Below are 144,179 nucleotides of genomic sequence, written 5' to 3' on the forward strand. Positions count from 1 at the left end.
GAACTCCTTGACATTTGGTTGGATGAACGAGTTCCTAATGTGCTCAGTACAACAGTAATTTACTCCACGTGCTAGAAATAAGCCACGTTTACTTGTCTTATTAAAATAAATAAAATTTTTTTTAAAAACTGAAGTCGAGATGTGTGCAGTTTACTTCCTGTTCACACTATATGTCTTTTTGTTTAACCTAAATTCTACTCACCAATTTTCTCAGTGAGCACCTGTAGGTTGGACACGCGCTCGTCTTTGAACAGCTCGATGCCGTAGACACAGTCGAAGCCATCGTACTTGACCATGAAGAGCGATGGGTTGACGCTGAGCCGATCAAGCACAGTGCCTTTCCACTTAGTTAGTGCTCCCTTCTCTCTCCAGCTGTGCTGGATCCTCTTACCCAGAAGGCTGTTGGGGTCAGGGGAGAGCGAGTCGCTTAGTTCTCCGCTGCTGCGTTTCCTGGGAATGGAGAGAACGTGCAGATGTGAAGTTAAACAAAGTGCATTGTTTTATTCAGTGTTCAGCTTTCGTGGTCTCACTGTAACACAGGTTTTTACATCAGACATATCTGATTTTGTTTTGCGGAATTTTCGCTGTATCGTGGAATTTTGCGAAATACAGGTAGTATTGTTAAGAGTTATTTTAATTATTATTTAGTCTGCTAACATCTTATTTCCATAAATGTCACATTTGTACTTATCTGTCTACAGAACATTCTTCCAATCAGTCACTGTCCAATTCTTTTTGCCTTTAAACTAGTTTGTTGAATATATAAACAGAAGAAACATACAAAAAAATTTAAACAGAGGCTGGTGCAGGATTGACTGTATATATTTTATAATACCAGTAAAAAGAGGAACTAACTAGTCTAACCAACGTCAGTGAAAAGTTTTCCTTACTGATGAACTTCGCTGATTTAAGTCGTATCCAGTTTTTTAGTGTTTGCTGCTCAGCTACGCTCACAAACACAGCGACTCGCACCCATTCATTTTTTTTTCTCAGCAAGATAGTTGTGAAAAATGTAACTTTAAACGGGAGGGAAGACAGAAGGGAGGACATGATCCGTCTCCTGATTTCCCGTCTGATGTGGAGTGCTAGTTCTGCAATCCGCAGACAAACGTTACCATAGCAACCAGTATAAAGCCTACAAGTGGCATCACAGCGATCAGTGACTTAGGAGTGATCAAATTACCGTGTCTGTGAACGTGGCATTACTGGAAAATAATCTTCAGGCTCGAGTTACGTCAGGCTGTAATGGAGGTGCATCTCAATCAATTAGAATATCAGTAAAAAAGTTTATTTATTTTGGTAATTCAATACAAAAGGTGAAACTCGTATATTATATAGATTCATCACACACAGACTGATATATTTCGAATGTGTATATTTCTTTTAATTTTTATTACGGCTTACAGCTAACGAAAAACCAAAATCAAGCCAATCAAGCACATGAATACCATGGTCTTTAAACCAGGTATTAGTACTTTCGGCAGTGTGGGCAGGTGCCAAGTCCTGCTGGAAAATGAAATCAGCATCTCCATAAAGCTGGTCAGCAGAGGGAAGCATGAAGTGCTCTAGAACTTCCTGGTAGATGTCTGTGCTGACCGTGGACACAGTGGACCAACACCAGCAGAAGACATGACTCCCCAAACCACCACTGACTGTGCAAACTTTACACTGGACCTCAAGCTAATTTGATTCTCCTCTCTTCTTCCAGACTCTGGGACCTTAAGTTTCAAATAAAATGCTAAATTTTATTTCCTTTCATCTGAAAAGATGACATTGGTCCACTGAGCGACAGTCCAGTGCTTTTTGTCCTTTGCCCAGGTAAGACACCTCTGATGTTGTCTCTAATTCAGAAGTGTCTTGAAACAAGGAATGCGTCAGTTGTAGCCCATGGATACGTCTGTGTGTGGTCGCTCCTGAACCACTGACTCCAGCTGCAGTCCACTCTTTGTGAATCTTCCACAAATTCTTGAATGGGCTTCATTTCACCTTTTTCTACCACATTTTTTTCCTTCCATTCAACTTTCCATTAATGTGCTTGGATACAGCACTCTGAACAGCAGCTTCTTTAGCGGTGAACTTTTGTGTCTTACCCTCGATGTGCAGGGTGTCAATGATCGTCTTCTGGACAACTGTCAAGTCAGCAGTCTTCCCCATGATTGTGCAGCCTGAACTAGACTGAGGCTCAGGAAAGGCTCAGGAAACTTTTGCAGGTGTTTGGATTTAATTAGCTGATTAGAGTTTGACACCACGAGTCTCCAATATTGAACTTTTTCACAATATTAAAATTTTGGGTTTTTATTAGCTGTAAGCCATAATTCTAAAAATTACAAGGGGAAAAAAAAATTAAAATATCAGTCTTTTTGTATTGAATTACTATAGTTGTCCATAAATGAATTGTTTAATAATGTGAAATCACACAGTAAAAAAATATTGAACACATGAAGAAAGCTAAGACACCAGCTGAAATCTTTCAATCCTGCCCCTCGTGCAAATTAATATCAGCTGGTTTAGTACCAACTAATGGCCTATATAAAGGTTTCACACAAGAAACATTTTATGATCTCTCAAGACCTTCGCTGCCTTATTGCTGCTAAACATACTGATGGCATTTGGTTATAAAAGGATTTCTTCTTCTTCTTTCGGCTTCTCCCATTAGGGGTCGCCACAGCAGATCATCCTTCTCCATACCCGTCAACCTGTCAATCACCACTGCAAACAGTAAAGGGCTCAGATCCCAACCTTGATGCAATCCAAACTCTACCTTCAACCAGTCTGTCGTTCCTACTGCACACTTCACTACTGTAACACTGTCCTCATACATGTCCTGCACCACCCTTACATACTTCTCTGACACACCTGACTTCCTCATACAATACCAATAAAAGGATTTCTAAACTTCTGAATGTTCCAGGGAGCACTTTTGGGCCATAATCCAGAAGTGGCAAGTCTCCATTTCTGAAGAAAAAGCATGTTAAAGCTTGTTTAAAGTTTGCTGCACAACATTTGGACAAGCCTGTAAAATACTGGGAGAATACAGTCTGGCCAGAAGAGACCAACATTGATCTCTTCGGATGCCATAATACAGTGTTTGGAGGACAAATGGCACTGCACATCACTCCAAAGACACGATACCAACAGTGAAATCTGAGGTGGTTTTTCAGCACCCAATACTGACAACCTTCATATAATTGAAGGAAGTATTAAGGGAAAATTGTCCAGAGATGTTCCTAATTAAAACCTGCTGCCATCTACCAGAATGATGAAGCTCAAGTAAGGGTGGATTTTCCAACAGGACAGTGATCCCAAACACACAGTCAAGGAAACTCTCAACTGGTTTCAGAGAAAGAAAGAAAAAGCTGCTAGAATGGTCCAGACAATCACTTGACTTGAATCCATTTGAAAATCTATGGAAAGAACTAAAGATCAGAGTTCATAGAAGAGGCCACAGAACCTTCAAGATTTAACCACAGTTTGTGTAGAAGAATGGGCCTAAATCACACCTGAGCAATGTGTGCATCTAGTTTCTCCATACGGGAGGCTTCTAGAAGCCGCCATTACCAACAAAGGCTTTTGTAGAAAGTATTAAATACATCGTGTCCAATACTTTTTCCCCACATTATTACACAACTTCATTTATGGACATCTATGGTTTGATTTCTTTGCATGTGTGGACTGCATGGGTAGTTACCAACATCTGGTGACATCTGTTATGTCAATAGCACCTTCAGAAATATATTTGCTGAGAAAAAAGGTGGCGTGTTCAATACTTCTTTTACCCGCTGTATGTGTGTTTGTGTGTGTATATATATATATCACACACACACACACACATATAAACACTAGATCACTAATAACGTGGATGTAAGGCTAAAATATGCCCTACAAGTGTTTCTGCAGGTTTCACTATGTCAAATGTAAGACTTTTAAAATTAAAAAATGTAAGCCCTATCTTACAACATTAAAAACACAAACAAGTTGTTAGTAACTGGCCTTCACCATGCCACGTATCGCTAAACTTGCCCTTTCCCATAGCAGAAAGCTGATTGCATGGACATCAGAAAATTGGGACGTTTGCAATTATTTATATCCTGAAACAGCAAATTGAAGACTTTTTAAGGCCTGGGATGTTTATTGTTGAATGTTAGACTTTTTAGGACTGTGGAAACCCCTGACTACAAGAGTCCAAAGTTCAGTGCTGTGTGGAAAATGAGTGAATATGCTTGTGACTTACCTGCCCCTTTTCTTTGACATGTTTTTCAGTTCAGCTGCTGCTGGCAAAAGTGCACAAAATTAGAGACAAACAAAAGTCTCACACACACAAACAAAATGTTACATCTGGGCATGATTGTGACATAGTGGGCAGGACGTTGTGTTGGAATGTTTCTAGTGGTAGCTCTGGTTAAGGCTCTGGGATTCTAATCAGGAGGCCAGACGTTTAAGCTTTAGTATGGCCAATTCTCTGTGCTCCAGCTGTATCATGGCTCACCCTGTGCTCTGACCTCAACTTCCTAACATTACTGGAAAATAGGGGGGTAAAGCCTATTTTCCAGAACAAGATCGGTTTGTCTCTCTGGGCTCAAGCCTGAAGATGCAGAAACACTTAGCTCGGGTTCAGCAGACGGAAACTCTGCATTTGTTTCTTACAAATACATGAGAAAGAATTCAAAATAAACGACGCGACCGTCTGTTGACGCGCTTGTAAATGTCCGTATTGTGCAGGAGTGAACGGACGCACTGTGTTGCACAGCGAATGGCACGTGCTAACACTGCGGCATAACGACGCACGAGCGGGTCCGGGGGAGGCGGGGTGCTAACTCCTTAGCATAGCATAGCATTAGCTTAGTTTCCCATTGCAGCTACAAGCTGCTTAATTTGTGATTTACAACATAAACAGTTTCGTGTAATCTTCCCAAATAGACCCATATATACATAAATACCTTAGATATATATATATATATATATATATATATATATATATATATATATATATATATAGATACGTATGTGTCTATATATATTGGAAATAGAGCTAGCTAGTTAGCTAAACAACCAGGTTTAACGTCACCACCTAAAGCTCCGTATTTAGCTGTGTAGTGTAGCACAACAGGCAAAAATAAAACGCCTCATACAAAACCCATTGGTTTTATTAACGACCTTTCTAACTGTATATCGCCACAGCAGAGCAAATAAACCAACATTTACCTGGTCTCTATTTTCATGTCTTCCTTCTTCAGAAAATTGTCTACCTCATAGACGTCGCGACGTCGAAACCGTGCCAGTCATCCGGGGTTTAAACTACAAACCCCAACGTGCAACCAAGAGCAACTCGGAGTTCGATGAAAGGCCCGTTTCCGCGCATTGCGTTATGGGAAATGTAGTCATTGTCCAAGTTTCCCTGTATCTCCTCAGCGAACTTTGAACAGCTCCACTACGCATTCCTTTAGTCACTGTCTAGAAGTGAAAGCGTTGACAAGTGACAAACCGAAACTGCTGCTTCCTTGAAGATAATATTTTTTTCTTGTTGCATTTTAAAAAATAAAACTAAATACCTTTTTACTAATATAAGTAATGCATTATATAGTTACACACTGTTATATTTAGAATTTAAACAAAGGCAGCAGCACAATAACCTTTAGAAAGTCAATATACACGCATTGCTCCAGGATCACCGCTAGATGTCGCTACCTGAGTATAATCAAACAATTCCAGGAGGGTTGTGAAAATCATGTGCAGTTCACACACACACACACACACACACACACACACACACACACACACACACACATAGGAGGAAAGAATTCCTCTGGGAAAATATCAATCCCCATTCTTAGCAATAGTCTAAGCCTGGGAGTGGCTCTATTGTTTAAAATCCTTATCATATTCACCTGTAATAATAATAATAGTAATAATTAATAATTAATAATTAATAATTAATAATCATAATTAAACACACGCACTCCATACACACACCCATTACTGTAAATGAAGCAACAATCTCATAAAATATCCATAATGTGCATTATGGATAATGAAAAAGGGAGCTGGAATAAATAGTGACACCAACATGGTCAAGGTGGCAGTCAGGGTTTGCCTGTTTTCCCTGTGGCCCACATGGGGTTCCTTGTGGTTCTCTTATTTGGACGTAGGCAAAATATTACGACATTTTAACATCATGACCGGTGACTGAATAACACTGATTATCTCTTAATTATTGCACCTGTTAGATGGTGAGATATATTAGACAACATAATATTAGGAAAATGATCATAATGTTATGCCTGGTTGGTGTATGTGGCTGCATTGCCACAGACCTGTCATGCTGGCCGCTGACCATGCTGACCCCTGTCCACAACCAACAGCTCCTACAATGGTCACATGAGCATCAGAACTGGACAATGAAACAAGGTGACCTAGTCTGATGAATCATGTTTACTTTTACAGCATGTACTGTAGATGGCCAGGTGTGTAGGTTGCTTAACTGGGAAAGAAATAGCACCAGGATTTACATAAATAATACCTTAGTGTCAGATACCAAACACAGATTCAGAGGTCTTGTGAAGTACATGCCTATTTGAGACAGTTTTTGAGGCGGACCTACAAAACATTAGGCAGGTGGTTTTGATTAATTTTCTAATTTGTGTATATTGGTGAAAAAAGGTAGCTTCATACTCATCACATGTAATTTACAGCAATGAGAAAGTATGCATTCACATATCCCAGCAATGTTAAGAGCTGGGGTCGGAGCGCATGGTCAGAAATAATGCAGCACTCCTGGAGCACTGAGGATTAAGGGCCTTGTTCAGGAGCCCCAAGAGTGGCAGCTTGGTAATGTCAGGGCTTGAACCCCTGACCTTCTGATCAGTAACTCAGAGTCCTAACTACTGAGCTGCCACTTGTACTTAAACATTTACATGGTCATAAATTGTGATAAATCTGGTGATGGATGTCAGCAGCTTGTCTTTGTAAAAGCAATAGTAATTTTTCACTGTCCTATTCCAAAACACCAGCAGGCTGTCTCTGTATTTCCCCTATTAAACATACAAGAGCTTACAAATAACATCGACTAGCTTATGTCATAGTGATGGATAGGTGGGAGTATTTTCAATCCTTCCTACCCGGACAGCATGGGCAGTTTTGCTCTCTTGGGAATATTTGTGACACTATATTACTATTAATATTACCCTATACCTCCTAATGTTGGTGTTGGTTTGGATTCTAGTAAGGTCCAAAATATCCCACCCTAAAACAAGTCATGGAGGATCATGCCAAGCCAATTATACCAGCTTACCCATTTATCAGCACCTTACCATCTGCAGTAGCTGACAGTACGTCTTCAACTCATACTGCTCAATCTGTGTTCAGTTAGATCCTCTTGCCCCTCTACAACTGGCATTATACCAACAGCACTCAAAAGAAATCACTACATACCTCTTAACAAGATTCTTCAAGAGATTAAGGCAGTTTCAGTAAAGCTGTGGTGACGATATTAAATGCTACTTGTTCATAAGACCTTCAACTCAACATTGTTATGACACAGCTTTGTCTTTTTGGTCGTGCAGTCTAAATCTAGGCTCTTGAAATGAAATAACAACAAGGTCCTCCAGCGACCTTGGGTAATAATCACTAAACTCGTGTCAACAAATTGCAGACCCAACCTATTGAACAGGATGTAATGTAAAAAGTCATTGTGAAAGTCTCCATATGAAAATAACTTGTATAATAACTTTGCCTCATTGCTCCAGGGTCCCCGGTTCGATGAGTTTGAGCTCAGGTAACTGTCTATAAAGTTGTTCTCCAGTGTCTGCATGGATTTACTTCGATTTCTCTAGGTTCCTTTCACCTCCCAAAACTGGTAGCTGAATTAGATTTATTTATTGTTTTGAAGAAAAAAAATAAGCTGCAATTGGACATTGATTTAATAATGTTTTCTCCTATTTCCCTTCTGCTTCCTGTCTTTGCTAATTCACTGGTTTTTTTACTTCTATTTTTAAATATTCTACATTTAATACTTTTCATCACATTAAGTGGGATAGATTGAGATTTTTGTTGCAATAAAGTTCCTTTAGGACACTTTTGTACTTACTAGTACTAGCTTTTAACCCTGTTATCATAAGAATGACTCGAGACATGTTTAGGTGGCATGGCACAGTTTGTAATTATGCCAGTTCTTGGGAAGTCCATGTCTCATGTCTCATCCAGGTGAGACTTTTCATGCTATTAGGGAGCTAAATTGTTGATGTGTGTTCCGATATCTCCAGTGTAAAGACGCAGGGAGAACTATGGCAGCGTATTGTATTGAGATCCCACAACAGAATCACTTCCTGCCCCAGGTGGAGGAAAACCCCAAAAGACACAAGGACACTCATCAGCAACATTCTTTCCACTTTGAATGAACCTTAATAAACACATGAAAGATGCAGGCTTTCTTGTTTAACATTCCTGTTCACCACAAATCGGTCTATGGAAACAATTCTATCAAATGGTTTGACTAAACATGTAAGATTCTAACCTAGATTTAAAGCTTGGCCTGTTCTGAACACTGACAGGAAAGTGAATAGTATGTTGTTGCTTTCTGACTTATTTGTCCTCATATTTGATTTGGTCTGGGTGGTATATTGGATGTTCTTCCTGACACAACCCTACCATTTCAAACCAGGCTTTGGACCAGCATTGAAAATGCACTGGTTTGTGCATTACTCTATTTGCTTGGTTGGTTTTCTGCCCGGGAATAAAACCTGGGCCGTGGCAGTGTGGTGCACTTAGCTGCTGACTTACAGGGAAGCCTGATTCTTGCAGAGTTGTTGTATCAGAATTGAGAATAGACCACTTTGTTTCTTTTGTACAATGCCCCTGAATCTGATATGAACTTGAAGCTATTAACACATTCATCCAGGGGTAAAAAGAACTGTTGCTAGAACTGAGCCTTGTATAACGCCAAAAATATGTCAAAACCATTCGGCAACTTGCGCATAATGATCGTGGGAAAACAATCGACATGATCTCACTTTTGCACCCACCCTACTCACCAGATTTGGCTCCTCGGCTCAACTCAGTAGTCGCCGATTTGACATTTGAATCGCAGAAGGTGCAGAAAGACTTCCAGGACATATTCCAGATGTGGCAGGAATGCTGGGAGCACTGTATTGCTGTGCAAGGGGACTATTTTGTAGGCGATAGTGTGTAAACGTAGATATATATAAAGTAGTTTTTTAAACAGAGCAAACATTTTGATACTACCTTGTAGTTTATTATTGAATACACCTTTTTACAATATATTTAACCATACAGTTATGTGTCCACCATTTAAAGTGGTGGAACTGGTTTGTTATTGTTATTATTTCTTCCACAGTCATTTCCTCAATAAAAAAAAGCCCTGTCATGGAAATATATTTCCATTTGTGGACAATTTACTGACTGGCACTGGATACTCCTTTCCCTGAATATTAAATTGACATGTACTATTCTATTCTATTCTATTAATACATGTTTAGAAGACTATACAAGTGCCTATGTATAAGTTGTTGCTATTAAACCAATAGCTCTTTGTAACTATTCCATTAATATAAATCTATAAATTGACATACAGACAAAATAGATGATCAGAGCCTTGTTGCTATGAAAAACCAATCAAAAGAATCTTCAGAGAAATCAGATTTGTGATTTCCAACAATACTGAAGCATCATATAAGTCACTATTTTACAAACCCTAACAAATATTTCTATAGCTCAAGTATCACCTTTCAGTATAAGAGCCTTACTTAGGTTTGCTGGCTTCAGTTACCTGTGTTGCTAAAGCTGAGACTGTGGACTGCGTGTAATTTCGAGTTCATTTACCATGGAAGGTGATGACGCACGGAGCTGCATAGAAATGCCTCACTGCTCACAGTGCTCTCTGAATACAGTAAAACAACTCAAGGTGAGCTCGAGAATTCCACTGTGCTTTATTACGGCTCGGCAGCCTTCTACTACTAGAAAGACAACCATTATAAGTGCGTTATGATGGATTCTCAGATAATCACACATTTTTATCAGATCCACCCCCCACACCCAATTTATGACTGTGTCTCATTGGAGAAATCTGTTGTGGTGTCTTAAATGTAATCAAATTCCTCCTGAGACGTATTGATCGTAGGGGCTGATGTATTCCAGAGCAGATTAGATGTTGAAGGAGGAGTGGCCTAGTGAGCCAGGCCTAGTTGCTGAAAGCAAGGTCACATTGGTGAGTGCAAATAGTATTGATTAGTTGCATATTGTATGCAGGTAAGTGTTATGAACTTTGCCTCAAACTGTGTCTAAAAGTAGATTGTTTTATTTTTGGAAATCTGGCCAAGTCAATCAGGAATCTTGTTTTATTTTTTACCAGACTGCTTGTTTATTTAAAGAAAATCCAATCAAGATAAAGAAAATTCACGGAATTGAAATCAACATGCAGTCTTTCACATTTCCAATTTCAATCTCTATATCTGCTTCACAGTAAGGTTGCACAGCTAAATTCAGCCTATTCTCACCTGCTTTAATTAGCAAGATCCTGGAGAGCCTTTTTTAGGTCTTGAATTTACACTCTGCTCTCAGCAGCCTAGATGATATGTCCAGCACCTTCTATTTTTTATTTTTTTCTCACCCCACACTTTCTTCTCAGTCTCTCTGCTTATGTTGCCAAATTTTGCCACAACAAACCACTTAAAAATGATTTCAAACCCGACTGACTATCACATGATTATCTAAACTTTCCATGTTAACTGTATTTGAGCTTGCTTACCAATCAGATGTAGCCTAGAATCATTCCAAGCCTGGTAGTAGAAAATATGTTTAATATGCAAAGGCCCACAATTTAATTGAAATGTATTAACCTTAGCTCAAAGAAGAATTATAGATGTTTATTAAAGGTAACAAATGGCATGTGTAAGTGTGCCCATATAAGGGTAAAAAACGACACAGTCCTGGTCTGCCATGTCTGGGCCCTTGATATGGTTTATCCTAATGCTATGTTCACATATGCAGTGACTATTTCTGCAAATCACCAGTTTATGTCATCATGAGGAGTTCCTACTTTTATCATGTGATCTCTACTGTCTTCACTCTCATTGGTAGTTGCCACTTTGTAATTGCACAAAGTGAAACAGAAAAGGTCACGCTATCTTGTCATTAAGAATTGCTTATGTAGCCGAAAATCATTATCTGTCATGACAAAAAAAATGAACGGTCTCTGTTGTTTTGCTGCTGTGAGTTGCTGTATGTGTGAACACCCAACCCTATGCTCTGACCCTATATCTAGCATTATTTGAGAAGAAATACACAGATCAGGCATAGCTTAATGCCTATTATTGTGTTGGTCCCCCTTTTTTTTTCAGGAGCTCATCTGTTGGATCGAACCACACGGTCCAGCCTTTACTCCCCACGTGCAACAGTGAGCCTTAGCTGTCCATGACCCTGTTGCTGGTTCACCGTTGTCCCTTCCTTGGACCACTTTTGACAGATACTGACCACTGCAGACCGGGAAACTCACTCAAACTCACTCAGATCCTTACGCCTGCCCATTTTTCCTGCGTATAACACATCAACTTTGAGGACAAAATGTTCACTTGCTGCCTAGTTTATCCCACCCACTAACAGGTGCCATGATGAAGAGATAATTAGTGTTATTCACTTCAAAATGTTACTATATCATAATGTGATGCCTGATCGGTGTATTATTTGCTATATTATATAATATTGGTTGGAATGAAAATCTGCACCCACACCGGCTATTTGTGAAATTGGACACCCCTGTTCTAAATCCTACACCCTGACAATAACTGAACTCCTGAGACCTCCTGCTTGTTAGCTAGAATTAGATAAAAAAAATATATATTCTCGTAAGCAAAGATAAAATCATGATAATGATTCAAATCTTCTTCTTCTTCTTCTTTCGGCTGCTCCCATTAGGGTTCGCCACAGCAGATCATCCGTCTCCATACCCCTCTGTCCTCTACATCTGCCTCTTTTAAACCAACTACCTGCATGTCTTCCCTCACCACATCCATAAACCTCCTCCTTGGTCTTCCTCTTTACCTCCTTCCTGGTGGCTCCTCAGCATTCTCCTACCAATATACCCCATGTCCCTCATCTGCACATGTCCAAACCATCTCAATCTCACCTCCCTCACCTTGTCTCCAAAACGTCCTACATGTGCTAGCCTTCTAATAAACTTGTTTCTACATGATAATGATTCAAATGTTTGAAGTAAAATTTAACACTTGTCTGAGCTCACAGCATGTCTTAACTACTTATCAACTTTTTGAGGACATCAACATGGAAATATTGACTCTTCTTCTAGTTAAAAGCTCTGTGCGAGTTTACCTTAAGTCTTATACATTTAACGGAATCAAAGGGACACTTATCCCATACTAAATTCACGTATCTATGTTTGCCTGAAGTTATCCTGAACAATTAAAATTGGGCTTGGCCTATAGATAAAAGCTGGAGAAAACCGGTAAAAGAACATTCTCCAGATTAAACCAAGAACTCTGGAGATTGTACAGTATATTAGCAACATTACTCAATGCACTACCAGATGGGAAGAGTCTGTGTTAAATAATGATTCAATAATGGACTCAACATTCGATTTTAGACTCACAATGCATCACAAGAATGCTACTTTTATGAGGACCTTAAAAAAACATTTACAACACTTGTTTTAGAATAAGTTCCTACCGCTGTACACACCTCTTGATGAATAGTCAATAGCCAATGTCATTAAAAACTTATGCGCAACATATTTTAATTCCGAATGCCAGGAAATGGCATGCATTACGAGCCTGCACATTATGGATCACTCCCAGCTCCCAGCACAGAACCGCATTTGCTAATAATTACATCCATTTGGAATAATCAGACTCCTCTTCTCTCTTTATTTAGCATGGGGGAATTACATTTCTTATTTGCTTTTAAAGCCTTGAGCAACTTCTCACCCATAATTGACCCTGTAACAAAAGCCCAGTGGACCAGCTTTCATCCAAGTCCAAAAACTAATTAAGGAAAAAAAAAAAAGAACAATTATATGTGTTTGTCAAAGAGACAAAGTAGGAAAGTGAGAAAGGGGAAAAGTGATAATAGGCATTGTGTTTTTGTGTCTATAGACAATCTATAGACAAAGAGAATTAGATTATATTTAAGAGGTCTCAATCAGAATCTGATTTGATCATATACATGTTTGAATGGAGAATGGACAGTCTAAGATAAAACTAAAACCTTTCAGACAACTCCAATCAAACCGTACAAACAATCTTAATATTTCTGCCATTTGGTCTTTGTCTATATTGAAGCAACATCTCATTATTTAATGCAATGATTGATTTATTTCTTTAATCCTTCATCCACTTCCAAGTCTGAAATTTTTTTTCTAGGGTGAGAGCCATCATCTGAATTTAAATCTTTCTAAATATGGTACAGTATCTACCTGAAAAAAATTGATTTAATCAGTTTGACCTCTTTTCCCCCATTCACACTCTTGATTCTATGTGATGAGCCCAATTAAAAACATTATATCAATCAATTCTGTTTTCACCCTGTCAGACTCTGGTGCATACAAGCTTGAGCAACATACTGCAAAAACTCTGCTTGGTTTATTGGTTTCCCTGACGGTTCTTTTTTTTCCAGAGGAGGAAGAAATCTGCTGCTTGCTGGATAATACTATTCCAAAGTTCCCTCAAGGGGCTTTACCACTGAGGGATTTCTTGCAAAAATCATGTCCTTGCATCCCTGGTTTCAAGGACTTCTTTGCCAAAATATCCTCATACCATATTACACTTTTGACATCCAGCTCAGAGTTTCGGTTTCAAACTATAAAAAACAAAACAAATAAACCCTGGAAACTTCGTTCGTTTCTGGATGTATAGTAAATATTTTTGTCTGTATTACAGTCATATTCTGAGAATCTACAATTTTTTACGTCTATTTCAATGAATCCAAAGTCAGATGTTAGAAGATTAAAACTAATTAAGGTCCTCGATAAATTTTTTCAATAAAAACAGTATCCTCAGATTCCTTCCTTGTTTTTGCTGCCAGAATCCAATGTGGTCTTCTGTTGCAGCCCGTCAATCAGAAGATCCGATGTTTGATGCCTGCTAAGCTTCTTTTCTGCTCCTTGGCTGTAAAGAGTACTTATTTGAATTACTGAAGCCTTTCCTTTAAAACCAGTGTGGCCATTTTCCTGTGACCTCACTGATCAATGAGGCCTTTGTCTCACTGGATGTTTTTGTCTTTTTTTGCACAATGGTGTGTTATACACTGATCAGGCATAACTTTCTGACCACTGACAGGTGACGTAAATAACACTGATTATCTCTTCAGTGAACATTTTAGCCTCGACGTTGGGCAAGTGTAAGGATTTGAGCGAGTTTGACAAGAACCAAATTGTGATGGCTAGATGACTGGGTCAGAGCATCTCCAAAACTGCAGCCCTTGTGGGCTGTTCCCGGTCTGCAGTGATCAGTATCTATCAAAAGTGGTCCAGAAAGGAACAGTGGTAAACCAGCGACAGGGTCATGGGCGGCCAAGGCACATTGATGCACATGGGGAGCAACGGATGAACCATGTGGGCTGATCCAACAGCTTCTCTAGCTGAAAAAATCTAAAGAAGTAAATGCTGTTAATGCTCGACGGGCCACGACAGTTTGGGCAGCAAAAGGGGGACCAACACAATATTAGGCAGGTGGTCAATATGTTACCCCTGATCGGTGTATACACTGTACAATGTTGTGTGGAGAGCCTGATATACGCAAACCAATCTACAACCATGCAGCAAAGTCATTAGGATTTTTTTTTGCCCCATTCTGATGTTCAGTGTGAAGATGAACTGAAGCTCTTGAGATGTCACATGGCTGATTGGTCTGACTCGTTGAAAAAATTCACATAGCGAAGCCAAAGGAACTCAACAAGGTGGTTTCTCCGAAAAACTGTTTGCTTGTAGTAGTTAGCAGATGATTTATTCTCAGGGGTTTGACCACCTATGTGCAGCCGGCTCTGTGTGCATGTGGGTGTTTGTAAAACAGCTGTGGTCTGCAGTAGCTGTACGAATCGTTGTCTTATCCCACTAACCTCCTTTTGTCCCCTGGGGGATCCTACAGGCACCGATACACCTCATCACTCAAATAACTTAGCAGCAGCTGCGGCAAGGACACCAAGGAACAGCAGAGCCACCAAACCTTATTATAAACAAATTCACTGGGAGCAGCATTGTTTTCAATGCTGACTAGGAAGTGCCTCGATTAGCCACATCCTCCAAAATCCATTTTAAACAAGTGAATTATCGAAGCGAATGAACTGAGCTGCCAGGTTTATGGAAATCAGGATTCGTGATTTATAGTATTTATGGCATCCACAGTGCAGGCGTTTATTAGATCAGGACAGAACTAGATACAGATATACTATGTTTACACAGGGTAAGTTGACACGAATGGGGTAAATAAGACAAGGTCATAATGCTAAATATAATACAAATGGCTACCTTCTACTAATGTGGATTTTAGGAAACATCTGTTGCATTAATATGTTCAAGTTTATTTTCCTCCAGATAATACGCTGCATTGTTCAAACCCAAACAGACACAATCACGCTATCTAAAACTTTATTATACGTAACGGTGCAAAATGTTTCATAATGTCTGAATCCTCGTCTATACCCGGATCCGTACTGTCATAATCTGTAATATGTCCTTCAGCATGTTTTATTGATTCTAAACAGCGAAAATCACTTTACAAGGTCAACTGCTGTGTGTTTGTGTGTGTGTCCAATACAGCCACAACATAATGGCTCAAATGGTGTCATGCTGTGAGATGCTTCACGTTTTAATGACAAAGCAAAGCTCAGCAACAGGGGCTTGTCCTAATTGTCCTAAATCATTATCCTGTTTCTCTATACGCACTGCACCCCTATCCTGAAATCCAGAAACTAGATGCTACAATGATGGAACGTCACGAAGAGATCGCTAATGCGCTATTTCCAGTGTAAACTGCAAGACAAATGAGTAACCAGAGACAAGCTGCAGATGAGCATGAGTCAGCAATACCAAAATGTTTTAAGACCAGGTGACAGTATATGTCATGTTTATCATAAAAGATGGGGATGGCAGCGAAGACACAAGATCATTAAATATCTAGCACATGTCCCGTGGGCTTCCAAGGGCCTCCAGATAGATGTGACCTGGCTTATACATACAGTATATAAATATATACACACAGTATAATGGTGATCAGTATGGGGTAGTATACTGTAATTTGTTAATACTTTAAAGCAGTGGTCCCCAATCCCAGGGTTGCACGGACTGGCATCGGTCCGTGGGCAATTTGGTACCAGGCTGCACAAAAAGAATACATAACTTACATTATTTCCGTTTTATTTATTGTCTGATTCTGAACTATGTTTTATTTTGGAAAATTACCGGATTCTCTTCGCCACATCTGTCTATGACTCACTCTTGATGCATGTCAAGATGCTAGCCGTGGTCACATGTCTTACCTCCATCCGCTAACTTCTTAAAGGGGCTGCTCCGGCCGCTAATAGATAATACATTACCGCTAAATTGACACCTCCAAGCTAGCAAAGTAAACAAAAAAACAACACATTGGATTTACTTTATTATATTTAGAAAATGCCAGTTTTTATGCCGGTCGTATCATATTATTTTGTTGTATTTACACCTTGGACTTAATTGGTGGTTTTAAAGTGTTTAGTGACATCTCAGTCTTTTGGGTGTCACCAAGAGGAAACTTGTGTTGGACAGTGAGAAAAACATGAGGGATCTGTGTTCCCAATGCAGCCAGTCCCTGTGATTTCAGGTCAAATTTCAGCAAAGAACACACAAAGAAAAAATAATCTTGTTCTTTTCTTATTAATGCAGCCTTGTTGTACTCTAACAGACTCCTAAAAACATATCGGCAGGTTTCTGGAGGTGTGTAAAAGGAGCAAAAAAGACTTCTAAATTAAAGACTAATGAGGAGAGTGTTATACGTTAGAAGAAATGTTCCTATTCACAAGAGCTGTGTTTAACTGTATAAAAATGCCTCTTCAAATCTTTAATTAAAGATTCCACACCTAAAAAAAAAAAAAACCCTGAGAAAAAAAAATTACATTCAGAGCGATTTACAGGAAGTGATCCAACATGGGACTGCAATCAAACATGCTGAGAACAAGAGCACCTAAACAAATACCTTGAATCGAAGTTCAATCCAGAGAAGCTGAAATACTGATCAGAACATTTCTCAGAGGAAAACGAGTTTATTTATTCTGACAGCAATAACCGTTAAACAAATATTTGTTCCAAACTGATGTGTTTGGACTTCAGGAAAATGAAAAGACATTTAAAAAAAAAAAAAAGGAGAAGAAAAAGTTCTTGTTTGAAACAACATCATCATCACTTCTCTAAAGAAAGGAAACTGGAGAGGTTTGTAACGCAGCCGCTTCTAATCCACAGTTCTTCAGAAACGGCGCAATACAGGAGACATGATATGGCTGAGATCTCAAGAGTGGCGCTTGCTGCCAAGAGTCAGCGCTCTTTCAGCCATTTAAAATGAGTTTCTAGGAACTTTTGGAAGAATTGGAAAACAGCCCAGGAACTGTGCTGAGTGCTCTATCCTTTATAGTGATTATAGTGATTTATAGTGGTGATTTCTGAGGTGAAAAGGGTTTTCAGTCGCTCTGACAACAGACTGATCATCTTGAAACATCAGTAACCTGAAAGTAACTTTTCCAGATATGAATATGAACAGAATGGATGCTGTGCAGGAATGCTAACTATCTCTGAATTAGCTAAAAAGGCAGACACAGGCTCATTGCTATAGTGTAAAAATCCACTGGAAAATGTTTGTAAATTTGCTTCAGGTAAGGCTGCCTCACACCTCCGCATTGTTCTCCTAAAACAAAACTACAGTCAGTTGTCATGGTTACAATGCAGGAAGTTAGCCCAAAAAGTCCCATTATTATTGTCATTTAGGAAAAAAGAGCATTTTTTTAAATGATAATTGGCATTAGATTATGTAATAGCTGAATATTAGTGTATATTATAATTATATGATATCATATTGCATGATTTCCTTTTCACCACTTCACTTTACCAGATCATTTCACTTGACTGTTTTTGTTTGTTGATATAATTATTAGTCTTGATATGTTATCTAGCCCCTGCATGATCCTATTTTCCTGTTTTGGCACCTATATTTATGCTGTCTGTACTTTACATACATACATCAAAATAAGGAGGACTACAGCAGGGGGCAGAGCTTACTCTTACAAAGTGTTCTTTTACACACAGTATAGTGTCCTTAAACAATGAGAATGCTTAACAATCTTTATTGTCTCTCTTTCTGTTACCTCTCTCTCTCTCTCTCTCTCTCTCTCTCTCTCTCTCTCTCTCTCTCTCTCTCTCTCTCTCTCTCTCTCTCTCACACACACACTCTCTGTCTCTCGAGTAAACATGCCCCTGAGGTTCCAGTGACCAGTCCTTTCTTCTTTTAATCCGATCTGCCTGGTTTATCCTGACGTCCTAACTCAAACAATGGCCATTGTAAAATCCGCTCTGGACAAGGGCGTCTGCTAAAGGCCGCAAATGTAAATGTGCTTTTTAAACATCCCATTTCAGATTTAGTTTCCATTTGCTGTTATAATAACCTTTACAATTCTGGCACAATGAGATTTTGGAGTGTGCTTGTGAATATTTGTGCTCATTCAGCTGTAAAGGTGTTAGTAAAGTCAGGAAGTGATGTAGGGTCAGAAGACCTGGGGTGCAGTCAGCTTTCCAATTCATCCCAAAGGTGTTCAATAGGGTTGAGGTCAGAGCTCCATAGCAGGCCACTCAAGATCATATAAGATCCATTACATGCATAATTACTGATTCCACACCAAAAAAACCCCGCCAGAGAATTGAGAGCGATTTACGCATTAAGAGCGATTTACAATATGTGATCCACCATGGGACTGCATTCAAACATGTTGAGAACCAAAGCAACTGAACAAATACCTCAAATGAAAATTTGATCCCGGAGAAGCATCAGAACATTTCTCAAATGAAAACAAGTTTATTTATTCTGATAGCAATAACCCTGATCAAAAATGTATTCCAAACTGATGTGTTAAGATCCATGTAGGAATTATATGTGCTTTTTAAACATCTAATTTCACATTACACAAATTATATTTTCATGGTGGCTTTGTGCACATTATTATGCTGGAACAGGTTTGGGTCTCCTAGTTCATGTGAAGGGGAAATTAAATGCTACCAGATCCAAAGACATTCTATACAATTGTGCACCTCCAACTGTGTGCTAACAGTTTGGGCATGAACCACATATGGCTGTCAGGTTTCCCAATACTTTTGTCCCTGTAGTGTACATTAATAGATTTGATTTAACATGAATGAACACTTCAACAGAAATCTTTCAAGCAAAAAACAACAAGAAATAGGCCAAGACTAGAGATTGGAGAAATGGGCTAAAAGTGGCTTACAGTTTGAGTGTTCAAAACACATGCAAACCTGTCAATCATTCTAGATTTGCATGTCGGTTGGCTCATGAACTGTTTTCATTAAGTAAAAAAGATTTCCGTAGCAGCACACTCCAACTTACCTGTCTGTCTTGATATAATATGCTAAACATTTTCTCAAACTTCCCGGTGAATAATTAAAGTTTCCTCAAACTGCTTAATGAATATTTCATACAGAGTCAAGCTCTAGGTGATAAACTCCAGGGCTGTCAGTGTGTATTGCATGCAAACGCGAACGCATAGTTTATATGGAAAAGAGGTTTAGTTTAAAACGTGACAGGAAGACAGCTCACCCTGCAGACTGCTGACCTAATGTCTTTAAAAAAAACCTTTCTTTCGGCTTCTCCCATTAGGGGTCGCCACAGCGGATCATCCGCATGTTTTATTTGGCACATGTTTTTACGCTGGATGCCCTTCCTAACGCAACCCTCCCCATTTATCTGGGCTTGGGACCGGCACTAAGAGTGGCCCCTTAACGGAAAAAAAACCCGGGCCGCAGCGATGAGATCGCCGCATCCTAACCACTAGACCACCAGTAACCCGGATGACCTAATGTCCTAATGTCTGATAAACACCTCTAAAATAAGTGGCAGTGATTATATTAATAGAGGTACACTACATGAATAAAAGTTTGTAGACATCTGACCATAAGATTTGGATGTGCGTTTTGATCATCCCGTTCCACATTTAGTCCACATTTGTTTTTATAATAATCTCCACTCTTCTGAAAAGATGTTCCACAAGATTTTAGAGTGTGGATGTGCCGATTTGTGCCAAGCTGCCACTCTTGGGCATTAACCCTCAGTGCTCCAGGGGCACCGTATCTTGGCCGACCCTTTGCTCTGACCCCAGCTTCCAGGCAAGCTGGGCTATGTGAAGAAAGAATTCACTGTGCTGTAATGTATATGTGACAAATAAAGGCTATTCTTTGTCTTTATGGAGCTTGCTTTGTGCACAGGGATATTGCCCTGGGGTTCCATGAAATTACGACGTAAGACCGGGAGCTTTGAGGATGGATGTGGTTAATGTCAACAGTCTGCTACACTGACTCAGGACTACAGTTTGCTCCTGATCACTATCACTGTACCCCGCAATACTATTTATCTGTAATAAATTGAAATTCGTGCTGATGATCATTGGTTCCCTCTTGAGTCTGGTTCCTCTCAAGATTTCTTCTAATGCAATCTCGGGGAGATTTTTCTTGCCCCAATCGCCACCGGCTTGCTCACCAGGGACAAACCTACACTTATAAAGAACATCTAATTCATTTTATCACTTTATCACCACGTTATCTGTGTAAAGCTGCTTTGAGACAATGTTCATTGGTAAAAGAACTATACAAATAAAAAGGAATTGAATTAAATTGAATATTGTCATGCTGGAGAATGTATGGGTCTAGGTCAAGTGAAAATGTAAAGCTAGTATTCGTTATATTCATTGATCCTGGTTCAATATAATGCACAGAATGATGCCCATTCATAAGAAAAAGGTATTCCAATAATATGTATTTGACTGTGTGAGGATTGCAGTGTGTGCTTAGAACAAAGCAAACTATTTAAAGCTTAGAAAACAGTCATATAAGGAAAAGGACCATGTCCATATGTACAGGTGCTGGAAATATGAATGTGACAAGTAATTGATCACCCTTTAATAGCTCACACCTGGTAAAGATTCTTTGTCTAAAACAGAAGGACATGTATGGAATTTGGTGAACAAATTCTTTGTTACTCTGTTAATAAAGTCTATCCAGATTCACAACCTCTAAGAATTCTGGGCAAGTTATTCTGAACTGAACAAGGAAAACTCCACAACACTAGCGCATCCAGAGACATCTCATGTGTACCTCTAACAATTTTAGGAAGAACCACATATTGTTAGGAAAGTCAGGTGTCTTAATACTTTTGTCCATACAGTGTATGAGCATTTAAGGAAAGAGAAAAGGGAAAAGAAGGAGAGCAGAGAGTCGAGAAGTCATTCAAGAGAAGGTGAAGGCCACTTATGCTGATCATTTAGGTTTAATGTAACAAGTGAGATGTCGGGGAGAGTTTTATGGGTAATGGAGTTTGAATGCCCCGGAGGCGAGTGGCCGAGTCACTGTTGGCGTCATGAACGACATCATCGGTGCAGGGCTTCATGTGACGCAGTGAAGTTTCACACCTGAAAGCACACTGCTTTTTCACCCTGTCAGTGTGGCATGTTAAGCATCAAATCATCTCACACACAGGCTTGACTTACTGGACTTGTGAGGACCTTATGATGACATAATTATAACTGCTGTTAATTAATTCTATGCTACGCCTAAATCCACCCGATCTTACCTTCAGGAACCAAAAGAAAACATTCCAGACATTTAGTCCCCAGCAAGATGTAAAGACATGTCTATAAACACACATGGTGAAATCTAATCCTCTTTTATTCTTCTGTTTTTTCTTGTGACTCTCTGATCAGACAGAGAGGTCTGTATTTATGAGGAAATATGATTTGTTCGGCTTTCTGGGCTAGTGTCTCTGAAGGAGAGCCAAGACAGAACCGGAGAATCTCTCTCTCTTTCTGTGTTTATGTGTCAGGAGATACTTTACAAATTTACAGGAGTCTCTCTCTCTCTCTCTCTTTCTCTCTCTCTCTCTCTCTCTTTCTTTCTCTCTCTCTCTCTCTCTCTCTCTCTCTCTCTCTCTCTGTAAAGAGATTTACAGGGACTCTGTCATTCTCTCTCTCCCACATTCTTTTTCTGTGTGTGTGTGTGTGTGTGTGTGTGTGTGTGTCAGACAACTTACAGATTTATAGGAGTCTCTCTCTCTCTCTCTCTCTCTCTCTCTCTCTCTCTCTCAAGAGATTTACAGGGACTCTGTCATTCTCTCTCTCTCCCACATTCTCTTTCTCTGTGTGTGTGTGTGTGTGTGTCAGACAACTTACAGATTTATAGGAGTCTCTCTCTCTCTCTCTCTCTCTCTCTCTCTCTCTCTCTCTCTCTCTCTCTCTCTCATCCTCTCCTCCTGTGTGTGTGTGTAAGGAGACTCACAGATTAGGTTCCAGTGCCCCTTCTTGAGTTGCACTGGAGGGAGACTATGAATCCATCTCACATCCTGTCTCAGTAGCCTGATCTATTGGAGAAAAGCCATGATGAAGCATGCTGATTATTTATCCTTTTTTTTTATTAATGGGGCAAGAAAAAAAATCTTGTTTTTTTTTGTCTCATCATCCACAGATTTATTCCCAGCATCAACATCTCCAGTCGTGGCAGATCTCTTTAATCAATTCTTGCATCATTTAAACATATATAAGACTCACTGTCAGCAAATATATGCATATTATGTGACATTGAGATATTCACACGGAGTGCTTCTGAAATTACAAGCTGTGTGTCAGGCTGCAGACGCGGAAGCAGATAAAGTCCAATCATGTTCTTTATTGAGGTGCAAAAAACAAAACACTCATACACCAATGAAAACAAAAGCAAACCCAGACATCCGCTCGTAACGAAGTATCCACTATGAGCGCGAATGTCAAACGCCTAATCCCAATGCAAGTAAAGCTTTCGGCAACGAGTACTTCAATAAGGAAATGGAGTTCGGAGAAATAGCCAGCGGTGAATCCCGGCGTTTAAGCAGCCACGCGATTTACCTGCATGACAATACAACGACCGACAGCCTGTGACCCAAGAACGTGAGTTTATGTAGTCTGATCTTTCATGAGGCACAGCTGTCGGTAATCTTGGGAAGCAGCGTGACTGCTATCGAGGGGGGCGTGGCAGGGTGAATCTCTGACAGCTACAGACGGGGGCGTGGCAGGGTGAATCCCTGACAGCTACAGAGGGGGGCGTGGCAGGGTGAATCCCTGACAGTACCCCCCCCTCCAGGGGCGACACCTGACGCCCCAAAACCCACCTATGCCAGGCGGGCCAGGGCACTCCGAGGAAGGCCTCCTTAGACGCCTGGGAGCAACGGAGGCCTGGTAAGCATCCTCTGCGGAGAGCCGGCATGGAACAACACCTTGCAGGAGGATCCGGAACGGAGCCACGCCCTCGGTGCTGACGGGAGGCTGAGTAAAGCCCCTGGCGGGGATTGAAGCCGGAGCGATCTCCATGGCGGGGAACCGGAACTGGACGCCAACCATGACAATGACCGGGGAGTGGAGGACGTCCCGGGCGGAGACCAGGAACGTCGTACCACCCTCTGAGGGACCTGGAGGACCGACGTCGCCGTCAGAGGGACCTGGAGGACTGACGTCGCCATGCGGGGATCCTGTGGGCGATCCTTCGTCCTGAAGAGGACCTGGGGGCGAGACGTCGCCCTCTGTGGAGCTTGGATGCGATCCTTCGCCCTGCGTGGAGCCTGGATGCGATCCTTCGCCCTGCGTGGAGCCTGGATGCGATCCTTCGCCCTGAAGAGGACCCGGGGGCGAGACGTCGCCTTCTGCGGAGCCCGGGGGCGAGACGTCGCCTTCTGCGTAGCCCGGGGGCGAGACGTCGCCTTCTGCGGAGCCCGGGGGCGAGACGTCGCCTTCTGCGGAGCCCGGGGGCGAGACGTCGCCTTCTGCGGAGCCCGGGGGCCGAGACGTCGCCTTCTGCGGAGCCCGGGGCCGAGACGTCGCCTTCTGCGGAGCCCGGGGCCGAGACGTCGCCTTCTGCGGAGCCCGGGGGCGAGACGTCGCCTTCTGCGGAGCTGTGGGGTGAGCCGTCGCCGTCGGTGGAACCCGGGGGCAGCGGTTCAACTTCCCTTTCGCAGTCCTGGAGCCGGGATGAGTGCACAGGGAAACCCCTGGGCATAGGGGCGCTCCTTGGGACCCTTAGGAGCAGATCGGAGTCTACTGGGCAGCCTGGAAATGAGGTGAAGCCTGCCTGGAGATCCACGAGCAGAGAAGGGCTCGCCTGGAGGTCCACGACATCAGTGGAGCTCTCTTTGGGACACTGAAGCGGAGATGAGCTCGTGGGGTCGCTCGGAGGCGGAGACGAGCTCTCGGGAGGAGCCTGGAGCGGAGTCGTGCCCTCTGGAGGAGCCAGGAGCTGGGCGGAGCCCTCTGGAGGAGCCAGGAGCTGGGCGGAGCCCTCTGGAGGAGCCAGGAGCTGGGCGGAGCCCTCTGGAGGAGCCAGGAGCTGGGCGGAGCTCTCTGGAGGAGCCAGGAGCTGGGCGGAGCTCTCTGGAGGAGCCAGGAGCTGGGCGGAGCTCTCTTGAAGATCCTGAGGCGGAGCCGAGTTTTTCGTGGGCATGTCGCCTTGGAAGGGGCTCTGGGATGTGGCGTCGTCTGGAGAGGGACTCGGAGGAGTCACTTCGCCTTCTGTGACCGGAGGTGGCGGCGCGGCGCTCTCGCGAAGACTCTGTGGCGGCGCGGCGCTCTCGCGAAGACTCTGTGGCGGCGCGGCGCGCTCGCGAAGACTCTGTGGCGGCGCGGCGCTCTCGCGAAGACTCTGTGGCGGCGCGGCGCTCTCGCGAAGACTCTGTGGCGGCGCGGCGCTCTCGCGAAGACTCTGTGGCGTGCTTTTGAGAACCTTGGAATGGAGCACCTTTCTCCTCAAGGGAACTGTAGTGGAGATCCACCACCTCTATCCCCAACTTCCCCAGAAGCAGCCCGCTGAATTCGGCGAGTGAGCCGAATTTGCCCCCTTTGGCGCTCCATAGTGAGCTGGCTTTGGCAAGAACTTCACCAGACAGGAGGGAAATACAGAGGGCGATCTTGGCTCGTTCGGAAGGAAACCGGGAAATGTTAACAGCCACATACTCGCCGATGCCTTGCAGAAATCCGCCTAATTCGTCTTTTTTCCCCGAGTAACGAGCCGGTAATCCCCTCGCGCTCTCTGAGGGGCGTGGCGCAGCCGCGCTCTCATGATCCGGCTTCTGTGGATCTGATCCGCGAGGAGCGGCACTGAGCTTCCGGAGGAAATCCGAAGCCGGGTTCAGCTGCCGATCCGTCGCGGTCGGAATCGCGGAATGGCGAATCCGCGTTCGGTATAGGTCGGTCGTTCTGTCAGGCTGCAGACGCGGAAGCAGATAAAGTCCAATCATGTTCTTTATTAAGTTGCAAAAAACAAAACACTCATACACCAATGAAAACAAAAGCAAACCCAGACATCCGCTCGTAACGAAGTATCCACTATGAGCGCGAATGTCAAACGCCTAATCCCAATGCAAGTAAAGCTTTCGGCAATGAGTACTTCAATAAGGAAATGGAGTTCGGAGAAATAGCCAGCGGTGAATCCCGGCGTTTGAGCAGCCACGCGATTTACCTGCATGACAATACAACGACCGACAGCCTGTGACTCAAGAACGTGAGTTTATGTAGTCTGATCTTTCATGAGCCACAGCTGTCGGTAATCTTGGGAAGCAGCGTGACTGCTATCGAGGGGGGCGTGGCAGGGTGAATCTCTGACAGCTACAGACGGGGGCGTGGCAGGGTGAATCCCTGACAGCTACAGAGGGGGGCGTGGCAGGGTGAATCCCTGACAGTGTGTTTCCGCTGTGACGTTTGTGTCCCTGTCGTTAAGACCGGCGGTCCCCAACATTTTTTACGCAGACATTAATGTCAGACAATATTTTCATGGACCAGCCTTTAAGCTGTGGCGGATAAATACAACAAAATAAAATGATACGACCGGCATATAAACGGGTATTTTCACTGTGTTGTTTTTTGTTCATTTTGTTAGCTTGGGGGTTCGAATTTAGCGGTAATGTATTATGTGTTAGCGGGCGGAGCAGCCTCTTTAGTGGATGTTGGTAAGACATGTGACCGAGGCATCATGACATGCATCAAGAATGCGTCATAGGCATGTGGCCAAGAGAATCCAGTAATTTTACAAAATAAAACATCATTCAGAATCAGATAATAAATAAAACGGAAATAATGTAAGTTATGTATTCTTTCTGTGCGGCCGGGTACCAATTCACCCACGGACCAGTGCCGGTCCGCGGCCCGGGGGTTGGGGCCCACTGCTTTAAACAACAAATTAAAGCTGTAAAGATACTTTCGTTTAAAAGTTAATCACTTGTGGGAAAGTTCTCTCATGATTTAGGAATTTCAATACTTAATGATCATTCAATGAATATGTCCCACCCCAGTGGGTGGTTCTTGTTCTAAAGTACTAGCTTGTAAAGATCCTATAGCAGATGCTATTATTTCTGTATTTGTGTATCATTTCTGTATAATTGTAAATTTATATAATTTCCTAGACAGATATGGCAGAAGTACACACATTGTTCACTTAAATTGAAGTACAGACACGGGGAGTGGTGGCTCAGTTGTAAGGTGCTGGGTTACTGATCGGAAGGTTAGGGGTTCAAGCCCTGGTATCGCCAAGCTGCCGCTCTTGCCCAGCTTACTGAACAAATTTCACTGTGCTGTAATCTATATGTGACAAATAGAGGTTATTCTATCTCCTACATGTTTTAAAAGACTCTGGTGAAAGTTGAAGTACTGACTATAATTTTTGACTCAAATTGAAGTAAAGAGGTTTGGGCTCAGACATGTACTTAAGTAAAAAGTAGCCATTACTACCAATACTACCTGTTTTAGTGTCATGCTGGTAACTGGACCTCACATCATATTATTGTATTAATATGAACGTATAACCACCATATAGAGCACAACCAGAGGAAAGATGATGATGATCATGTGATCAGGAATGTCTCTGTTCTCAATCATGTTTACATTGCTGACTACCTCTGCCCTTCTGCCTTGCTCATTGTTAGCTTTCTATGCTAGCCTTTGTCTGTGTTGCGCGATAGCCAGGAAATTATACACCAGTGAAAGGTTTAAAAAGATAAATAAATCAGCATGAATATATTTAAGTTTGAGTAGTTTGCAGCAGATGCAGTTTGATAGCTCTAACTAGTACATTCTCTCACCATCCAATCAAAGGATGTAAAAATGTTGCTGTGTTCTGATGCCGGAGTGGCCAAAATACAGTCTGATTGGTTACAGCAACAGCTTTAAGCAACAAAGAGGCCCGCCACTAACAAACGCTTTATTGCCAAAAGTATTTTCTCGTCTGCCTTGAGTAACATCCTATTCTTAATCCATAGGGTTTAATATGATGTTGGTTCACCCTTTGCAGCTATAACAGCTTTAACTCTTTTTGAGCATTCTTCCAGAAGCGCATTTGTGAGGTCAGACACTGATGTTGGACGAGAAGGCCTGGATTGCAGTCTCTGCTCTAATATATACCGAAGGTGTTTTACTGGGTTGAGGTCAGGTTTTACTGTGATTTTACATGGCCTGCCACTTCGTGTTGTTCCCAATCGCTTCCACTTTGTTATAATACCACTAACAGTCGACTGTGGAATATAGCAAGTAGCAAGGAAATTTCACGACTGGACTTATTGCACAGGTGGCATCCTATCACGGTACCACGCTTGAATTCACTAAGCTCCTGAGTGCGACTCATTCACAAATGTTTGTAGAAGCGGTCTGCATAATCACGTGCGTGATTTTATAAACCTGTAACCATGGAAGTGACTGGAACACCTGGATTAAATTATTTGGATGGGTGAGTGAATACTTTTGTCAATATAGTGTATGAATCTGCACTTGTCAGTGTGCACGCTGCTATTTGCACTAGCTAGCTATCTAGCTATCTATCAAATCTATAGCTCTAAAGCTATCTTATTTACAGATAAATTGATGGATGCAAAATGAATTCGAAGCAGCTCTACCGACTTTTTTTTTTTGTTGCTGTCTTTCAAGCACGTCTTCCTGTCATTGCATTTTCTTGAAAGCAAGAGACAGCACCTCACTTTAAACACACCATCGGAAGCAACTGTTCTGCTATCAATTACAAAGTGCAAGGGTAGGGGGAACTGTGATTAGGCCTCCATCTGTTAGAATAAACATGACAGAGATCTCAGCGAGTCCTCAGACATGCTGTCATAGAGAGTTAATGAACATTAGAGAAATGCGGTGCCTGATATCACTGCTGAAGTTTCAGCTTAACCCAATGTACATGCTAATTATCAAGCCATGAGACAGACCTATAAAAAGAGTTTTTTTTCAAGGGCTCATTAGCATAGGATTCATACAGTTTTATTTATCTATTTACCTTCCACATAAAACTTTATTTTGTCAGTCAAACCTGAAAAAGTAATGTATGTTGTGTTGAGTTCAATTTTGTTTGCTAAGTAAACACTTAAACACAAAATACTAAAATGTTTGTAAAATCTGCTAGCTATTTTTTGGTTTTGTTGCTAATCTGGCATTGCATTTATCCTAAAACATGGGTTTAATTGAGCAATTTCTCGATTTGTCTGAGAGTGCATTCTTCTTAAATGATTGCTTAGCAAACTAGCTAGTCACAGAATCGGGGATGATGAATTTGTGGTTTAAAAGGAGATCTTTTTTTGTCATTTACATTGACCTCACAAAAAAGTTATTTGGATGGTTCTGGCATTAGAAGTGGATTTCTACTTGGAAAACGTTTTTTTGTTTTGCTTCGTTTTGTTTTTTGGGAAATTATAACCAAGGTCCTCCAGATACTGTAAAAACTTTACAAGTTCACCAAAAAAATCTGTGTGCCAAAGTTTATATGTCGGGGAATATGTCTATTTAACCATAGAAGAAGAACAAAAATTATTTTGGTTGGTTTGTCCCCAAGGCCTTACAAACATATTAAACAGGTTGCAGATCTATGAATGGATGTAATACTTTACTTATTAAAAAGGCTAATACCTACAAAACCATTCAAAACAATGTTCCCAGATTAAAAGATCTGGGAAGAAATAAAATTGTGAAAATATTAACATAGCTTTACTTTTGGCTGAGGCATAACCCCTTATCTTTCCTTATGTATCTTTTAAATATATTGCACTTAAATGAACTGGACCTTAGACACCTTTAATTAGCGTTTAAGCCAATTTATTAAAAACACATTAGATTCTTCTTTACAAGTAAAATCTAAACAGTAGAAAAGTTAAAAAAAATTTCTTAGTTTCTTAAGTACTTTCTATATACAAAAAAAAAATGCTACTTATGTATTTATACACTGTGTCCTTAACTATACAATCAGATAGACTGTACGTTCTACTACAGGGGCTTAGGACTTCCCTTACCATACAGTTTTTGCAATCAGTTCTCAATCACTCAACAGGAAATTGAGCCGCAGCTTAATCAGATGGAACGATAATAAATAGACATTCAATATCACACAAATGAGGATGGGTTCCCTTTTGCATCTGGTTCCTCTCAAGGACCTCTTACCATCTCGGGGAGTTTCTCTTGCCTCTATAACCAGTGTCTGACTGAAATAATTTCTAATAATTGTTCAATAAGTTTAAATGTTGAACTTTGTAATGATTTGTAGCGAAGGCATTAGAGATCCACAATTTCTGTTGCATTTTTATCAATGTTATGTATTTATTGTAGTCAACAAGGCATGAATATAAAAGAAAACAGTAGGCAATATATGCAAAAATTCCTGGATCTATCAGCATTAGTAGCCTAACTACAGGTCATTTGTTTCTCTGTGTCACTCTATCCTCCTGAGAACTCTCGGCTACAGATCTCTACATTACAGCTTGGCCCAGTTCACAACCTTAGCCAGGTGTTCGAGGCACTCTGTGCCATGTTTATCGAGACATAGTGATCTGCCAAAGACACTAATTAAAGTAAATCTTCTACAGAGAGGCCAGAAAGGCACCTACCCGCTACAGTAATGTAGATGAGACGAAGGTCTAATGAATGCAACAGTCACGATTACAGCTTTACTGTAGCTCATTGGCCTATAATTTAAAGAGCCACTCACACACATGGGGAACAATAATAAACCCTGACATTTGGACTGACGTTTACTACACAGTCTACTGAATTAGACTATGAAAATGGGCAGTCAGCACAGATGGTGTTTATTCCCACAGTTCCATTGATTAACAGTGCAAACAAATCTATGCCAATCCATACAGTGCTGTCAAACAAGAAGTCTCTATCTATAGCTAGCATAGTATTTTTTGGCTATCTTTACTCACTTAAGGTAAAAGGGCTTTTTATTATTTAACACTAGAGATTATGTCCTTCAACAACCAGGTACTTCATACTTGAAATATATAAAGGCACTTCATTAATAGTGTTCATATTCTCTTACAGACGTTAACAATAGTCAAGTCTGGTTTCGAATTTAGCCACAATATAATTCAAACAATTGTAATCAAACGGAGCATTTTCACCATATACTGATTGTATGAATAGTATGTGGGAATCAGTGGAATAGGTTGTTACTGGATGCACATCTTATTATTCAATGTAGTGGCAGGTTTATTTCTTCAATCTTCAATCCACCTTCCAAGTCTGACATTTCTTTCTAGATAGAAAGCAATCAAATGAATTTCAATCTTGCTAAAATAACATTGATGTATAGTACATACCCGAAAAATAGCTTTTGGGCCTCCTTCACCATTGGCACCCTTACACTCTCTTGGTCTGGGTCTTGATTCTTCCATCAGATAACCGTGCATGCAAGAAATTTACAGCATACTGCAAATCTCTATATGGTTTATTGGTTCCCTTGCGTCAAATATATATAGATACATCAAATATACATATGAAGCAGCTACTGTCGCAATGTGTTTCACCCCTATTACAACGCAGTGCGATCCGATTTGATTTATTACTATGCGATTCAATGGAATATGATGCAGTGGAAAAAACATGCTGCTATGCAATTCAATATGGTACAGATACTTCGCTTTTGCTTCTTTGGTTCAGAGAGACAGCAAATCATAAATTTACTTAAGTTTCTTCTGACTTCTAAAGCATGGACCGTTCACAAACAGTCCCTTGTAATGCAAAAAAAAAAAAGAGAAGAAAAAAGATTTAATAAAACCAGACATTTTTTTCTTGGTCTGTCTTCAGGAAGATGCAGCTCTGCCTCTGCCATGTTAATATTTATTCTATGTGACTCTCAGGACATGCCTCGGTCTGTGTAGTGTTGTGATACGTCATATTTACGTAGCAGCGGTGGTAAGCTGAGAAAAAGCGCTTGAGAAACGGTTTAGCGAGGAGAAATCAATCTAAATATCAAATATTGGTCATAAATTATTGGTCACCAATGCAAATATGTTAAAAACGATACATCGCGATACAAATGTTAGATAGAAACTTGTATCTGAAGCACAATTTTATAAATTGATGATCCCAAAGTTCTCTCATGTGACTTCACTACTTGGGTGACTTGCAACTGTTACTCTGTTGTAACTCTCTGTTGGGGAAGTGGTAGCTTGTTGGTTAAGGCATTGGACTTTCGCTCCAAAGGTCGTAAGTTTAAATCTCAGCCATGCTAAGTTGCCACTCCTGGGCTGCAAAGCAAGGCTGTTATGTTACAATTTAAATCAATCTGGGTAAGGGTGTCTGCCAAATGCCAGGAATGTGAACACAACAATCATGTCCTTGCATCCCAGGAAAGAGCTTCTGCGCCACAATATCCCTGTAACATATTGCACTCTTACTCAGGTTTGAAGCGCCTGACATGTTCTTCTGAGATCTAACCATGATCATAATGTGTGATGCAGGTCTTTTTTTATTTGTCTGCCACTGTGCGCAAACCAGTTTGTCTACTACTCTTCAAATAATGAATCCTTTAAGACTCTAAATATTTTGAATTGCTATGCCTTTAGCTATTTTCACTTTACTCTGGTGGCATGGAGCCTTAGATTTATCCTTGGGTTTCCTGTGGATGGCTTCTCTAAAACATGGTGGGAAAGTGTCACTCCAAATTGCCCCTAGGTGTGAAGTGGTGTGTGTGTGTGTATGTGTGTGCGCGCGATGAACTGACACCCCATCCATAGTGTCAGCATCTGGTTAGGTGAAAAAGATTCCAGCAATTACTTCAGCACAATTATTCTTTTTTTCTTATTCCAAAACCTCTCACCTGCAAATTCTCAGACTTTTATTGCCTTCCTTACAACTCCAGATTCTGATATGCTTGATCTCACTTTCGTTCTATCTGTCATCCTCTCCGTTCCCTGCAGCACTCTCACTGACTTGCCAACAAAATGCTAATTCTGACATTCACCGCTTGGCTTTAATTCTGCTGCTTGGGCGATGATCCTTTTGCACCTCTCCTGGAGTGCACATTCGCTTTGAAATTTCAAATCGACCCCAAACACGGGGGGGGCGTGAACACTGGGAATGAGTGATTAATGGAAGTAGGCCACAGGACAACAAGAAAACAAGCTGATTCTCAGATATGAGGAGAAAGCAAGAGAGTGGGAGGAAATCGGGGTGGGTAATGTTTTGGATGGGAGAAAAGCAGCTGGAAAGCTTGATGACTAAATTAGGATTGTATCTGCAAAAGACATATTCATTTCCCATGCCGGCCAAGATGTAAATATTGACCTAGTTAGTCACGTGCATACGACTGCATGAGTAATGCTGGGTGAAGCATCACTCAGTTTGCTGAAGAAACAGTAATCAAGCTATTATATACAGCATGTGTGTGTGTGTGTGGGGGGGGGGGTGCTTGTGTGAGAAGGAGTGTGTCCTTGGACTGACTTCCAGTGCTGTACACGCTAATGGCAGACTCCAAGATACAGACACCTCATCACTGATGCAGCACAGACAGTGTCTGCAGAGAACCACTGTGTGTATGAAAAAAGAAGAGAGAGAGAGAGAGAGAGAGAGAGAGAGAGAGAGAGAGAGAGAGAGAGAGAGAGAGAGACTCGAGGCAGGAAAAGAGGTACGCATTGTTTTACTCCTATCAGTAACTGCACCAGTCATCTCTATGCACCATTTTGGCATTATGTGTGATTGCTTATTCCCCAAGAGAGTTTCTTTCAGAATACAAAGGTTGTATTTTATGTCATCAGCTATTTTGGAATAAACATGATCTTCAAACTCCAGGGAAAAGAACTGCACTTATTGAAACCCATGCATGCATGAATCTGAATAAAAATAAATCAGATTCAAAAGTAAGAACTGTTTTCATTACCTTAGTCATACAAAAGAGCTACTACAATGTTGTCCACTTACAGAATGACTTCATCTGTAACTCAATCCAAAAATTGACTGAAAGCAGTAGCAGAATGCATAGCAAACCAAATGTACACAATATCAGTTTTTGAACAGATTATGAACAGACAATAGCTGTTCATGGTGGCAAGCATTGTCCCAATGTATCTTGGCATAAATTCAGATGTACCTGAAGATTTTTTTACCATTGCTGGAGACAGCAGTGGTGAAAAAGAAGGCAGAATTGACATGAGGAAAAACCAGACTCAAAGGAAACCTGTCCTCTTCTGGGTGACACTGGATAGTGGGATTAGTAAAGCCTGCCTGAAGTGATATCAGTGCCAGATTCTGACACATTTTTAATGCTGTGGCTCCTCTTACCTGAATTCATCCTGATGCACTACTCCTGCACTTATGACTCACTTTCCGCTGTCGCCGCCAAAGTTCCATATGGATACTCTTACAATTCATAGAAATAGTGTATGCTTTAGTTTGGTTCCCTGGTGGTCTAGTGGTTAGGATGCGGCGCTCTCACCGCTGCAGCCCGGGTTCGATCCCCGTTCAGGGAACCAACCCCAGCCATTTGGGTTGCACAAGCCTTAGTGCCGTTCCCAAGCCTGGATTAGTGGGGAGGGTTGTGTTAGGAAGGGCATCCAGCGTAAAAACGTGGCAAATCAAACATGCGGATGGTCCGCTGTGGCGACCGCTAATGGGAGAAGCCGAAAGAAAGCAAGTGTATGCTTCAGTTTATAATCAAAACTTGATAGTGTTATTACACATACTAGACTGCTGCTGTAATCATAGACAGTCCTGGACTCTTACTCAAAAACATAGTCATATTAAACATCCAACATTTCAACACAATTTGTATTGTTTGTCTTCACTCTTTTACATCTGTACACTCAAATGATTTATTATATCACTATCTGGTGTCGACCTTAAAGAAGAGTGGCAACTTTGCATATTGGTTTCTTTCAAGGTTTCTTCTTCATGTCGTTCTAGGGGAGTTACCTACAACTGTTGTCACTGGCTGGCTATATATATATATATATACCATGACTTTGTACTGTTGTACATACAATGTACATAGTCCATATTGTAAATTTATGATTATACACAAATATATATTTGAATATATACATGTACACTGATTAGGCATAACATTATGACCACCTACCTAATATTGTGTTGGTTCCCTTTTGCTGCCCAAACAATCCTGACCTGTCATGCATTAACAGCATTAACTTTTTTAGCTGCAGTAACTCGTCTGTTGGATCGGAACACACGGGCAAGCCTTCACTCCCAACATGCATCAATGAGCCTTGGCAGCACATGACCCTGTTGCCGGTTCACCACTGTTTCTTCCTTGGAACACTTTTGATAGATACTGACCACTGTAGACCAGGAACATCCCACAAAATCTGCAGATTTGGAGATGCCCTGACCCAGTCGTCTAGCCATCACAATTTGGCCCTCGTCAAATGGATACTAGTAAAATAGTAGATCATTTATTGGTATATACTGGACACCATTAGGGACATTTAGGACATCATTAAACATCCAGATTCTAATAGATGTCTGCAATGATTTCTTTTGTTTGAGAATATAGATTTAATTCAATTCAATTCGGGTTTTATTTGCATAGCACATTTAGCAAGAGATAAACAGGTTATAAAGTATATCCCTGATGTGCGAGCCAGTGGCGACTGAATCAAGGATAAACTCCCTGAGACAGTGTGAGGAAGAAACCTTGAGGGAACTCATCCTCATCTGAGTGGCAGCGAATGTCCATACATTATAGTTCCATCATTGTTGAGGTGTGATGTTCAGGGCACTTAAATGGAGAAATGTTTAATTGCAAACTGCAGTCCTAAGCCTTTGTAGCAGACTGTTGTTATTAATTACATGACATTTATAATATTATGATAATTAATGAATGATATAATGATATTAATTACAATTTAATGATCAGTGCTAACACACGACATAATGGAAACCATTTGGTAATAGTTTTAATGGTTAAAAGATAATGGTTTGTAACAGGATTGTAGGGGAAACCATCCAGATTTCTGTGATGGTTTAATTTTTTTTTTCAAGTAATGCAGTCAAATAGTTCTTTATTTACAGATTCAATATGTTTGTGCCTGCCTTTAAAACTAATTTCCAATTGGGATAATTATGATGAAACTTTTTTCCATTAAGATCCATTACTGACTGTGATCAGTAATGAGTTCCACAAAGATTTAGGTTTCATTATTTATTTATTTTCAATTGCTATTCTCCATTATTGGGTTTGGTCTGTGGTGGTAATAGTAATTAAAATGTAATCAAAAAAGTATCTCTTCAATACCTCACATTGTATAGTTGACAATAAGTTAACGTCAGTGAAAAGGTTACACAGTGTGGGTCATTATGCAATTCGTGACCTTCTTATTACGAGGTTCTATATGGGTTAATAATGAATGGGAGATAACCATGTCCATGTCTCAGGTCCTGAATTTTATGTGCCTAAATTCTTCGATCTGTAGATGATTATGCAAAAACATCAAGGGATCTCATAAAGATGTTATTGATCTATTGTTAGAACTAATACATGGGCTTTGCTTATCAGATGCTCCATGCATTTGTTTTGTGTAATTGTTGATATGGTGACTTCTTTGAGAGGAGAAATACATTTTTTAGTATCAGTGCTTTATAATAGTAATAGTGTAATAGAGGAGGGGCTTTTTGGGTTGCCAAGGTGCAGACAGGGAGAAAAAGTTGGTAAGAGTATGACTATTTATACAATTGCTGCTATAACATAAGTGAAAACAGGAACTAATTTAATTTACAGACAATCCAAAGTTATATAAAGTATGATGTATTTGCACAAACAGCTTTGCTCTATAAGAGGAGACTACTGTATTATTAATCATCATCAGGATGGTAGCAGTGAATCTGCATCGTGTCAGACCAATTTATTTTCTGCCCCGTTCTGTTCCATAAAATGTTATTTTCATTTGACCTTAAATGACAAGCGAGTCGTGTAGGATCAAATGCCAATGCTCTAAAAATTTTTTATTGCACAACAATTATTCATCTGTAAGGAATGCTTTAACAACATTGGTACTGATGAAGCAGGTTACTGAAAAAAAGACAAGTATAATGCTTAGTACCAGGAGCTTTAGCACAACACTGCCATAGACATCACTCCAGAGTGCATTATCAGATTAATCATCATTGCATTATAAAACAACCTTTAAAAAAAAGTTGCTCATAATTTTCCTTTCTATAAAAATTGAGATGTGTTAGTGCAGTTAGTGGCTGGAGGGGTATCTAACCGAAACATAATAGATAGGAGGATGGCTGTTTAAAGATGGAAGTGGTAAGGGGCATGTTGGGGGGTCATTTTCATCTAGTGCACTTCAATCAACAGCCACAAGCAACGAATGACTAATATTTGACTGGGTAAGTGTGTATTACACACACACATACAGCTAATCATGACTAAGCCTCAATCAGCAGGAGTACAGCAGCAATAAATAGAGACTTCTCTTTCACAGCCACTGGACAAGTACAAATATAAGCCGATGAAAAAAGAAATAAAGCCTCAACCTAGTAAAGTCATTCTTTAAACACTTTACAGACTTTTTTTGAACCTGATTGGGGGCTTTGCTTTACTCAATTCATCATAGACAAAAATCTGAATACATTTTGTCTGCAACCATTGAAGAAACATTTAATTCTGCAATTTTATTAAAAAAAAAATGACATTCAGTCTGGCTGCACAGGCATCAAGGCAGTTTCAGGTTTTCACTTTTGCAGTAGACAGCAAAAGCACCTTTATCCCTCTTCAAAAATGACTGTAAGAACAAGGATTTCTTTGCAGTAGGGAAATCAGCTTGTCCTTATTGAGACACCTATCCACCCAGAATGTCTTGCTATGCTGCTCGAATACTCCCAGATAGTTGCGGCAAAGGGATTTAGCACTCGCTTCATTGCTACTTAAGTATAGTGATGCGGCAGCACTTTAATTATTAATTCTGTCAAGCTCTCTCTCCACCACCATTTTGTTTTCTAAACCCTGCTTAAACCGATTAGCTTTCAAAGAATCACCCTTTGCGCTTTATGCTATTATTTCGCAGACTGACAACTAGCCGAGGCTTTGCTACGACTTGGTGCAACTGGATCATAAACCTACATTGCTTTTCAGCATTTGCGATTTATCCCTTTTTCTGAAACCAAATGTGCTACCAAGATCCCCATGTGACTTTAGCACAGTGAACAACCGCTGTCTTCTCAATGAAATAACAAAATTACACCACCAATCAAAACATTTACACCAGAACAACTTTAAACAACAAAAATAATTGTGCTTCAAGGTGGTTTAGCTACTTCATAAAGTGCAACCTGAACCGTATAGATATTCAGTATTCATGCAAAAACACAGGAAAACGTGTTTAAACATAAGGAGCTCATCATCTGCATTTGTATTTTATCATAGCGAGGAAAAGAGCAGTCGGCTTACCAAGCTTTGCTACCGTACTCCATTGATGGGGGGGGGGGGGTGTTAAAAAAAATAGCAGGTGGCCTGTTAGGCCTCACGAGGAATTCTGCATTTCTCACACATCTTATATTTTAGTGCTTCATAGGTGGGTTTTTTTTCCTCATTAAATTTTATTTTATTTACCCAATCAAAACCTAAACCCTAAGATGTCTCTTCATTATATTTATGATTGATTGGAAAAGTGGCTTAGAAGCCAAAAAAAATAAAAATAAAAAGATGGCTGTATTTCAGCTTCTGTAACTTCCTTCAAAATCGCCAAATGCACCTTATACCAACTTAGTCATAATTTTCTTTTAATTGTTACATATAAATATAGTGATATGTTTAAACAGGCAGACTGTTTATAATACCTGTATAGTGTTTTATAGTATTTCTATATAAAATGATAAAGTTTTTTTAATTATATTTATCAATGTGAAACTGTTCTATACTCATCATTAATTTAGGCATGCATTTCAATATTGGATTACTAATGTATTTAATGTTTTCGACCCTGATGTTTTTCACTTGATCTGTGTCTATGTGTGTGTGTGTGTGTGTGTGTGTGTGTGTGTGTGTGTGTGTGCTCAGCTGGCATCTACAGAGGCGACTTTGATTTTTCAAAAGCCATCTGGTGTGATGTCTACGGATCGCAAAAAGCAAAGCCTGCTCTGGTGGCTCCCAGTGTAAAGCAGCATTCCGGTGGAGCAGATGTTTTGGTATGTTCTCCGTGATGAACTGCATTCAAAAGTCCAGACAAACAAGAATGTGCAAGTTGTGTCTCCCAACGTGGGGAAAGACTATGCTGGATTATTTGTTTTTATGTTGCTAACAACTATTCAGCAGCTATATTGTACATATATTGCAAGGTAAAAAAAAGAAAAAAAAATATTTGCAGATATTCTTTATACAAGGTCAAGTACCACTAAAATAGACAATGTGGAAACTAGGTATTTACTAGGCACTAGGTATGCTGGCCTACGTTAAATAAATTGTGCATCGGTGCACACTTTAGAGACAATAAAACAAAAAACACGTATTTTAACAAAAAACACAAAGTACCCTGATTTACTAAGACATTTGATACCAAGGCATTCTGTACCGTGAATGGTACTGTGAACCAAGAGGTTTGGATGATGGTCCTCTCAAAAATGTGTCAGTTTTTCAGCCATGGTGAGGAAAGCTGACGTCTGGTCTTTCTGCCCCAGAAGAAATTTATTTTTTTTTGTCAGGGAAAAAGTACAGAAGAAGAAAAAAACTCCTCGAAATCTCTACTCAAAGGAAATACTTCAATCAGGATTGCTATTGTTACAGTAAAAAAAATGAAGCCAATCGATTCCGTTGCATTTTCTGTCTTTCACCGTTCACCAGGTTAGATGTCGCTATGAGAAGTTGTATGTATGCACTGACCGTGACCACCTCATACGACAATCCTCTGAAGACATTTCTTTGTAGCGGAGCCTAAAATAGCAGCGTAAATAGGGCCGGCATAAGTGCACGATTACAAAAATAAACAGTTTCAGTCATTTGCAAACCACAGCCATACATATAATATGCATTTCAATTGGTTCAACCCATTCAGAATTAATTTTTTATCAGTAGGCCGGCGACTTACGGTGTACACACAGGATAAACAAGAACAAATAAAACATTCGCTAATCTCAGAAAATGAGAATTGCAGGAGAAAAAAAAAACACCCACAAAAAACCCAGAATTCAGAAAGCATGGCAGTACAAGAATTATCATTTGAGTGTAATTAAAGATAAATAAATCTCCAGAATTTCAGGGGTTGCTCAAGATTCATTCGATCAAATGTCCCATTACTTCTAGAAAATGGCAATGTCAGCTCCGAAGGACTCAAAATAGCCTTTTATTGGGACATATTGCCTCGGATTGCACCATCTTTATCATCTTATTATCAATAATAATGAAGATAAGAAACTGAGCATGAATGTAAGACATGCCCATGCCGCTATTTTACTGCACTGATAAAACTGCATCCGTTTTAGCAAATCATTTCAAACCACCCCAAATCACCTCATTGTGGCTTTTATGAATATTGTGATTTACCATATTCTCTCTTTAGAAGACACACATAGGGGAATTGTATGTATTCTTTTACTTGACCTCCCCCACCCACTTAAATTGTTTTCTGTCTAAAGTCCAGCTTCTAGCAAGTAATGGTGGCAATATAACAAAAGGATTTTTTTTTTTGCAATTAAGTAGTAATTAGCTCATTAGCATAATCGACAGTTGATCACCACAATAAACACTCAGCAAATATGCACTTTTTTCTTTTTCATTTTGCATTAATTGATATGATTCTATTTACATGGCAGTAAACGCCAGTCGGCATACATTCAGGAACGAATAGGCCATCTGAGTTCAGCTTTTTTTTTTTATGTCGGTATTCGATAAGCTCATTTGACTAATCGGACTCGTTTACAACTGATTTACAGGAATATATTTACATTTTAAGTGAGGGTAAAAATGCAGCCATTAACTAGTAACAAGTAGCTTATAACTAGAAACCTAGTTACCTACATAGCTTTAAATCAAGATGATCATTTCTTTACAACCAAAGACCAAACAAAAGATTTGGTCGATTTACATAAGTTAAATCTTATTAAAAATGTTCAACCATCAGCTTTTTTCATTATTAATATCTCAGACATTTTGGTAAAGTGCAGAATATTGCCAATACTAGTTACTTGAACAATAATTTTTTTCAAGTTAATATAACAAAATGCTGCATTTCTTTTCCCTTACAAGATAAAATGATTGGAATTTCTTCAGGTAAGTTATGCTGGTTTCAAATTTTTTTTTCTAAATGTTCAACTGGTAAAAACTATATTTAAGTGAATTACTGCAACACTTTATTACTGCAAATTCAACTACCAGTATCGGCTAAAAAACAGCTTTTTTTAGGGTAATGTCAATTCTGAATCGTAGCATGCAAAGAAAACGAGAATTTCAGGAATTTTATATTTACGATAAAAACTAAATATGATTTACAAGAACATTTTCTCCCTCGTTTTAATTTTATTTCACTTCTTTACCTTCAGCCGTAAAATATCCTTTGAATACATCTGAATAAAGCATTCACAGAGCAGAACTAAACTGCGAGGCAAAAGGCAGGGCATTGCGAAAATTAGTATTATATTGCATTTTGGATCACAGTTCAGAAATGTATTCTTTTGGGTATCAATACCTGGTCACTACTTTTTTGGTATCCCCTAATAGAGAGTCATTGATGTTCATCAGTGCATGCCAGAAGCTCTGGGGTATTGCCTTTACTGTTACAAACACATCTGTCAAAATGCCCAAGAAGAAAAAAAAAAACAGTCATTTCACTACAGTGGCTTTACACTCTCTTGAGAAAACAGGTCGATAAATCAATAATAAGCTTACGTCCCCCCGCCTCACTCCCACATAGATTCACACTTACCACATATATGGCTTCGAAATTTGGAATAAAGGCAGTTAAATAAATGCATTTTCTTTTCAATTCTTTTTCCTATTTGACACAGAAATGACCAAACTCAACCAAGCTCAACTTTGGTTTTTGAGTAGATACAATGAAGATATTTTCTGTATTTTTTCCTTTTCCAAATGTATCCTATTTACATATCAATAGAAGATCGACCAGCGGTCTATATAATACTATTTTCATCAATATCTTACAAGAATATGAAGAACAGCTAGTTATTTCTGCTACAGTTATACAGAACAAAGGACACTCAAAAACACTTTTGCAAAGCTTAAAATGTCATCATTGTTATGTGATACAAGTCCCTGATTTTCTGTAAGTCCCAGCTCAGGCCAGATTGCATCGTATGGAATCTACAGAATACAACAAAAATTCTCTTTCCATGTACTTCTTTAGAACAAAGACAGCAATTCTGGGGAAATCTGGGGAAATTGGTTGCTGAATGAGAAGGGAGTAACTACATGAGTGGGCTCGCTAGGAAATTCCCACCTTTTCAACCTAGTTACACTTTAGACATTGTATCTCTTAGTGATCGACTGAGTTGAATACTCCACCTAGACAATACACAGTCTGCTTCCTTTGGGTACAGAACACACAATAGTGCCAATATGTCAGCATATGCCAGAGTTTGGTCAGAGGTTCGAGGAGAGCCTGGATCTGATAGTGGGGTCCGTTTCAGGGAGGCTAACTATAGAATCTTTCTTGTGCACAATTGGCTCGAGATAGCTTGGCCCTGCTCCACCAACAGGGGGTGGAGTGGAGGGTGGCATTTGGTGAGGCTGCACCATTCTATGAGGTACAACACTTCTGATTCCAGAGGGCCCGGGTACAGCAGGGTGAGGAGCCTGCTGTGGCCCAATTGACGTAGAGGAGACGTGGGTTGAGGCTGTTGGGCTGGTACCCACACCTGTCACTCCATCCTGGGGTAGAGAGGGTTGGGAAGTGGACAATGCACGGGCGTCTTGGCTCAGGCTGTCTGTATGCTGCAGGGAGTGGGCACCTTTGCGCGTCGGACTAGGCACATGCTGCTGGACAAGAGATAGCTGAGATCCTGTACGCCCACCCATCGGGCTACAGCTATACTGGAATGTCCTTGAGCCTGTTGGTGCCATTGGACTTTGCACAGGTGGACTGGATGTGGCAGCGGAAGCACACGCGCCCCCTGGCATTGGGCCCGGTGGCTGTGGCTGCATGGGGGAGACAGATGCAGAGCTAGAAAGGTTCTGGATTACTTGGAAGCGCCGGACCATGCGAGGAGATTGAAGAGTGCCTGCGCCCACTAGGGTATTTGCCATCTGAGGACAGAAGCTCATGGCTACGGCCTGCTGTAACGTGGCAATGGCGGAGGCACCCTGCGACTGACCCGGTGGGGCAAATATTCCACCAGGGACTGAGGCTGTCATAGACATGGCTCGTGGACGCTGAAAGTCCACCAGTTTGACCATCTCTCGATCGTACTTCACAATCTCCTGGATCATTTCATTCTCTTGGTTGTTAAAAACACCCGAATTCAGGTCATGCTGCACTTTGTGCATCAAGATGGAGTTCTTCTTTCCTGGTAGGGAATAAATAGAAGATTGTAATTCATCTAAAAAGAAGTCAGGTTTACACAAATTTTTATAAGAATGGTAAAAAAAAATCATAGTTCTAGAATAGCTTGCATTTTATAATTTTTTAAATAGTCCTTTTATAGATCTGTTTCATTTCATTATAGATCTGTTTTTCATTCTTTCTATGGTACTAGGAAAACAAAAGTTAAATTCTGTTTTCATTGTCAATACATTTTGAATGTTTACCCAAAGCAGCTGACACACCTTCGGCACTTACCTTTCAAATCTTGAGAAAATTGTCTATACTACTGTTTTTCAAAAGTGCACATTAACACTAATAAAGTACAACACTTACCTAGGCGATCGAGTCGGTCAATGGCCACGGTCTCAAAAGCTCTTCTCATCATAGGGTACTCCTCCAGAACCTCGTTAAAGTTGTCCACAGAGAGTGAGTAAAGACGGCAGTATGTCTCTGCCTGAACACTCGCTGTCCGGCGCCCTCGTGTCAGCAAACAGATTTCTGAAAGATCAAACCACAAACACGTAAAGCAACTTGGTTTGCATCTGCTATTTTGCACAGGCAAACATCACACCTGTTCTTTTCCAATGCTTACCCACTGGGAGTACAGATGTTGACAGCCATAAGCCTAAGGCAGAAATACTTTGAGACATAAGTTATATGGACATTTTAGGGAATTTGGGAAAGAGGCACAGAAGTTGATTCAAAATTAGACATTTGAATTAGCATTTGGTTGCAATTCAATGTTCTAAGCTCATTTAGTTGGACCAGTATATAACTATGGAAGTCCTAAGACCATCCATTATAATATTTTTTTCTTTCTTGGTGCCTCGTGATCTCGACATAATGAGTTATTTTCTCCTTATCATTACTTAATTTTTTCGTGATCCTGACATAAACATTGTTTCCTCATGACCAGTAATTCATTTTTCTGAATACAAAGAAAAGTTCATTACTGATCATGAGGAATGTTCTGGATTCCGCATCATGAATAAAACGTGATGGTGTGGGCGCACGGACAAGCCGATTCCGGCAGGTGTGGACCACCTGCTGCCACAAATGGTTATGGTTATTATCCATGATGCTGAATCTAGAACATGCTCTTTTGCATGTATACACAAAAAAATTAAGTACTGATCCCAAGGAAACAATATTTGTTATGTTAAAATCAGAGGAAGATTAATTCAAGATCATGAGAAAACAAAAAAGAAAAAAAATATATATTAAAATGCGTGGCCCTTTAGGACTTTGGTATGTATCTTCGAATGGCAGTAGATTAGTTTAAAATGCTGAATAAAGACTTCCTTTGCTCGCTATTCGCAGTGACAGTCAATTGTAATGTCCACAAACACAGGCTTCAGGTATACATTGGCTGGCAGGTCACAGTCCCCTGTTTTTCAAAAATGAACAGACATCAATTACATTTCTGACCTTCAAATACTGCAAAAAGTGCAAGAGAAAGCATTGACCAGGGTATTATCTGAATGGTATAATTTCCATTCCCAATAATTCCATATCCATTCATAACTAGGGGTCAATAGGGCAAAATGGTCATCATTTGGTGGATAATCTGTTTTGCAGTATTTAAAGACCAGGAAGCAAGAGAAAGCAGTGACTGACTTATTATCCAGAGATTATTATTTCCATTGGCAAAAACTGTCTATCCTTCCATAGGTTAAGGAAGTCAAATGGGCCCTTCTCTCAGAGTTTGAAAAGATGGCATACTGTCTTCCCTGTAAAACACAGTGGAAATGTATGAGTTTACATAGTAAGTAGAAAGCAGATAGCTCTTTCCTTTGGCCTATTACACTATTCTGTGTTGCAGCATGAGCAGCATTTTATAAAGATGTGGAAGCATGTATTTAAATTCACCCTCCCTGTTTAAGAGGCTATTCTATAATAGTGGAAAGTTGATTGAAAGGTGAAAATGGTCAATTGGGGAGGAAATTGGCAAGAAAAACCAAAATAAATAAAATCAATAGTTAGATTAAGGACTAGTGTACATGACTGCTACAAACATTAGTCACAGTTCTCCTCTCTTGCCCTCAGTGACTGATGAAAACATCCTTGCACACCTTGCCGCCATTATAAACACTGCCCACTGTATTAACATAGCCTGCCATCAATCAAAGACAGCCCTGAGCTTGTGTGCTAAATCAGTTCTGGACCAGTAGATGCAAATTCCAATATCCTCCTTCCAGGAGGCTGAAGTTAATTATAGACAGTGGTGTCACTCCATAGACACTCACTCACTGCTGGGTCTCATTTATCAAGTCAAGAGGCAATATTTAAAAAAAAAACACACACAAATGAACTCACAAGCACAAGAACGCATGCACAGACATGCACGGATACCCACGGGCGCAGCTGCACACACAGACTTACACTAACAGCTTGAGTTCTCGCATCAAGATTCTGTCTCGCTCTATTTTGTGTAGCTCCCGGAAGCTGGGACACTGCATTGAAGGGGTACCAAAAACCATGCTGCTGCTGCTACTGATATTTCTCTCATGACTCTGTTCAATATCTGTCCTATTGATCACCCCAGGGAAGAACCATCTGAAAAACCTTTTTAACTCAGGCTACAGAAGGCATCTGTTTTAGACGCAACCTTTCCAAGGTCACTCGGGGGGGTTGGGGGGAGCTCCCGGTCCTCCGTGCTCACTGCGGCTCAAGAGTGCTGAGTCATCAGGATTTAAAAGGCACACGAGGATCATCTTCCACTTCTAAAATTCAGAAAGATACTCCACAAATCTACATCCTTAAGCAAGCTCATGGAGCTATTTCGTTTCGGTGCTCTGTGGTTCACAAAAATCTTTTTTTTTTTTTTTTTTTTTACTTCATTCATTTGTGCTACACATGTCAAAATAAATAATTTAGGGACAAATCAATACTCTTGATTTATCTTCCTCTGAAATCAGCCAATGCCCATTAGTCACCTATATGTGGCATCTACAGGTTTGCCTATAGATTTAACATTAACTAAATAGTAACCAGTAATGCAGTATCTGGATAGTTGATTGCACAATTAGGCAACCACCCTTTTGGCAAGATTAGTGCTAAATGCTCTAGAACCACTATATTATTGTTTTATCCAACTGTCTATTATCTTCTTTCGAGCTTCTGCCCTACAGACAGGCTAATGTGTACAGTTGAATACACAGATCCATACTTGATCTACAAATAAATCTACAATCTTTTGGTTTCTCAAGATCAATAGACAAATCAACTGCTGTCTTTGAGAAAAGTAGCTATTACTACTACTACTACTATTACTACTACTATTCCTTCTCTACTACTACTCCAAATACTACTCCAAATGCTTCTACTGCTTCTCACAATGGCAACTAGTCCTAATTTTTCTGTCTAATCCAGACACCCTTATTGTTAAAATTGCTCCCAATACTAGGACTAACTACTATTCCATCTAAAACTGCTACTACTACTTATACTGCTATACGTGTATTACTTATAACTACTGATGTTCCTACTGTTATTACTACTAATACTACTATTACTGGTACTATTCCTAATATTCGCTACAATTGTACAAATGCTATCACTAATACGATGGCTACCCACTTCTACAATTATTACTAACACTGCAATGATTGTTTCTACTATAATTCTAATGAATAGTGCCTTTCTTTCTTCTCCTATCACTATTCTTGCAATTACTGCAACTAAACCAACTACTGCTAATACACAAGGGATCTATGGAAACCTAACAAGTTTATTGTGCAGTATATGTCAAAATCTCTGCACTACTATTTTATCTTCTACTCCATGTAAATATTCTTGCTACTTATACAAATATTAAATCCCAAGTCGTCTACAAACTAAGGATGTGTGTCTCTTTAAGGTTACTAAAGTTCAATTCAAGAAATTCGATTGGAGAAAGCATTATGAAAAGGCAGAGTTGGAGTCGGAAGCCATTGCAAAAGTAACTCTGAAAACGAAAGGTTCATTGACTCTGCCTATAATTCTAATTTTAAAAGTAAGCGTTCGTTATTTGCATTAGAGCGCATCGCGTGAATTTGGGAATAGCAGCGAAATAACACCGAAGCTCAATTGAATTGGAAGAGTAATTCTTTAGAAAAGTAATTATCTGTGCAGCACACACCGTCGTCAGGTGTAAACAACTGGAAACAAAAGGCAAACACATGCACTTTAACAATGCTAACTGTGAGAGCTACAAAATCTGCTTGCTATTTTCTGTCAACAGCTGACTTTCAGTTAAACCTGCCATGCTCTGGCTTTGTGCCCCTTCGAACGCATTGGATTACAGGACCATGATACTGTTATTTAATCTGAGCCTGAAGGGTTTTTTTCAAACAGGCCAGAGATTTCACCATATGCCATCATATAAACTGAATATACAGTAATTATCATGCTAAATTATCAGAATGAGCATTGTAGCTGGCTAAGTACTAATTGATTTATGCTTGTTACATAAAATTATGCCAAAGAAATAACATTACTGGGGAAATTTATACTGCCATAAATGACAGAGTTTGTGGGGCTTTATCGGGTGGGTGGAAAGATTTTGATGGTCCCCATTAAAAGGCGGTTAAATATTCATCTTTAATTCCATCTTGTGAAACAAGCTAATAACTGAGGTAAATCATGTTCTAAACGTTGTAGGGTTTTAATTAGAGTTTGGGCAGTTTTAATTACACAAAGTGACAGTTTAATTTCAGCTTTATTTAGGCAGGTATGAAAACAGATTCGCATGAATCTGGATGACAGGACACTTTACCTCCAAAATAGGAGCCGTCGGAGAGCTTCATTCCCAGAGTTCCTTTAGTGAGGACGTTGACCACGCCGTGTTGGATGAAGTACATTTTTTTGCCAATGGTGCCTTCGCGGACAATGTAATCCCGGGGTTGGAAGACCTCAAAGCGGAGCTTAGTTAGCATAGCCGTGACAAAGTTGGGCTCAGCATTGGCAAACAGGGGCATCGAGGCCACCAGCTTACGACAGTTGAAGTTCACAATTTCCTAGAGAGGATAGCAGAGGTATTGACACAATAAGAATGATATACTGTGTGTTATACAATAGCTTACAGGTAAAACATACAGAGAGCATCTGAATGCCAGACAGGCTGCTTTGAATGATTTAGAAATAGCTGATCAACACTCTAGAGTTGTGTGGTGCTTTTCAGCTTACCACGGTAGAAAAGAATAGTTACTGTTGCCTAGTGATGGGTCTTCATGAAGAATTCAATCATTTTGAACCAGCCTTTAAAGTGACTCAGAAAAAAGAGTCGTCTCAAAGAGTGATTTGTTTTTTCTATTGGACATGTATGAGCAAAGCATTGCAAAATCTCAGAATGTTATGTACAGGAAACATGAGTTGTTAATCTCTTAACTCTTCTATTCCAAGTTCTTTGATCAAGTGACCCACATATACACTATGCAGTGCATTACTCAGGAAACAGAGTTCTCAAGTTGTTGCATGATTTCTGTACCGTAACAGCATCTGGCGGTCGTATACATGAACACAGCTGTCTCTGGTGTCTATGTACTTGAAAAAGTCAGGCTAAAGATGTGAAAAAAAACATTTTGGATCATGTGACAAAAGAACTAGCGACACAGACAACATACAGTAAGCGTGTTGGGGATCTGCTTATTGAAAGTGTAACATTTTCTTTTATTACTGATCATGTGCTAAATGACTCAAAAGAAAACGAGATCCATGTAATTTGAAAGAACCAACTCACTTAAATGATCCGATCTTCAGATCACTACTGTATCTATTCTGTCAGCTAAAATAGTAACCAGAAACAAAAAATTAGAGTTGCTTCTATTTTTGTTTGCTGCACTATTCTGTATAAACTCCAGAGACTGAAAATCCCAGACAATCAGCCATTTCTGAAATACGCCAGCCAGTCCATCGGCCACCTACAACCACTGTCACTGTCGAAGTAACTGAAATTCCTCCCATTCTGACATTTCATATGCATATTAACTGAATGTCTTTTCTTGGATTGACATGACTTTTTGCTTTGCAATGCTGCCAAATGATTCGCTGCTGAGTACCACATGGAAAGTTGGCTGTAAAATGTGAATTGCCATGCTACATATTTGCAACCACCCACCACAGAGTGTTTTTGTATGTGAGCACCAAATAAATTATTGTTACTGAAGGTAGAATAGGTAGAAAAAAAAAATCTATATAACACATTGTGCCGTTCCTGAGGGATAGATTGCTTTGTGCAGTAGAACACATTTCACTGTCAGCATCTTTATATTGTTTTGGAAAGTGTAAAGAGATCTGAGGTAAGTGCACAGCCTCCTGGGATTGTTTCTCCATGGATGTTTATACACAGACGCCTATACCTACGTACGCAACCACACAACGTGAGGATGCTATGCCTCACCTCTCTGAGCGGTTCGTTCAGCTCCTCCAGGATGCTCTCCTCGTCGAACATCTTGCCCTGGTAGCGGTGCTCGTAGTAGTCGTGGATTTTTTGCCGGAAATCTGCTGGAAGTTTGTGGAAGGACATGTACTGCTCCACTTGCTTGTACTAAGAGAAAACATAAAAGAATTGTAGATAGTGTGTGGTTAAGGAACCATGTCTCCCTTGCATTTTCAATCTTATGTACATATTCATATTTGCACAGATGCTGCTTTGCACTGCTGGCATCCCTGATATGCATCATCATTAGTTAATGAGGCAAATATCCCACAGATTTTTCATTTTGGCACAGAAGGAGTATGTTCATGTTTTGAGGCATTTAACATTCAGAAACAAGGTTATGCCAGCCATAACTTAAACAAATATATATGTCATGAACAACTAAGTTCTGCTTCCAAAGCAGATGTGGAAAATCCACTGCAACTGTGGCATCTTCTGGATCTTCAGCATCTTCAGGCTTTAAAATATAGTACAGTTAAAAGTTTATTGCTTCATATGACCAATAGAATCACGTCATTATTGTCACATAGTCTGTTACAGAATCCGAATAAGATTTTATAGGATCATGTAATATAGTGTGGGTAGTAATAATCTTATAAGACTGCTTGCTATAAGTAGAAGCCTAGAACCAGCTGTAGGTTTCAAATGTCCAAAGACATACAGTATGTCATGTTAGAATCACTCTAATAGTCAGTGGTGGACAGTAACAAAGTAAATGTAATTCGTTACTATACTTAAGCTGCATTTTTTGCGTATCAGTACTTTACTGAAGTATTTCCATTTGGGAAGACTTTTACTTTATCTTCACTACAGCTCAAAGTCCAATATCGTTCTTTTTACTTAACTACATTTTGCGAAAATCATTCCTTCCTTTTCATTTATGAGGGGATAAAAACTGTTCAATCACGCAGCAAGCCACCAATCAGGATCAAGCGTACGCTCTATTTTGAACTTGTTTTGATTGCCACTTGGTGGTATCTACTTATAACCAACATACAGTTCAGCCTCAGTACAACAGCAAGCAGAACATTTTGAGGGGAATAAATGATGGAAGAAACCAACACTTGTGACCGTATGTGTATCAATCAGTGTTTGATTTATTAATATCATTCTATTAATAGATCGGTGTGCTCAGAGTCCTGTGACATAAACTGAGTTGATTATGCAAAGAGTCTTGTGATAAAAATAATAATAGGAACATTATAGCCATAATAAATCAGAGTACATTAGATACTGAAGTACATTTGAAGACAAAAACTTTTGTCCTTTTACTCAAGTGAAAGTTTAAAGGGAGCACTAACTTTTAGTGGAGTAATATTCTACCTCTTTTATTTCTACATTAACACAAGTACATTTGTGTACTCTGTCCACCACTGCTAATAGTAACGTTTTAATAATGGTGGTCTCCACTTTCATTAATGTCACAATATGGCTGACATCAAACAGCCGTATTATGCCGTCATTGTAATCGCATTGCTCATTCACAGCTAGAGGCCATTTTAATCACTAATCCATCTGCATGTTTTTTGGGAAAGTAATGAACAAATGATGAAAAGAAAAACAAGAACCTGAATAAAACCCATTGGGAAAACATGCCAAATTGTGCACAGACGGCAAACCTCAAGCTTAGGCTGAAGCTTGAGGAACTGTGGGGCCACCACCGTGACACCCAGGTGTTCTTAGACAAAGAGTCGGCTTGCAAATATATTCATTAGCCCTTGGTATAAACCTTGTCCCTCATTTGACTTAAGAGACCACACTGGCTTGATTACTAGCACAATTAACTACTTTAGCATGACACTGCTCGACAGGCATTAAGAAAGAACCCCGGACCAATAATGGCTCAATAGCTCATTGGGCTCATTGATGACTTAAAAAAAGTTAATAAGCCTAATGGTTGACTCAGGACAGAAAGAAATACACTAAGAGCCACTGATGGGGACTGATATCTCTTTGTGTGGCATAAAAAAGGCTCAACCTCAGAACAGAATCCAAATGCACTGAGAAAAGTAACTGAATTATTTTTGATTAAAGGCATAAGAGGTACACAATGTGTCATTTTCTGCAAGTTTTCCATTTTCTTGGGGATTAGAGGCTTAGTGCCATCTCACTGCCTGTTCTGATGGGCTGAATGGGGGATTATTATCTGTTCCGTTGTCACTCAGACAGATAGCAGTGAATACTTTCAACAAATATTAGAGCAAATTAGTATTAGAATAACGCATGTGTGTTAGATGGTGCTCGGAGGTGTGGTTCCCATGCAGGGATTTAGTCTAGCGCTGTGATGGCTGTCTGGCTGTTCTATCTGTGTTGTGCTGGGTGATTTATAGCTGCGTATTTATAGCTGTGCCACAAGGGTTCCAGTGAGATGTGCAGTGTCAGTTAAGCTCAGGGACAGTAGGATGGCTCGGTGTGCTGGTTCGTGTCAGGCTCCTTCTCAGTGATTTACAGCAGGTCTGCAAAAGCTCATCTTCATCAGACACCAGTACAAGTGCCAATACGCAATGATTTAGCCCAAACAACACACACACACACACACACACACACACACACACACACACACACACACACACTCAAGTACCAGCTCAGTATAGCCCTAAGCAGAATTCCTTATTATATGCACCACACTTAATATGGAAGGGGATGGAATTCAGAAGTAGTGCTTGGGCCCCTGCACTTATTTCATGCTCTGCTTCATAAGTCACAGTACATGTTGGAATTCATGTTTCCTCTCAATGAACTGCAGCTCACCAGTACAAGCATCACTCATGCAGCCCTAGACCATGATGCCACCACCACCACCATGCTTGACTGTAGGCAAGACATAATTTCCTTGGTACTCCTCACCAGGGCGTCTCCACACATGCTGAACACCATCTGAGCCAAACAGGTTTATCTTAGTCTCATCAGACCACAGGACATGGTTCTATTAATTCATGCTCTTGGACAGGTTCTCTTCAGCAAACTCCAGGCTTTCTTGTAAGCCAGCTTTAGAAGAGGCTTCCTTGTGGGCGACGCCATCAAACCGGCTTGTTGTGTATGGTCTGAGCATCGACAAGCTTCTGCAACCTCTAAAGCAATGCTGGCAGCTCTCATGTGTCTCAAGCCAGCTTTTGCACCTGACCAACAGCACGAGGACTCAACTTCTTTGATCGAACCTTGCGAGGCCTGTTCCGAGTGAAACCCGACTTGGAAAACCTCTGTATGACCCTGGCCATTCATTCATTTATTCATTTTCTCCCGCATATCCGTAATTCGGGTCGCGGGGGCAGCAGTCTAAGCAGGCCCCCGCCTCCGACTGCTGCCCAATCCTCATAGCACCGTCCCTTACGGTCCCTCCTGCAGGTGGTGAGCCCACGGGAAGGCGGCCCCACGTCACTCCGGCGTCACGGACCTTAATATTTCCCTGGCCAATGTATTGTAACTCAGCCTAGGTCATCTTTGTGGAGAGCAACAATTCTAATTCTCAAATCCTCAAAGAGTCTTTGCCATGAGGTGCAATGTTGAACATCCAGTGGTCAGTATGGGAGAATTGTACACAAAGCACCAAATTTTAACTGCTCTAATACAAGATACACAAATTTGTATGGTCCTGACAAGCAGAGACAAATATGAACATGATGAATAGGACATGTAGCTTTGCAGGGTTACATGACATACAGCTGTTATCGCTTAGGGTGTACTCACTTTGGTTGCCAGCTATTTTGACAATAATGGTTGTAAGCTGAGTTATATTTTAGAGGACAGTAAATCTATACTGCTATCCAAGCTGCACATTGACCACTCTAAAACACATCCAAGTTTAATTTCGATGATATTATCCTTCAAAAGAAACACTATAATGGTTTTGTGAAATACTGATTATTGATTTTTTTATTATTTACAAAATGCAAAGATAGCAAATGTAAAAAAAAAAAAAATCTAAATGAAATGAATATTACTTGGTGTGACTACCTTTTGGCTTTTAATTGTTCCAATTGCACAAAGTCAGGGATTCAGGGGCAAAGGGTAGTCATTTTTGTTTTATACAACAGAGAGATTACTATGAAAAGATGATTAGAATGACTAATAATACAGTATTATACCTACATAATATTTAATATTGTGCATTAAATGATAAAAGAATAATTGATCACACACTACATTATCCCACAGACTCTATTACAATATAAAATGGTTTCGCTCCAGTACCTGTGTCTGTTTTACCCTCTGGATGTTCCTGATAATAGTTATATCAGTAACTGATTTATAATAGTGTTTAATCTTAAGGCTACAGAGAAAAAAACAAAAAAGAAAAGAAACTTGGCAACACAAACACTAAGGACACAGAAAATAGCCCCTGGAAATGGAGAGCCTATTGCAGTGGCTTCTCACTGTGCACTGAGGGAGTGATTGTGATTGAGCAACGGGACATATCTATAGCGAGGACAGCATGACTATTCCAAAATGCCTCGATTGTGACCTTCAGTGTTACATCCTAATCATTCAATTGGGAAAAAGCAAGAGACAGGGGGAAGGTGAGAAGTGAGACAAAGAAGGGAAAGAGAAGTGGCCCTGGAGGCTAAATGTCTGGGTGTGAATAATTGAAAAGAGGAAAGATTCCCTACAGCTTCAAGCATCAAACTATTTATTTCCCCCTGAAGGGCCACAACACATATTTTCCCTTATTATAGGTGTAACAGTGACATAATCTATATTTGTATCTGCAAATTGCCCAAATATCATCATCTGTATTCGAAACCAAAGTGGGCATGACCTATTCTTTTTTTAAATATCCTTATTTTATGGAACTCCTCTGAAACTGAAATATCAGTATCATGTATGAATTCTGGCTCTAACAGTTCCTCAACCTCAGCGACATCACTCGAGTTCATGCATGTAAGCGCGTGCCAATCCCCTATAGTGCCTCGAATACTAACAAATTTTGTTAACATAAACTGTTCATAGAAAGGATTAAATAGTTGACAGTCATTTGCTCTGTGACTTGTCCTGAGATTATGTCTTCTTCGATATACAACGGTGCTGTTGCGACGCTAAAAATACTCGCGTGTCTGTTGAAAAAGGTCACAGAAGAAAAGAAATAATTCTGTTTGACAAGGTTTTGTTCGCTCCCTTTCAACGACGCAGCGTTTTTTTTCTCTGTGAGATTTTTCAGAAGCCTGCCATTTTGTTTGGAATATGTCAGAGGCTGAACTCATATTCCCATTGTGCAGTTTTGACTCGCTTTGCTGCATCCTGTTTCATAAAATGTTCTAATCCAAAACAAAACACCTCAGCCATCATGCAGCAGCTAAAGTGGAGAGAATGCCAGGCAGTATGTCTTGCTAAGTAGATAAACTTACAGCAGGGGCTCTGTGTGTGTGTGTGTGTGTGTGTGTGTGTGTGTGTGTGTGTGTGTGTGTGTGTGTGTGTGTGTGTGTGTGTGTGTGTGTGTGTGTGTGTGTATATGTGTGTGTGTGTGTGTGTGTGTGTGTGTGTGTGTGTGCTCACTAGAAACAGCATGTTGACTCTCCTGCAGCTCTGTCGCAGTGCCCTCCTGCTGCAAGTGAAATTTGACTAATTTGAGGTTGGGAACAGGCATCTCAGTGCATGGTCAACTGGGAGGTGCGTAATTCAGCCGTCTGATTTAGCCAAAAAAAGGTCCATTAAATTACCAACAGCACCTTCGCTGCTGGCAGTTGTGGCTGAGCCGAAATCTGCCCCAGAGCTACAGTGAGGAAAATAAGTATTTGAACACCCAGGTGTTCAGGTGTTCAAATACTTATTTGCAGCTGTATCATACAAATAAATAGTTAAAAAATCATACATTGTGATTTCTGGATTTTTTTTCTTTAGATTATGTCTCTCAAAGTGGACATGCAACTACGATGACAATTTCAGACCCCTCCATGATTTCTAAGTGGGAGAACTTGCAAAATAGCAGAGTGTTCAAATACTTAGAATAAAACTGGAGCAAACTGAAGCAGTATAATATGAGATTATGTATCACTAAAGATGAAGGCAACATCCAGACATTTTCTTGCCTGCTAAAGGGCTGGACTAGGCAACAGGTTATTCAGTTCTCTACAAAAAAAAGTAGAACATATCCATTAAAAAATGCACTTAGGTGAGGTCCTTTTAAATGTACTTCCATATTACAAATGATTTTTTTTTAAAGATGAAATAAGGTCAATATTCTTTTGTCAAAAGTAAAAGTACATAGTAGTACATGTTAGAGCAAATGTTATTTTCTTAGTTACTTATCCCACAGAAAACATTCTCCCCATAATTTAATGGAATCTGGTTAAAAAAAAGGATATAGGGATTATATTAAATCAGGCATATATTAGTACTAATTATTTTAAATCATATATCAGGGCTATATTATCACTAATAAAAACATTCCTGTGCAGTGCAGTATATGGACAAAATTCTGGGACACCTGCCCTTTTCAGCCACATGTAATTTCTCCCCAAACTGATACCACAACGCTGGAGGCACACAGTTGTATACAATGTCTTTGGAGGCGGAAGCATTCAATTTCTCCTGCACTTGAACTACGAGACCCAAACCTGTTCCAGCATGGCAATGACCCTGTGCATAAAGTAAGCCCCATGAAGATATGGTTCAATGGATTGAAGTGGAAAATCTTCAGTGGTCTGCTATAGAGCTGTGACCTCAACCCTATTGAACACGTTTGGGATAAATTGAAATGCTGACCCTACTGATCAGATTTGCCTTCGCCGGGCCTTTTCTTCTCACATCAGTACTTTACTTTAATAACACCTTTGTAGCTGAAAGAACACAAATCTCCACAAGCACTCCAAAATCTAGTGGAAACACCTTTCCAGAAGAATGGAGGGTATTATTACTTCAAATTCAGACTAAATATGAAATGGAAGATGGCCAATAAGCACCAACAAATCTTATGACCAGGCGTTTATAAACTTTTTATATAGTGTATATACAGCAACTGTACAATATTTATCAATGGAAATAGAATTGATGCCAGTCTAACGAGGCATTACCAAAGACCACAAGCCAGTTTAGTTAAATATAGCCATGTTAATTTTGGCAAATTAGTAAATATCACCGTAAAATGCTTTCTTAATTTAGAGACCTTCATACTTTCAAAAGCGACAGATCAGACACCCCAGTGAGTCTTTGTTAACTCCAGCATATTGAATATTTTTCTAATCTAGGAGCATACGTCCTCATATTCCACCACAGCCTGGTAAAGTTCCAAAATCAGATGCACACGTACACTTTAAAAAGTCTTTTTGAAAGTTTTTTGTCACTCTTAGATGTAATTACTGAGTATTGAACATTCCAAAACACAATAAATCCAGTAAGAAAAGTACAATTGGGCATAATTTTCCATCTCTAGTCATTACAGTGGCAGCCTTCTGGCTATTATATTAGAACTGTCTCTAAATAATGCAGTTGTGGTCCTTTATAATCATATGAATATTGGCGTTTACCACCCAACCCCCACCCCCCCTCCCTAGCCTCAAGTATTTGGAGTCTGATAACTTCTATGGTTTATTCTTTTCAATCCATCTTGCTTATGGACAGACAGTTATGCACCATCTTGGATTCACAGCTTTATGTATGTATCATCGATATATTGCTCTCCTTAATGTTTGCTTTGCGCATAATATTACCAGAGCACCTACAAATATATATGCAATAGTTATGGATATTATAGTGCTGTCTCTAAATAATGTAGTTGTAGTCCTTGCTATTATATTTTAGGAATGGTAGGATTCAGCGTGCATCGGCATAAAAGTTAACGTTGTGATGCATCGATTAAAAAAAAATGTGCATCAGATACAAGTTGGCATTTGCATCGCAATGTATCATTTGTAACATATTTGCATTGGAAAAAACTGATTTATTTATATATAATGATTAGTAGATGTGCTATACTTTTATTATTTAGAACGTGACCAATAATTTGTGACCAATATTTGATATGTAGATTGATTTCTCCTTGCTAAACTGTTTCTCAAGCGCGTTCTCTCAGCACCACCGCTGCTATGTGAATATGACGTATCCCAAAACTACAGAGACCGAGACCTGAGAGTCACATAGAATAGAGATTAACATGGCAGAGGTAGAGCTGCTTCCGAGACAGAACAGGAAAAGAACATTTGGTTTTATTGAATCTTTTTTTCTTTAATTTGCACCACAATAGACACGCATTACTCAAGTGAATTGATGACTTGCTGTCTGTCTGAACCAAAGAAAAAAGTGAACTGTCTGTACCCTATTGAATTGCTTAGCATCATATTTTTCCATTGCATCATATCGCATTGAATCGCATTGTGTTGAATCAAAATAAATCACATTTTGTTGAATCAATTTGAATCGCATTGTAATAGGGGTGAATTGTAACACATTGCATCAGTAGTTGCTTTATATGTATCTTTAATGTATCGTATCATTGGCTATCGCATTGACCTCAGTTATGGAGATGCACATCCCTAATATATTATGTATATATAGCCCATAAAGTTTTAAGAAATTTCCCCACTGTGGGACGAATAAAGGTATATCTTATCTTATATATTTGATTCTAAGGATCCCCTAAATCAATGCTGGCATTGTGTATGGTTTTGTTTTTACAATTATAAGGAATCTTTTCTGTAGATATTTGTTGGTATATTGCTGACATTCTGATAACCTGTAAATGTTCGTTCGGCCATCAAATTAAAACCAATATTTATTTGGTATATGTTTATCCAGAGTGACTGGCAATTAAACTAAGGGTCAAGGACCAAGTGACTGATAGACCAGAGTCCAACCATTGTGTCAACTTTATCCTGTGCATTATATAAAGCCAGAGGTACTTAAGGAAGTCTACATTCTATTTTATCATTCTCATCAAGCCATGCTTTTCATGCATATGTTTGCACAACAAACAACAAGATGAGCTGCCTGCAGTATCCTCTTTCCAGTTTAATGCCATTGTATAATGTTAGACCTGCAGTACACTGACACAAAGCATAGGACCCATTACATCAGTAGCCTATAGAAACATTCTGTAACCTCATATTCTTTGCATGGATAAGCAAATACGCTGCTTCTGAAGTATAAAGCATGTAAAATGACACGCTGTCCAGTCCCTGGAACAGATACCTTTGGTGCAGTGCACATCTAAGCTGATCTGAGGTGAAACTGAGACCTCCAATCAGCTCTTTCAGTTGGACCAGAGACTGGACTACACAAAAAAAAAAAAAAAAAACACTTCAAATCATGAGTTCAAATCACAACCACACCAACCTGCCACTTCTTGGCCCTTGAAAAAGATTCTTAATCCCATAGCTGAATGAATTAAGTAAATGTAAGTCACTAGATGTTAATATCAATGTTCATTGCTTTCATTTAAGCAGAATAAAATGAAGCTGTTGATCATATCCGAATAAGGGGAAAAAATAATATGTAACAAAAAAAAAAAAAAAACTGAACTGAGTGATTCCTTCACCTTGTGTTTGCGAATTTGACTTATTTGTAACATGAAGAACTCAATAGCTCTGTACATGAAACAAATATGATTAGTTCAATTCCCAAGTCTTCTGGTCTGAATTGTTCGTTTCTGTTTCCTGTACAGAGCCTGTGCGTCTGTCAAATGACAAAAGAATAAATGGCTGGGACCAGAAAAGTTGAACTATTTCCAGAGCCTATAACAGATGTAACCCTTGTCTAAACCTTAGATTGTTTGCATTGTGATTATTTCATGGCGTAGAAAATGTACATCAATAAACACTGAAAGCATTTACTCACTGTAACTGAGCTATGAAAAGTACCATATCCATTGTTAAATAAACCAGGGTAGGTTGAAGATCAATTCACTATAGGATGCATATTTTTAGCCGGGTGCAGACAGGAATAATGGTGAGGCGCCGTATTAGATAAACGGCCAGAGACGAGGGGAAAATGGAGGTGATAGGCGATAAGGAGCAGGAGCAATGCGGCAGAAGACAAACGACTGCTGGGGCTTTAGTAGTGAGGAGAGAGAGAGAAAATCATTCTTCAAGCTTGGCTCTTTGGACTGTACCAGTTTTGCAGCTACATTTGCAAAAGCCCAGCAGAGCTACAGATGGAGTTTACAGTGTGCTTCACTTACTGCACCAATCTGCCAGATGTGGCTCGCTCATCTAGTCATAGTTTGGAGTAAAAAAAAAAAAAAAAAAAAAAAAAAAAAAAGCTAGCAAAAAACATTTTGTATATACATTTTATATAATGTTTTGTACCTGTATGTGTATATATATATATATATATATATATATATATATATAGTTCAGGCATAACATTGACATAATAACATAATAACCAGTGAAGCAAATAACACTGATTATTTCATCATGACACCTGTAAGTGGTGGGATTTAATATGCAGCACATTTTGTCTTTAAATGTGATGTGTTAAAAGCAGGAAAAATGGGGATTTTAGCGAGTTTGAAAAGGACCAAATTGTGATGGCTAGACATCTGGGTCAGAACATCTCCAAAACTGCAGCTCTTGTAGGCTTTTCATGGTCTGCAGTGCTCAGTATCTATCAAAAGTGGTCCAAGGCAAGAACAGTGGTGGATCGTGGGGACCAAAGGCTGACCCGTGTGGTGCAATCCAACAGACGAGCTACTAGGCTGGTGGTCATAATGTCATGCCTGATCGGCATGAAATGCATGAAAAGAAATGCACATCATGTACTCCGCTTTTAAAAAATCTCTGAGAACTAAATCTTTCTGCTGGAGAAGTTGCCAAATCTTTTTGGCACATCAAAGAAAGCTGTAGGCTGTGATGTAAATTAAGAGCGGGTTTTAGTTTGAGGAAGGTGCTATAAGATGTTTGTGTGTAGGAACGACAGATGAAGACTCATTAATGAGTCTGGCTTTCTCGCCCTTTTTTTTTTTTACAATCCAATCTGTTTCTCCATCTTCTAGATTTACTACAGGCATTTAGCATTGTTTTATAGAGGCTATAAAATTAGCAGATAGCACACACACACACACACACACACACACGCGCGCCTGCATGCACGCACGCAAACATACACAATCAGTGGTCTGCACAATCGCATCCAGAAATTCTAATGCAAACACTTAGACACACACACAAACACACACACACACACACACACACACACACACAAACACACACACACTGCCAACCAGAACTAAAGCAGCACAGCTGAGTAGGTCAGATGCCTGAAGGAATCGCACACAGTAGACACAATCATTTAGTGCACCATATGCAGGGGGATGTGAGGACTGTTTTTGTGTCACAGAGCATCTTCAGGCTCTGAACGACTCAACATATCATGTCTCAATACTTTGACTTATTGCCTGAATACTTTCACTCCTTTTTAATTGGTTAGAAAAAATAGTACCTGTGCTCTCCCTTTAAAAGCATTTCTAAAAAATTATGTATGCATTCTGTAGACCCTTAAATCACCGACTTCCAAATAATCATAAAAAAAAAAAAATTATATATATATATATATCAGATTTTTTAAGCAATTCTGATGAATTGAGAAGACAGATGTAATTTCAAGTCATATAGAAATATAAGAAATATATATATATATATATCCAGTGAGGAAAATAAGTATTTGAACACCCTGCTATTTTGCAAGTTCTCCCACTTAGAAATCATGGAGGGGTCTGAAATTGTCATCGTAGGTGGATGTCCACTGTGAGAGACATAATCTAAAAAAAAAAATCCAGAAATCACAATATATGATTTTTAAACTATTTATTTGTATGATACAGCTGCAAATAAGTATTTAAACACCTGTCTATCAGCTAGAATTCTGACCCTCAAAGACCTGTTAGTCTGCCTTTAAAATGTTCACCTCCACTACATTTATTATCCTAAATTTGATGCACCTGTTTGAGGTCGTTAGCTGCATAAAGACACCTGTCCACCCCATACAATCAATAAGAATCCAACTACTAACATGGCCAAGACCAAAGAGCTGTCCAAAGACACTAGAGACAAAATTGTACATCTCCACAAGGCTGGAAAGGGCTACGGGGAAATTGCCAAGCAGCTTGGTGAAAAAAGGTCCACTGTTGGAGCAATCATTAGAAAATGGAAGAAGCTAAACATGACTGTCAATCTCCCTCGGACTGGGGCTTCATGCAAGATCTCACCTCGTGGGGTCTCAATGATCCTAAGGAAAGTGAGAAATCAGCCCAGAACTACATGGGAGGAGCTGGTCAATGACCTGAAAAGAGCTGGGACCACCGTTTCCAAGGTTACTGTTGGTAATACACTAAGACGTCATGGTTTGAAATCATGCATGGCACGGAAGGTTCCCCTGCTTAAACCAGCACATGTCCAGGCACGTCTTAAGTTTGCCAATGACCATTTGGATGATCCAGAGGAGTCATGGGAGAAAGTCATGTGGTCAGATGAGACCAAAATAGAACTTTTGGGTCATAATTCCACTAAACGTGTTTGGAGGAAGAAGAATGATGAGTACCATCCCAAGAACACCATCCCTACTGTGAAGCATGGGGGTGGTAGCATCATGCTTTGGGGGTGTTTTTCTGCACATGGGACAGGGTGACTGCACTGTATTAAGGAGAGGATGACCGGGGCCATGTATTGCGAGATTTTGGGGAACAACCTCCTTCCCTCAGTTAGAGCATTGAAGATGGGTCGAGGCTGGGTCTTCCAACATGACAATGACCCGAAGCACACAGCCAGGATAACCAAGGAGTGGCTCTGTAAGAAGCATATCAAGGTTCTGGCGTGGCCTAGCCAGTCTCCAGACCTAAACCCAATAGAGAATCTTTGGAGGGAGCTCAAACTCCGTGTTTCTCAGCGACAGGCCAGAAACCTGACTGATCTAGAGAAGATCTGTGTGGAGGAGTGGGCCAAAATCCCTCCTGCAGTGTGTGCAAACCTGGTGAAAAACTACAGGAAACGTTTGAACTCTGTAATTGCAAACAAAGGCTACTGTACCAAATATTAACATTGACTTTCTCAGGTGTTCAAATACTTATTTGCAGCTGTATCATACAAATAAATAGTTAAAAAAAATCATACATTGTGATTTCTGGATTTTTTTTTTAGATTATGTCTCTCACAGTGGACATGCACCTACGATGACAATTTCAGACCCCTCCATGATTTCTAAGTGGGAGAACTTGCAAAATAGCAGGGTGTTTAAATACTTATTTTCCTCACTGTATATATATATATATATATATATATATATATATATATATATATATATATATATATATATATATATATATATATATATATATATATATATAAAACAACAGCAATGCACAAGGATGAATTAGATTGTGTCAAGTTATATAATATTGTGTGTTTTGTATTATATAGTGAGTTGTATTATTTTTTGTTATGTTTTTGTGTGTTTTTTCAGTGGTGTTGAGTCATGTCACCCCCACCAGGCATAACATTATGACCAGGGATGTCAATTTATGACATGTATTTGAAATATGTTTAAAAAAAAAAAAAGTTTTTTTGTCATTTGTATTTGACTGGGTTGTAGAAAATGGCTTTATATTTTGTATCAAAACTTTTTGTATTTTTTTGATACTATAAAACACTATAAAATGCAACCTCTAATTGGTGCCTTCTCAGTAGTTTATCCAGACTTGTTGAGCTCAGAACAGAAAATTGATCCATATGGAAGAAGGTGGTGAAGGTAAGAAATGTGCAGGTCCAATGGTTGATGATTAAATATATGATTTGATTATTTTAATCATATTACATATTTTGCATACCATTGCATGAACAACTGTTTGACACATATTATTATATTTATGATTAACAGTCATTCGCAAGGGATTTGAGCGAGTTTGATGAGCGAAAGATTGAAATGTTCTGACCCAGTCGTCTAGCCGTCTCCAAAACTGCAGTTCTTGTGGGCTGTTCCTGGTCTGCAGTTGTCTATCAAAAGTGGTCCAAGGAATAAACACTGGTGAACCGGATACAGGGTCATGGACAACCAATGCTCATTGATGCACGTGGGGAGTGAAGGCTGGACCGTGTGTTCCGATCCAACAGATGAACTACTGTAACTCAAATTTCCATGAAGATAGGGTTTACAAGGGTGGGAGTGGAAGATCTTGATTTCCCTGCTGTAGACCTCTGACCTCAACCTTATTGAACACCTTTGGGATGAATTGGAATGCTGAATGCACCCCAGGCCTCCTCACCTCACATACATCATTTCCTGACTTTACTAATGCCCTTGTAGCTGAATGGTCACAAATCTTCACAAGCACACTCCAAAATCTGATGAAACACCTTCCTAGAAGAGTGGAGGTTATTGGAACAGCAAAAGGGAACTAAATGTGGAATGGGATGTTTCGAAAAGCATTTACAAATATTATGATCGGGTGTACCACAAAATGTAACCCATATAAATGTGTCCAAAGTCTCAGATTTTTTTAAAACCCATGATGGTGTGAAACATTCTCATCCTCGTTGCAGCTTTTGAATTTGAAAATGTGATGTATTGCAGCATGAGCTTTATGTAAGACGAGTCGTTGTTTGGCTCATAGTGGGATGGAAAATGCCAGACCTGTCTCCAATTTCTCAACGAAAAGCATTTGTGGGGGGAGTTTTTGAGGTTCCTGTGGTCCTTAAAAAACATCTTCTGCCCTGCACAAAGCCGGGTGTGCCGAGTCCTTGAAGGAGACGAGGAGGTCATGTCTGCAATCAATCTTTAAATGTGCCTTTTGTGTGATTTTACTCCACATGGCATCTATTTGCAACTTGTTGTGCAGACTGAATACTGTAATTACTCTGTCAATTATGTTGCGGTGATTGACAAGTGGGAAGAGAACGCCTCGTAAGGAGTCTGGAGTGTGGGTAAATATGTCCACTACGGACAATAATAAGCTTAAGGACTATATAGAAACCCTACTAGATCCGTGATCAGTGTTTCACTTGCTTTAATACACTGCATTGAGGATTATTTTTTACATGAAAAGGATTGATTAAACAGAATAAACGATGCACAGGACATTTATAGACCTACTCCTATGTGACTGTAGAGCCTCTTTTTGTCTGCTTCCTGTTTCAGAATTAAAGGAACACCTTTTTAAAAAGGCGCAAATCTGCACAGGTAATATTAAGTCAGGCAGCGTTTGCATTCTTTGGGTCGGAGTCACGCTTTCAAAGGGGAACCGCACCAATATATTCTCTCGTGTGATGTCGTAGTGGCACAAAAGAGACAGGATTACGGCTCACGGCGCTGAAAGGAAATCTACGGCTGAAAATGTCTAAGGTGGAGAGGGGCTTTGATAACTTCAATTCGAATAGTCACTTTCACAATAAAGCGCTTTCAGTGGCAAAATTATTTAAAGCCGCTGTGTAAAAATACGGCACAAAAACGCAGGCCTGCTCTTAAATGTCGCCTACAGAAACACTCTGTCCCCTTCTTTCTCTCATCAGCTTATTAAAGTACCCTCAAGGGCAGCGAACACGCCATAGAAATGTGCACACACACACACACACACACACACACACACACACACACACACACACACACACACACACACACACATACACAATTACATAGTGTATATCACCTTCAAAAGGACGCGAGCAGAACACTGGTTTGCTGCCTCATCAATTTTAGCCTGTCTAGTGGGACATTGTAATTTCTTAAACACACGCAAACACACACCCAGATGATCCCACATAGTGCTCAGACCAAAGTCTACATGCACACACAATATTACACAACCCCTGCTTCTGATCTGAGCTGACTCTAATTGCAAACTGCACATCACTAAATAGGTCATACGGGTAGTAGGCTCAAATCATTGCACTTTCACAGACATTCATGCTTCGACTGCAGCTTTTTGTTTCCTCTGCTTACATGTAAACACGAGCACATTAGCAGAGAGACACCAATAAAGTTAATTCGTTGACGGAAAATATTTCATCAGGAATAATACTTAATGTAGGCCAATGAGACCACAGTCCCGCCCACATGATTTCTATTGGCTCACAAGAGAAAAGAATTCACACGTCCTTTACTTATCAGGGAATCAGTTTTTCCAACACAGAGCCGACAACTTGTATTCACTGTGGCATAGATTTCAACATACGGATCGTTGCGAGTTCGAAATCGAAATCGCAGATGAGCCAATCAACATATGACGCCTGAATGAGTGACAGTCGCACAGGAGTTTTAAATTCTCCACTCCTGGAAGCCCCGCCCACTTTAATTCACACGATACTTGGAAAACATCACCCATAAGTATATAGTGAACGTCAGAGAGATGTTTGAGAGCATTCTGAGCTCATTTTTTTTTACATACAAAACATGCCACACGAACAAATGAGTAAAAGGTATATAATCTTTAATGGTAATGGCTAGACAGTGTAGATGTGTTTATACAGTGTGGTCAAGGCTGCCATCGTCTCGAGTGACCTCGGGTGTATGTACTATATATTCAGGGTTTTACAGTAACCACCAACATTTTTTAAGTTTATTTTTTTGGAATACACAAATAACATAGTCTGACCCTATACATATACACATACAATACAGTTTTTAATGGTGAAAGGACTATATAATAACTGTATTGCATAATACCACATCAGGGTTATTAATGTTATTATTTACCTATCTCCTTTTACAAGCATATAGGTGTTAGGGTAATTAGGGAAATAAATGCATATAGTGGATTTCTTTTCCACTTCATGCTATCCTTTAGACCTTCTGCTATTTTATTTACATTCACAGCATTTGGCAGATCCCAAATCGAGCACAACTTACAGTTATCTTTTTTATAAGTCTTTGAGGGTTAGAGGCCTCACCTAGTGGCACAGCATTGGCAGCTTGGTGTTGCTCAGATTTGAACTCACAACCTTCTGATCAGAAGTCCTACATCATAACCACTGATATACTACTTCCCCTACTTCATGTGTAACTCAACAAAGAACTGAACTGAAATGAACTCTCTCACACACACACACACACACACACACACACACACACACACACACACACACACACACACACACACTTCGCACACCCATGTCTTCAGTACCACTTATATCACATCACTTCATTACCATAAACTTTCTACATGCCGTTTTTGCACATCTTTCCTGGATTGCTGCTATTTGCTCTTTTACACAACATTTTGTTTAAATTTTTGCTTCTGTTCACTTTGTCTCTTTACAACAGGTTTTATTTTGTGTTTTGTGTATTGTCTTGCACTGTCTTGTGTTGTCTTTGCACCGTTTACACCAGGTTGCACACGATGCACTTTATGTGGCGAGGACACTTACTAGTCCTTTGCCCTGTGTTTTCTGTTTCTGTAATTGTTGTTGTATAGAGCATCAGGGTTCTGGAGGAACGTCGTTTCATTTCACTGTGTACTGCGTCAGCTATATATGGTTGAAATGACAATAAAACCTTCTTGACTCTTGACTTGACCTAATAATTCATTTCCAATCAAATTGGAGGACAAATGATTTGAATTGCAATGCATTACAACCCAACAAGCAGAACGTCTGGTCCCATGATTTCATACATCTCAAAGTCATACCCTGTGAATTCTGTCCTTTACTTGAGTGCACACTCCATCGCAATAATTAACATGAACAATTAGCATTGATTAGAATGCATTCAAACGGTGAATCCTCTCAGCTTCCTGATTGGTTACAGAAGAGCGATTTGCCTGGCTTACAAGTGTGTTTAAAGTTTCCATGAGGTGGTAAACAGAGTAAGATTATAGAGACTCATTCGATCAGTATTTGTAAAAGTAATAACTGTCTCTATGCTGTAACATTGATCACTGTGACAACTGGAAGACAAGATGGAATAAAAGCTGCTTGGGGCAGAAAAGAAAAATGGCAGCTGGTCTGTTAGCTTTGTGTACTCACAATACTCACAATACACAGCTTCAGTGCAGCTGAAACATTTTCTGTGTTTAAACAGCTGAAGGAGGGCCAATAAAAAAACAACTATTTTTTAAACTAGAAGGCTTTTCAGCCATGCTAATAGTTACCTAATTAAATATTATGATAAAGATTGATTATATAGAGCTTAGATTATGGTCGAATTTTTGTTACTACGATAATCAGAAATGGTGACAGCATGAAGGCAACATATTGTTTCACAGGAATGAGGAAGCATGCTAAAAAAAAAAGTGAGGAAGTCAGCATGTCTACAAAGCGGCAGATACAAAGACAGAGACTTCATGTAGACCGAAAAGCAAAAAGCGTGAGGAAGTGTATTGAGAGACACAGACGGATGCAGAGAGAGCCTCAATACAGCTTGCCAAACATGTGACGTCTTGTGCAAAACTACCATAGCAAATATTTCAGAGTTTCTGCACATAAAACAAAAAAGAAATAAATAAAATTATACGTATATATTTATAAAATATATAGACAGACAGATAGAAACATGCAGTGAAAGAGATGGATACAAAAGTGTGGAGGTATAGATGAAAGTAGGGAGAGAGAGAGAGAGAGAGAGAGAGAGAGAGAGAGAGAGAGAGAGAGAGAGAGAGAGAGAGAGAGAGACAGAGAGAGAGACAGATCAAGTGAGAGAGTTAGGTAAAGCAGCTGAGGAGGAATAATGAAAGTGACAGACAGACAGACAGACGGACGGACGGACGGACGGACGGACGGACGGACGGAAGGAAGGAAGGAAGGAAGGGTATGGGGGTGCGACAGTAAGAGACAGCTCAATAGAGAGAGATGTATAGAGAGAGATAGATACAGAAAGTTGGAGTTACAGATAAAAGTATGCAAGAGACAGAGACAGAGAGATACAGGGACAGAGATTGAGTGGTTATAAGAAAGTGACGTCCTTGACTGAACCGCCAGCTGCAGTGTGTACACGTGTAAGTAAAAGGCTGATGTTGTATTAATGGAGTGCAAATGAAACTCCACTGATGTGAGCGATGAGTTTTCATAAAGCTTCATAAATAAAAGAAGTTGCAGACATTCTGGTGACGGAGGCGTGCTAAATGAAACAGCCACGTCATCTGGCTGAGTGATTAATCTGTGCAGGGTTTTATGTTGTGTGATGAACTGTGATTGTGTTTGTGCTGGGATTAAATGTCCCATGTTGTGGAACACATAATAACAGAGGATTGTAAAAAAAAATCTCATAGCTTTTAATAGCAACAAATCATTAGTTTGAAAATGAGCAAAACAAAACACAATAAAAAACTCCTGAGACCGTTTTTGTCAATTTTGAAAGCTAGACTTCAAGTGGCTTGTGAATTTTTGTGAATTTAAGTTGCATGGTGATGCTCACAGGGAGTCTGGTTAGAAAAGTCTTTTGAAATCAGCTCATGGAACGATCTGAATCCAGATTTGAACCCCACTAGAGATTATTTGCCTTATATTAAACATAAACTAATTAACAAACAACTTAACTGTTCTAATGCAATCAATCGATACTGTACGATTTTGAACTAGCTTCTAAAAAATGATTCGTTTTTAAGACTAATGAAAGCTTAATATTTTAATTTGGACCTTTTTTTGGACACACACATGAACACAAACTTTAAGCTGCACAATTAATCCTCTTTTAATCATGGGAAGTGTGTTATTAGTAAGCTTAAAAAAATCTCAAATTTAAGAACCTGGTGGATTCTTTATGCCTATAAATCTTATGTGATCCTGATACACAGAGTAACACAAATAAGCAGAAACTATATCGGCATTTTTTTCTGTGTTGAGTAAGAAATTAATAAAAGATGAACAAATGGTGTCATTCTTTAAATGCTAAAAAGAATATCAATTCGAAAATCACATTACAGGGGTATTAGAGGAAGAAAACTTAAAAATAAATATTTATTATTATATGGACAATTTTTTTGCACATTGTCTCACATTTAGCTCTGTAGACTGGTCACATACTGTGTACTGTATTATGTAAAGTCCTGTGTAGAGGTCAGTTTGTTCTGGTAAGATTTGTGTGATCTTGTGTTTATTCATGTTGTTTTATGTAGCAACTTGGTCTTGGAGGAACCTTGTTCTTTTCACTGTGTGCTGTAATGCATATGGATGAAATGAGAATAAAGCCAGCGGACTTGACTTGGATTATTTACCAATAACAGCAGGTGATTTATTTTACCTATAAGACAGCAGTTTGCCATTTTTATATATTAAAGAAAGTTGTATTTGTATATCTATATATCATTTGTATATACACTCTGTATAACTTTTGTACATTTATTGTGCATATAATATTTTGAAAATATATATCCCATACTTCTGCACATTTTAACACTTCTACAGTGCTCTACATATTTTTAGATATTATCTGCATATTCTATCTATCTATCTATCTATCTATCTATCTATCTATCTATCTATCTATCTATCTATCTATCTATCTATCTATCTATCTATCTATCTATCACTTTCATTATTCCTCCACCTTCGTTTATCACAATATTCCACTAACTGATGTACTGATGGATTGTTTGTATGGATTGAACATCAGGTTACTGGAGTACATTGGAGGCATACTGAGCGACTGTGTATCTGATTGATGGATTGGTTGGTTTACAGGGTTGGACTGGAACAGAATATAAATAACAGTGTTAGAGTTCTAGAAGAAAAAATAAAAGTATCCGCATATAGTATCCGTTTGCAAAAGGCAGCATACCGAAAATACAGTGACTTACATATTTAAATCGATCCTTTTTGAATGCTTCTTCTAGACAAACTATTTTTGGAGCGCTTTTCTTTCATTATGCATTTTGATATACTCACTACAGAGCAGCTACACATCCACATCTCTTATCAGCTAAAACATACATACAGAAGTAATGATATGTAGCTTTTAACAATGCTGACAATTTTAGTTATGCTGAGATAATTGATTGTATATATTGAATTCCAAAATAGATTAGTGTATATATATATATATATATATATATTTTTTTTTGTTTGTTTGTTTGTTTGTTTGTTTTTTTGTTTTTTTTCCTCATATCTTCTCCTCTCCTTTAATTTCCTCAAAAATTAAAGATCTAATATATATAAATTAGCCAATCAGGTTTACATTTCACTGCAAGTTGTAAACTACATATAACTATGTTTGTGACAAATAAAAATCTTGAATCAAAAGTTTTTCTGAATATTTACATACTGTGTACCTAAAATCATGTAAATTGCTTCTGGTATAAATTGCACTGCTGTGACATGATTGTAGAGTGTAAACAGAAAGCAAATATACAAGCATTTGTATAAAGTGGCTAGACTTCCTGAATAAAATTTTGTGGACACCTGAACATATGATTCGTATGTGCTTTTTTGAACATCCCATTCCACATTTATTTTCCATTTGCTGTTATAATAACCTTTAGCAGGCCACTCAAGATCTTCCAATCCAAACCATGTACACCATATCTTTATGGAGGTGGCTTTGTACAGGTTTGGGTCTCCTGGGTTAAGTAGAGGAAAAAATCGCATCCAGTGACAATCCAATACAATTGTGTGCTTCCAAATGTGTGGAAATAGTTTGGTTAAGAAGCACATATGACTGGAAAAAGCAGGTGCCCCAATACCTTAGCCCATGTAGTGGACATCAATTACGTGACTGTAATCTTAGAATCACTGATTTTGACAAATAATAGCTACAATATGTTTGTTTGGCAATTCATCATAACTGCTGGTAAGAGTTACCTTCCTGTGACAAATAAATCCTCCTTTAGGCCTTTGTAAAGGACTTTTCTGTAGCTTTAATGGAACCCCCCCAAGGCCAGCAAATCTTTCTTCCAAACAATAAGACAATTTCCAGCTGTGGCTAAAGTTCCACTTATTCCAAATCCTCCTGCAGCCAATACATCTTTCTCTGGTGTGACTGCAAATGGCTGTAGCTTTTCTCTTATTGCAATGGACCATTCCAGTGGCTGATTGAGCGCTAGTTTCTCAACTGACACTCCAAACAACACAATAGCTCATTTTTCTTTTCTTTTTTGTCCTTTTCCGATGCCATGCACAGTTTGCTTCAGTTATAAATGATTGACACCACACCTCTGACAACCTCATTATGCCTATATAAATTCCTATAGCTAGTTAATGCTAAATGTATGATGCAATTACTTCAGGTATGAGTGATGTCAAGTTACATCACTCGTTTATTAATAAGGGCATTTTTATTAGTAATATCATGGTTGCACCTAACAAACAGAGTAAATTAGAATTGTATTGATATTGACTCCTTTAGTACCAACCTCTGTGAGTTATTAAAGACATCAAATGACGCCCTTTTTTAAATAATTAATTCGCAAATTGCTTTGGCATAAGACAAATTACAATATGAAAGACCTGTGGCTATAGGAAAAGTAAAGAGTTCATGATTTATTATACGGCAATAACAGTAATGCAGTGTTCTTTTTCCTCTTTTAACCTCTGCGGTACAGCAATGATGAGAGGTTTGTATTATTTTTTACCCATTTCCAGTTTTGTTTAATGTTGTAGGGAAATTCACTTCTCTCTTTTAGCATTTCCTCACATCACATTTCTTCCTTAGCCTCTTTTCTCTCAACTTGTAGTTTACTGTTACGGATTAATCCCGAAGCCTCTGTCATGTGACGTATGATGTGAAAACATGTTGGAAATAAATGTTTTATAAATATTTTATAAATATGTCTGTGGTTCTTCCCCAAAATGTTACCACAGATATGGAGGCACACAATTGTATACGGTGTCACTTGATGCATTTTTTTTCCTCCACTGGAACCAGGTGACCCAAACCTGTTCCAGCATGCCAATGCCTCCGTGCACAGTGAGCTTCGTGAAGATATGATTTAATAAATGAGTTGTAGTAGAAGATCTTGACTGCTCTAGAGCTCTGACCTCAACCCTATTGAACACTTTGGGGATTAACTGGAACACCGACTGAACCCCCAGCTCCTTTACCCTATATCAGTACATAACATGACTAACACCCTTGTGGCTGAATGAGCAAAAATCTCCACAAACACCCTTCAATATCTAGTGGAACATCTTCCCACTAGAGTGGAGGTTACTATATCAGCAAAAGGAGACTGAATGAGTAACGTGTCTCAATACTTTTGTCCATATAGTGTATCCTTATTTATGCTTTCTGTATACAATTATCTATTGTTTTAGTTACTAGTAATGGATCTATGTAACCTTGCAAGATCAATATGAATGAAATGAAAAAAGGTTACCGTAATTTCTGGACTATTAAGCGCACCCAAATATAAGCCGCACCCACTGAATTTGACAAAGATTTTTATTTTGAACATAAATAACCTTTCCTACACTGAAACTAATGGACTTTACACAGGCTTTAACAAAAGATAGTGTCTGTTACACGGCTTGTACCTAAACAGTAGCCTACCAAGAAAGTCATTGTTCACTGTCTTCCTCCATCCTTTCACAACAAGTTTTTTTTTTGGAACCGTCGTGCGTTTAAAAATCACCATCGGTGAAGCTTTTCTCCCGATGCCGTGCAGCTCAGAACACAGGTGAAGTGTGTTTTTTCATGCCCAGTTGTTTTCAGAGTGACGAATGATTCGCTGTAGACAGTCCGAGTGAGCGGCAGGTCAAACGTCAGAGGAACATCATCCATATTAATGATGTGGTGCGGCCCGATTCAGTGGGAGCGCATCTGATTTAATATAAAGAATTTCATTGGTTCACCTGAACCCGTTCCGCAATTTCATTGGTTTAATGTTATGGGGCTCGGTGTTTTGGCTTGAAGTTTGTGAAACCGGGAAAAACCCAGGAAAAATCCATAAATTAGCCGCTTCATTGTTTAAGCCGCGAGGTTCAAAGCATGGGAAAAAAGTAGCGGCTTACAGTCCGGAAAATATGGTACATGTGCGTGATTCTTCTTATTAACAAAAAACACTTACATTCATCCAATTTTACATTTAATTCTCTTGTTAATGATATTTTTTTCAAATAAAAGTTGCAATAATATCTGCTGACAGACCTGAAAAAAAACTAAGAAAACTGTATCTAGTGGAGCATTTTACTACATTTAACTACGCTTACCAGCTGATCTTTCCCTTATACAGCAACACCCTTTCCCGTCCTACCTCCATTTCCCAATAGATAAAGAGGCATTTATCTTTATCGAAGTAAAAGGTAAGCAGTCTTACATCCAACGGCCACCTCCTTTCATATCCTACATGATTGGCTTTCTTACCTTCTCCTGGTACTGTCGCCGGGAGGAGTCCAGCGACTGGATGAGAGCAGTGGCGTGGCCGATGAAGACGGCGTAGCAGGTGGCTCCGACGATCATGCTGAGCATGGTCAGCCATATGTCCGACAAGCTCTCCGGAGCCTGCCGGCCGTAACCTATACAGAGCATGTGACTCATCGCTTTAAACACGGCGAAGGAGTACAGCTCACTCCACGTGTCATTCTGCAGAGAGGAGAGACATCGAGAGAAAACAGTAAAGAAAATTAAAAAAACTTAATACTATCCCCTTATAGCCTATAAGCCTAACTGTTTTTATAGCAACAGGACTAGGTGATAAATTATAAGAAGCATAATGGATAATGAAGCTGAAAGAGGTTTTGTCACCAACAGGCTGGCTGGCTCAAACCAACCTCAATTAACCTTTAAAGTTAGCCTACATTTGACAAAATGTGTTGGATGATTAAACGTTTTCCGGGGAATGAACCTGAATGCACATGATGAAGTGTGAACAAATGTTGCCTCATTTCGAGAGGGGAAAAAACAACAGTGAGAAACTTTGAGTTAATTATATGACAAAAACATAGTAAATGTTCCCAAATTGCTATGGTATAAGTGGAATAAAGCACAAACTTACCAGAGTTATTTACTTATTTTCTGACAATAACATCATGTCCTGGTTTTATTCCTCTTCTACCACGGCAGCATGCCAATAATTACCCATTGTTATTTAATAAATAATTATGATCAGTATTGTGACACACCTGCGAACAAGGTAGCTTAGCACTGTCATCAGTTACAAAACAGCAGCGATACACATTTCCTTCTGAGACTTTTCTAATTTCTTTCTCTCTTTCGATGTTAAGAGAAACATATAAATTACAGATTTAAGGCAAACTTTAAGTTGACACACTATATGGACAAAAGTACACCTGAGACACCTGATATACGATCAAATTTGCTTCTTCCTCAAAGTGTTACCAGTTGGAGGCACACAATTGTACCAAATGACTTTGTATGCACTAGTATTAAATTAACTCTTCATTTGAACTTGGAGACCCAAACCAGCATAAAATACCCCATGCACAAAGTCGGCTCTATGAACCCCGGGTTTCAACTCACTACATCAGTACCTGGGCACAAATCTCCACAAGCACACACTGAAATCTATCAGAACATCTTCCCAGAAGAGCGAAGGATCATATAGCAGCAAATGGGCAGTAAATGTGGAATGGGATGCTCAAAAAGCACCTTTTGTATTGTATTTTTTTTTCATAAGATGGAATTCTAAGATGGTCAACATTTGAAACAGACTAGTAATTCCCAAGTCTTTCTGCCTAGTTGTGAAATATGTAGCTAAATACTAGATATATAAGTATCTTGTAGTAAAATGTTTTACACTGTCATGCTAAACTTTGCTGATCAGTTTGGGTTACTTGTAATTGCTGCACCACAAGCAAAGTATGACTGGTGAAACATCTGTGGATTTTAAAAACAAAGCATTCAATCCAACCAATCCAATCTATCTCGTAACTGTAGTGTATGGATGAATTAAAATTACAAGTATAATCATTTCCTGTTTGCTAAAGCTCACTTATAATAGACGTCTAATAGCATTAATATTCTGTATGGACTCTTTCTCTCACTCTCTTTATGCATTCCTGCTTTCTGATATGATATCAGTGCCAAATCCTGTCAGATCCCCACCTCTGTGTGTCCCCTCGCCCTCAGGACCTGCCTAATTCATCCTTATGCTCTACTTCTATGTGGTGGCTCTGCCCTTGTGACTCACTTTTCCTGATTGCCCTTGGCCCCATATGTTCCTCTAAATACTGTCTTGCTCAAACACATAGTTTATGCCAGGTATCTGCCAAAGATCAGTGAATAATCCCTTCTGGGTCTAAGAAACAGGCATCTTTGTTGGGTTTTATTTTTGCTATAGAAACTTAAAAATTCACAAAGATGATTTAAAAAATGTTTTCAATGACTTGCCATGAGACCACTATTATAAGTAAAATTCGATTAGCTTGCATTTCCTGTTTTTTTACCAACAGAATATTGGTCAGGATTCTTGTCTCTTTCTGATTTTGTAGGCAACGGTTCGATGGACACAAACCTTTAATTAAAGTGGTCCTTAAGGTCCAATTAATATACATTAAATGGACAAATGTTTGGACATAAGATGCTTTTTTACCATCTCATTCCATATTTAGTATCATTTGCTGTCATGATGAGCTCCAGTTCATATGGTAAGAAGTTCCACTACATTTTGGAGTTTGCTTGTGGATATTTGTGATCATTCAGTAAGCATGGGTGGTAGTAAAGTCAGGTTTTGATGTACGGTGAAGATGCCTGGGGTGGATTCAGTGTTCCAATTCATCCCAAAGGTATTGTATAGGGTTGAGGTCAGAGATTTAAAGCAGGAAACTCAAGATCTTGTAAACCCATCTTCATGGAGGTGGCTTTGTGCACGGGGGCATTATAATGCTGGAATAGGTTTGGGTCTTCTAGTTCTAGTGTAAGGAATATTTAATGCTACTACATCCAAATACATTCTGTACAATTGTATGCACCCAACTTTGTGGTAACAGTTTGGGGAAGAAGCACATATGGCTGAAAAAGTCTGGTGTTCTAGTACCTTATTGTAGCTTCAACTGTATTTGAAGGTATAAACATACACAGTCAATGTCTATAAGATGTAGTACTCCTGAAGGCACTACCACAGCTACTGTACATGGAAAAGTACAACTAGTGCTGGAAAAGCTCCAGAGTACTTCATTTCATTTGTCCTTTGTGAAACGATTCCATGGCAGCTCCACAGCGATTTTTCTTCACTAATGATCAAATCAAGATTAATTCTTGCGCTGCCCAGCCTCGGCACATCGAGACAGAGCGTCATTAGCGGCGAGGTTTGTGTGCATTCAGCAAATCTTGAAAGGTTCCAGGGCTTTAAGTGAAATTTAACAGGAAGCTTCAGAGAGCACTCCCCGAGAGACGTGAAATGGGAACTGACGTCAAAAAAGAAAAAAGAAACCTGGAATCATCAGTGTGAGTGAAAGCGAACTGGATAAGGATTAGAGAGCTTGAAGAGTTCAAGAGGGACAGGACGAGGACGAGAAAGAAAGTGGTGATGCAGGGAGGAGGAGAGAGTGGATGAAGAAGTGCGGACTTGAGAGAAAGAGAGAGAGAGTGAGAGAGAGACTAAGGTATGCAAACAGTGGCTTAACACAGCTGAATAATAGATGCAAAGCGAGCACTTAGGCTTCAAAATAGACATTTTCTGAAAGTGCATAGCTACACACACACACACACACACACACACACACACACACACACACACACACACTCGTGTGATCACACTGCTCCCAGACTGCTTTCTGTCAGAGGGCCAAATAGCACGTGTGCCCAGACGCTGATAAGCCCCACAAACATCACACACATGAACACACACACACACACACACACACACACATTCCTCTCTGTTCACCTCAGCTTATCTGGACACCCAGTGCTCTGTCTGCTATTGGCTCCTGTCACCAAGACTTACTTTAAAGCACCGGATGAACCAAAATATATATATATATTTATTCCCCAAGAGGACAGGTAGACATCCTCTCCTAAAACAGCTTCATTTCTTTTCACCTCAAACTCAACATTATCACATTTCTCTACCTGTCTGTTACTTTAATAATGCTGTTGTTTTTTTTTTTTTATATGTACATTGGGACAGCATTAGTTATAATCAAATAGTGAATTGTTCTCCTGAGCATCTCAGCAGGAGCAAGACGAAACAAGGCGAGAACGGAAATTAATGTCACCGCGACTGCCACTGGTTCCGTAATGATAAAAAGTGTTTGTTTCTTACTTTAATAAAAAGCAACGGTAAACGGCTACCGGAATTTAGTGTGGAAATAGACATCAATATACACTGTATACAAAAGTAATAGGATACCAGTCATATGTGGTTCTTTCACAAAGTTGGAGGCACACATTGTTCCTTCACTCAAACTAAGGCCATGTCCACACTTTGTTTGAAAACACATATTTTGGACTTCTGTCCACACTGAGGCGGCGTTTTCAGTTCCGTCTTACATGTTGCTCATGTGCAGTACGGGGACGTGAGCGTTTTCAGATGTTCGACTGCGGATGAGAAACTTTCGGAAAACGACCGAAAAACAAAAGTGTGGACAAAAACATCGTATTCAAATTTATTCGGATTAGTGTAGATGCAACCTAGGAGAGACCCAAACCTGTTCCAGCATGGCAATGCTCCTGTGTTCAAAGCCAAGTCTATAAAATGATGGTTTACATGGGTTGGAGTGGACGATCATGAATGGCCTAATATAGAGCTTTGACCTCAGCCCTACAGAAAACCTTTGGGATGAATTGGAACACTGACTGAGAACATCTGGAGAAACATCTTCCCAGAAAAGTGGAGATTATTACAACAGTAAATGGGAACTAAATGTTGAATGGGATGTGTTTATATCGTTCAAATCTACAAGACTTTCATACATTTTTAATAAAACATCCACATGAGTGGATTTATCAACAGTGATTCCATTACACATAACATTGTTGATGCTTCTGGAAGTGCAGATTCGTCTTCTACTGTATAACAGCAGCTCTGATGGCATATCAATGCGCTCGTTTTAATGCATTCTTGTTTTTATAGCAACAATCAACTTGTATGTGCATGTCAGACAGTACTACAATCAAATCCTACTGCTGATTTTTTAGTTGTCATTGATGAAGCTTTCCGTGAGGAGCTCGTTTATTATCATCATGTATGGAAGGAGTCTCCAGTGACAGCAGTGTTTTGTAACAGGTGAGCGGAGTTATGATAGGAATGTTCAGGGATGCTCCATTAGATTAAATGTGTAACTATAAATAAGAAGTATGGAATTTAATGTCATTCAAAAAAAATAAATGCGCTGTAAGCCAAATGTCTGTGAGGAATAACAAAGCGGGTTGTGATGTTATGCTATAGGATATCGGGTCACGTCACACCACCCTGCCTTTGATTTATTTCCTATAACAGCACATTCCGACATGTTTTATTCATCACTTCAATGTATCTGTGCAGTCTCCTGGGTTCATGTTAGCAGGAGTAGCATCCCAGCAGCTTTGATGTGTACATGTGTGTGTGTGGTTTTAGAGAGAAGAGAATGAAGCTTTATCTCCAGGGATTTTTCCTCAGCAAGTGGTCCACTGCTTCCTTAAGTTAGCACTGAGAGGTATTCATTAGCTTTTATCATCTCCTCAGAGATCCTGCTTAAAGGGCATGGGAAACGGATGAAATAAACTTACTTTGCGGTATGTTTTTACTGTATATTGTGTGTTTTTTGTCCTTCAGGGCTTTTCTTTGGAAGTTCGACATTGAATAACTTTCAGTACTGTTGAAAGGTGGGTAATTATGCAGTCAAGACACATGTATTTGGGTTATAAGCTGAAAGACATTTCAATCAGAAAATCTTCATCTTCAGTATTCCAGTTCATCCCAGAGGTGTTCAGTAGGGTTAAGGTTAGAGCTCCACTCAGGATCTTCCTCTCCAACCCATGTAAAAGATTTCTTGATAGAGCTGGCTTTTTGCACAGAAGCACTGTCATACAGGAACATGTTGGGTCTCCTAGTTCAAGTGAAATAAACATTTAATTCTACCACATCCAATGACATCCTTTGCTAACAGATGCAGAATTTCTTCTGTGTCTCCAAAAAAGGGTCAAAATGCTTAATCAGATACCATTATTTAAAAAAAAGAAATAAATGTGAAAAAAATGAAGAAAATACAAAAAAATATATATATATATATATATATATATAAAATATAATAATAGATATAAAAATCGTTCCCAATTAAAAAATTCGAAATCCTGTTGTCTACAAGGATGGACATGTTATATAATTTGTATAAAATGAATATTAAAAAATATATATTTTCAATGTCTCTCTGAACAAACTCATTGTTTAGATCGTGCTTGATTTATAATATATTCCAAATTTCATGTTTTTACGAATATGAATGCATTTTCTAGCATGTGATTCTTTCCATAGAAACAATTTATACAAGTTTTAAGATTGCAGCACAATGTGTTTGCCAAAGCCAAAGGCAAAGTTTGACTATTGACGGGGATTTCAAACACATTCCTCTAAATACTACAGAACAGCAGCGAGTTAGCAAATGCAAAGCTCCTTACATACAATAGGGTAAAATACAGTATGAGACTATTCATAACTCCTCATACATTATTGTTATTGATTGTAACCAAATGATCCAATAAGATGGAAATGAAAATGCGCACAAAATGGATGAAGTGCTAAGAGTGATTTCATACCACGCAACTACTTTGCGAATATAAAACTGACAGTAATAAAAATAGAGTTTTGTGATGCACTTCTATCTATAATGTTCCTCAGATATTTTTGAGAGCTATTTCATATAACACATTGAGATGGCTGCTATTAGGCAACATGCCCTGACTATTCAGGTGCAGCAGCAGCTTGATATACTGTAGGAACAGAAAGTCCAGTGTTTGAGGAGTCAAGTTTTATAGAGCCAAAGACCAGAATTTAACTTTCGTTCTTTAATTGGAAAAAAAAGAAAGAAAATGTGGCAGCTACACTGTATGGGCAAATATATTGGAACATCTGAATTTTTTTGCCAAATGTGCTTCTACCACAAAAATGGAGACTCAAAATTGCATAGGATGCCGCTGGATGCAGGTAGCAATAAATTTTCCCTTCACTTCAAATAGGAGACCCAAACCTGTTCCAGCATGACAATGCCCCTGTGTACAAAGCCAGCTCCATTAAGATATGCTTTACATGAGTTGGAGTGACTGCTATAGAGCTCTAATCTCAACCCTATTAAACACCTTTAGGATATATCGGAACACTGACATGTAGTCCCAGGCCTCTTCACCCTACATCAATACCTGACTTTACTAACACCATTGAAATGAGCATAAATCTCCATAAGCACACTCCGAAATCTAGTGGAATATCTTTCCAGAAGAGTGGAGGTTATTATAATGATGATGGGGGATTGAATGTTGAATGGGAATGTGGAAGTCATTTTCTCACCAGCTTCCCTATTTGTCTCTCTCTTTGTGTTGATAAGACAAAATAAAAGTCTTAATAATGTGCAAAACCTGCCATTCTGAAAACTATCCCGTGTCATAGAAATGAATGTTTTATATTTACTTTTAACTGTTACAAAGTGCTGGAGACACTGGAGTATAAATATCTCCAATCATTCAGCTTATTTTTAACATCAAACTAATAAGTTCCTGTGTATACTGATACTATAAAAGCTACATAATATTACAACGAGTGCACAACAGTTATTCTAAAAGTTTGTGATAGTTATATATACTGTATATATACTGTGTGTATATATAAATATATATCAAATTTGAAGGAATACCATAAAAGATTGTGGTTTTTTGTTTGTTTTTTTTATAAATGAGAGAATTAAGGAATTTAGTGATTATTGTAATGGATGGTTGTTCAAACCTTGTTTTGGTTTTAATTCAGAGGTCTTGAGACAAGCTTAATGTTCACAGGCTGATGCTCAAGCTGTGCCACAGGGCAGTACAGCGTCTGCATTTCTTTCCCATACCTGAGCTCAATGATGCTAACAATTGCCTGGTGTTGTTGTGATCAGGGAGACAGCAATGACGTTCCTCCCCACAGAGAGCACTCGCAAAGCTATTTTGGCTTTCTTGGCTCCAGGCCAGAGATGGCTGTGTCAACATCTGGATGTGAATGTTTAAGTGAACACATTTCAGTTCTCAAAATAATGTAACAAATCTGCTCAAAGGGCCCAGAATCTTCTGCTTCCAGTTCAGGTCTTGTGTATGTGGCTAAACCTTGAAGCATCTGTATTTATTTGCTACACACACTGAAAGGACAATCTAATCTGGAAACGCACATGGAATCGATAACTAAACCTGTGTGTGTGTGTGTGTGTGTGTGTGTGTGTGTGTGTGTGTGTGTGTGTGTGTGTGTGTGTGTGTGTGTGTGTGTGTGTGTGTGTGTGTGTGTGGACAGATTGGCTTCCTGCAGGGAGAAGCTGCGAGGACGTCTAACAGGTCCTGGCGTCCTAACGCGGTACAGAAATAAAGGCAGATGTCTTTCTCGTTTGTGTGCACCAGCATGTAACAAATGATCAACCATTTCTCATATTCAGAACAGTAAAGAGTCGTGATCGAGCCCATTCACACATCCTCAGATTAACCTTTTCTCTCCGACCTGTCTCTCTGAACTCTCCCTTTGAGGGTTTTTTTTTTCTATCCGAAACTCATCCTATCTGATCTCTAGAGGATTTCTTTTTGTGGTGCCACAGGGGGCTGCCACCTGATGTTCAGCCTGATATCACAAAGGACTGCCTGGACTTTTCAGTTCAGTTTTATACAGATGAAATTAAAATGAACTGATAGGATGAGAAAAAGAGTATAATGGCTAATAATTCTCATGTTTAAGCTGCCTTTTTGCTAAGTCACAGTAAGAGCTGGCCAAGACTTTGACCAAATAAATTCTTCATGCATTCTTCATTCTTTTTTTTTGAAGATCAAATAAACATTAAAAAAATACCCTTTGGCTCATAATTGTCCCCATGTGGAAAATAAGGAGTAGCATCAGGAAAGGTTTCACAGCATGGCTGTTACAAGGTGAGTCGATCTGACAACCGACATTTTCAAATCTGTTTGTTTTTCACACAACCATAATGGTGTGATTTTTAAGAAGGAGAGAAATGTGGATGCAGAATTGAGAGATGCAGGTAACTAGCAGAGGACAAAATTGGAAAAAGCAATTTTATGAGGTGTATATATAGATAATAGAGGGGGGGGGAGAGAGAGAGAGAGAGAGAGAGAGAGAGAGAGAGAGAGAGAGAGAGAGAGAGAGAGAGAGAGAGAGAGAGAGAGAGAGAGAGAGAGAGAGAGAGAGAGAGAGAGTAGAACATAGAGACTAATACTGATGATTCTAATTGAAACAGGAACTTTTTAAATCAAGGTAAATGATGTGTGTGTGTGTGTGTGTGTGTGTGTGTGTGTGTGTGTGTGTGTGTGTTTGTCCCACTAAATGTTCTTTCATGTGTGTTAAAAGGAGGAACAAAAAGAGCAGCTGCTCTGGCACGTCCCAGGTCTCCACACACACACACACACACACACACACACACACACACACACACATACACACACACAAACCCTTTTATCTGCTGTCATCACCCTGCCTTGTTTCACCCCGCACACAAAAACAACACACATCACACCTCACACGGTTCGCCCTTCTTCATCTCTCTGCACATTATCATGATAAAGATTGATAAAGCAGGAGAACGGCTGAAAATAACTCCTTCACTCGACGTACAGTGAATTCTACAAACGAGCATTTATACTTTCGGATTTCCAACTCTTGTGCCAAACCATTCAGTGATTCAAAAGGCTAATTGCTAGCATTTTCTCTTAGTTTCTCTGCTTGAAGTGCATAATCTCCTAATGCTATAGAATCTATACATGTCAGTGCTATTAACTCATGAAAATATAGAGCACTTAAGAGTTTGTGTTAACTGAACGTCACGTCACACGGCCAAATGAAATCAGGTAAATGCAATGAGACATCTCATTTCGGGCAAATTAGCCTTAGTGGGCTGTCCCCTCCCGCTTCAAGAAGCATTTATCTGTATATTCATGCCGAGGGAGCAGAAAAAATCTAATTTAATTCGATTCGATTATGCCGCTCCTGTGTTTGGGCCTCGGCTGGTGAGCTGATTTATGAATTTAGCATCATTTTGCTAGCGTTAATGCATGCTAGCAGAGATTGGCAGCGGCCTCCTGGTGTACCTTTGACCTATTGTTACTGACACGCTCTCGCAGCATGACGCCGGACTGAATATGAAAACGGTGCTGAAAAAAAGCCTGAAGATGACCAATATAAGGCTATTTATTATTTTTTTTTTATTACTCTTACCTCTTAAAATCATTGAACTAAAGACTGAAAGTCCAGCTGGGAAGAGTCAACAAGTCAAAAGGTTTCAGCCGGGTGTGAACTGTAACTTACCACCATTTTGTTGAGCGAGACCCAGCAGTCGGAGGGGAAATCCTGCAGCATGGGCACGAGGAACTGAAGACAGCCATCCCAGTGGCACAGCAGCAGCATCATGGCAATCAAATTGATGATGCGCATCACGGCACTCGCCAGGTCGTAGGTCATGTGGAAGATCTGGAATGAAGCACAGCGTGTGGAATACAAATTCACTAATCTTGATTCAATATAATAAGAATAATTATGCGCATTCGTAAAAGAAAAGGTTTCCAGTAATATGTATTTGACTGTGTGAGGATTGCAGTATGTGCTTAGAACAGAGTTCAGATTTATTTAAAGCTTAGAAAACATATAAGGAAAAGGACCATGTCCTTATGTACAGGTGCTACAAATATGTATGTAAGTTATTGTTCACCCTTCAGGAGCTCACACCTGGTAAAGATTTTTTGTCTACTAATACAGAAGGACATGTGTGGAATTAGGTGAACAGCTTTGGGAGGTATATATGTGGGAGAAAAACTGGATTCTGAAGTGGTGTTTGCAAATGTTACTCTGCTTTGTTTCCTTATGAAGTCTATTTGGATTCCCAGACTTCTGGGCAAGTTATTCTGATCTGATCAAGTCTATAAGTGTATTTACTACAGTATACTATGAAACTGAGCTTCACAGAGGTTTTTACAGCCAGAGACGTGTTTCGCACGCCAATTTTATGCATAATCCATTCAGGTATTATTCTCTGTAGGCAAACCATCATATTATGTATGTATTTATTTATTTGCTTGTGCTATTAGAGCCTTTTTAGTCCTGACATTTTTGACCTACCAAAAACCAAACCAGGCACAACATTTCTTTTGTTTGTTTGTTCATGTGCTTATTTCATTCTTCTTTTATTTTGCACTATATGACTACTTCTATTTTATTTGATGTTTTGTTTTTGTTTTTTTAATTAAAAAAAGAACAATAATCTGTGTAAATCATATTAGTGTATGGAAATCCATTTATTTATTCAGCTTCTTTGTCTTGGTCAGGCAGATCTGGAATCTATTCTATGCACAAAGCAGAAAAATACCCTGGATGGGATGCCAACGCACACACACACACACATACACACACACACACACACACACACACACACACACACACACACACACACACACACAAAAACACACACACACACAAAAACACACACACACACACATGCACGTTCGTATCTTCATCCAATTCAGCATAGTTAATCCACCCTCTGGCATGAATTTGGGAGCTGGGAGGAAACTGGAACACCCAGAGCAAACCCAGAAAATGCGGAATTCTGCACACTGTAACACCTTACCTCAGGATTGAACTGGATCTAACTGAAGCAGAGAGACAGCACCGCCACATGTTCATTTTAAACAATGTTATTAAACTCACATTCACATTCTTTATAGATGCTAGAAATGGTGCTTTAGGCATAAAGAAATGTAATTTCTCTGACAATTTATGCAATTTGTTTGCAATTTTCCAGCTAATAAAATCTTTAAATCTAATTCTTTCATATTATGAAAACATTTATAGTGATATTTTTGCAGTTCTTTGAGACAGAGAGAAAAAACTTCTAAAGCAGTATTTTTAGTACAGGAACATCTGACTTTTCCAGTCATATGTGGTTCTTCCACAGACTGCACCAAGTTGGAGGCACACAATGTATTTGTTTTTGCTTTGTGTGTATATGTGTATATTAATCTGTTTCTATATGCATATGTATTTACGTAGGTCTATAAATTAATAGTGTGAATAATATAATGTATATAATGCGTTTCTTCTTCTTCCGGCTTCTCTTATTAGGGGTCGCCACAGCAGATCATCCATCTCCATACATCTGCCTCTTTCACACCAACTACCTGCATGTCTTCCCTCACCACAGCCATGAACCTCCTCCTTGGCCTTCCTCTTCTCCTCCTTCCCGATTGCTCCATCCACAGCATTCTCCTACCGATATACCATGTCCCTCCTCTGCACATGTCCAAACCATCTCAATCTCGCCTCTCTCACCTTGTCTCCAAAATGACCTTCATGCACTGTCCCTCTAATAAACTCATTTCTAATCCTGTCCATCGTCGTCACTCCTAATGAAAACCTCAACATCTTCAGCTCTACTACCTCCAGCTCTGCCTCCTGTCTTTTACTCACTGCCACTGTCTCTAAACCATACAACATCGCAGGTCTCACCACAGTCCTATAAACTTTCCCTTTCACTCTTGCAGATACCCTTCTATCACAATTCACTCCTATCACTCTTCTCCACCCAATCCACCCTGCCTGCACTCTTTTCTTCACTTCTCTCTCCATTACTTTGCACTGTTGATCCCATTTACTTAAACCTCTCCACCTTCTCCACCTCTTCTCCCTGCATCCACACCACTCCACTGCCCTCCCTCTCATTCACACACTCTTTCTTACTCCTACAGACTTTCATTCCTCTTCTCTCCAGCACATACCTCCACCTCTCCAGGCTCTTCTCAACCTGCTCCCTACTCTCACCACAATTTACAATATCATCCGCAAACATCATAGTTTTTGGAGACTCCTGTCCATTACCACTGCAAACAGGAAAGGGCTCAGAGCCGATCCTTGATGCAGTCCAACCTCCACATTTAACCAGTCGGTCATTCCTACTGCACATTTCACTGCTGTCACACTGTCCTCATAAATGTCCTGCACCACCCTAACATACCTTTCTGACACATCTGATTTCCTCATACAAGATCACAACTCCTCTCTTGGCACTCTGTCGTACGCTTTCTCTAAATCCACAAACACACATTGCAACTCCTTCTGACCTTCTCTATACTTCTCCATCAACATTCTCAAAACAAATAATGCATCTGTGGTGCTCTTCCTCGTCATGAAACCATACTGTTGCTCACAGATGGTCACCTCTTCTCTCAGCCTGGCTTCCACTACTCTTTCCCATAACTTCATGTTGTGACTGATCAACATTATTCCCCTGTAGTTACTGCAGGTCTGCACACTCCTTCTCCATTCCTCAGGCATCTTCTCACCTTCCAAAATCTTGTTGAACAATCTTGTTAAAAACTCCACTGCTATCTCTCCAAAACATCTCCATGCTTCTACCGGTATGTCATCTGGTCCAACTGACTTTTCACTCTTTATCCTCTTAATCGCTGCTCTCACTTCCTACTAATCCTATCCACTTCCTGCTTCACCATCTCCACATCATTTACCCTTCTCTCTCTCTCTCATTTTCCTCGTTCATCAGCTGCTCAAAATTCTCCCTCCATCTTCTCAACACACTCTCCTCACTAGTCAACACCTTTCAATCTCCATCCTTTATTGCTCTAACTTGTAGCACATCCTTCCCAGCTCGGTCTCTCTGTCTGGCCAATCTGTATAAATCCTTTTCTTCTTCTCTAGCGTCCAACTTCAAATACAGCTACTCATATGCCTTTTCCTTGACTTTTGACATGTCCCTCTTCACTCTTCTTACATCTCCTTGTACTCCTGCCTTCTTTTCCCATCTCTGAACAATGTGCACAAAGCCAGCTCCATGAAGATGCCTTACATAAAAGTGATTTGGAAGATCTTGAGTGGCCTGCTATAGAGCTTTGATTTCCACCCTATTGAACATCTTTGAGATGAATCGGATCACTGACTGCACCCCAGGCCTCCTCACAACACCTTCACCAGTATCTGACTTTACTAACACCTTTGTAGTTAAATGAGCACAAATCTCTAAAAGCACACTCGAAATCTAGTGGAACATCTTCCCAGAAGAGTGAATGTTATTATAACAGCAAAATGTAAAATGGGATTTTCAAAAAGCACATATGAATCTTATAGTCAGGTGTCCACAAACTTTTGTTCGTATAGTGTATTTGGCTGAGTGACAGAATGCTGATTTGTTTGTACGATGAATGTTGGCACAGAGGTAGAAGAAATACATGTAGTTCATTTTAAGCAAATATAAAAACTCACTTATTAAAAAAAATCAAAGTTTCCATACTTAGAATTGATCCCATCATCCCTACCTGCACTGAGAAGGTGTTTGGGGACTAGTTGGGGGCATAATATATTAACCGGTCACCCCTCTGAGCGCAGTCATCACACATATATTTATGTGATCTGACACTTCCGTTCTTTCGATCTCACTCTGAACGTGGATCTAAGATTTTTGAGAGTGTGTGTGTGTGTGTCCACAAGCAAAGGGAATGCCAGAGAGCTAAACAAAAAGCAGCAAGTGAACTGGAAAGCAGCATTATTCCTGAGAACAGTTTTACATCATGTTATTGATTGACTACAGCACCAAGGGCATGAGAAAAAAAAAAAACCTCATGCATGCGCTTATACTAGTTCTGCATTTTTTGTTGTCTGCCTTCTGCACAGAAACATGAATATAAACGTACGCTGCTGATTCCGTGACCTTGTTTAGCCGCCTTGGTGCCACTTTATCTACCAGGTTTTTTATATAAGAAAGTCTCTGCGACGAAATACACACCTAATAAATTTCTAATAAAACAAAGCCACTGCATGCACAGAAGTTGAATCAACAAGAAATCTTTTGGTCTGTACAAGATGTAATAGCCTGTAATGGCTAATAAAGCCTTAGTCAAGTCTAGTGCAGGTTACTTAGAGGGCGATGAGATTTTCCTTTAGAACGCTGCTTTCCTCTCCCATGCATTACAGTGCACTTAAAAACCTGAGAATCAAAGTGATGATACGTTTCATCTCAAAACATGTTCTTTCCTTAAGTGGGTGCTGTGATGTTCTTGACTTTCTATTTAACCTACTGATTTAAGTAGTTCTAGAAGTTTTGGCTATAAAGTTTGTACTAATGTGTACTTTGAAATACACTAAATGGACAAAAGTGTATGGACATATATTCATAAGATTTATATGTGCTTTTCGAACATCCCATTCTACATACTCTTATAATAACCTCCACTCTCCTGGGAAGATGTTCTACAAGTTTGTTTGTCGAGATTTGTCTGCATTCCATTCAGCCACAAAGGTGTTTGTAAAGGCAGGTACTGCTGTAGGTGAGGAGGCCTGGGGTGCAGTCAGAGTTCCAATTTATCCTAATGGTGTTTAAAAGGGTGGCGGTCTCACTCCGTTTCTCAACCCGTTTCACTCCAACCCATGGAAACCATATCTACATGGCGCTGGCTTTGTGCACAGGGGCAACTTCGTGGTAACAGTTTGGGGTAGAACCACATATGACTGGAAAAGTCAGGTGTCCCAATACTTTTGTCGATACAGTCTGTGAATATATTTAGCATTTTAGCATCTCTTGAAGGAGACTCCAGTTCTCTATAATCCATATCAAGTTTTGAGCCAGGGCTCTAGCAAAACATGGCAAGCTTTAATCGATGAAAGTTTGTTTAATTAAAAGCAGATTAAATGTATTCATTAATTCAAACAAATTGTACAAAACAATGTTAATCATTAGCAGCTTGCTGTGGTCTGACATGCAGTTATTGGAATATAATTCACTTCACTGAAGTGATCCACAGTTATGTTTGGAATTACTGTAAAATATAGTTCCTGTACATGCCTATATGAATTCAATTTGTGGTTGTTCTAACAAAGTGCTGAATGTTAGACGACCAGATGACCAGACAAGGACATAACAACCGTAGCTGGTCTAGCATGTGTTAGCGCAAATTCTCTGACAAAATAAAGGATAAGTGTGTTATATCTTTCTGAGGTAGATTAGCACCAACGGTTAGCTTTTGATCTCTTTCAGAGTGAGCTGTGGTACATTTGTGTGTATTGACAGACACTCAGGAGTGATTAGTGCTGATTAATCTAACATTGCACGATCAAGCATCCATCAGACACGCGGAATTTGTTACCACACAACAGCACTGATCAGTCAATGATGGCCTATTTAACTCATGCTTACCTGAAGTAGTGAAAACTGCTTTGTGATAAATATATATCTTGCAGTCTCTCCAGAAAATAAAGCAAGAAAGATAGAAATACACAATCATCCGAACAATCGCAGTGTTTGCAAACTCTTTCTTCCGATTACCGAGATGAACGTAAGCAGGTCAGAGGGGAGCTGATGAATCAACTGCAAAGGTATAATCAGGCTTCAGCAGGTTGCCTCCGCTGACTCAGAATACAAATAAGTATGTACTTCAGCATAAAAGAAAAAAGGAATCAGCCGAATCCACAGGGCCACTGTTAGAAAGGTGAGAATATAATAACTCAGACTCAGGTTTACAAGCAACGCAAGGAATTGCGTGCTTCAGAGAATGAATCAGCGCTGAACTGAAGCCAATGTTTGTCATCATTGAACTTCTCTTGGTTCTTTATAGGCAGATAAATGCAGGATATTTTTTCAGGCACTGCATGTGATTAAGAAAAACTTTGGATTTGTGCAGTGCATCACTAAACTGTTACACAAACAATACAATCATCAGATTGTGGGTACAGCCAAGGTATATGTTCAGTGCATACTTTGTTCATTCTAACAGCAATTAACCACTGGTTAATGTTAATGTGGACGAAGTACACAAACCATGTAAACTAAAAATATAAAAAAAATAATAATATTTGAGAAAATGAGTAAAAAAATATTGAGTAAAATTTGACTCCGATAAAAGTAAATGTGCTCCCGTTAAACTTTCACTTAAGTAAAAGGACAAATGTATTTGCCTTCAAATGTACTTAAGTATTCAAAGTACTATGATTTATTATAGCTATAAATGTTCCTATTATAATTTTTTGTACAAAACTCTTTGCCTAATCAACTCAGTTTATGTGAAAAGACGCGAATGTTACTTTTAGCACACCGATCTATTAATAGAATGATATTAATGCATCAAGCACTGATTTATATCTATTAAATTTATAATGAGCTCATAACCTTCTTTACAACTACTTTTAAAAAATCATGCAAATAAATTCACCGGGGGTTGTGGAGAGTTCGAGTCAGGAGTTTCTTCCATCATTTACTTCTCTCAAAATGTTCTGCTTGCTGTTGAACTGATGCTGAACTGTATGTTAGTGTAAATAGAAACCACCAAGCGGCAATCAAAATAAGTTCACTTGTTTTATAACAGATACACAAAGCAGCTACTTAAGTACAGTAACAGATTACATAAATTTTTTTTACTGTCACCACTGCAGTAAACCAATCATAATTGGTACTACAGTGTAAAATATAATGTGTCTTAACCTTTGCATTAAGATGCAAGCATTTGAGTGAAAATTAAGATTATTGAGGTCAACCAGGTGGGCAACATATTCCTGTGCTCTTTTGAAGACCTGGATGGCATACTCAATCTCAATCACAGTGACATTGGTCAAACGTAGGATCAATCGACTATGAAATCAGGTATGTAAAAGAGGGCAAATAGCGCTTACTTCTGAGTGTCACACTGCCCTGGGTAGCTGCATGAGAAGAAATTCACGTTCGTTTGATTTAAGAGATCTGGCTAGTCGGTGGGAATTGGCACGAGTATTACTAGCATTATTGATAGGCTGTAATCAATCCAAATTGATTGAAAACTTTACCCAGTAGACCCAGCCACAGTGACATCTATATGGAATTCCCAGACTGCCAGACATTTGGGCTAATTGCATTTAATAATTATTATACATCCACAATTGCAGAGATTTTGTTTGTCATTGTTCTATAAAGTCGCTAGTTGTTCTTCCTACTACTGGTTGTTATAGTAACATGTACCAGTGGGTGGAGCAAATAGTTTTCCACTTTTGACAACCAATCAGAAGACGGAATAGGGTTATTTAATCGCACTGAAAAAACTGCACCAAGTTGCCTTATATTTGCATACTGTTATATATTGTATTTGCTAATAATGAAAGGGTTAACTAATCACACTTTAGGATGATTGGGTATGAAGGGGTAAATGGGGCTTCCTATTGGCTGGCTTTTTCTCTGAACTAGGTGTTACACTAATTAGTTCAGGTGTTGTAAGGTTAGCGGTCCAGCATGAGGACTGTCGAATATGCTGGAAGGTCACTCGGCTCACTGTTTTCTCAGTGAATAAATCAGAGAAAAAACTACTTGGAGCATGAGTTTTATTAACACAATGCAGGAGACAAACAAGACACCAGTTACACCGACACCATATTGTACTCCGTATAAACTGCCTTCCTCATCCATTTTATAATATTCAAATTTCTGCATTTTCTGCATAAATCTCATGCACTGACTCACTTCTGACTCACCAAAGCTGAATCATCAGCAATTGAATTTATTCTGTTTCCTGTTTGTACCTCCATATGTCATAAACCTCCGTCATTGCATCCACCGTGTTCTTGGTGACACCAGCAGAATGTTTGATGGCCCAATCAGAGGTCCCGGAGAGGTCAGAGCTGAGTGTCTGAGAGGAAGGGAGGAACTGAAATGCTATGGGTGGCGAGCCATAGGATTATACAGTTAAAGTAATTACAGCAGAGCACACAGCCCTGCCACTGCACTCCCAATAATAATCATTAATGTTCCTAGCACACATGAGTACAACATGTAATTTACCAATTTCCTGGAGAGTTTTGCATTCGAAAACGGTTCAAAACACTTTGATTATTAAGAAAAAAAGATTCTTAAGATTGTATCCAAGTAGCAAATAAATGAGGGATATTTTTGTATTTTTGCACTTATGTAAGGCTATACTACACTTCTTGTTGGCAGGTTTTCATCAATGCTGCTACTCTCATTTGATCGCTGTTCACACCTGCTTGCTTTAATTAGCCTCAATGTGTTTCTTTTCATAATAATGTTAATGCAATGCCATTATCTGTATCTTTAATGCTCCAGATATCTGCATCTCTTCATAAATAAACCTTAGCACTATGCAAACAAAAAAGAAAAACACAAAAAAAACAAGTGGAAATGCCAGCACTGTCAGCATGATGTGTTAACTGTGTTCCTGATTTGAAATGTGCATAGGACTGTTTTTAATCCCGCCCACAGGTTTTATTTTTGTTTGCATCTGCCTGTTTTTGTGAGATAGTTGGTTTTATGCTATTTAGCCAAAAGTTTGGGGAGACCCAACCATCACACTCATGTGCTTGTTAGACAAGCCATTCTAGTTGTCCTATTTTGCTCATATAATACAATACACTTGACTTCACTAGTTTTCCTGAGTTTTCCGGAGATTGTTTGTCTATTTAGCTACAGGTTCTGGAGTATATTCCATTTTTCCCCCAAAGGTGTTAAGGGGTTTGACGTCAGGTCTCGATACAGGTCACTTGAGTTCTACTCCAACTTTAGCAAACCATGTCTTCATGGCCTCATGCATACTTTGGTCATGGGGGCATTGTTATTCTGGAATATTTTTGAGCCTACTACTGTAGTTCTAGTCTATTAAAGAAAACTCTTAATGGTACAACAAACAAAGACATTTGTGTGCTTCCAAATTTATTGCAACAGTTGTGGGAAGAACAACATACGGCTGTGATCGGCAGGTTTCTACATATTTTTTAGGCATAAAATAGTCAATGTTTAAACAAACTGACTAAACTGACTGGGTTGTTACTTAGGATGAATGAAAGAATGCTGTAAATGTATCATGTATCACTGCATATTCAGGTTAAAGAAGAAATTTACACTTATCAGACACCCTTATCCAGAGTGCCTTACAACTAAACAGTTAAAGGTTAAGGGCCTTGCTCAAGGGCCCATCAGTGGCAGCTTGGTGATGCTGGGATTTGAACTTTTGACCTTCTGAGAGTTCAGTGCCTTAAACAATGAGCTACCACCTCCAAGACTTTGTCCTGCGAGCTTCATATCTAACAGCTCGATTGCACCTAATACTGTCATGACTATTTATACTACAAAATACCTTTGTTATCGGTGTTACGATTTATTTGAGATGCATAATCTGTACAAAGAATAGAAAGAATGTATTTCTACTTGTTGACATACATCTACTGTGAATATACTCGTTTACAAGTTTATTCATGGGTCTGCTCTCAATCTACCATGAACAGGTACCAGGTTTAAATAATCTACAATTGAAGTTCAATCTGTATATATGCTGTGTACAGTTTGTGCCAAAAGGCACCACTAGTGGTAACATAACATGGTTATGCTTTTATGTCACTTTATTAACCACACCCACCTTGTTGGTCTGCATTCTCATTATACAGTACAGAGACTGTAGATCATCACACCATTTCTATACACAGATTGTAGTTGTATTCATTATCCTTTAACTCTGATTAGCTCCTGTTTTGTGCTCGTGCTGGCAGGATATTTTTGGATAGTGGACTGTAAAAAGGTCCCTGCAAAATAATGCACACCCACCAACATACTATAAATAAAACCAGGGATCCTTACTCCTGTCTCACAGTTGGTCGGTTTCTAGATTCCCTGTTTACACTGTATATTTTTAGGTAAGGGATACGACGTACACTTTGTTGATTCGAACAACAGTTATGGATTTGCCTCTGCAAAAATTCAACGCGACCGCTGCTTCAATTAGTGTTTCTAAAACAGCTGAATTACACCTACTTGGTTCCAAACATTACCCTGAGTGGAAATTAAAGCTATTCTGATTGCTCCCATGCGACTTTTCTTAAACGGCAATCTAGTCCTTTTACACTTCATTCAAAATAGAAATAAGATATTTGGGCTCTACAGCCATGTTTGCCTGCGGGTTTTATTTTAGCCACGATTCTTGGATTGTCCTCGAATGTGATTATCTGCACCGGGTTTGTTTCTGAAAGCCGGCTCGAAACTTGATTGATGATCATCGGCCGCTTGCCAGCACCATTTCTAAAACAAAATGCTTTGTTCAGCTCAGCATAATATCTGGTAGAGCAGAGAAAGTGCTTTTATATTGGCATCTGCCAAGTCTATATTTTCCAAATGTCAAATGGGAAAGTGTGCTGTTTAGTTGTTGTATATGTTGTAATGATCATGTAAACTCTTGACACCTAGTAGCTCTGTTTTGTGCATTGTTACACATAAATCCTAGCTTACCTTGAAATTTTTTGAGACCACCATGATTATCATTAGCTTCTAATACATCTTTATCACTTCCGGAGTAACTCTAGCATGCAGTTACTTGTTCAAAATGATTATCTGCACAAGAGTGTGTCTAGTACTAAACAAAGATAACAAAAATTGGTATGGTGCATTAAAACACTCCAAAGTGTAATGCCTTTTCAGAACAATTTACAACAATATAGTGTAATGTTAGGAATGCATTCAAAGGTAATGCATATGGCCTTTATAGAAAGTGTTAGCTAAATGTTCTACAGAATACCCGATCTTTTATTAAATCTGTTTAAAAAGATCCATTAGTATCTGTATTTTGTTCGTATCCCAAACTATGATCGAGGCAAAATCCAGACCATCACATACTCTGATGGTTCATAGCAGGCAAATGAGCAGTTCCTGCATAATTATCATTGGCCGTCTCTCATTATTGCATTAACGGGGCCAGCTTGATCCGCCCCTGGTGCTTTAATTGATCCAAACATGTTGACTGGTGTGTTGTGCTGCCTAGGAAGAGCACTCAAGTGCATCTAGGGATTAGAATATGCAAGGGAGACATAAACAGCAATGCCATACAGGGTCTCGGGTGCCAGAATACAATTGGCTCAAAACAAGCACCTGAACTACACGAACGTCACACTGTACTGGGCAAACAGCCTAGATTCACATTCAGACCAAACGGCCAGTGGGACAACTAGTGCAAATGTCAAAGTGGTAATGAGGACAATGTTCCCTCTCGCAAAGAGTCCTGCGATCATGTGAGCCATTACATCGCCATGACTCTAGTAAAAAAATTTTAGCAAAGTTGCATTGTATATCTATCTCTCTCTCGCTATTTTTCTGGATAATCTTCTTTTCTGCCTGCCTTAATATGCAACGTCAAATTCACCACTAATTATATCTAATAACTGTAACTGTGACTCACAGTCGCACTCATACACAATGTATTGTACATATATTCATAGTACACTAACATTTCAATGATTTCATGCATACTTAATGCAATATTATGAAAATATTATGGTGTACCATTAGTCTGGGATGGATCAGCTCCAATTTGCCATTCTGAAAACTATCCTGTGTCATTAAAATGAAGAGTGGAGGTTATTATAACAGAAAATGGGAACTAAATGTGGAATTGGATGTTCAAAACGCACATACCAATCTTAAAGTCAGGTGTCAGGTGAAATAATTTGACTTTAATTGCAAGCATGGCTTTAATGAAATTTTGGAAAGAAGAAAAAAGTGACTCAAAAAACGAAGATTATGATGAGAATGGCCAAAAAAATCGCACCCTTGGCAAAGGCCTTGTTTAAATACCAATGTTTAATAATATACTTATCATTTTGTCGCCATTAGCTTGGTGAGTGTTGGTTTTTTTTTTTTGCAGTTTTATATATCGTCACTGAATATGGCTCTTTTGTAAATAATTGGTTTGGCTTACTAAAGGTTTATACATGAAGCCCAGCTTTCTGCAGCCAGTTTTTACAGATGCTGTACTCTCTGTCTGTACTATCAGAAAACATTAGCATTTCGAAATTCATAAAAATAACATTTCCCCTGAAAAACGTCTCATGTGTATATAAACAGTAGCCTACCTCTTCCCACTGGTGTATGTAGCGGATGAGTCGGGAAAGTCTCAGCAGCCTCAGCAAACTGAGGATCTTTGTGAAGCGGACGATGCGCAGGGCCCGGGCCGTCTTGTACATCTCGGAGTCTATTCCCTTCTCCACAATAAGAAAGATGTAATCCACGGGAATGGACGAGACAAAGTCCACCACGAACCAAGTCTTCAGGTACTTTTTCTTGATGGTCTTGGGATCCAGGATGATGTCAGAGTTGTCTTCGATGATGATGCCCGTTCGAAAATTGAGCACCAGGTCCATGAGGAAGAACGTGTCAGAGACAACGTTAAAGATGATCCAAGGCGTGGTGGTCTCCTCCTTGAAGAACGTGATGCCTACTGGAATGATGATCAGGTTGCCCACCATGAAGAGGAGCATTGTAAAGTCCCAGTAGAACCTGGAGGAAAGTGAGGGCAGGAGACTAAGCAAGGCAAATCTTCATTGCTAGTATTAAAAGTGCAATTGGGATTGGAGACACAAAGACGTAAGATTTATATACTCGTAAAACCATCTGTTGAGCGTGGACGCAAATCTGTGGACATCCGGAGAAAATATTTGCTATAATGGCAAGTTAAACCTGGATTTTTAAAAGGTAGGGTAGTTAGTAGTGTAATTTATCCCATTTAAACAATATTGTAAATAGAATACATAATTTAACCTGTGTACAATTCAAACTAGATTATAGTGGCATACTCTCACCGCCAACTTTAAAAGGAACACTCACGTAGTAGCTATCATGTAGCACCAGCACAATGTATAAATATCAGGCAAATACAGCTCAAGGGCTTCAGTTAATTTTTTATAGCAATTTTATTCCCAAAATGTGGGAAAGAGCGTGATCTTTAAGCGTGGCATGGATGTCAATGCCAGATGGGCTGGTGTAAGTGTAAGTGAGCTCCTGGGAATTTCACATATAACAGTCTTTAGACTTTACACAGAATGGTGTGAAAAATTGTGCAGAGGGTCTGCAGGGTGAAACATTCCATTGATGATAAAGATCAGATGTTGAATAAGCACTCTTTACAACCCTGGTGAGCAGGAAAGTATCTCTCAATAGACAATGCACCAAAGCATGCAATAGATCTACAAAGCAGAAGACTGAATTAGGTTTAACTCTATCAGCCAATAATAAGAATCTAAGGCTATCCTGAGGGCACACCAAAAGTAGACAGTTAAAGACCCTCAAATGGAATAGAGCCTCATATTATCTTCAGCTAAAACTCTGGGTTTGATGTTTAGTGCATTCTGAGATGCTTTTCAGCTCAGCACAATTGTTAATAATTTGTTGTAAATATTTTATCAAGAAGGCATTTTCACCCACATGACTGTCTCTCGTTTAATGTTTTTTGCACTATTCTGACTGAAGCATCTTGGGATGTAATGCTCAGTCGCCCACATGCATTTGGCCCTTTCCTTTTCTATTGACTCTATCGAAAAATGTGAAAGATGAATGAATTTCATATGAAATTAGATACATCATTTTTGCTGCACAAACAAAAACAAAGTGCATTATAATTATTTGAATGTGAACAGAAATTAGTAGAATTCACTGGGTATTATAGGCTTATTTGACAAACAAGAATTGATAGTAAACTGCCCTTTGAAATAATGATTATTGTAGTAAATATGCAGAATTTAAACACTTTAAACAATTATTGAAAAAAACTTTTAAAGATTTTTCAATAGAATGCAAAAATGGTCATTAGATGGTCATTTACACCAATCAGGCATAACATTACGACCACCGATCAGCCTAATATTGTGTTGGTCCCCAATGTTTTTTTTGCATTGACTACACACGTATGACCTGAAATGACCCCATGCAGCTACAGTGTTTTTTGCAGCACCAAGTGAGCATGTGTGCCAAAGCGTCTGCGGATTGGCGGAAGTGACGAGTTTCCATGCAGCGCGTGGAGAGAGCTCAAGGTCACCGCTCCCACTCCTGAGGCACACTGCTGACTCATACACACAAGGCTGATGTAATCCATGACCACATTTCCTTCTGGGGGCTTATTTGTTTGTATTCTTAATGTATGATGATGCAATAAAAAGAAAAAGCCTTACGTACAAATGCCTTATAGCGTCATTGAGTGTGGTACAAGCTGGCCTGGGTGTCATAATGGGTGTCATGTGATTGTCTCAGATGCAGCAAAATCAGAGCTTTCAAAAACACGCACACACACACCTGTGCATTATGCGCCAAGACCCATTTAAGAGGACGCATGAGCTCAGAGCACTCAATTTTATTTTTGTGTGTGCAATAATATAAAAGGGATTCATGTGGTGGTCTTCACTGCAGAGCTTCAGCTTCCCGATTTAAAGATTTCATGACTGTGTAATGAATTATAGTCTGATAGATATAATACACAGACCCAAACAGAGTCTACAGTGTAACAGACATGCCAGGGTAAGACATACTGCGTGTTATGTCTATCACACTATAATAATAATACACACACACACACACACTAATATACATTAAAATAACTCTGCTTCTTCAGTACTAATTTTAAAGCTCACTTCTTTTAATCCTGTCCAGCACTAGCTCATGTTATTTAAATGATGTGGTGGGTGTATAGGTGTTTGAACAAACCTTTTGACCATGTTTCCCCTGAAAGGACACCATTACCAAGCGCTCCATGTTTAAAAGCCTGCCTATGCTACTGAATATATCTAAAAAAAATTACAAAATAAAAACAATTCAGCCCAATCTGGAGACCCCAGTGGACCCTTCATGTACCATTCAATAGCTCAAACTGCAACACAGAGGGTTGGAGTATGCACTATGCAAAGGTTAGGATTGAGGTAAACTTAAGCAGCCACCCAAAAAAAAATTCTGAGAAGATGAGAAAAATACAGATCATGTGATACAAGGGTTAAAGATCAAATGCTCCATGAGCAATAGAGAATGAGATTTTTGAGCTGATTTGGAGCTGTCCGCTCGTTGTGGTGCTGAAGCAATCTTCAGAAAATTAAAACCCTCTGCTTAAAAAAAAAACTTTTTTACTCCATTCCCTTCAGAATGATAAAGGAGTGTAGAGTTCACTGCTTAACTTTTTTTTTAATCCCCTCAAAAATATCTTACCTGAAATCGCTGTAAGGATGAATGATCCATTTTCCGGCGGATTTGACGCGTTCCTGCTCTTTCTCCACCGCTTTCTGGCTGCCATACATTCGTAAGGAGAATTTATTGACCCCCGGCTGCAACATGCTGCCGAATTGCCTCTGCATGAAGCTCGCCTGACTCCCGCGCGCCTCAGCATCCTCGGGGACAATCTGCGATCCATCCTCAGACTTGAGGAACGTCACGGAGTTCCTGGGCTGCTGGCTCTGCATGGAAGCGGACGCCTTCCGACTCGGCGCATTGGAGAACGACACCTTGGAGTCCTTCTTGTCTGGAAAGGCGGCGGGACTGGAGGAGTCTCCAGGGCCCGATGGACCCGCGGGCGCGTCCATGCCTGAAGTTGAGGAGGTTGTGGCGCGTTTATTCGCATCCTGCTTGTCCTGCTTGGACATAATTGAGCGCAAGCTTCCCGTGCCCGAGTCTCTCCTGCACTCGCCGTTTTTGTTGCACTTCATTACAGAGACCGGAGCTGCGCCGTGGCCACCTCCTTCTCCCGGAACATTACAGGCGTCCACCGTGAGCGCTAGAGGAGACGCTTTCCCGGGATCGGGATCGTCGCGTGCCGTCGCATCACTCAGTCGCGCAGGCGCGAACGTCCTAACTGCTGCGTCCGAGGAAGCGACCACTTCCACTTGCTCGAGCTCGGAAGTGTCTTGGAGCGCTTGGATCTCGTCGATGGAGGAGCTCTTGAGCGCGGCTCCTCCTCCCGAGGCGAAGTTTTGCATCTTATTGCCTCCTCCTACACCTCCACCCCCTCCGGTGGCACCGGCACGCCTGAGTCGAGCGTGCTGAAACTTGGGCACTTCTTCACTATCCTCTGCCTCTTCCATGATGTCGTGCTTGTTCGGGCCGCACTGGTTAGACAGTCTGCTGTCGCAGAGGCTTGCGCAGTGAGACGGCGGTGCAGCACAACCGCTAACGACTGCAGGCTTTTGCGCGGCCACTCCAGACCCGGGGGAAAGATCATTCCGCTCCATGGTGCTCGCGGGATCAAATTTGGCCTCCGGTAATCTTGAGAGAGTCCAATGATTGATTGATTGATTGAGAGAGAGAGAGAGAGAGAGAGAGAGAGAGAGAGAGAGAGAGAGAGAGAGAGAGAGAGAGAGAGAGAGAGAGACAGATTTTTTAAATCTTAAAAAGCATCATGCATAAAATCCTTCATCTATTCATTCATTAATTCATTCCTTCTGTGTGCTGCTCAGTGCAAAGCTATAACTTTTTATGCATCACCTTATGTGAGTAGACAAATAAGTAACATTTCAGCTAAATATTAAATGCAAACAATTTCCCCTTAACCCCTTGATTAGATCATCAAAAGTCTGGTGTCTAAAGTTTGGGTGTTTTTTTGTTTTGCATTGGAAATATACAACCCTACTGAAAAACCCAGCTACAGAAACAGCAGGTCAAACTGGTAGACCACCTTTACTAGTAGCTAAACTGTTCCTTTATTCACCATCATGCAGTAATTTTTTTTAAAGGTGGTCTACAATGTGAAACTTAACATCTGCTAATGCTTTTGAAATATAGCTAGACAGCCTAATTGGTGGTTTGGCTGCTCTATAAGATACCTGTGTTTTTATAATTTTATCTGAATATGTAATATCCCAGAGAAACAAAAAAAAAAAAGATTTTTTAGGGGGATGTAGAATCCAGGGAGGTTCTATTTAAACGTCTTTAATAAAGAACAAAATATCATAGTTTTCACCCACCAAACGTTTATATTTGAGTTTCAAAATATTCAGGAAAAACTGATTTCTTGGCTTGAATTAAAATTTGATTTGAATTCAGATTTTTTTTTTCACATCGCCTTGTATATAAGCGATTGTATATAAATCTAAAACTTTGACAAGTAAAACACTTACCAACATCTTATACCTGTCTAAATTGTATTTTCAAGAAATAAGAGTTTGTCGTGCTTTGAGGTGGAGATAACTGGTTCATAAAATGTTACCCAAATAAACAAACTAGCAAGATCTGTACAGCAATATCTTTAAATGTTAAAATGTTGCCACACACCTTTTTTATTGAACTGTTTTGTTGTTTGTTTGGTTGATTGGTTGGTTGGTTGGTTGGCTGGTTTCTTTTCAGGTTAGTTTAATGTGTTCAGTTGTTTTTGTCTAACATTAATAATAACCGGAGTTTACGTAAATGCTCCTGTACTAGCTAAGAAAGGTTTCGAGCAATCAGCATAAAACAAATTGCATCGACATTGTGAGGTCCTTGTCATAGAGGATGTTCTCAATGACAGTTTTCCCTCAATGACATTAGCCTACTGCCCCCTGGTGACAGAAATGGGAGGCTAGTTTACATCCCAAGTCAAGACAATACAAGGGAAGATCAGTGTGGTCAGTCTCAGACCTGTTTTAATCTCAGTCATATTGACTCTAAAATGCAGCAGAAACCCTTAGAGAGCATAGGGAATTGCTTCAGCGTGTATCATCGGACACTTTTGTTAGGAATCTGACCTTTTTTTTTGGCTGCACTTTTAATAAGATTCTGAGATTTTTGGATCTGGACTTGATTTTAGTGTGCAGTGTATTCCATTTCTCCATTTCTTTGGAATATTTGACTTCACATGTAAGATACACAGTGTCACAGATATCATCCAGATCCTGGACTCATTAAACAATATAATATTAAACAATTAAAAAGAAACACAAAAAAACACCACTAACAAACCATTCAAGAGAACATAATTAAACAATTCCTTAAAAAAGAAATTGTAACAGAGGTCATTGAGATCGCCGGGAGCTCCGACATGCCTTTACATACTTCCGCAGAGTCAACTCTACACATGGCACAGTAAAGTCATGCACCTGACTTCCACCAACCGACAACTCTACCATTAAGCTCAGTGAATTATTCAATCCTGCATCTTCCATCAGTGATCTTTAAGAATGCAGGACGATGTTTCCTTGAGCTGACATAGATTTACCCCCAGCAGGGAGGCAGGCTTACCTTGAGAAAGCCGGCGCGTGCCAATGTCATTGAAAGGTTGTCTGAGCTTAGTGGACCAGAACGTGGCTTCCACGTGCCGAGGACACACATCATGCGATGCCTTAAAAAGGATCGGTGAGCCGTCAAGGCATCCCGTTTCCCCAAGTGGCTTCTTTTTTTCCCCCTCTTCAACTGCTTGCTTCTGACTGATTCCTTACAAAGCTGCATAACACTGAATCACAGTTTCCTCTGTGTCTGCAGCGTCACGCACTTCCTGGTTGGACACACTGGAGTGTGATGCTCCGGGCTTCATTTGCATAAAAGGCAGAGTTCCGAGAAAAGCAGAGGAGACTGGGATTGATCTTGGAGGTGAGCCAGACGCACGAGATCGCAGGAACCTGAGACAGAAGAAGACGTGCTACGCAGATGTAATCTTGGAAATGGCGGTGCTCGAGGTTTCCTAAACACACAGCAATACTGAATAACGGACTCACAATAGCAATATCGTGACAAGAATTGCAAGCCAGAGAACTCTTGCAGCAGTGAGCATGTTAAACAAAATCACACGTTTTATCAATGGGAGTTGCGTAAAAAAATTTTTTTACAGTGGCTCATTCTTGCTCATCCTCATTCTATTAACTGTAGTTTCTATTCAAGCAAGACAGTAAAACTATCTATATTTGATATACCAAGTGATATAATCTAATATGGCTTTGTACTAAATGGTTCATTTCTTCTTTTTTATGGGTTAAACCATTTCTGGAAATTTCACACAATTGGAGGCACTTTTTGTTTTAAAGTGGTCCCTGTTTGGCTTGCACTCCATTAGCAAGATTATATTCTTTAAAAATAAATAGGTGGTCTGGAAAGCTACTGGTTACTACATTCTGAACGGGGACCTACACAGAAACTTATGTGATAGGGACACATCAGCAGCGTTTCCCCAGAAATACAAGGTGAAGCCTGTTTAAGAGTCCTCATACTGACCCTTTTATAGCAGGAACAGGAGGTGGAGTTGGAGGTGGCAGAGTTGAAGATGCTACAATTTTCATCAGGAGTAACGAGGATGGACAGGATTAGAAACTAGTTTATTAGAGGGACCATGCAGGTAGGACATTTTGGAGACAAGGGTGAGAGATGCGCGATTGAGATGATTTGGTTCATTAGGTATATCGGTAGAAGAATGCTGAGGATAGAGCCTCTAGGCAGGAGGAAAAAAACGAAGGCCAAGTAGGAGGTTTATGGATATGGTGAGGGAGGTCATGCAGGTGGTTGGGTTGAAAGAGCACAGATGTTGAGTGAAATGGAGACAGATGATCTGCTGTTGTGACCCTCAACGGAAGCAGTCGGAAGAAGAAGAAGGAACATGTTATAAAGCACCTTCTCTAAATGTTTGTAAATGTGGTGATTTGTGCTATTTCTACAAAATCTTGAATAAAGTGTAAAATGTTAGCCACACTTTCCATTGTTTTGAGTCTTACATGTTTTGGATCATGAGCAGATTCTTTCCTTCTCCTTTCTGCCACTTTGTAAAGGCTAATTCTGGTTCCAGAATGTTTCCTGAACGTTTCTCATCAGTGGCTGATGAACGCAAATGTTCACAAGCACGCTCCAAAATCTAGTGAAACATCTTTCCAGAAGAGTAGAGGAAAATATATGAGCAAATTGGGCCCAGATGTGGAATGCGAAATACAAAAAGCCCTACTTATGCTAAGTAGCTACACTGTTCCTTCATTCACCATCAAGCAGTAATTTTTTTTAAAGGTAGTCTACAATGTGAAACTTAACATCTGCTAATGCTTTTAAAATATAGTTAAACAGCTTATTGGCGGTTTGGCTGCTCTATGGGCTGCTTGTGTTTCTATAAATCTCACCTGAATATGTAATATCACAGAGAAAAAGCTAATCTTTTTGGGGATGTAGAATCCAGGGAGGTTCTAATCAAACATGTCTTAAATAAAGAAAGAAATATCATAGTTTTCAACAACCAAAAGTTTATATTTGAGCTTCTAAATATTCAAGAAAAACTGATTTCTTTGCTTGAATTCAAATTTGTTTAGAGAAGCCATTTGAGATTTTTTTCACATCGCCTTTTGCTGCCATTGGAAATGATTTTCAATCTTTTATATAAATATAAAACTTTGACAAGTATAACTCTTACCAATATCTCATACCTGTCTAAATTGTATTTTCAAGAAAAAAATAAGAGTTTGTCGTGCTTTGAGGTGGAGTTAACAGGTTCATAAAATGTTAAGAAAATACCCAAATAAAGAAACTAGCAAGATCTGTACAGCAATATCTCTAAATGTTAAAATGTTGCCACACACCTTTATCATTTAATTGTTTTGTTGGTTGATTGATTGGTTGGTTGGTTGGTCTAATCTGTTCAGTTGTTTTTGTCCATACTATACATATGCCAATATAGTGTATTTCTGCTGTTCTTTGAATACTGGATTGACATCTGGAGGTTTGTAGTGGTGTCCCTGATTGCTGTTTTGGGTTTTTTTCTTTATAGCATTCACAATGACTGGATCATTAACAGCTGGTGCTGTTTTCTTTGGCTCACCTGTTCTATTTCTAGTTATTAGTACACCAGTGTATTCTTTTTTTTGCAGGAAATTCCAAAATGTTGTTTTAGTTATACCCAATAAAACAATTTGGCTAGCTCTGCTCAAGTATCTTTTTCAGCTTAAAAAAAATATCCAGTCTCTACAGATAAAACTCATGACACCTACTAAGAGTTGCGATTCAGAGCTATTTATTGTTTAAACAGCACATCTAACAGGACACACCTGAGCAACAAGCAACACCAATCCAGTTCCAAAATGTTCCCAAAATGGGTTTAATTGAAGGGTATGGAGCTGTTTAAACCTTTTTCCTGTAAATATCAGGAAATTTCAGGCATCTGATATCCTGTATTTGTCATAAAAAAAAATGTCTAGCTCAAACTCACTCAAATGTCTTTAGTGTCCAATGCTTTGAGGGGTACAGTGACCTTCCTACGACCTTAAATTAATTCGTCTGTTAGTTGCAGTAATAATTCGATTGACACTAAATTCTTCAAACTTTCATGCATTCTTGGGATATCATACTAAGGACAATTTTGATTGGACACAGACAACCAGATAATATAATGCAACTGATTGCATACTGCCGAACGATGTAAAAAATTTGGACAATTTGGAAAGTTATCATCTTCAGGATGATAACAGCATCTCATCTTCGCATTGGGCCACATCTCTATACATTGTGTTATATTGCTAACCTATTGGAATAGTCCTGTGTGACTAACCCAACACGAGAAAAAGCTTTGCAGCTGGGAAGCGGCACATCAGTCACACAGCTGTCACGATAAGCCGAGAATGCAGCTCCACTAAGCCTGAAGTATCAGTGCTGAGCGCGTCGTTATCACACATTACAAACATGTAATGGGATAATGAGTGAGACAATCTCCTGTAGCTGTGCGCCACAAGCTACGTTTGACCTTCGAGCCACACACACTGCACAAGAGGAATGAGTCATGGAGTACTTCAGGGGGTTTCAGGACTCAGGGGCCTCATTAGTATATCGGCAACACTCGAGCTCTGTGTGTGTATGAGTCTGTGTGTGTGTTTGTGTGTGTGTGGGCATCTAGTGTGGAGGAAAAATCTACCACCGAGAAAAGACCAAATCGGAGTCCATCACCAGAAATTGCTGGTTTAATAATAAAAAAAAGAAATGAATTTACTCACCATTCAGGAATTCAGTCTGATGCTATAATTATTTCATACAGTAATGTGTCCCTATAGCACTGCTACTGATACTAATTTAATCCATTTCACTATAACGGTTGCAGTCGATAAAAACTGATATTTCATGCAGCCCAATTTAAATGGCACCCCAGATTTTTTTATTCTTGCTTTTACATTTAAACGAACATCACTCGATCCAAATCTAAATATATGCACTATTTTTTACTACCACTTTATCATTATCATTGTTATATATATACACACGATTATATATATTGTATGGGGCAAAAAAAGTATTTAGTCAGCCACCAATTGTGCAAGTTCTCCCACTTAAAAAGATGAGAGAGGCCTGTAATTTTCATCACACTTCAACTATGAGAGACAAAATTAGTAAAAAAAATCCAGAAAATCACATTGTCTGATTTTTATATATATATATGTGTGTATACCTAAAATACCTACAATAATTGTGTAAGTAGAAAATCCCCCCAAAAAATAAAAAAATAAAGCCCCCTTCCTCACAGTGGTTTGACCCACTGCCTGCTTTCCCAGTTCATCTCACCTACTCTACACACTCGAGTCAGGTGTGTGTCTGCGGCTCAATTAATGTTCAACTCCATTAACTAGGGTATTTTATTCACTTTAAATAAAGCGATTCTCTTTAATTTTCCATGAATCTGCTCTATTAGCGATTAAAATATGACTTATCTAGTGAACGTTAGCTTGTTTAATAGCTTGTAGCATAGTGCACTGACACTAACACACCAAAGCCGTTTCCCATGCAGTGTTTTATTTGGGACGACTTGGTATAATGTTAATTTAACATTAACATTAGCATATTGTTTATCTGTGCATTTACTAAATAAGCACTTTGCTACGTCCGAACTGACCCCACTGTATTTCTTTGTATAATCAAATTCTATTCTGTTCTTAAGTGTTTTAATTAATTTGTAAATAAAATGTTAAACCTTCTTTTTATTCCTTGCTTTTATTGTTGTGATTTTTTTTTTTATGATTGTTTTATTTATTTATGTAAAGAGGTTTGAATTACTATTGTAATTGACGCAGTCTCCATGCTACAATAATAATGATAGAAACAAAGTGTTTCACTGTGGGGACACTGTGTCTTTATACTGTAAGTACAATTTGACTGTATTATTTGTGTCCCCTTCAAAAATTGCTCATGAGAAATTTAATATTCATTATCCCCCCCCTACTGTTAAATGAAATTGCTAATGCTTAAAAATTACATACCATACTTATGACCAGGTGACCCAATACTTTTAGAAACATATACAGTACAGAACATATAAAGTTTGGACACACCTTCTCATTCAAAGAGTTGTCACACTGAAGGCATCAAGGGCTATTTGACCAAGAAGGAGAGTGATGGGGTGCTGCACCAGATGGCCTGGCCTCCACAGTCACCGGACCTGAACCCAATCGAGATGGTTTAGGGGTGAGCTGGACCGCAGAGTGAAGGCAAAAGGGCCAACAAGTGCCGAGCATCTCTCGGGGAACTCCTTCAAGACTGTTGGAAGACCATTTCAGGTGACTACCTCTTGAAGCTCATCAAGAGAATGCCAAGAGTGTGCAAAGCAGTAATCAAAGCAAAAGGTGGCTACTTTGAAGAACCTAGAATATGACATTTTTCAGTTGTTTCACACTTTTTTGTTATGTATATAATTCCATATATAATTCCACGTGTTAATTCATAGTTTTGATGCCTTCAGTGTGAATCTACAATTTTCATAGTCATGAAAATAAAGAAAACTCTTTGAATGAGAAGGTGTGTCCAAACTTTTGGTCTGTACTGTGTGTGTGTGTGTGTGTGTGTGTGTGTGTGTGTGTGTGTGTGTGTGTGTGTGTGTGTGTGTGTGTGTGTGTGTATATATATATATATATATATATATATATAGTGTAGTAAAAAGTGTAGTCAGTACTTCTACTGGAGTATTTTAAAACATGAGTATCTGTACTTCTACTTAAGTAAACGATTCTGCTGATAACACAAACTACATGTCCCATAATGCAGCGCTTCAGCTGCCTTACCGAACGCTAGGCTACCTGGGAACATTCCCGCGTCAATCAAGTCAAACTTCTGTTGATGTCTTTAACCCTATTGTAAAGTTATTGTGAAGCCCCTCACAATGGCCAAGAAAAACGTTAATTCTGAAAACAGAGCTTTTTAAAACCGATGGGAATCTGAGTTTATGTTTACTGACACTGGCGGTAAACACGTGTGTGTTATTAGTGGAGCGAATGTGGCTGTAATTAAGGAATTGAATGTAAGACGGAACTACGAGACAAAACATCAGGAAGCTGAAAAACCTGAATGCAGAGCAGAAGATCCAGAAAGTAGAAGAGTTAATGAAGAATCTGACATTTCAGCAGACGTTTTTCACCAGAGAACAATCACAAAGTGAAGCTGGTGTGAAAACAGAGGAGAAATCAGAGCCATATCAGCCATTTACTGAGCGAGAGCTTCTGAAGAGCTGCATGATGAAGGTCTGGTGTTTGACAGGAGAGATTTTTATGGAGAGCAAAATATTTGAAGTGATTTAAAGGTTTTAAATTTTTTATAGCATAAGAGCAAAGAAATGTTTTGATTTGTTAAAATAAAAACAAATCAAAGCAGATTTCTTTGCTCTTATGCTATAAAAAAATGAATTAAAACAAAATTAACTTTTATTTATATTTAACTTTTATTTATATTCTCAGGGTATTTTTTTGCAGCATGTTCATATTTCCAACTTGTTTAATTTCACTGGATATATTTTTTATTTTAGGTTATTTAAAGTTGATTTATTCTGAAATAATATTCCTGTCTTTTTTTATTCATATTTATTTAAAAAAAAAAAAACATTGTGTGTATAATAAATGTTTATCCTGTTCGGCCCGTGACCTAAACCCCTGGTTTAGTGGTTAAGACATTACACTTTGGCTCCAAAGGTTGTGAGATCAAATCCCAGTGACTTCAAGTTCCCTGAGCCTGACCTTTAACCCCAGAGCTGCTCAGCTGTGTAAATAAGATAAATGTTAGGTGAGTTAAATGTAAAACATCCTCTTAAATGAATGACATTTTAAAAGACTAAAACTTGTTCCAATTAGACCAGGCTTTATTTGAACTCAAATACGTAGGAATTCGCAGCAAACACAGGCCTGTCCATGTACAAAAGCTGACTCAGTGTTCAGTCTAGTCTATTAGCAATAAACCTTAAATTACTATTCTATAAATCCTTCATCTTAAATATTTGCCTAAAGGTTGTGAGCAATGCCCTTAACCCTTTACCTGCTCATGTTTATTCTTTAAAATAGATATAAATAGGATAAGCTCTGGATAAGGGCATCTGCCAAATGCTGTAATTGTATTTTAATTATTCTGTAATTGATTGCTGTTTTAAAATGAAAAACTGATACGGTGAGACTCCTGTGTGCGGTGAAAGTTGAGGACGTCAGACACAAAGATAAGTGAGCTAAAAATGGGCCACCAGAAGTAGCAGCTAGAGACGAGTTGATAACAGCGACTGTTTCTCACACAGCTGTGCAGCTAAGAGAACACACCAACCTGTCTGTGTGTGTGTGTGTGTGTGTGTGTGTGTGTGTGTGTGTGTGTGCGTGTGTGTGTGTGTGTGTGTGTGTACAGCAACCTGTCTGTGTGTGTGTGTGTGTGTGTGTGTGTGCGTGTGTGTGTGTGTGTGTGTGTGTGTGTACAGCAACCTGTCTGTGTATGTACAGCAACCTGTCTGTGTGTGTGTGTGTGTGTACAGCAACCTGTGTGTGTGTGTGTGTGTGTGTGTGTGTACAGCAACCTGTCTGTGTGTGTGTGTGTGTGTGTGTGTACAGCAACCTGTCTCTGTGTGTGTGTGTGTGTGTGTGTGTGTGTGTGTGTGTGTGTGTGTGTGTGTGTGTGTACAGCAACCTGTCTGTCTGTGTGTGTGTGTGTGTGTGTGTGTGTGTGTGTGTGTGTACAGCAACCTGTGTGTGTGTGTGTGTGTGTGTGTGTGTGTGTGTGTGTGTGTGTGTGTGTACAGCAACCTGTGTGTGTGTGTGTGTGTGTGTGTGTGTGTGTGTGTGTGTGTGTGTGTGTGTGTGTGTGTACAGCAACCTGTGTGTGTGTGTGTGTGTGTGTGTGTGTGTGTGTGTGTGTGTGTGTACAGCAACCTGTGTGTGTGTGTGTGTGTGTGTCAGGCAACCTGTCTGTGTGTGTGTGTGTGTGTGTGTGTGTGTGTGTGTGTGTGTGTGTGTGTGTGTGTGTGTACAGCAACCTGTCTGTGTGTGTGCAGCGGTGCAAAAGTGATTTAGTTTGAAGTGCAAATGACGTGATATTATTCAGTGGCAATGTTAAAAAAAAGCCCACGACAGGCACACTGAAAAAATCACATACTGAACTAATTGTTTTTCTTGTACTATAACTTCAAAATGTATTTATGTACAGGATGGGTTTTTTTTTTTTTATCCTTTTATAGTTACATAACAACCTCAAACCAGGACAGTGAATTTTATACCTTGTGCTATAACAGCTATTATTGATCCTTTTCTCATTCTTTTTTTACTTTAGTGAATAAAGCAGAAATGGGACACGGCTTGTTTGACAGATTGTCCCATGATGAAAATAGTGTGACAAAAACACTGACACCGGAGACCTTTTTCGAAAACTAAAGTGTCTTCAAGAAATGCGTGGAAATGTATAAACTGACAAAAACATGTTAAGTTTGGATTACTGTTGTGAATTAGTCACTATGGAAACACTAATGGATTCCATTACATTTGGATTACATCTGTAAATTAGTTGCAATGGACTCAGATCTTAAGCGTTGCAGCCGACGCCAAAATATACGAATTCTGGGCTGATCCGAGTCAAGTGAGGCCTTTTTTTTTTGGTCGATGTTCTTGTTTCCCAGGTGTTAACATCGCCACCTAAACTTGGACAGAGTACATTGTAACCTTACCTCAAACCCGCGGCAGGGCAGAGACCTGACTGTTTGACTGCGAGTTTCACTTTCAAATGGTGAAAGTGAATGAATGGCTTCATCTCCTGTTTTCTGTTTGGACTCCTGGCTTCCTGTTTTTGAGTGGTTTGCTGTGAGATTTGGCATTTTCCTTCTTTAAACTTTTCTATGTTTTTTCCACTTAAATAGTCTTGAACAATTGTCTTCTTGACTTGCGAATACCACTACGTTGCCGCACACAGTTTCTCAACTCTACTCGCTATTATATGCATTATGTCGGTTGTGTGTTTGCCTTCGCGCACGGGTGAGGACTCATTCGAGTTGCACACGGTGGAGTTGGAGCTGGTGGAGTTCAGCTTTTGTACATGGACAGGCCTGTGTTTGCTTCGAATTCCTACGTATTTGAGTTAAAATAAAGCCTGGTCTAATTGGAACAAGTTTTAATCTTTTAAAATGTCATTCAGGAGAAACAGATCCATGACCTACATATAAAGCAGGTCCAGCTGCGAGAGCAGAAAGCTGCACTGGAATCATCCCAGGCGGACGCTCACTCGTCCCAGGTAAATTCTCTGCAGTTTCTCTGCCCAGGCCCTGCGCACCTAGAACACGGCCCGCCCAGGTATCGTTCACTCCGGCACCGGGGCACCACAGACCCTGGATGCAGCAGCAGCGGAAAACACGAGCAAAGCCCCAATAACATTCTATTGTTCAATTCTGATATGACAGAGATATTGCTCATCAGCCCAAAAACCAGTACACAGAAGCTCCAGCAGTTTAACTTGCATTTAGAAGGATTTACTGTAACTACTAGTTGAACAGGAAAAGACCTGGGAGTTAGTTTATAAAGCAACTTGTCTTTTGAACATCATATCACCTACATTACAAAAACAGCCTTCTTCCATCTTAGAAATATTGCTAAGCTAAGAAACATGTTGTCTATACACGATTGGGACCGACAGACCGGTCGTAACACGATTTTGGTCGTAAGTAGAGTAGGCTATATGTACAGTACTGTGAAATTATGCTGAAAGCTGATACGCGCTGTCGTGCGCCGTGGCTAGTGATTGTGGTCGTAAAGTCGAATGGTCGTAAGGTAAGTTGACGACTACCTGTATCTGATGCAGAGAAGCTCATTCATGCATTCATGACCTCCAGACTGGACTATTGTAATGCATTACTAGGTAGATGTCCTGCATCATTAATAAACAAGCTACAGTTAGTCCAGAATGCAGCAGCCAGAGTTCTCACAAGGTCGAGAAAATATGACCATATAACCCCAATCCTCACATCCCTATACTGGCTACCTGATAAGTTTCGAATCGACTACAAACTACTGCTACTTACCTACAAAAGACTAAATGGTTCGGCTTCCATGTATCTATCCAGTCTTCTAACACGCTACAATCCATCACGATCTTTGAGATCTCAAAACTCTAGACTTCTCTAGCTAGTTCGGCTAAATTAGCTAGTATTTCCTAGGATAGCAAAGTCGACGGAAGGCGTTCAAACATTCTCACATTTAGCTCCTAAACTTTGGAATAGTCTTCCTGACAGTGTTTGGTGCTCAGACACTCTCCTAGTTCAAGCACAAATTAAAAACGTATCTTTTTAGAGGCTTCTCATAACATCATAAAACATCATAACCTTGTGCTCCATTACATCTGATCAAATGCACATTATCAAACTTTAGCTTGGTAATATTATGAGCAGCAGCTACGCTAATTCCTCTCCACTGCTTCTCTTTCTTCACCCATCCTGAGCTCCAGTCGTGTCCCACCTCATGAAGATTATGGACCTTCAAAGAAGTAGATGCCGACAGCGCAAAACATCCCGAACCATCTAGAGACGTACCAGTTGCTGAAATGATTTTTCAGGAGACATTCGAAACATAGAAATTATCCAACAATAAAAACAGAGAGCAAGAACATTTTAATGTACACTTCTAATGAATATAAACCTGTGATTTAAAGTACAGCTAGGACCAAAAGTACACACATCCTTCACTTAATCAGAAGTACAGATACTCTGAGATAAAATACTCAGGTAAAAGTTGAAGTATTGACTACTTTTTCACTCAAGTTAAAGTAAAGAAGTTTGGGCTCTGACGTACTTAAGTAAAATTTGTAGCCATTACTACTTCCTGTTTTAGTGTCACGCTGGTAACTGGACCTCACGTCATATTAATGTGCGGCAAACTAGTAAAATATTTAATCGTGATTAATATCAAGATCATATCGTGAGTGAACTCACGATTAATCGCAGCTTAATCGAACATTTGTATCTGTTCTAAATGTACCTTAAATTAATACCTTTTAAGTTTTTAATACTCAAATCAGCATGGACATGAACTTTTTATTCATATATTTATGTTATTATTAATCCGAGGTGTTAATTTACTGAGATTCAGGTTGTTCAATTTGCGTGTCTGTGAAGAGATGACAGAGACGGCAGAAAGCACACCCTGTCTATTTTCTTTATTTTACAAAAGCACAACGTTTTGTTATTATGAGTGTGTACAAATACAAGTAGACCCTTCACAGATTCGAATTATGTATTGCTCTTATCTTTACAATAAAAAAAATATTGTAAGTTCACAAAGCCACAAAACGTGCCGACGCTTTTGTCGACCCCTAAAGGTTAATTGTGTGTATTACGGCTGAATTTACGTTAACGCATAATTAACGCCCTAATTAATATAATTATACAAAACGAATTTTACATTTTGTTACCTAATGAATGTATCCAGGCTGAACATCCACTGATTAGGAATGTCTCTGTTCTCAGTCATGTTTACATCACTGACTCCCTCTGTCTCATCCACGTTAACCCCATATTTCCTGGCCTTTTATCCTATTCCTTCTGATACCAGAAAAATCTTTGTACTTCGTTACTTCCCACCTCTGGCTAGGACTACTGTCTGAGCTGCTCTTATAGAAACCTAATCAGCACCTTCTGACCAATCAGATTCAAGAATTTAACATTACTGTGGTATAAGTAAACTTGGTTTGAACTTATACACTGATCTGGCAGAACTTTATGATCACCTGCTTAATATTGTGTTGGTCCCGTTTTGCTGCCTAAACAGTCCTGACCATTGAGCATTAACAGCATTCATTTCTTTAGCAATTTGAGGTGAAGAACACCCGGTCCAGCCTTCGCTCCCAACGTGCATCAATGAGCCTCCGCCGCCCATAATCCTGTCGAAGGTTCACCACTCTTGGATCACTATTGATAGATACTGACCACTGCAGACCGGAAACACCACAAGCGCTGCAGTTTTGGAGATGCTCTGACTCAGTCGTCTGGCCATCACAGTCTGGTCCTTGTCAAACTCACTCAAATCCTTACACTTGCCCATTTTTCCTGCTTCTAACACAAACCTTTGAGGACAAAATGTTTACTTGCTGCCTAATTTATCCCACACACTAACAGGTGCCATGATGTAGAAATAATCAGTGTTATTTACTTCACTGATCATAATGTTATGCCTGATCTGTGTAAGGTCTATTTAGATGTATAGCACCATACATCTACCATACAAGCCCTGGTATCGGCAAGCTGCCACTCTTGGGCCCTTGAGCAAGGCCCTTAACCCTCTGTGTTCCAGGGGTGCCGTATCATGGCCGACCCCAGCTTCTAAGCAAGCTGGTATATGCGAAGAATAAAAATTTCACTGTGCTGTAATGTATATGTGACAAATATAGGCTATTCTTCTTCTTCATAAAACCCTGAGCAGAAACACCAAAGTGGTATTATTCATGAGACAAAATGTTCTTTTTAATTATTCACATTTCCTAAAAGACAATACCGAATGTTCTTCCTTTTTTTTTTTTTTTTTATTCGAATAAACTAAATGATTTATTTACCAGAAAAAAAAAACTAAAATATATAACAATAATTACTCTGATCGAGGATGAAGGAAAAAATAGAGGGTGTTTTAATCTAAGTAAAATAAAAAAAAATAAAAAAAACGTTTTTGAATAAAACATTTGTGATTTTTCTACAGAGCATCTGGAAAGTATTCACAGCGCTTCACTTATTCCACATATGTTACAGCCTTATTCCAAAATAAATTACGTTTATAATTCTTCTCAAAATACTACAAATATCCCATAATGCCAATGAGAAAGAAATGGATTTAAAATTGTTGCAAATTTATTGAAAATTTAAAAAAGTATTCACAGCCTTTACCATGACACAAAATTGGTGCATCCCCCTGGAGATGTTTCTACAACTTGATCAGAACCCACCTGTAATTAAACTGAGTGAACAGGGGAGAAGGGCCTTAGTCAGGGAGGTGACGATGGTCACTCTGAAAGAGCTCCAGCGTTTCTCTGTGGAGAGAGGAGAACCTTCCAGAAGAACAACCACATCTGCAGCACTCCTCAGTAAAAGGCAGATGACAGCCCACCTGGAGTTTACCAAGAGGCACCTGAAGGACTCTCAGACCATGAGTAACAAATATTAAACCACGGACCATTATTACTGACGCACCACCCACTAAACTCTGGAGCGCTCTGGACAGGAAACACAGAAGACGCTACAGAAGAATGGAGGAACGGGGAGAAAACAGAGCGGGGCGAGGAGAAGATTCATATGGGAGCCCGTTTCGTTTACAAAGATTTCAAGCAAACTTCTTTCACGTTGTCATTATGAAGTTTTTTGTTTTGTAGAATTTTGAGAAAAATAATGAATAAAATCCGTTTTGGAATAAGGCTGTAGCATAACAAAATGTGGGGAGAAAAAATTAACCAAATGCACTGTACCTGCAGTACTCACACCCGGTCTCTGTTCTAATCGTGAGGAGAATAAAATATTGTGCAAATAAATACTTGAGACAAACTCGAGATCAGTTACCTCCTTTTTGTTCAGTGTTCGTCCATTTTCTCATTTGTTCTTTGCCTCAATAAATATCGCTATATGCGTATTCACAGAGTACACCTCTCAGCTGCTGAGATTTTATACACACACACACACACACACACACACACACACACACACATTTATAAAAACCATTAAAATAAAAACTAGAGAAATAAAAATGCTTGAATGGTTCCCTTTATAGGAATGAGAGACAGAACAGTCTCTATTAAAATGACATTCAAATCCTGCAGTTGACTAAGTGTGAGCATGTGTGTGTGAGTGCCTGCAAGAGTTCTTTATACGTTACCTGACTCTAATCATCCCTTTTTACTTTATTTGACCCCACAGTCACTTCTGAATTAAAATCCCTGTTCATACAGGGCTGCTTGTCATGCGTTAAAAAAAAAAAAAAAAGAAAGAGGAACGATCATGCTCCAGTTTTAAATAATAATAATTAAAAAAAAAGGTATCGAAATACAGATGAAGGTGATGTGTGTGTGTGTGTGTGTGTGTGTGTGTGTGTGTGTGTGTGTGTGTGTGTGTGTGTGTGTGTGTGTGTTGGTGTCTTCTCAACTCTTTGCTTGTCAACATGTCCTTTGGCATGTGTTACAGGAAGTTGTATGATAATGATGTTGAAGGTAATGATGAGAAAAAGGTGTTGGCCTCTTAAAGGATGCACTCAAGACCATCGGGTTTAAGTGGGTTTTATGTGCATGTGTGTGTGTTAGTGTGTATATGCGTGTGTCAGGAAGGAATTGAGGGGTTTTTAAGAGTTGTTGGCAGCGTTCTCGTTATTGGGGGAACTGGGGGAGGACAATGATGATGTGGAAGGTGAAAAGTTCATTCCTGATAAGTCAGGAGGATCTGTGGCTGTGTTCTGGCCGCTCAAGCTTTTCCTGCAAACCGGACATGTGTCGTGCTGTGGAGAAAGACACACAAGACAGTCACAATGAGTTATCAGCTGGACACCCTGTCAGGTGTCCTCCTTATCAAATTAAAAGATAAACGAAAACCAATATGGCGGCAATATATTAACATACGTGCACCAACTAACAGCAGAGATTTACCAGTATACAATACAAACCACCGTCGATTCTCAAAACAAACCTTTATTATAATTCTCCAACATTGCAAACACAAAGATCTCTTACAAAATCACAAAAACCGTGCGGGGTGTAGTTCGTTTTTTACAAAAAGCTAAACAGTGTCAACATTTCATGTGTCAGAGTCATTTCACTCTGACACACAGCTCTGAAAAGTGTCCTACACCTGTAGCATCTGTAAGGCTTGATTTTTCCGCCACTTCCGCAAGTTGTTCTGCGGCTGCACAGTGCCGTCTCACTACCGTATTTTTGCGTATATAAGACGCACCCTGGGTGAGGGGTATGTAAAACTTTTTATAAGACGCGTCTTATATACGCGAAAATACGGTAGTGAGATGGTGACGTGGCAAAAGCCGGTCATGGGGGATCGAGATAACCGACGTTAAGTGGCAAATTTGCCCCCCTTGTGCTCGAGATATTAGGGTTCGTCGACATAACCGATTAAAAAAATGCTAAGACAAAGTGAAAATTTGGCAGTTCCACTTCAAAAATGACGACTTAATAGGGTTGGCGAGTTAACCGAGGTCGAGATAAGTGGCTTTGACTATGTATGTATATATATATATATATATATATATATATATATATATATATATATATATATATATATATATATATATATATATAAATATGCGATATGCATAATCAAGATATGTATGTATGCAATATTTGAATCATTTTGAAATATCATGCAGCCCTAAGTTGTGTGGAATATGTAAAGCAGGACATTTTAGAATAAAACACTGCCTACTTACAAACCAAAACATGTACAAATACAGTATTTAAATGAAGAAGAGGAGCAGATAAGAAGAATTACCTGTTCGAGCCAGGGCACTATACAGTCGTTGTGAAAGAGATGGTTGCATGGAAGTTGTCTAACGCTCTCTCCCTCGCTGTAGTCTTCTTTACACACAGGACATTCTAAACTATCTCCTGCACAAAAACAATGTTCATCATTAGGTAATGATGATTGGAAAACCGAGCTCTCGACGTCGGTCGAGGTCAGAGGCAAATTCTTTAATCAAGTCAACAAGTGCTCGAACACTGTTAGGCTTTACATTAGAGACGGATGTGCGGTATCAGTAACTGGCTGACATCAACACAAAATGCTGGCTCGGATGTCGGAGAAAGAGAAATAAACACGAATCCCTAGCGAGGTAACGTGTACCGCAAAACAGGATGTTCTGTTATAATTAAATAACCAGAAGTGCGGCGGCATTATGACCACTCGCGTTGTACATTTTTATCAGTTTGTTGTTACATTAAACATGAAAGCCATAAAACAAGGTAGTTCCTGTTTGATCACTTATAGTAGTTATTAACAGTAAAACACAATCCCCCCTTCATCAAGACTTCCCTTGTGGGTAAAGTTGTAGCTACACTGCTGACAGTTTTAATTGACTAATTAACCATCGTCTCTTAAGTTTAATTTCTTTGTATGGAAAAAAAATAGCTTCACCCTGTGAATTAGTGGTTGCTCTAAAGACATTAACACACAAGGACGAGAGTCCAGTGCCAGTGCAGCTGTTAAAGAAAATTACCCCATCTGACCAATCAGAGTCAAGAATTATATTATATAGTGAATATATTATATATTATACTAGCTGAAAGTACCCGTGCTTCGCTACGGAAGGCAGAACGCTAAACAATATGGCAATAAGCAGTAAGCACTGAGCAGGACTGGATGATCAGAGATCAGAACGTAACGTCAACAAATAACGTACTGCCCCTTTGTAGTACCGATACAGGGCAAACTACTTTGAAAATAATTTTTATTATGTACTATGTACTAAGTTTCATTAGGATCCGTAATGTTATTTCGAAGAATTTACAATGCGTGAGAAATCGTGTTTTTCGCGAGTTAGCCACGATCCAGGGCGAATTTTTGAAAACCCTTTCTTAGTGAGCACCTAAGACCCAAGAGGAAGGTATGTTCCAAATTTCATTGCAATCCGTTCAGTGGTTTTTGAGATTTTGTGATGAGTGAGTGAGTCAGTCAGCGGTATTTGAGCTTTATATATATATAGATTCCAAAAGTTTGGAAATACCTTTTGTTTTTGAGAGACACATACATGTACCTTTTGTTTATATGCAACAAACTGAATAATTTTATAGTATGAAGATTTACTTTCGAAAAATTGATATATAACTGTGCAACTTTATTTTCATTGAAAAAAAATCCTCCCTCGGCATGAACAACAGCTTTACACACTCTCGCCGTCTGACACGTTCGTTTCTCCAAACATTCGGCTGAAATACTTTGCCATGCCTTTTGAACAACATGCTGAAGATGTTCTTCACTTGTTGGAGATTTCATTCTGACCTTGTGATTCAGTTCCTCTCAGAGCAGTTCAATAGGATTTCGGTGGCACTGAGCAGGCCATTCCATGATAGATAACATTCCAGACGACTGCTTGCTCTCTAAATAACACTTAACACTTGAGAATATGCTTCGTGTCATGTTTTATGTTGTATGGTGAAGTTGGTTCCAATAAGCTTCAGTCCAGATGGAATTGCATAGTGTTAAAGTATTGAATGGAAGCCATGTTGGCTCAGTGTTCTTTTCACCTGGAACAAGACTCCAACCGTCCCTGCTCCAAAACAGCCACAAGCCATTAAGCGTCCAACTCCATGTTTGACTGTGTGTGAGACAGTCTGCTAATATCTTCTCTCCTGTTCTCCATCTTACATAAGTAACACTGTTAGAGCCAAAAATGTCAAATTTGGACTCATTTGTCAACAGAACCTCCTTCTAATCATTCACGGTCCAGTGTGATCTTGCATTTTACCCAGTTTGTTGCATATGAACTAAAGAAACAGGGATGTGTCTCAAAAACCAACAATGCATTCGTATTTTGATATCTAATATAATGCAAATAGAGGTGCTTCTGCACATTTTTGCAGCACACACAGACACCAGCTTTGTCACCAAAGCATCTTACTTGTGGCAGGTACCAAACCATGTCCAACCATAGACGTCTGGACCGTGCTGTTCATATTCCTGAACATGTGGATTGTCACGGTTTCAGTCACAGATATAAAGATGGGTTTGCATGTGTTGGAGTGGAGGATATTGAGCTATCGAGCCTGTTTTATGGTTCCTGCTATCAGTTTATATTATTAGTAAACACTTAGTAAACATTTTATTTTTGCATTACAACAAACAAAGTGCTTAAACTCAAGCTGGCAATGCAGGCAAATCTCATGTAAATGGGATCTGTGGTTACCAACCGAACCGGCTTTTGCCACTATCACGGCTTGTATTACACAAGCAAAATTATTAACGCAGAGGAGCAAAAAACAGTCAAGATGTTTCTTCATATCCTCCCACAATGCAGCAGTAATCAACACGCTCTGCTGGCAGTCGACTCACCCACATGCTCGTCTGTGATCTGAATTGTCGGGAGGTTTTTGATCTTTTCTCTGTCTGCAGGAGGTGGACCCGTATTTTCAAACTGATTTAATAACTGTGGGAAGACGAGAGGAAAAAAAATCAATATATCCCAAAATGTGTAACTGCCGATTTAGTTAAATAATATACTGGGGGTTTTTTTCATCAAGATTTCAATTCAGTGACATTTAATCATTTATTAGTTAACCAATACACCATATTTAACCTCAGACATATTTATAAAAATGTATATAATAATATAATGTATATGTAACTCCATATCCTTTACTGCTGCTGTTAGACTTTACAATCAGAGCTGCTTCCAGTCACCATAATACACACTGTTAATAGTGTTTATTTAACTGTGCAATAACAAAACTTTTATTGCAATAACACCGTTTTTAAACTGTGTATATTATGTGCAATTTGATCAAAAGTGTAATTGTATTATTTGTTTGTTTTTCTTTTGTATTGACACATGGAGATGTATATATTTCTACAATGTCTACAATGGGACGAATAAAGCTATATCTTATCTATCTTCGCTTCCATTTTTTTTAGGGGAAAAAAGGGCAATTTTGGATATGAAGAATTTTATCAAGTGTAATACCTGTGTAATAATGGCGTCCAAGCCGTTGGCACCCCATGCATAGTCCATTGGATTCGAATGTAGCACTCCCCTAAACCAAAACAAAACAATATAATAAATAATAATTAAAAGATCAGACATTTAAAGGGTGAAAATGTAAAGGAAAAGTAAACGAATAAGTGTGAATTCTGCATTAATGTACCATGGTCCTATTCCCATATTTGGCATAGCTGTTGGTGCGATGATTCCGTTCACTAGCTGCTGAATTATCCTGTGGAAAGACCAGAAAAAAAAACAAATGCTTTTATTCCATCTGAGTCAACAGGCACTTAAAAAAGATTTTCTTTAACATCAGTGCAGGGGACACAGCGCGACCTTTCAAATGTGTTGATAAAAAACAATGAATAGAAATAAGCCCAGACAGCAATCAACCATTTAAACTAAAATGCCTTGGCACAACATGCCATCTGCTTAAATGTTGGCACCACTTGGCAATAACTGCTTGTCCTTTCCCTGTCCTCACCCCTCTAAAGTGGGAACTCCTTCGTGCCGTGTCCCTTGTCTCCGGGGAACGGGGCGTCCCCGAGGTTGTCTGGCCATGTAGCGATGGCGTGAAGACATCTCACGCTCCCGGCGGTTCTCACCATCCTCAGAGGTCAAGGCCGAGTTGAGGTCGAAAGTGTCAGTGAAGATGTTTAGAGCCAATTGGCTGTACTGATGTGGGAAGGTAAATCCAGTCGGATCCAGAGTCTGAGAAAACAGCAAGACAACTATTAGACGGATCAGCCCTTTTTTAAAAACTGTTTTCTCCACGAGTTACTCCAACTGCTCTACCCGGCATGGTAGTTCAATCCAAATCAATTAATTTTTATTTGTATGGCGCCTTTACAATGGACTTAAGTCTCGAAGCTTTAAACAGACATAGCGGTTATAAGGTGGTATAAAAGAACGTGCGAGTTTACTGCCTATAAGTTTGTCCCTTATAATTGTTCCCTGATGAGCGAGCCAGTGCTGACAATGGCAAGGAAAACCTCCTAAATTTGGTTTAAGTAGGAAACCACACTACAAAGAGAACCCATTCTCATCTGGGTGGCACTGAATGTGCAGAGCTGACGGTGTATATGGCGACTTTTGTGGTAAAGTGGTGGATGCTGAGTGAAGGTGTTCCTCTGCGCGAGGGTTCCCAAATCGGTATCGAGGGAAGACGTGCGGGGCCACGGGCGGGTTTGTGCCCTAGCGTGAGTACGTGGGAAGAAAAGCCATGGGGCAAAAGTGAATACATAAAATAAAGTTCTGTCTGTTGAACCGCCACATGACGTCTCGTTTTTTCTAACCAGGAACGTACCAATCTTTAGTCTATTCCTATGATGGTTGCAATGATTTTTTTTTTTTTTTACTAATAACACTAGGCTAGCATGAGATCCACACAAGCACATCTTCACAGACTAGCTACAAGCCTCACAGAAAACCCTCATTAACCCACAAATCCGATCCACTTTTATGTGCTGAAATCTGATAAACAGCTAAACGTAGGGTTAAAGAATGATATTTACTACAACTAAACAGGAACACGAAGAATAATTTCATTTCTGTTTGGCCATATTCCACAAACAACACACACAAGCTGAAGGTAGACGCAGCAGTTACTAAAAGACATCTGCTTACTCACCTCGACTGAATGGCGGTTCTGATCGCTGGTGGATGTGGAAGTGAACCCAGTCTCTGTACTGCAAGCAGAAAAAAAAAGCCTCATGTGCAAAAGCCTCATGTGCAACAGATAGTAAGCAAGTAGGATTGGTCAAACTGTGGAAGTGGGTGGAACTGGACAAAACTGCTATAGGAGTGAGTGGGATTAGTGAAAATCTCTGAGGGAATGGGAGGGATTGGTCAAATCTCACGTCAGATTCGAAGGGATTGGTCAAAGTGGGATTGGGTGGAATTGAACAAAACCATTTGCGGGAGTGGAGGGAATGAGTTGAATATTTTGTGTTGGAGATGGTGGCCTTGACCAAACCTACCATGGGAGCAGGTGGAACTAATGTTCTGTCAGAGTGGATGGGATTAATGAACATTTCTGGCAGTCACTTGGTTAAAAAACTTCAAACATTGTTTAAAAGCACTAGAACTTACTTTCTCTCCTGTAGTAACTCCTCGATGAAGCCAGAATTGCACCGGGGACAGATGTAATCCTAAGCAAATCATAAACCCAGTTCAGAAAGCTTCAAAAAATGGGGTTACTCAGAATAGTTACAGCATTGTTTGTGACACAACAGAAAATTGCTGAAACGTTTAGAGTGTGACCTTCCCACACAGACACCTGCATGGCTTGTTGAAATCGGACAAAAAACCCATTTCGAGACCAACAAAACCCTGCATTCCTTTAACACGTACAGCAAACTATTTTATTTTATGTTTTTACATCCCTGTTCTGCCGAGAACGACTCGGTGCACAAATCAATAGACTGCGCTGATCTTTTCAGTGACCAACCTGTAGCTATTGTATTGTAACAGTACGTCCATACAGTGAGAGTTCTAGAGGATCTACTCAATAAAGCTCACGTGAACGTTCTCACAGCACTTTCAGTATCCAGAATGGGTATAAATACGTGGATCCTAAAAAGGGGACATTTAGGAACTTTCTGGAAAAAGTGATTGAATCAGAATGGAAGCTGAAGAGCACACAATATTGAGATGGTAAGTCCTGATGAATGCACATGGTCAGGCTGACAGTGACAGTCATACCGGCAGTGTTAACAGATTCACAGGAAATGAAAATCGATTACTGACATTATCTGGCTGGAACACCAGTATATGTGACTTAGTATTTGACAACCAGACCACTTTCATAAGCAAAATCCTTACACCGAGATTTTCCTCACACTAAAAGTACTAATACCCTTATTAGAAATTATACATAATATAGTTTTATCTAGTGGTCCTAATTATAACTGTCCTGCCTGCACTGACCCCCATACAGTGATTTCTGCTGCAGTCTGTTAGTATGTTAGCATGCTAAGCTAGGCTAACTCCGACTACAAACCCACCTAGCCGGCTAAATAGCGTTATATTTAGCTGCAGGAATATAAGAGTGTTATAAACTACTTAGCAACTTGATACCTACATCTCTGGAAGGAAAAAAAAACCTTTAACGCGGTTTATTACTATTACTAGTTAGCTAACGGCTAACTAGTTACCTCAGCACAGAGCTATGCTAACTAGAGGCTTGTCGAGCTTTTACTACTGACGGTCAAACCCGAAAAAAGTAACGTCTCGGTGAACCGACAGACCGACAGCCATATTTATAACCCATCCGTTCACGCGTTACACTCACCGGGAGACGAGGGTTTATCTCCGCAGAACATTGGTGACAGAAATACCGGCAGGTCCGAACGGGAGCTTCCGCCATCTTCGGATTCACTGTAACGGGACTCGGCAGAGAAACGGCGTGTACGGGTGGCGGACAGGGACAAACCTGCATGAACACGCGAAGCGAGAAAATACAGCAGGCAGAATATACAGTGCACTCTAATAATATAGAGCGTTTCAAGAGCGTAAACAATAATAACAAATAAATACACTCTTAAACCATTTCTGGTGGCGCCATTTTTAAAGCTGTCAAAACAATTTTTTTTTTATTTTTGCCAAAACAGAACTGTTAAGATATTTATAAAAGCTAAAAACAGATCAAGTGGAATTCACTGAGCCATTAAATCACACATTGAGGTCACAACTTCTCACTCTGAACTATAACCCTTGTATGGTGTTTGGCATCGGCTTATTTTCTGTGAAGAACTTCTATCAGATCATATTTTCAGTGACCACACACTGTACACTTCTCCTACACATTTATATTACATACAGGATGTTCAGGTCCATTGCAACAGGGGTTTGTAGGTCCTGTGTGCTTTCACTGTTAGTGTGTGTGTGTGTGTGTGTGTGTGTGTGTGTGTGTGTGTGTGTGTGTGTGTGTGTGTGTGTGTGTGTGTTTGTGTGTGTGTGTGTTTGAGTTTTGTGAAATACGGATGTCAAAACATGGTAAAATTAAATGGTCTTCTTGCCCAAGAAATGAGGCACCCTGCATGCCTGCCAGTGTGACAAGGATGTAAACAGGGCCAACACAAATGGCAGTTACTTATGTGGAAAAAAAAAAGAATCGCTGTGTATTGTGTGGACACAAGATGGAAATACACAATATACATGCAAGAAGTACATATGAAACACATGCAGTAAAACTCTACCCCTCATGTGTTGTATAGGCAGTGTGTGTTCAATGGGGCTGATGTGTTGTCTAGACCAGGAGTCACCAATGTGGTGCCCACGGGCACCAGGTAGCCCGCAAGGACCACATGAGTAGCCCACGGGCCTTTTCTAAAAATAACTGTTTTCTACTTTGTTAAATCATTGTTGATAATTATTATGAGGAATCATTAACATGATCAGTGTCTTCACATAGATGAATATCATTAATTATTAATAATATAATATAATAAAAGGTAAATTGAGCAAATGTGTTATTTCAGATCAAACTGAAAACTGTGTGTATCAAACTGGGAGCCCTTCACATTAATCTGTACCCAAGAAGTAGCTTACAGTTTTAAAAAGTTTGGTGACCCCTGGTCTAGACTGACATGGTTACTGTGAGTTCAGCTCGTGTTGTGTGAACTGATTTAAATATAATAAGAAAAATAATAAAAAAATAAGAATATAAATTATAAAACGTTAGATAGATAGATAGATAGATAGATAGATAGATAGATAGATAGATAGATAGATAGATAGATAGATAGATAGATAGATAGATAGATAGATATTACGTTTTATAATTTTTTTTATTACATTTTATTATTAAACAAAATACAAAAAAGCGAGTAGCACTTTAATTCATAAATCTGTCTAACGAAGGTAAATGACAAAGTAAACATCTGTTGAGTTTTACATCACATCAACATTTTTATCGCGATTTTTCTTTTAAATGATCAAAACTCTGAACACCACACGAGGGTTTAACACTTACCTGCAGTACTGTACTGTGGATTGTGTTTAGTTGAGAAGGTAAACACTTATAGGTTTGAGGTCTACAGTTTTTAGCGGCAAAGTCGGAAACATTTGCTCCCACTACATGGATGATGTTTTACTTATTTTTAGTGAGGGTTGGAGCGTCACACGCCCCTAAAAACCCTCGTTTGCATCGTTGCTAAGGTAACCGATTTACGCCTAACTCCAGAAAAAAAGCTAAGAACTAGCGCTTAACCTCACGCGCGTTACCAAGTAATTGTTGTGTTCCATCATAACTTATTGCATACATCATTATTTCATACGTTTTGAATTGTTTGTGATTAGATTAGGTGAAGTGTGTAGCCATGTTGCTGTAATTCTTGTCATGTGAGGGTTTGAATTCTTTATCTGTGACATCTGTGTGTGGTCACGAATAAACAAGAAGGTGATTGTAATCCAATACTGGCTAACGTGTCTTTAATGTGTGTTTTTTTTATTATTATTATTTTTTTTTATTATTGAATTCATATTTACGGAGCCGCATTGCATTCACAAAGAAAAAACAACACCACAGAAAGGATCTCAGAATTATGGCTTAATATCTCATAATTTGCTTAATATCCCATAATTATGAGATCCTGATCACGTGATTATGACTTACTAACTCATAATTATGACTTAGTATCTCATAATTACGACTTATCCCATAATTATAACTATCTCATATTTACGAGATCCTGATCTCGTAATTATGACTTAGTATCTCATAATTACCACTTCTTATCTCATAATTATGACTTACTATCTCTTAATTACGAGATCCTGATCACGTGATTATGACTTACTAACTCATAATTATGACTTAGTATCTCATAATTACGACTTATCCCATAATTATAACTATCTCATAATTACGAGATCCTGATCTCGTAATTATGACTTAGTATCTCATAATTACCACTTCTTATCTCATAATTATGACTTACTATCTCTTAATTACGAGATCCTGATCACGTAATTATGACTTACTAACTCATAATTATAACTTAGTATCTTATAATTACGACTTATCTCATAATTATAACTGACTAATTATGACTTAGTATCTCATAATTATGACTTCTTATCTCATAATTATGACTTACTATCTCATATTTACGAGATCCTGATCTCGCAATTATGACTTACAAACTCATAATTAACTTACCATAACTAAACTAACTAGCAGAAGGGGCAGGTCAGTGAAGAAATGTCCAGTAGCTAATTAAACTATATTATATTTTTATCATGCCCAAACAAAATGTAATTCTTGGAGAGGTTTTTGCATGCGATCTACGATGCCCAATGGTGCCTTTTTCTGATCAGGGAAGAATCACACAGCACACAGCACACAGCATGGCGCAAATGTTCTTTTTTTAGCTAATTCAGATAACAGACAGGTATATATATATATATATATATATATATATATATATATATATATATATATATATATATATATATATATATATATATATATATATATATATATATATATACACACACTGGAAAAAACCTGATCTAAAACTGTTCCTGATTGAGTAAGAAGACATAATAACAGGAGATGTGTGAGCCCAGATAAAGACTTCCGATATAGCTTACATACTCACATCGTAAAGACCCTATAGACACTGAACAAATAACAGGAATGCTTTTAGAGAACTAGTGTGAGAACCATCTTAACACTAACATATACAGTCATCAAGCTAAATCATATGATATCTGCTACATCTCCATTGTTGCACAATGAGGCACTTCCAAGAGTTGTGTCTTGCCTACAGTCAAGCATGGTGGTGGTAGCATCATGGTTCGGGGCTGCATGAGTGCTGCTGGTACTGAGGAGCTGCAGTTTATTGAGGGAAACATGGATTCCAACATGTACTGTGATGTTCTGAAGCAAAATGTGATCCCCCCCCCTCAGAAAATGGAAATTGGGCAGAATGGCAGTTTTTTTTTTCAACATAGAAATTACCCCAAACACACCACCAAGATGACAAGTGCCTTTCTAAAGAAGTTGAAGGTGATGGAGTGGCCCAGTATGTCTCCAGTCCTGAACATTATTGAGCACCTGTGTGGCATCTTCAAGCAGAAGCTGGAGAAGCGCCATGTGTCAACATGTGCCAACTCGGTGATGTTGTTATGAGGGAGTGGAAGAGGATCCCAGCAACAACCTGTGCAGCTCTGGTGAATTCCATGCCTAGGAGGATTAAGGCAGCGCTAGATAACAATGTTGCTCACACAAAATATTGACACTTTGGACACAGTTTTGACATGTTCACTTAGGATGTACTCACTTTTGTTGACGGCTATTTAGACAATAACGGCTGTATGATGAGTTATTTTTAGAGGACAGTAAATTTGTACTGCTATACAAACTGCACATTGACTACTCTAAAATATATCCAAGTTTCACTTCTATAGTATTGTCCAGTAAGAAGATATTATAAAATGGCTGCTAAAATGTGATGGGTGTACTCACTTTTGTGATATACTCTAATTATAACAGCAAATAGGGACAGAAACCACAAACAAATTTTGTCTATTTAATGTATATTAAAGAAGGTAATATAGCTAAAAGGTTTTAAAACAGACCTGCAGATGGCGCTGTATTACTCACGATAACGCATTTCTTTTCACATTCTGGTGTCAACCCAACTGATATCGACATTCTCATAAATAAAGGCACTAAACCGTATCATTTTTTGGTTACTTTATTGTGTATCTTTAACAGGACCTTATATTATCTTTTTGAGAAACAAAGTACAGCAAGGGACTTAATATTATACATTCTCAAAACTACAATTTCAAACTCCACATCAAGCCCATCATCAAATACAATTTTATTTGGCACATACACACACACACACACACACACACACACACACACACACACACACACACACAGAGTACGACATGCAGAGAAGTGCTTTGTACGACTGTCCAATATTTAAGCATAGAATAGAGTTATGGATAAAATTATAAAAAATAAAAATAAAATGAATAGAAGCAATTCTCGTTGGATTGCTCAAAGCATTGCGAATGCTTTGGTACATTGATTTATTTGCTTGTGTACAATTATCTGCTGTTTTGTCATGTTTGTCACGTTGATCAAAGTATATGATAACTAGTTTCACCTGAATAGTCATAACCCCCAAAACATCACAAGTCATTAAATGCATACTGATTGAACCAGTTGTCATCATCTGTCAATCTCAAATTTCTATTAAACTTTTTTCTATTAAAATCTCAAATGTCACTAATGAAGGAGCGTGTATGGCACCAGATCAACCAATGATCAACTAGTTCTCTAAAATAGGTCAAAGGTTAGACTTGTGAACATTCAAATCGGTAAGCGTATACAGACGGCGCAAAAAAAAAACATAATTACAATTTCTGTAAATGGATGAACAACCAGGAATAGAACGAACAAAGTGTAAATCCTGGCTTTTTTGATCAATATTCCACATACAGTAATGTGTACATTTGTGTCTGTTGAAATGTATATCAACAGAAGAAATTCAGCCTTGTGCATTTTCAATCATTGTAATCCAAACCTTAGTTTATATCAGGAAATACTGATACGTGACTACACATTTTGACTTTCCTGTTTGTGAACAATGACAAAAGGATTTGTTATTCTGATGCCAATGAGATGTTCATTGACACAAATACTTCATTTTTGACTGATGAATGGAGGATTTTGAGAAAACTAAAGGCTTTTGCAAGAAATCTAATGTGTGGTGTCGATTGTATAAATAGTTTAGAGAAACGCACTGGGTACTGTTTTGCACACATTAAGGATGGTTCGAGAGATTCTCCAAAGCAACTGACAAAACTGTAAACGTGCATCTTAAATTTTTTTATTATACACTATATTTATGTTCAGACACTAGATAGACTACAATTCTGTTTGCTGTGTAGGATGAATTATTGATTCCTGACTACATGTGTTTGCTGAATAACGTAATCTGTTCTCATTTATTTGATGAGGTTTTTAATCTCCTAATGTGCTTGATGAATCACTTCATCTGTCCATTTACGATGCTGAATTATTTGATCTAATTTGTTTGTTGAGGCATTTAATCTGTCTATGTGTTTGCTGAATAATTCATTTTATGGACAGTGGATATACAAATTCTGTATTCATTCTGAATACATCTTTAATGCAATTATCCAACAAACAAAAAAATAAATATTTAATAATTGGGAACATTTTAAATAGAAAAACCTTCAACACCCTCAATGCATTCAACCTCACTGAAGTCTGCACATCCCTTCCAACTAATCATTCATGGAAGCATCTTTTGCCTTCATTATGCCATCTCTTAGGTGAATAAGTCTCTAATCACTTCACACATCTAGACTTTGGAATTTTATCCCTCCTTCTTTCCAAAATGTTCATTCAAATTGCATGGGAATTTCCTGTGCATGACTCTTTTTAGGCCATTCCATAGGGTTTTCTTTGGGATTGAGGTCTGGGCTCTGACTTCCCAGACATCCCAGTACTTTGATTGGTTTTGAGTCATTGTCATGTTGAAATGGGAAATTCCTCTTCATTTTCAGCTTTTTGACAGAGGACGGTTTTGTTTCAAAATATCTTCGCGATTCGTTCGCTGAAACAGAGTACTCTCCCTATTCATCTGCAGAATAAATTCATCTGCATGTAAATTCGCTGAATCATCATCAGCTTACCGGTTTTTCTTTTCTCAGTTCCTTTGGAGCATTTCAATAATTAGCCTTATTATTTGCAAACCAGTAAGAGCATTTCTAAAAACAATTACAAACAGCACATGGATTTCATGCAAAACCTTCTCAATATCCTCAGCCCATCTCTCAGAAGTAAGTATTAGTATCAATAGAGAATTTCATTTCTGATCAGAGAAAGCAGATCTGATCCAAAGCAACTGAGAAAAACTGTAATTTTAGCCCTGAAGGACCGCAGCATTGTATAGATATTTTCTTTCTAACAACATCCTACACTCTGGTACCCTGTCTGATTTACAGAACACATAATAAACACAGTGCCAAGAAAGCTTTAAAAAAATCTAAATGTTAAACATAAATGCCATTGGAAATTTAATGTAAGAAACCAACCAATACACAAACCAAACCTTAACATCTTACAGAATAAATATAAACAGACTCGATATTAAAAAATGATACAAAGGAATAAAACATTCTACCCAATGCTGTATTTGCAGATAATGAGCAATACTTAAACACATACAGTAGATAGCTTTAGATAGATAGATAGATAGATAGATAGATAGATAGATAGATAGATAGATAGATAGATAGATAGATAGATGGATGGATGGATGGATGGATGGATGGATGGATGGATGGATGGATAGATGGATAGATGGATAGATGGATAGATAGATAGATAGATAGATAGATAGATAGATAGATAGATAGATAGATAGATAGATAGATGGATGGATGGATGGATGGATGGATGGATGGATGGATGGATGAATCATTGAACCTCTTTAGAAATGTGTTGAATCATGTAATTTGTTTATTGATTATTATTATGTAATTGTACAGTATTGTATCTTGAGTGTTTTCTAAAACATTGAATCTTCCTAGAAATCCTTTAAATGTTCAATTAATTATTTAATGTCTAGTTCTTTTCCATCCGTCTTTAAAGCAAATCTTTAACGCCAAAAAATAGACCAGCTAAGCTTTACCTCACTGCACTGGTTCCACCCTGTACCACACCAATCCGTAACCAACTGCTCAACTGATCCCACCATCTATCAGGGTACAAGGAACCTTCCATGCTTCCAGACTTTTCTCAGTTCTAACAACAAACAACATCTATAGATCTACATCTTAATACTGTTCCTAAATGAGCACTTCTACTTTAACAAAACCTCTCTTTTGAACAATTTTCTCAGTTTTAGACTGATTGTATTCTTAGATACCATCCTAATGGACCTGCATCTTAATGTATTTTTGGAGACTTCAGATCACTTAGTAAGTCATTTTCGGTTACTTTGGTCGACGGGTGTCTGCCAAATGCCCTAAAAATTGTATATATTCATTAAAAATGTTTCCAAAACAAGAATACTTCAATACACATTTAAGATCCTGTTCATTACCATACTGTATTTATTGTTTTCTATACCATTCTTAGTAATGAAATTCATCATTAGTATCCATACATAAGATTGGAAATTATATAGGAACAAAAAACACCAGTTTGTTTCCCAGCACATACATTTTATTTATTTATTTATTTATTCATCATCGAACAAAATGGCATTTAAAGTTGAAACATTACTTAAAGCTAAAACAAATGTAGAAAAGAATCGGAAGACTTTACAGTAACAGACAGTTTTACTGACAGTTACAAAGTGCTGGCACTGGAGACTCCTTCTATTAATGTAATCCTCACCGAAAGCTCCATCGGAGAATTTGTTTTGTATAGAAACCTGTCACTTGTCTTGCAGCTGGAAATATTGTTATAGCAATTGAATAACCACCTTCTGACCAATCAGAGTTTAGAATTGTGGAATAGACACGTATTATTCCACGTATTATGTGTGTGACTTCTCAGTGTGGATTTAATTTTCACTTAGGGCACAAAGGTTGGATAATATTTTGCAAGGCAGTTGGTAGTGTTAGTGTGTATGTTCATGGTAATTATGTTGGATCACATTTTATAAAGGTACAATGCACTATATGGACTAAAGTATTGGGTCACCTGACTTTTCAGCCGTATGTGTTTTTTCCCCTCCACACTGTTTCCACTAAGTTCATCTAGGAGACATAATCCCACTTCATGTGGAGTTTGGATATTGGATATAGGTTCTGGCATGGAGAAACTGGTGTTGGATCTATGATGATCACAAATGTTGAGCTATTTTATGAGTTGCTCAGTAGCTCCTGGATCCATAAACTTAAATGACTGTATAAGACTGTAGAAAGGACATTACTCATAAGCTTACATTCCAGTGCTCATGTTAGTTCTCACTCTCCAGTGTTTTGTATTGTTTAAAGACTATAATCACACTCTTGATATCACCCAAATGAGGATGGGTTCCCTTTTGAGTCTGGTTCCTCTCAAGGTTTTTTCCTCATAACATCTGAGGGGGGTTTTTTCTTGCCACAGTCACCATGGCTGCTCATCAGGGATAAATACACATCATTCACCTCAAATGTTAAATTCTGTAAAGCTGCTTTGAGACAATGTCTGTTGTGAAAAGTGCTATAGAAATGATAGAAAAAACTGATCTATGAAGATATGGTTTATATGGTTTGAAGTGGTTTAACTCTATTGAACACGTTTGGGATGAATTGGAACGGTGACCGCACCCCAGGCCTCCTCAACCTACATCAGTACCTGACTTTACTAACACCCTGGTGGCTGAAATAAATCTCCTCAAGCACACGCCAAAATCTAGTGAAAGGTTTTTAGAACCAAAAAAAAAAATGGGAATAAATGTTAAATACAATGTTCAAAAATCACTTTTGGTCAGGTGTTCACAAACTTGTGTCCATATAGTGTAGATATACTGTGTGTTGTATACTTTTTCCGTGGTGTATGTTTTGTTTCAGGATTGATTCTGTGTATAAACAGAGTATAAAACGTATGTAATTTCAAACCGGTCCGTGTTGTATATACAATTTATCTCGGCCATGTGATCAAACAGGTAGCTTTTTCTGTATAAGAGAGTGCCATCTAGTGCATAATAATGATACATGCTGCACAAACAGGAAAAGGTAAAGCACATTTATTTGTGCTCAGATCAGCGAAAGAAAACTGAAATCATATTACACATCATCAGCAATAAATGATGGAATGTAATATTTATAAAGCGTTAGATACTGAAACACAATCCAATATGTGTGTGAGTGTGTGTGTGAATGAGTGAGAAGAGACAGTGTCCAAAGAGGGCTTTTAGAAGAGACAGTTCATGCATTTAACTGCTTTGCTGCCGTAGTCCACGCACTCGGGCCCGATGCACTCACAGCAGGCATTGTGGAACCAGCGGTACTTCGATGCTCCCATCGACTCACAGTACTGTTTACACTGACGTATAGACAAGCACTCGTCAAAATACACCACCGTGCACAGGTTATCTGTCAGACACAAGAGAAGAGCAAGAAGATGCTTTAAATTAAGGCGACCTGGAAAGAAGAGAACTAAAGAGTATTCATCAGAAATAGGAAAAATTACCGAAAAGAAGAAAAGCACAATGATAAGAACAGAAGATATAATAACAGAGGGAGATAACAGAACAAAATAAATAACAGAATAAATAATAAAATAGAGTGAAAAAAAGATGCGAAAAGAATTATTGTAAGGAAAAAATGTCAATGAGATTATGTGATATATGATTTAATTCGTTGTATATTTTGTAATAAATTTTGCGAAGATTTAAAACGTAATTATAGATTTTTTTGTTCTTTTACATTGTCATTATGGGGTATTGTCTGTAGAATTTTGGGGAAAATAATTAATTTAATCCATTTTGGAATAAGGCTGTAATATAAAATGTGGAAAAAGAGAAAGCAATGTGAATACTTTCCAGATGCAGTATAGATAAAGAGAGAGAGAGAGAGAGAGAGAGAGAGAGAGAGAGAGAGAGAGAGACAGTAACAGTAACAGCCATTATTGTCAGAATAACTGGCAACAAAAGTGTGTAAACCCTAAGTGAACATGTCAAAACTGTGTCCAAAGTGTCAATATTTTGTGTAAGCAACATTGTCATCCAGCACTGCCTTAATCCTCCTGGGTATGTAATTAACCAGAGCTGCACAGTTTGTTGCTAGGATCCTCTTCCACTCCTCCACATCACGGAGCTGCCGGATGTTAGACACATGGCGTTTTTCCCTTTTCCAGGTGCTCAAACCTTTACCTTTAGCTTCCTCAGCAATGCAGTTTTCATTTTAGCAGTGTGTCGTTATTATGTTGGAAAACTGCCATGTGGAAAGCAACAGTTCTAATTCTCAAATCCACCGAGAGTCTTTGCCACGAGGTGTTGAACATCCAGTGGTCAGTATGAGAGAATTATACTTAAAGCACCACATTTTTACTGCTCTAATACAAGATACACAAATTTGTATGGTCAGACAAGCAGACAAAAACATGAACATGATGAATAGGATGTAAGGCATACGGCTTTTATCGCTTAGGGTGTACTCACTTCTGTTGCCAGCTATTTAGACAGTAAGGGCTGTATGTTGAGTTATTTTCAGAGGACAGTAAAACGATATGTTGCTATACAAGCTGCACATTAACTACTCTAAAATATATTCACGTTTCATTTCTATAGTGTTGTCCCTTGAGAAGATATAATAAAATGCTTGCTGAAATGTGAGAATTAAATTAGAATAAGAAATAAGACTAAAAGTCAATAAAACATTTTTAACAGAAATGAAAACAGAAAAGAATAGACCAAGAGAAGAAAGAAATGTATAATTGAAAATAAAAGATAAATCACAAAACATACAAAAAATAAAGAAAGAAAAGAAAAAGACCAGAATTGTACTGAATTCGTTCAGACACACAAAATGTAGAGAAAAAAATATCCAAAGTCTGTTTCAGTTTAAGGTTTTGTTATGACACAGTATGTGCATCAAATGACTTTTTGAACGTCCCATTCCACATTTATTTTCTAGATGCCTTCAACTTTGTAGTAAAAGTTTGGGGGGAAAACACATACAGTGTACGTTATAGATATATTTTTTCATTTTTCTCATTCCGCTGTACCTTTATCATACGTGTCGTGGATGCTTGACTCAGGCAAGGAGACATTTTGATGCTCTTGCTCTAGAGACTCCAGGAAAGACACGAGGTTCTCGTGGTGTGAGAGCTCCTCAGCTACAGGGAACGACACCACCATCATGTTGATTGGAGTGTCTCCATCAGTGAGTGCTCTGAAGAGTGATGGAATGGGTGCATGGAGGTCCTCCACTGTGCTTTTGGAAGTGGGTGGGGTCTCGCTATAGTTCCTTGGGTTACACATGCCTATGACAATTCAACAGATTGAAGAATGACTAACTGCATATACACTTTATGTAAACAATAATGTAAACGTGTAAGGCAATATGTAAGGCAATAATGTAAACGCAAATTAAACAAATGCTGGTGTTGATAGGATATTTGCATACAATTTATATTTACATGAAACTGAAATAAAAAAAAGCTAAATAAACCAGATAAATATCCCCTGCTACCTGGTTTACCTGGATAGTGTTTCAGTTAATACTTGAGGTGCTAAGAGATCATTATTATTATTATTATTATTATTAATATTAACATGGTGGGAACTGATTCAGGTCGACTCACCTACACAGTCACAGCACTCTTCCCATAGTGTGCTCAAACATAGCATACACTCTTTACAGCAGGAACAGTTTCCCTCTGATGGCCGACACTGACAAAGGCCCTGCACACACCACGCACCACACACACCACACACACATATACGCACACACAAAAATGCTTTTCTGTGACATACATAAAAATGTAAACACTTCACACCCGTTTTTTGGGTTTCTGGGTAACACCCGCATCAAAAACAGCCTTCAATATGCATCTCCTTACAGCTAAATGCAGTCTGACTCAACTTGGAATTACACGCTCAAAGGAAAGACAAACATCAGCCATGTCCAAGCCTTGGCTTGTATGAATAAAACTATCCAAAGGAAGCCTGGAATATTCAGACACATAGATAAATACAGGAGTAGTGAAACGAAGAGATGGAAATATCATTGTTTACACAAAGATCACTCACATGTGATGGGGACAAAATCAGCGAGAAAAAAAAATGTCTGAAAATGATGCAAGGAGGAAAGGAAGCCAAGTTATGGACATATTTAGAGGTAATTACAAGTTGAAAAAAGGGGAGAAAGAAGTGGTTCAAGAAGAAAGTAGCTTCCAGATGTTTGCGTGTGTGTACGTGTTTGCACAAGAATCGAAACGTGGCCCTGTTCGATCCTGTGGTTGTCCTGTTATTAAGGAGCGGGTCAGTTTAGAAGCGATCTGAAGCAGGACTTGTTTTGAAATCATTACTGCACGATTTTGGCAAAAGTATTAGGACACCTGACTTTTCCAATTGTATGGGATTTCTTTTCCAAACTGTTTCCAAAAACTTGAAGGTACACAATTATATGGAATGTCTTCGGGTAAAGTCGCATTCGATTTTCCCTTCACTTGAACTAGGAGACCCAAACCTGCTCAATGCCCATGTGCACAAAGTCAGCCTTATAAAGATATGGGTTGGAGTGGAAGAACTTGAGTGGGTCTGATCTCAACCCCATTGAACCCCTTTGGGATAAATTGGAATGCTAACTGCACCCCAGTCATAAAAATTAATTCCCTGACTTTACTAACACCCTTGTGGCTGAATGATCACAAATCTCCAGAAGTCCACACTCTAAAATCTAGTGGAACATCTTCCCAGAAGAGTGGACAGCAAACATAGCGCTAAATGCGGAATGGCATGTTTAAAAAAAGCACATACCAAACTTACAGTCAGGTACACAAGCTACTTGTGTAAATATAACGTATTTTCCCCCAAAAAACTCATAGCAGGATCTAATGGGTTTCACAGATTTGATTCTAATTAAAGATCTAGTTGTGGTTCGTGTGCTAGTTTTGTCCACCGGCTACCGTGAGGTTTAAGAAACAGGTAGCATTTTTATTTATAAGTCAGTCAAATAACACCTAATCCCCTGAAGGAGTTTAAAAGTGTCTTTAAACAGCTGCAAATCCCAAATGATTCACTCAGCATAGATATAAAAGCTGCGCTGTTTACCGAAGAAGAGCAAATGCAGAAACATGGTTTTTGTTTATAAAGCTAGCAAACAAAAATGTTAGCAGAATTGCTGGGTGTAGCTTTGGGTGTAGTTTTTGGTGTGAGCTATGAGAAATCCTTGACCTCTGTTCCTTGTTATACCCTTCACTCAGCACGTAGAAAGATGAAAGGAAACATTAGGTCTGATAGTGAAGAAATGTGGAGGAAAAAAAAGAAAGAGCGAGACAGAGCAAAAGAGAAGTGCATTCCATAAAGAGGTACGTCATTGCCTTGTGCTCGAGAGGGACAAGAGAGAGAAAACCTTGCAGTCTAAAACACTACAGCTTTATTTTCCCGTGCGCTCTCTATCTATTCTTCTCACAACCTCTTCCACATCCGAACACTATTTCTTCTTGTTCCTTTTTTTCATTCCTGTCTTTCCATTTAGCAGTCTTGGGTTTCACCTATCCGTTTTCTTTCTCGTGTGCTGCTCTGTTTTGTTCGCTGCTCTTTTCTACCTCCTCTCCTTTATTCGTTTTTCTGGGGATCATTTCCCTGTGCTGTTCTCTCTTTCCTTTCCTTTTCTTCTCTCGCTTTGCTCGCTTCTTTCTCCCCCCCTCCCCCCCCCACACACACTTTCTCTCCCCCAAATTTTTAGGAGAAACACATGCTCAGGATAAACATAACATCCCGACCGAGATGTGAGTCATAAAACTTTCAAAGGATGGCCACACATACACACACACACACACACACACACACACACACACACACACACACACACAGCTGATTCTGACTCATGTCCTCCTGTGTAGATGAAGGATCTCAGTGTCCTGTCTATAAAACACATGTCAGAAATGCAGTTAAAATAGAGTGTGTCAATAAGAGTAAACTGATCCGTTGTAAAATTCTAAATATACAGTTTTTTTGGGCCTTTAAGGTACACTAAGTAATTTTGTCTCTCTCTCACACACACACACACACACACACACACACACACACAAAATATATATGGACAAAAGTATTTGGACCTTGAATCATAGATCTAATTTTTTTCCAGTCATATGGTTTTTTCCCAAGCTGTTGCCACAAAGTTGGAAACTCACAAATAATGACAAAAGATTTTTTCTTTATTTGAACCAGGAGACCCAAACCTGTTCCAGCATGACAATACCCCTGTGCACGAAGCAAACTCCATGAAGATATACTTTACATGGGTTGGAGTGGAAGATCTTAAGTAGCCTGCTATACTGAACACCTTTGAAACACTGACTCCCCTTCAGGCCTCCTCACGCTACCAGTCACGCTATCAGTCCCTGACCATACTAACACTATTGTGGCTTAAGATCGATCGATCGATCGATCGATCGATCGATCGATCGATCGATCTATCTATCTATCTATCTATCTATCTATCTATCTATCTATCTATCTATCTATCTATCTATCTATCTATCTATCTATCTATCTAACCTTTCTTTCTTTCTTTCCTTCCTTCCTTCCTTCCATATATCCATCTCTCTAATGCTTTTTAACCCCAAAAAAACATGTAAACTTCTTGACATTGACAATGAAGTTTGCACTGATGGTATGGTTAAATGGTATCCCTTTTATATTGAAAGGCTCCTGAGGTAAAAGTGATCCTGTTCCTTTCTTCTTTCTAGACCTGCCTGATTAGTGGCTGCAGCTGAGGATGGTTCCCCATGAACTGTCTAAAGATGCATGAGGTCAGTTAAACTCAAGAACCTCTGAGATAGATTTGTACTGTGATTAATATAAACAGTCTACGATCACTATGAGCAATTTTGAAAAAAAGTTTCCATCAGCGCACAGCTGATAACCTCAACAATTATAAAACGGATATTTGGTGTCACCCAGATGGGGACGGGTTCCCTGCTGAATCTGGTTTCTTCCAAGGTTTCTTCCCTTCTCATCTCTGGGAGATTTTCCTTGCCAATGTTACCACTGGCTCACTCATTAGAAATAAACTTAGAGACCAATTCATGAATTTTATATTGCTATCTCTGGAAAGCCACTTTAGGACAATGTCCATTGTTAAAAGCACTATACAAATGAAATGTACCGTAACTGAGCCCCATAACATTAGACCAATGAAATTGCCGAATGGGTTCAGGTGAACAAATGGATAAGGTTCATCTAACGTTTGACCTGCCGCTCACTCGGACTGTCTACAGGAAATGCGAATCATTCGTCACACTGAAAACAACCGGGCATGAAAAAACACACTTCACCTGTGTTCTGAGCTGCACGGCATCGGGAGAAAAGCTTCACCGATGGTGATTTTTAAACTCACGACGGTGCCAAAAGATAAACTGTCGAGAGAAATTGTTGTGAAAGGAAGGAGGAAGACAGTGAACAATGACTTTCTTGGTAGGCTACTGTTTAGATACAAACCGTGTAACAGACACTGTCTTTCATTAAAGCCTGTGTAAAGTTCATTAGTTTCAATGTAGGCTTATAGACAGGTGCGGCTTATTTATGTTCAAAATAAAAATCTTTGTCAAATGAGTGGGTGCGGCTAATATTTGGGTGCGCTTAATAGCCTGGAAATTACGGTAATTAAAAGCATTGCTAATTTGACGTGACAATCTGCATGAACTACTTCAACATTCTTCATCCAATTCCACAACCTTTATATTCAATTATTTTCCAGCACAAATCTTTATATATCACAGTTTTTCTTAGTTGCTTTGGTGCATTTCTCAGATCAGAAATGAAATTTTTAAAACTACTTGTTCAACCGCAACGTCATTTAGTCGCCTGTGCACATCATAAGAACATTTCTCTTTGCTTTGATCCAATTGCGAATTCTTTGGTACACCATTCAATCGATTGTGTACAAGTGTCTGCTGTTTCCTTACATTCTCAGTTGTTTATGTCATGTTGATGATCAAAATATATTATACCACTTTCACCCTAATAGTCGTAGCACCGAAGCTGTCCTAGGAGCCTCCTGGGAGCCCCCCACAAATCCACCATTGACTGGCCTATGGCCCTAGCAGTCTCCTTGGTAGCCCTGAGACCCAAGTCCCAGGACCCAGGTTATTATGGAATCATAAATGAGGGCAAATATTGGTGATTCAATCCAAACAAGAGCCAGAGAGACAGAAAACACAACTGCAACTGCACAAATTGTAAGTTGATCGCATTTTGCATTGTAATGCAGCTCACCAGTAGATCATTGCACAAGTCATTGAATGCAAAATGGTTAAACCAGTTGTCAGAATCTGTCATCTGAAATTTCTGTTCAACTTTTTTTTGGGTAAATGTTTCACGAATTGATGAATTGTGCAGATGAATCTTGAATGCCACTAATGAAGGAGAATTTACAGCATCGGATCAACCAATGATCAACCGGTTCTCTAAAACAGGTCAAAGGTGAATCTCGTGAACCTTCAATTGGCAACAGAGCAAAACACAGGATTAAATTTTCTGAAAATGGATGAACAACCAAGAAACGAACAGACACTATTACAGTACAGTAAAAGTGTGAATCCTGTCTGGTCTCTTGCAATCAATATAAATCAAATATGCAACCGAATAAAGAAATTTGTGCTGCTGACATTCATAGATACCAAACAGAAGAAATTCAGCCTTTCGCATTTTCAATCATTGTAACCCAAACCGTAGTTTGAAATTGTGAAAATAATAGTAAAGAAATTGTGCACCGTCGTACTGACAACACGACTAAACATTTTGACGATCTCGTTTGTGAACAATGACAAAGTGACTTTTCATTCTGATGGGAATGAGATGCTCATTGACACAAATACTAACTTTTGAGAGATGACCTGAGGATTTAGAGAAAAGTACAGGCTTTTGCAAGAAATCCGATGTGTAGTGCTGTTTGTACACATTGTTTTGAGAAACGCACTGCTTTGCACATATTAAGGATGATTTGAGAAACGCTCCGCTGGGAAATTATACCCATTCATCTGTAAAACTCCTCCTGAGAAGCAGGAGACGTGATGCTGGGTCTCGGCTCACCTGTAGGAGGCATTTGCTCACGTCGCTGGCACACAAAGCTTTGTTGCAGGCCGAGACGATCGGGATGTGAGAGAGAAGAAGGAGGGAACAGAGTAAGAAGAGAAGGAGGAGGACGAGAGCCGACCTCATCCTCACCACTCCGATGTGTATATATACATACATACATACACACCTACAAGGTAAACACACAGAGGAGTTCAACATACACACTTACAGACAACATACACAGAAACCGAGAGGCTGCTGTGGTACTACAGGTGTGATTCTGTCGTTAGAATACAGAAACAAAAAGCATGTAATGTTAATGTTCTCTACAACCACCACAGTTTAGATTATTGTATTTTCAGGACAATCACAGCATATTATTATTATTAATATTAATATTAATAGTAGTAGTAGTACTGTGGTTGTTGTAGTTGTTAACGTCCTTATTATTACTATTTAAATTTTTTTGTCTGTTTTTTCAATTCCAGGTTTTTTATGGAAAACATGCCTTGATGAACAAAAGCAAAAAATCCTGTCTCTTTATTTATTTATTTATTTATTTATTTATTTATTTATTTATTTATTTATTTATTTATTTATTTATTACCAACTAACAAATTCGTTTTTTTGTTTAATACCTAAATACTTAATTACAGTCCTATTATTATTGTTGTTCATTTGTTTGCTTGGGTTTTTTTCTACCAAAAGTGTCATTAATAGTTTTTTTAAAGCTGGAATTAGATTGTGTAATAATAATATTAATAATAATAATAATAATAATAATAATAATAATAATAATAATAATAATAAGAGAAGAAGAAAAAATGTTGTAATATCAATTAAATTGAAAAAGTTTTTTTCTTTTGTATCATTTTTCATTACATTCCTATTATTATTGTTGTTTATTTGTTCGCTTGGTTATTTATTTATAAATTTTTTGCACTGAAAGCATCAGCTTTTCTACTGGAATTAGATTTTGTATTTTAATTTCCAATACTTTCTTAAAAGATATAATAATAATATCATCATCATCATCATAATTAGCAGGATTACACCTTTAAATATTGATACAAATAATGTGTAACATGTCTATAAACAGCAGTTATGCATCGTGCATTTACATTTTCATTACCATCTCATGAATTATTTCTATCTATCTATCTATCTATCTATCTATCTATCTATCTATCTATCTATCTATCTATCTATCTATCATGTTTTTTTTTAACATTTAAATCATTTCACAAATCTTAACATTCTAAATATTGACTTGCTGTGATTAAATAATAAACATGCCATGAATATTTGGCCTTTTCTCCAATCACTTTATTCAGTTTGTTTGCTGAATTATTTCTTTATTTCAATCAGCCGTTTTCGTTAATAATGTCAGAACTTAAACAGAAGTTAAATGCAAAAAGCTTGTTCACATCCAGATAAAGAAATAATAATAATAATAATAATAATAATAATGATGATGACGTTTTTCTTCTTTCTTCCAGTCTGTCTTGTTGATTTTGTTCAGTACATTAGTTCTACACTGGCTCTTGGCCCAGAGTCTCAGAGTCTCAGAGTCTCAGAGTGAAAAAGCTCAGGTTTTTGTGCAGACACAGTGATTATGAAGCTGAACACACACAAAGCGCAGAAGAACGCAGCTCAGAGCGCGCGCGCAACCAGATCAATCGATCACAGATGACAGATGTTTTGTATCAATTAGATTTTTTTTATTATTATTTACTTCCTTCAACTTTCCCGAACAGCAATCAGTTTTACAACAAAACAGCAAATTAAATAATTAAATAAAGTCTTACCGTGTGGATCAGAAAGCAGCTGCTGGTGTTGTGTGTCTGCCACACACACGCAGGCACGCACGCACACGCGCACTCGCTCGCTCTCTCTCTCTCACACACACACACACACACACACACACACACACACACACACACACACACACACAGAGCCCCGCCCGAGAGCACAACTGACCGCCACCAGGCTTCTTAAAGACACAGCGACTTTCTCTCTCTCACACACACACACACACACACACTCTACAACACAACACAATACAGGACACAACTCTAAAGGATCTCTGATTTTGGTATTTTTTTCCTTTTTTTAAACTAAGAAACCCAAACCTGTTCCCTGTGCACATATTGAGGTCCATGAAGACATGCTTCCAGCTGGTTGGAGTGGAAGATCTTGAGTGGTCTGCTATAGAGCTCTGACCTCAACCCTACTGAACACCTTTGAGATGAATTGGAACACTGACTGCACCCCAGACCTTTTCTTCTACCTGACTCTTATAACACATTAGTGTGAGATTTTATATATATATATATATATATATATATATATATATCAGTTATATATATATAAGCAGTTTTACAGGATTAAATGAATTACAAATATAACTTTAAATTTATAAATTAAATGAAAAGTTTATGTTTATTCCTAATGAGCGAGTCAGTGGTGACAGTTGTAAG

General features: G+C 39.0%; 4 protein-coding genes and 1 long non-coding RNA gene across 6 annotated transcripts in view; 1 reads left to right on the forward strand and 4 right to left on the reverse strand.

The window, feature by feature from the left end:
• LOC310717189 (spindlin-1) overlaps positions 1-5,500 on the reverse strand; it is a 10,435-nt gene extending 4,935 nt beyond the window's left edge. The window contains exons 1-3 of one of the 2 annotated variants that reach the window (XM_083524912.1): positions 5,203-5,500; positions 4,232-4,268; positions 203-450 (exon numbers count right to left, since the gene is read on the reverse strand). In XM_083524912.1, coding sequence (XP_083381038.1) covers positions 203-450; positions 4,232-4,251 — 268 coding nt within the window. In that variant the 5' untranslated portion in view covers positions 4,252-4,268; positions 5,203-5,500. Of the gene's footprint in view, positions 1-202; positions 451-4,231; positions 4,272-5,202 lie in introns of both variants that reach the window. The other variant, XM_083524913.1, reaches the window with a different exon arrangement.
• Positions 5,501-37,175: 31,675 nt separating this feature from the next.
• Positions 37,176-100,330, reverse strand: LOC310717159 (potassium/sodium hyperpolarization-activated cyclic nucleotide-gated channel 2; the record flags this gene model as incomplete). The annotated part of the gene is made up of 8 exons (XM_083524872.1): positions 37,176-43,005; positions 43,356-43,520; positions 47,779-48,019; positions 49,402-49,548; positions 73,588-73,806; positions 83,645-83,806; positions 96,203-96,626; positions 99,315-100,330. The coding sequence occupies 8 exons, from the start codon at positions 100,328-100,330 to the stop codon at positions 42,083-42,085; spliced, it is 3,297 nt and encodes a 1,098-aa protein (XP_083380998.1). The 3' UTR covers positions 37,176-42,082.
• Positions 38,550-44,451, forward strand: LOC310717199. Its single transcript, XR_014530757.1, has 2 exons — positions 38,550-38,679; positions 39,129-44,451. It is a non-coding gene; the product is annotated as an uncharacterized lncRNA (long non-coding RNA).
• A 15,685-nt stretch (positions 100,331-116,015) lies between the features above and the next one.
• On the reverse strand, positions 116,016-124,391 carry rnf126 (ring finger protein 126). Its single transcript, XM_083524900.1, has 9 exons — positions 124,251-124,391; positions 123,050-123,108; positions 122,589-122,646; positions 121,443-121,669; positions 121,122-121,190; positions 120,941-121,010; positions 120,313-120,406; positions 117,757-117,872; positions 116,016-116,755 (listed from the first exon to the last, which is right to left on the reverse strand). Exons 1-9 carry the CDS (start codon positions 124,323-124,325, stop codon positions 116,603-116,605), a joined length of 921 nt encoding a protein of 306 aa, XP_083381026.1. The 5' UTR covers positions 124,326-124,391; the 3' UTR covers positions 116,016-116,602.
• A 7,769-nt stretch (positions 124,392-132,160) lies between these two features.
• twsg1a (twisted gastrulation BMP signaling modulator 1a) lies at positions 132,161-143,647 on the reverse strand. Its single transcript, XM_083524914.1, has 5 exons — positions 143,508-143,647; positions 141,715-141,886; positions 136,257-136,356; positions 135,678-135,935; positions 132,161-134,044 (listed from the first exon to the last, which is right to left on the reverse strand). Exons 2-5 carry the CDS (start codon positions 141,874-141,876, stop codon positions 133,863-133,865), a joined length of 702 nt encoding a protein of 233 aa, XP_083381040.1. The 5' UTR covers positions 141,877-141,886; positions 143,508-143,647; the 3' UTR covers positions 132,161-133,862.
• Positions 143,648-144,179: the final 532 nt, after the last annotated feature.

This window comes from Silurus aristotelis, assembly GCF_946808225.1.
Source record: "Silurus aristotelis genome assembly, chromosome: 22".
Lineage (NCBI taxonomy): Eukaryota > Metazoa > Chordata > Actinopteri > Siluriformes > Siluridae > Silurus > Silurus aristotelis.

Excerpts from the sequence above, each read along its gene's own strand:
- rnf126 (XM_083524900.1), bottom strand. The coding sequence starts at position 124,325 with ATGGCGGAAGCTCCCGTTCGGACCTGCCGGTATTTCTGTCACCAATGT. Across the intron at positions 121,670-122,588 it reads AGAACCGCCATTCAGTCGAG|ACTCTGGATCCGACTGGATT; the intron begins GTGAGTAAGCAG and ends CTGTTTTCTCAG. Across the intron at positions 121,011-121,121 it reads AATATGGGAATAGGACCATG|GGGAGTGCTACATTCGAATC; the intron begins GTACATTAATGC and ends GTTTTGGTTTAG.
- twsg1a (XM_083524914.1), bottom strand. The coding sequence starts at position 141,876 with ATGTATGTATATATACACATCGGAGTGGTGAGGATGAGGTCGGCTCTC. Across the intron at positions 136,357-141,714 it reads TGAGCAAATGCCTCCTACAG|GGCCTTTGTCAGTGTCGGCC; the intron begins GTGAGCCGAGAC and ends TGGTGTGTGCAG. Across the intron at positions 135,936-136,256 it reads AGAGTGCTGTGACTGTGTAG|GCATGTGTAACCCAAGGAAC; the intron begins GTGAGTCGACCT and ends GAATTGTCATAG.